The following is a 144,179-nucleotide window of genomic DNA, read 5'->3' on the forward strand; positions in this document are numbered from 1 at the left end:
TCTTAATGACTAGAGGTCTTCCTGAATGAGACCCACAGTTATTCCAAAGCTAGCTACAGCTGGAAAAACAAAGTGGATGACAAATGCATCTTTCCCTGATTTATACCTGCAGTTAGATAGGTAGTCAGTTGGGTTAAACCATATGCAGGGTTATTATTCGGAGTTATATATGAATGAGAGGTGTCACGGATGAACAGTGAACTGGGCCCAGAACTGAATAGATTAGTACTTTTGCAATTTTGTAGTGTTTTCAATGATGCCAAACAGCTCACTGTCACAAAATCCTCTTTTTAATACCAGTATTATCCCAGTAATATTATATGGATGTAAATCATGGAACACCATGATTGCAGAAGAATCTAAATTTTAGAGACATGTATGACTAGAAAAGATCTGTATGTGATAGTGAATGGTTATATATCAAGAGTACAGAAAACCTGAGTGTTATATCCATAGAACAGTGAAAGGACCATATGAAGGCCTTTAGAATATTGGGTAGATCTTCTATGGAGGATTTTGCAGAAAAATGTGAACATCTCATAAAATTGAAAATGAGCTCTGTACCATGAGACCACGGATTCATCAACAGAATGAAGTCTGAAAATGGGAATTGTATAACTGAAAGGTTATTCAGAGTTCATGGGATCATTAAATGTCACAGTATTCCTCTGAGCTAAAACTGGAGTAATTTCTTAATATGTATGCATGTACAAAAAATTTCCTGAACACTTTTTGGCAAAATTACCAGATGTCCCATATTTACCTTAAATGAACTCTAAGACTTCAAATAGGCCTTTGATTTTTCCTTGCCTCCAGTGACATTGCCATGACCCTATTTGTGTCCTCATCTGTCATTTATGCCATCTAAGAATTAACGGGCTGCTTATAAGTAAGAATGTGCCAGTCTGATATCAGATAACTCCAAATGATTCCATTGACTTCTCTATGTCCTCAGTTGTATCCTCGCTTCACCTCTTTGCAGTCTAAAAATGTACTAGCTTGTAGGAAAAAATGAGAAATATCTCAGTTTGACCCCAGATTATTAAATAAACTGACACCCTAGGATTCATATGAGCCCTCATCTGAACTTTCTAATTATTCTCTCTGCTTTGTAAATTCCACAGGAGTAGACATTCCATCTTCATTATCTTTGCATTTCCTCTAGTGCTTTGCATATGAATGAATGAACTCACAGAACCTATCTTTCCTCCTAAACTTAATTTTCACTAATCTTCTTGTCTTGAAGAGTTTTGAAGGTAAAAGCTCAATTGGACTAAGAGATATATATTTGAATTCAATAACTTATGACATTATTAACGTTTCTCTGACACTAATGAACTCCTCTACCTATACTTTTTCCATAAATTTGGTTTTCACTGAACTATTAATTTAAAATAGGGAGGGAGCTCTCAGTGAGGAGCTTCCTCTACCCTCTAATCTGGCATTTTGCCCAAGGCACTAAGGTATTAGGTGCCCATCCATAGCCTCTCTCTCCAGTCTTGTAAATTCTCTTGATCCTTTTTCCTGAATTATCCAATGAGGTTTCAAAAGCCAAATGAATAGGCCTGTTAACTTTTTTTTAAATTGTTCATTATATATCGTAGGCCGACTTCCTTACACCAGTTTATTGATTTTGATGAAACAAAGCAGTGTTATGCAATAGCCACACTCAAAGTAGCAGTGATAATTTCTTACTTGAATATTGTGTCACATATAGATGGCATTGTCCTTATCTATCATACAAATCACATGGAGATGATATGCTCCTTTAATCTCCCTGGCTTTATGGCAAATTGTTACTGGAAGTTGTTCATCCTTCGTTCTCAAAGGGGACCGATGACATGAGAAAGGTGGTGTCTTTACTTGCAAGCGAATTGGATCTAAGTGAGGCAGAGCTGTGCAAAGCCATCAGCCTCACTTTCTCCTCCAGAGTCACTGGAGTCCAGTGGTAAGACAAAGGTCAGGATGGCTGGCGTTGGTCCTAGATGCAGTGTGGGATGTCTTGGCCTCTTTAAGCTAAGATCTTTCTCAGGTCTCATGCTGGAAGTTATTAGTTTGTGCCAGTAGATCCTTTTTATATGTTTTCTGACTTCTAACAAAAATTTTCTTCTTTCTTTCAATTTTCCTTCCTTTTTAAAGTACTACACTCTTACATGACTGTCAATTTATTAACAAACTTTATTATTAACAGTGTTTTATACTACAAAACAATTTAACAGTCTTATAGACAACTCATCTTAAAATGTATTATATCCTTTAAGTTTTTCTGTCTACTCTCTCCACGCTAAAAACAAATTTTTTTACAGCAATTTGTACAAATCTTTTTTTAAAATATAGTTACATACAACTTTACATTATTAAAAAAAATCAGCAAATCTAGGTAATCACTCAAGTTTTTAATAACTTACTGCACAGCATAGGTTTAAACCATCACTTTAACTACTTCTGGGATGTTAAGATTAGGTTTTTATACAAATAGTTTGGCCTTTAACGTCCTCCTAGCCAGAGTCTCTCCAAGAACAGCTTTTTCTTATGCAATTATATTCCTTTAGACACTGATTATCAGTTGTTTTAAAAACAGCATTCCATTGTTCAAATATTTCTAAACGTGGCCGAAAGGCACAGCAGTTAATTGCACCTCAACTACAGCTCTGGCTTCAGATTTTGGGCTTATTTGACATCTGAATTCGAAGATTGAAAAGAGTCTTTTAATCTGAGCAATTCAGCTGCGCACATGTGCCCGAAAACATTCCTGTACCATTTAGAAGTCCGGCCTCTGCAAAGCAACAAGAATTAAATTAGGTTCCAGGCATTAATATGGAGAGGGGGAGTCTTTAACTCTGAAGAAAGAGTCAGAGAATAGGAAAGGAAAGGAGGAACCAAAAAGAAACAGCACTTATGTGTAAATGTAAAATGTAAAAGCAATTCCCTCTACCTCAGATACATTTAGTGACCTTGGTCCTGTGAGTTGCTAACCCTGATTCTGAGGAGCCTTCTCAAAAGAGTTCGTTAGAAAAACTGAGTTGAATACTTACTGAGGAAGCTGTGAAATCCAACTATTTGATCTACCTAAGGATGAGTGACTTCTGTTTTTGTCTCCTTGCTGAATGGGTTATTTTCCAATCTATTGTGTTTTCTCAGTTTACAAAGAATGCTAGGACCTAGAGGGCTGAGTTCCAGCTAATGGAAATGAATCAACAAATTCTCATTATGTCTTGAGGTAAGTGGAAAAGAGGAAGAAAGATTGGATAAAATCTCCTTGAACTAGCCCTACCATCAAATTCCACCTCTATTTCCTTTTTCTGCAGTCTCTCACAGGGATTCCATCCTTCCTTTGCTTATTGAATAAAATACTACCTCCTTAGCTTGGCATTCAGGGCTGTCCTTTACAGCCTTATCTCACATTAACTCCCTTCCATGGTCCAGGCAAAATGGCCTACTCTCCATGCTCAGGCTTGCCTTTTATCATAGTATTCTCTATATCTGAAATGACTTTCCTTTCCTATTCATTTCTGTCTGTTATCCTTGCTCAAATGCCACATCCTTTGTTAAATCGTTTCTGAAATCCTTGCAGATGGTACATACTCTCTTAAGACTTTACAGACATTTATAAAATTATAGTTTACTGTGGATTTTATATCCTTTTACTAGGTTGTAAGCTTCAGTAGGACAGGAAAGTACTCTACCTTAATCTTTCTATTTCCCATAGTGCCCTACATATTGTTGGTACTTAATAAGTGATTGTTAAATTGAATTAAGTTTTTAGGGACCAATTACTAAATATTTATTTCCAAATCACTGAATGTCAGAAAATGAAAGTGACTTTAAGCAATTATCAAGTCCTATTCATTTTACAGATTTTTTTAAAAAAGTCATCCCGCGAGTAAGAATGACTGACTTGCCCAAGGTAACTTACTAGTGAGTAAGTGGCAGAAGCAGAATTAAAACCTAGGCCTTTCCTGACTCCTATTCATTTAAGAAAATTTTCCTTTGGGTATAAACTAAATTACTTGAGGCCACAGACCTTTTTTTGTATCATCTTTAGGGGCAGAAGATGCTCAATAAATATTTGTTTGACGGAATTCCCTGTTGACAGTCAATCCCCAGCCAGCTTGGGTAGCCACTCAACAGAAAGTAACTCTGAAGTGTAGAATGGTTGTGATCCACAATCATCTGATCTGTGGTACAGTGGAAAGAATGCTGGCTTTGCCATAAGATAACCTCGTTTTGAATCCAGGACCTTGGTTAAGTCAGTTTGCCTCAGTGGGGCTTGTTTCTTCCTCTATAAAATGGGGGGGGGGTTGAACTTATTTGACCACTTAGGTCTCCTTAGGCTCTAATTCTGTAACCTAAATACTCCTCTGACCTTTAAACAAACAACTAGTGCTTAATATATATCAAAAATTACAACCTTAGCTTCAGAGAAATAGGCCCTAATTTCTTCCATATACCTTCCATAATAGTGGCCAGGAGAGGAAATACCAACTGGATGAGTGCTAAAAACTTATGCTTAATATTTCCTCTGGTACGCTCCAGGTCCCCTTAAATATTTTAGATTGTAATGCAAACGAACTCTTCAGAAGTTGGAGTGTTTTTTTAAAAATAGTTGTATTTAATAGACCTCTGTGGTATTTATCTTTTGAGAACTGGCATTTCCTTTAAACAAAAAAGTATTCTAGTTATGAGACTTAACTGATCCTAGAGCCCTCACCCCACGCTCATAATTGTTTGCCATCACTAAAGGTCCACACTTAGTGAAGTAGAGACCTAATTCACAGAAGTTCCTTCCTCTTTAAGACTGTAGGAGCAGTCTTCTAAAGTGAGCGATGGAGAAATTTCTCCAAAGCCGAGAGGGAAGGGAAGGGATATGCTTAAGTAAATCTCATTCACTAACACCATCCAAGTACTGTCTTAATGACAAGAGGTCCACTCATACCTGGTATCTTTCCTGCAGACATGAGTCACTCGAGATTTTTCAGGTCCCACCATTTCAATCAGATACTGGCACAGGATGACCTCTCCCAAGACCCCATGCAGTTCAGCAGCTTCACACCACACAGAGGTTGCAGCTATAACATAGCTATTACTCTGGGGGTATGACTTCCAGGTTCTAAAGAACAAAGAAACAGAGTTTGAGCTCCCAGTCTGGGGCATAGAAAAAAAGAAGCACTGTAAATATGTACAGCAAAAATGTCAGCTCTATTTGTCCAGTCAAGAATTCTGGGGCATTTAAGAATAGGTTGTGGGGACACATTATAATACCACTCCATCTCACCTATATCAAAAGTTAACTTTCTCTTTAAAATCCCTAATCTAATGCAAATGAAGTAAACTTCGTTTTACATTTTAATTAGTTATATTTTTAGCCTGTAGTATCTTTTAGGATAATAAATTCTCTAAGTTTACTGCCTGCTCAGTAAAGCGAGACTTTTGTTCCAAAACAATCTCCTTCAAGAAGGCCTCCTACTTCTAGTATTCCAAAATTCTGTGAACAATAGCTAATACTAATCCTCATCCTTTTACTTTCTGTACTTTTCATTATTTCATAGACATGGAATGTCTATGAAATTTTCCAGCCTAAGGAGTCCTAATCTTTTTAATTTGTCCTCATGTCCAGCCAACTATTGATATGCCCCAAGACCTTGGACAGAGCACTTCCCCTCTCTTCTGGATTTCAGCTTTCTATGAAAAAATTGAAGCCATTCACCTAAAACTCCTTCTTTTCTCCTCTTTATCTCATATCACCCATTTGCCTTCTGCTACTATCTCTTCCTTCATGCCTGTCTTACATGCATAAGTGATCCCATTCCATCCCATCTTTTCCAAAATTTTGATTGCCTCCTATATCATCCCCTCTCCCTCACTTATCTTCAATCTCTCTTTGCATACTGGCTGCTTCCCTACTGCCTACAGACATGCCCATGTCTCCCTATCCTGAAAAACCCTTCACTCAATCTCCAATATTGTCCCGCATCTCTCCTGACTTTTAAGGCTAAATTTCTTGAAAAGGCTGTCTAGCATACATGCCTCAGTCTTTGTTCTCTTTCTCTTCTTTACAGTCTGACTGTCAACCTCATCATTCAATCCACACTGCTTGCTCTAAAGTTACTAATGATGTCTCAGTTGCCAAATCTAATGGCCTTTTCTCATTCTTCATCTTTGCTGACCTCTCTGCTCCCTTTCACATGATTGATCACCCTCATCTCTTTGATACTCTTTTTTTTCTCTAGGTTTTCATGACTCTACTCCCTCCTGGTTCTGCTCCTATCCATCTGACCTCTCCTCCTCAGTCTTATTTATCCAGGTCATCTCCACTATCCATAGGTGTTCTCTAGGGCTCTGTCTTGGGCTCTCTTCTCCCTCAGGACTATACTGTTTCATTTGGTGATATCATCAGCTCCCATGGATTCAATCATCAACTTTGTTTATCCATCCCTAATCTCTCTGCTAACCTCCAGTCCAATATCTTCAACTGCCTATTGAACATCTCAAACTGATTGGCTGTAGACATCTTAAATGCAACATATCCAAAAATGAACTCATCTTTTCCCCAAAACCCTTTGCCCTTCCAAACTTCTCTATTACTGTTGAGGGTGACTCCACCTCACAACTGTCATCTTCATTTCCTTACTCTCACCTTCCAATCTGTTGTGAAGTCCTGTTGATTTTAATTTAGTAAGATCTCTTGTACATCTCCTCTCCTCTGTTACCTCCAATACCACCCTGGTGCAAGCCCTCATCACCTCATGCCTGGACTGTTGCAGTAGCCTGCTGGTTGATCTCTCTGCCCCAAGTCTTTCCCAACTCTAGTTCATCATCCACTCAGCTGTCAATGGAATAATCTTCCTAAAGCATAGTTACCACCTCACTCAACAAACTCCAGTGGCTCCCTATCACCTCCAGGATCAAATATAAAATCCTCTATTTGGCATTCAGAGTCTTCCAGTCCAGTGACATTGGCCTCCTTGCTATTATTCCCATAAGATACTCCATCTCCTGACCGGGCATTTTCACTAGCTGTCCCTTATGCTTGGAATGCTCTCACCTCTGCCCCTTGGCTTCCTTCAAATCCTAGATAAAATCTTACCTTTTATAGGAAGCCTTTCCTGGTCCCTCCTAATTCTAGTACCTTCCCTTTCTTGATTATTTCCAATGTTTCCTCTCTGTAGCTTGTGTGTACATAGTTATTCGCATCTCTCCCCATTAGAAAGCTCAAGAGCTGACAGTATCTTTTACCTTTCTTTGTATCCCTAGTACTTAGCATGGTGCCTCGCACATATTAGGCATAATCAATGCCTAATTCCCCCTCACCCTCCAGCCCAAGCACTTAACACATTTTTAATGACTAATCGAACTTCATCCATACCGCAACAAGCTCAGGGCAAGAAAGGGTGGACAGAGCTGGCTTCATCAATCCTCACCTCAGCACCACGTATTCCTGGGCAGGTAGCGGGGTCATGCTTTTCACTGTGTAGTGATAAATATCAGCCTCCTCGTTCAGTACCTCTAGGACAATGGCCTGCTGCAGAGTGTGGTCCCAGGACAGCTGTGCTCTAAGCACACGTTGAAAGATAGCCTGGGGGGCAGCATGAACATCGACGGAGGCTTTCCAAAGTAGTAAGTGAGAGTTTTCTTCCACCTGTGAGTAGGGCAGTGGGGAGGAAACAGAGACAAGATGATTTTGAAAGCATATAATCAAGAGTTAACCATTTCAGACTTCAAACTGATTAGTCTCCTTTTAAGGTCACCTCATCTGTTCATGTGCACAAATTAAAAACTCAAATTTATATGGTGCTCCATAGTTTACGAGGTGCTTTCTGATTCTCACAACAATCCTGTAAAGAAAGTAGTACTTCCATTTTACAGACTAAGTTAACAGTGTTTCCTGTAGTACTTTCTCCAGGGGGATTCTAGGACATAAGACCCTTGAAAACACCAGATTATAGCATGGGGAGGGATGTCTTGGAGGTGTGCTGCCACTCCACTAGTTCTTCCACCTTCCTCCTCTTCCCCACCATTACATTCAGAAAAGGGGAAAATGTAAGATCAAGGAAATGATAGAGCAAAACACTCCAATGTATCCTCAGATATTTCTTAAGATCCTCTGAGCCACTTAGGACAACCCTTAGACTGAAGCCTACCTTTTTGTTGGCCACTTCCACATTCTCTAGGCAAAAGCGGCTAGCCCAGGTTCGGAACTTGTCCTTGGCATCTCGAAGCAGGTCCTGAATGGACTTCTCCACAGATTTCAATACCACTGAATGACTGACCAGGCTTTTTTCAGGGACTGGGGGCTGCTGGCACCTGTTGGATTCCAAGTAACTCATGGGCAGCTGCATGGGGTGAAGTAAAGGAAGAACAAGGTCACTGCCTTGTTGTCACCATCATCATACCCTACCATCTGCCCCCTCACTTGTTTTATTTACATTTCAAATAGTACTTGGCAATTTAGATTTATTTAGTATAGATCCTCAACTAAAAAATGTTATAGATTTACATGTGAGGCTTTGTGATTTGTAAAATGATTTCACATAGATTGTCATCCTCACAACAACTCTATGAATTGGCAAAGTGGATCTTATTATTGCCTTTCATCAATGAGAAAACTAGCTTCTGGGGCACCAGGAGGTGAAGTAGCTCAACGGAGATCACAAAGCTAGTTGGCAGAATTAGGACAAGAATGCACATTTGCTTTCTCGTGTGATCTTCTTTCCCACCCCTAGGCTGCTTCTCTAGAGGAGAGTGGAGGGGGTGATCCTCGAGGACCCATTCCATCTCTGTGCCATCCCGCCACTCTGAGGCATCCCGTTCTTCTTGCTTATTCAAACTCCACTCATCTTTCAAGGTGCAATTCAAGTTCTACGAAGCCTGTCTTAACTGTTCTCATTCATTTAATAAGTGTTTATGAATAAAACAAAGTCTGTGTCCTAAGGGAACTTACAGACTATGGGGGCGGATGGTATGAACTGGAAGACCTATAACACCATAGGCTAAGCAGCCACAGTCACTTCTGATCCAAACAGTATACTTAATATCTATACCCCACACCAGTATTATGATTTTTTTCATTCCTATAAGTCTCTTCCCCTCTGGACCAGAAGGTCCCAGAGGGCAGGAGTTGCATCATATCTCTGTGCTCCTCACAGGGCTTGCTTTATGATACCTGTTGAATTGAATTCTTATTCCACAACTCTGCTTTAATACACTTCATAAATGCTTGGTGAATGGATGAAGCTTTACTAAAGAGACTCTGTTGAGCTAATGTGATGCCATAGACTCTGTCCCTGCCCCGCCATGGCTAAAAGAACAAGGCAGGGGCTGACTCAGACCAAGAAGGGATATCATGTCACCAGGTTAAAAAGCTTCAGCCCATTATAGAACAGCTAGACAGTAAAGCACAATCAAGGACATGATGGCCTGGGATGAGGAGATAGATTTCTATCCAACCATCCCAGGCATTGTATCTATATTCACCACACGCTGTCTCTGGGACTGAGACAGGACAAATAATGTTCCACTTAAAAGATGACAAAACTGAGGCCCAGGGAGGTTGAGCCGCAGAGAAAGGTAAGAGTGGAGCTGGGCCTAGGACTCAGTTCTCCCAATTTCCAAATCCAAGGTGTGTGCCGTGGGGCCTGCAGGCCATGTGTGGTCTGAACCAGATTCAAATGTAATTGGGAAATATTTAACCAAATCAAAGTGTAATGAAACATAGTAAATATGCAACCACAAGGATCTTTATATATGGATCAGTGACCCCTGTTCTACTTCAGTTTGACACTCTCAATTTACACTACACCTTGTAAGCACACACATACACGAGGAGGGCCGTGAAGTTGAAAATTGGACATACACACTCATCCCGAGCTTCCCTCAAATCATGGCCCTCCTGCCGTCTCTCTTCTCAACCCCTGGAATGGACCAGCTCTTCTTATGCTGTAAAAATGGTCACCCCTCCCCAAGGTCTTGGTCTCATGATCTGAGTCCAGGTCCAATACAGCCTTTAAGGCAGGCTCAGCACACTGCTGCTTGTAGCTGTGCACTTAAACAAGGCTTTCTGAATGTGGACACCCTGTCCTAGGCCTAGTGGCACCTGGAAGAGGATAGGTTTGGTGTTCTTGAAGGTGTTTTTTTTCTGCTAGCAAGTACTGCCGTACCTGAAAGAGCTGGTGGCATTCTGCTATCATGTGTGCCAGGCCCTGGGTGGCGGCCAGGTTCTCACTTAAGTCCCTCTGATCAGGTTTGCCCACGTTGTATTTCCTCTGACTGCACCTGGGAGAAAACAGGGAGGTGTGGAGGCCTTTAGAAGACCCCCCAACCGGTAGGTGACCCTGAGACATCACCCTGCCCCCTTACCTCAAGCCTTATTAATAGTCTAACTACGCTGGGCAGAGGGAAACAGTGTAGAAAAGTTGCTTTTACATGAAACTCAGGTATAGCAAGAGGGGGAGAAGTCTCTAAGTTATGGGGGGGGGTCAAGAATTTTTGAACTGGAAGGGGTCTTAGTGGTCATTTAACCCCCCTTATTTTACAGATGAGGAAATTTAAGACCCAAAACTTAATAGTGACTCTTACCAAAGGTAAAACAAACAAGTGACAGAGATAAGATTTGAACCTGGGGCTTCTGACTATAAATCCAACACCCTTCTCACATTGCACTACACTGCCTCCCAACCTCACAGACTATAATAGGACCCATACCAACACTTCACAGAATCTTATTTTAGAGTTGGAAGGAGCCTTATGTTAGAGCTCTCGCCCCATGGACATGAAGGCAACAGATCTTGGCAGGAACCAGACGAACATGAAAAAAAAAAACTGGTATTTTATAAGCCTTTCTTCCCACATAAATGAAGTCCTTCAAATCCTCTTTCCAAAGAACGAGGCTTATTCTGCCTTCTTGAGCAGGCTCAGTGGAGGCTAAGGAGAATGTGTGTGAGGGCAAAGGGCGGAAGCTGCCAGATTTGACTCATGTTCATTCTTAAGCAGTTTCCATTCTTTCCTTTCTCCGGTGACATCACCAAAACTCCCTTTCAATAACATTATCTGGGAGCATTCTTCTGCCTCCTTTACAGATAAGGACTCCACACTAGAGCCCCAGTCCAGGCTGGGGGCCCCTTTGAAGTTTGAGTCCCAAAGTCAACATTAATAACTACTTATCTGAATGTACAGTTCAAAGCCTCTTTCTTTTATAATAAGATAAAAAAAAAACACTCACTATTTGAAGCCATTTCCTGTTGCATGTGGATAAAAACAATCCAAGTCTCAGTTCCTATATACTCTTTCTTCCCCATTGGCCCAGCTACTCCTTCATTCCTGGCCCAAGTTCTACACCAGGAAGACTGCCAGATTTTCTGCCTTTCTTACTTTTTTGCTTGTGTTGACCCTCTCCCTCTGGGGAAGTCTAAAGCAGGATCTATTGGGATGGGGCAGAAGATGGGATGAAAAAATACAGACTAGTTTTCTCTTTTCCCCAGCACTATTTCTTTGCCACTACCTGGAATATCTAACTCTGGGTCCTTTCTCTCAAGTCCTTTCTGGTTCCTTCCAAACCTTACTTGGACATACCTCTCCAGTGCCTCCAGTCCTTTCAAGCCTCTCTTCAATCACCCTTACTCTCCATGTTGGACCCTCCACTAACCACACCTCAAGTCTGAGATCACAGCTAGAAAAGACCTCAGAGGCCTTCTAAGGCAACCCCTTTATCTTGCAAAGATACTGAGTACTAGGGAGCATGAGGGAATCACTCAAGGTCACAGAGGTGATCAGTATTCCAGCCATCCAAACCCAACATTCTTCAAGGCTAGTCTAAGGCCTACTTCCCTTAGAGCTTGTCTCTTCCTATCTGCCATGATGCACCTTTCCTAAACTCTTTCAGCGCTTACGGTTCATGCCACAAACTGGCTCTTGACACCATGACATCATGACATCATTTTATTGTTTTCTCCATACCATATATTGCTATAAGTTCCTTATAAGAAGATACAGTGACTGTGTCTTCTCCTTCTCTTCTCTCTGTGGCCCTCTTAACCCATCTCCAACAACAGTATCGTGCCTATTACTTCACTATAAATACTTTAAAAGACACATGCTTTTACTTTTATGGATGTTCCCCATTACCAGTCAAGATGACAATGCCTTCTGTCTTCCATGGTTAGCAGTTTTGTGAGTTGCTGTGATATTAAAAAAAATCATCATCTAGCCCCCGGTTATAAACCTTTCCAAGTTTAGCTAAGCCGATCCTCTAACAGCAGACCTATAGTCGATCACAGTCTGACAGAATCTGCCAGAACTTGCACTGCACTGGTGTAGCCCTCAAGAACCCAGGATCACCTCTAGGCCATGATGAAGCATCAGAAGAGGACTGTAGCAGAGACTTAGAACATAAGAGATGCTTTTAAAAAGCTACCCAATTTCTACAGCCACTCTCATGCTAGTTTACTACATGACTGTGGATAACTCCATCTTTTTGCTTCAGTTTCATAATTGCCCCATGTTTAATCTATGATTATTGTAAGGCTCAAATCCAGGAAGCTGGGCTCTTACATGAATCCTAAGTGCTCTGAAGTGTTTTATAAGATACCACACAATATAAGAGATTACCATGAGTATTATTATAAAGAGTAGCATAGTCTCTGCCCTAGGAGAGCTGAAAGCCTCACCCAATTAGATATAAAAAAATGATGATGGAGGAAGGCCAAAAGGAAAGATAATATGAAAAATATCATCCCCTCAGGGAAGCTGTTCTGTGGTTTGACAAATCTACTCCATCAGAATCTTTTTTTTGATCCTCTGCTGGGGTCCTCTCCAAAACTATACTGTAGGTCTGACCAACACTGGTACTCAGTATACACGGATCATCTACTTTTGGAGTCTTTTTCAGAAGCAGTCAGGCAGCAGCCTTCTGTGTAGAGGAGACGAGATAAAAAGTTCACTGGATGACCCGTCCAGATCTAGATTCCCCAAAAGCTTAGAATTCCAGGGCTGGAAGGATCATCTGGTCCATCCATTTCATTTTGAGGCCCTAGGGTGAGTGACTTATTCGAGGTTACTTGGTATGGAAGTGTTCATGGCCTGGCTACATTTAGAATTCAACTCTCTGACTCCCAGGTCAATGTTCTTTTCACTACATCATAATCCCTTTCTCCTCCTCCTGTTTCTCCTGCTTCTAGATAAATAACATGGACATTAACCATTGAGGTAATGTGCTACATTTTCCTTTTTAGAAATAGTTTCTAGATAGAACAATCTGTAAACATGAGTTTTTTTTCAAATTTTCATCACCTAGGTTTGTTTTGCAGAGGTAAAATGGCTTTATGGAAGAATTCATGAAGCCTGCCCCAGATTTACCAGTCCCAATCCTCTAGCCATAGAGAACCATCAAATCTTAACATTCTGAGAGACTGAGAAGTCTGGTTTAGCCCATACCTGAACAATTAATATCCACTACAACATTCCTGATAAATCCAGTTTCTACCCCAAATTTTCTAGGGTAGGGAAATCAACTCATCTGCCAAGGCAGCCCATTCCAACTGGGGGAAGCTCTAATTGTTAGGAAGTTATTCGTTACATTGAGCTTACACATGTTTTTCTACAACTTCTACCTATTGCTTCTAGTCCTGCTGTCCAGAGGTCAGCAGGGCCCTTTGAATACTTCAGACAGCTGTCATGCTACCCGTAAGCCTATGGGTTTATCTTCTGAAGAATGAGCATTCTTGGTTTCTTTAAACCATTATCATTTGGCATGACCTCCAGACCCTTCACTTTTCTGGTTATACCCCTCTGGATATCTTCCAACCTAAGAACATCTTTGTTAAAATGTCCTGCCTGAAATTAAAGAATAATCATGATGTCAATAGACTAGGGCAGTATACATGTATTACTCTACCTCTTCTTTAGAGAGTTCTTAGCCTAAGGACACACATAGCCTTTAGGCTGTCATATCACACTATTGACTCATTTGGAGCTTACAATCTACTAAAAATTAGCCAGATCTTTCTCACAGGAATTGTTATCTAGCTATGACTCTCCTACCTTGTGCTTTATACAATTGACTACTAATTCCATGAACCCAAGCATGGGGCCTTACATTGATACCTATTAAATCTCATTTTCTTAGACTGTTCATTTTTCTAGCCTGTTGAAATTCTTTTGGATCCTTCCTGAAAGAGCTCCATTTTTGCCCCTTTTCATGCCACTCCCAGCCCCATGCACTCCCATAAGGTGCATTAAGGCTGAGAGAATATCACTGTGCTCCTGGCAGAGATATATTCCAAGCTTTCCCCAATGAAAACCAAACTACCAGTAGAAAGAGGCAGACTTTGGTCAACTGAATTTAGATCCGTTATTTGATTTCTTTTGGGGCCCACTGTCTGATATGGAGTCCCCTGGTTCATTAACTGAAGATTCCCTAGACTACAATTCTTTCATTTGTGCCAATAGGAGGATGTGGAATATAGGAATACCTGGAAGGCGTGGGATTGTCTGGCCGAAAGGAAGTGAGGGAAGTGAGATGGAAAAGGGATGGGGCGAGGCAGACGGCAATGTTGGTGGGAGTCATCTGGTTCTCCTCCACAAAGCTTACGACATCTCGGAGAAAGAAGAGAAGGATGATCAAGGCTTCTCGGTTTTCATCTGGAAGTAGGAGAATGGCAGCTTGTACAGCATTAAACTGTTCTTCTTTAGGCAGATCTGGAAGGGAAAGAGAGAAGAGATTCTGTCGAGGGAACAAGAGGGGCCATGGAAAAATCAATGGTCAGAAGGTGCGCCTGCCTGGAGTAAAATATTATTCATGCCATTTGATTTCTTCTTTAACATCAGAGGCCATTGTCTCTGAACCTACCATACTCAGCTTGGCAAAAGACCTTATTTATACCTTTTACCATTAAGACTTTGTGGGATTGCATAGTTACCATGGCATGATGAAGACTGGAAGAACTCGAGTCCTAGCCCAGCTTCCTTTAACCCTCTGCTTCCCATTATCAGTTAGGGTAAATGAGTCATCAAGCATTTATTAAGTGCTTACTATGTGCCAGGCACTAGGCTAAGGACTAGGGATATGAAGAAAGGCAAAAACATGGTATCTGCTCTCACATCCTAATGGGGGAAACAACATGAAAATTACTATGTATGTACAAGATATACACAGAGCAGATGGAAGGGAGATACAGGGGAGAGACAGGGAAAGGCCTTTTAAAGAAGGTAGGATTTAAGTCTTGAGGGAATACAGAAAGCCCGAGTGAAGAGGGAGAATATAACAGGCATGGGGGCAGCCAGTGAAAAGGCACTTAGGACTTGGGAGATGGAGTTGTGTAAGACATAGCAAATAGGATAGTGTCACTTGATCGTAAGACTATGTAAAAAGGAGTGAAGTTTATGAAGAGTGGAAAGGTAAAAAGAGGGTCAGATTGTAAATGGCTTTAAATTTGATCATGGGAGTAATAGGGAGTCTCTGGAGTTTATTGAAAGGGGGTGGGCAGAGTATGGAGCATGATCAGGCCTGAATTTTAGGAGTATCACTTTGGCCACTGAGTGGAGTATGAAATAGAGTGGGAAGAGACTTGGGGCAGAGAGAGTGTCCAGAATGCTAATACAATAGTCCACACATAGGAGGGCCTGCTTAGGGTGGGAATTACTTAAGGAAGGAGAAGGGGCCATCTACCAGAAATGTTGCAAAGGTAAAAACAAGATTTAACAATGTATTAGATGCGTGAGGTGAATTTGAGTGACAGGTTAAGGATGACTCGTTGCAAGACTAAGAAGATGGTTGTACCCTCAAGTAATAAGAACATTTGAAGGAGAGGAGGATGTGAGGGGAAAGCAATGAGTTCTGTTTTGGACATGCTAGGTTTGAGATACCTCTGGGACATCCCATTCAAGATGTCCAACAGACACTTAGGGATATGACACTGGAGCCTAGGAGAGAGGTTAGGGCTAGATAAATAGGATCTCAGAATCATCTACATAAAGATCCTAACTGAGCCTATGAGAGCAGATATGGCTAAGGAGACAGGATAGAGGGAGAAGAGAAGGAAGTCTAGGACAGAACTTTGGGGGCCAGAATCATTATTAGTAGGAGTCACCTGGAGGAAGATCCAGCAAAGGAGACCTGAGAAGAAGTAGTTAGCCAGGTAAGAGGAGAACCGGAAGAGAACAGCATCAGTCTGGAGGACGTGGTTTTAATAGTGTCAAAGAGTGCTGTTCAAGAAGCATGAGGATTGAGAAAAGGCTATTACATTGGCAATTAGGAGATTATTGTGATTTATGAGAGAGTGGTTTCAATTGAGTCATCATGTCAGAAGCCAGACTTCAGGGATTTTAGAAGAGGAAGTGGAGGTACAAATATGGATGGTTTTTTCCAAGGAATTTAGCAATGCAGGGGAGGAGTGATACTGGATTATAGGTAGCAGGGATGGTTGGGAGATGGAGTTGTGTAAGACATAGCAAATAGGATAGGGAGACATGGGCATGTTTATATAGTATGTGGGGAGCAATGGGAAGGTTGAGGAAGAATGAAAGGTCTAAAAAAGCTGTCGTCACAAGTGGTGGGAGAGTGAGTCAATTAGGGATGTATAAATGGATTGCTTTGCCACAGTGAGGTGGTGTTGTGGTTTGTGGAGGTTTGCCCTTCCCTACAAGAGTGAAGGGGAAGAAAGGAGAAGACAACAGAGAAAACAAGGGGTGAAAGTTGACTGAGAAGGAAGAATTGATGGAGGTTTACCCCTAAACACTAATATCATGGATTCAATTATCATCTAAAAATATAAAAACAGCTATATTTACAAAGATTATTGTGTAAATTACACAGATTAGAGGCACATATAGCATTTGGTATGACCATCCCTGTGTGGTTCCTGAGGTACATTGGATTAGGTTGTGTGACTTGAAAACAACTAAAGAACTAGGAGATTAGAGTCTCTGAGGGAACAGCAGCATGAAAGTTGAAATCCCCAGGAGTTAGGGAGGAGAGGAAGACAGTACTGAACTTCTTGAGAAAGAAGGGAGAATGATGTTGGGGGCTGGTAAAGAAGAACAACTGTGATTTGGATTGGGTCATAAGTTTTGGCAGAAGGTACTTCAGAGGAGGAAAGGTTGCTGAGGGACAGGCACAAAGGGAGAGTCTGAAGTAGCAGTAGGGAGCAAGGAGTATTCTGACTTTCCTGGGTGGGCATCTCCATTCTCTCTCTGATCTTCAATTTCCTTCCTATCTACTGGTTCTTTCCATGCTACTTACAAATAGGACTCTGTCTCTCCAACTGTTAAAAATGAAAAAAAACTTTGCTTCATCCCACTATCTCCACTTATGATTATCTAATATACTTCCCCTCCCCCATTTCTCAGTAATCCTTGAGAAAGCCATCTGTTCTAATTGCCTACATTTTCTCTTCTCTCTCTAGCTTCTGATTTCATCATTCATCTACTGAAACTGCTCTGACCTACATTACTAATGATCTCTTAATTGCCAAATATAATGGCCTTTTTTCAATTATCCTTGACTCCTCTGCAGCCTTTGACATGATTAATGCTCCTCTTCCCTTGGATACTCTCCCCTCCCTAGGTTTTCATGAGACTTCTCTCTCCAGGTTTTCCTCCTACTCGTGTGACTGCTACTTCTCAGTCTCACTTATTGTTTTTTATTCCAGGTCATGCCCACTAAACCTGGATGTCCCCTAAGACTCTGCCCTGGGCCTTCTTTTCTTCTCCTTCTATAACATCTTTCTTAGGGATCTCATCAGTTCTCATTGGTTTGATTATCTTTATGCAGACGATTCTCTGATCTATATACCCAGCCCAAATCTCTCTCTGGGACTCCAGTTTTCACAACACCAACTGTCCATTGGACATCTCAAACTCAGCATGTCCAAAATAGGACTCACCATCTTTCCCTAAAACCCTCCCCCTTCCCAACTTTCCTATTACTGTCAAGGGCACCACCCTGCCCCCAGTCACTCACTTTTGTGACCTTAGTGTCACTCTCAATGTCTCACACAAACTCATCCCACACTCCACTCTGCTGTCAGATTTTGTTTTTACCTTCATAGCATTTCTTATCTATGTCCCCTTCTCTCCACTTACGTAACCACCACTGCAGCGCGGGCTGTCATCACCTCTCATCTGGACTACCATAGGTGCCTTCTGCTTGGTGTCCCTGCCTCTAAACTTTTCTCCATTCAGCTGCCAACGTGATTTTGCTAAAGCCCAAGACAGTCCATGTTACCCTTCCTTCTTCCCTTCCTCCTCCCCTTCCACAACTCCAGTGGTTCCCTATGACCTCCAATATAAAGTCTTCAGTTTTATATGTAAAGTCCTTCACAGCCAGGCCCCTTCCTACCTTTCCAGTCTTCCTATACTTCTCTCCCCTCCATATACTCCAAGGTCTCATGACACTGGTGTCCCTACCTGGAATGCTGTCCCAACTCCACTCTACTAATGCGCTTCCCTGGCTTCCTTCAAAACTCAACTCAAATCTCACCTTCAGACCTTTCCCTCCCTCTTTTTCAAACCCAATGGTAGTGTCATCTCTCTGATATCACCTGAGATACTCTAAATATATCTTCATATATACGTAGTTATTTACATCTTGTATTACCCATTACAATTTGAGTTCCTTGAGGGCAGAGGCCATGTTTTTGCCTTTGTGTCTATCTCTAGTCTTTAGCATTCTCCTTAGTACAGAGAAATTAATTAATAAATGTTGGTTGACTTTTTTGTTTCCTTTTTTTAATAATGGATGGCCCTTTGGGAGGGGGAAAGGAGGCCATATGTTGGCAAATGTAGGTGATATATTAAAAATCAGTAAAGATTGTTTTTAAAAAGTCAGAAGAATCTCTGAAAAAGAACCATAATTCTCACCATATCATTCCTCCCCACCCCCAATTCCATCAAACTCCCCCCTCCACCTCGTGCCCTGGCCCCATACAAGTGTTTGTAACTGTGAGACAGCGAGGACCTCCTTTCAGGTATTCCTCCCTTGGTTCCAGTCCTGCTCTCGTTCACATTCTTCCTCCTAAACTCCACTGAAGCAAAGTGAGTATCTCCACTGACCTGTCCATCTGCACTCTCCTAGACTTCCTCTGAAGGAAGAAACATGCTGAAGTCAAAGAGGGAAGAACTGAGATGGCACCTGAAGTGTCTGACAGGAAAAGAGCCAAGCAGAGACTTCTCTCTGACTAAAACGGGAAGTGACTAGAACGAATTATCCTTGTGGAAATTATTCTACTCTCAGTCCTACCTTCCTCTGTTATTAGGCAATGTATGCTTGGAGAGGGCAAATGTTTTTCAGCTAAGCTTTAATCAGGCATAATTGGGATTGGCAAAATTGCTGCATAAAAATATGAACCCCCCTTCCTCAAGCCAAACACAGAAGGAATCATTTCTGGATTATGCAATATTCCCCTCCATTAGAATGGATAATCAAGACCTAATTTCCCTCTATATTTTCACTAATCCAATCCCTCAGTGTTGAAAATACTGATGAGGAGGCAGGTTGGCATAGTAGAAGTAGCAGTGTCTCTCAGGTCAAAGGAACTGTGTTCAAATCCAGCTTCTAATACTACTTCTGGTACCTTGGGCAAGTCAATTATCCCCTCAGGATCTTACCTTCCACATCTACTAAAAATATTTTGGAGGGTAGTTCAGAAGCAGACACAGACAAGCAAAGAAATGTTAGTACTAGCATATTCAATTTAATGCTTATTAAAAGGAACAAGCTATATGCAGTGGATCATGGCTTCATATATAACTCCCATATTTTTTGTCTTCTTTGTGTGTGGAAATTGATTGTTTTCTAGCTCATAACAATTAAAAAAAATTAATGAGTGAATTCCAGTAGATGGCCCCTAATGGTCAACCCCCTTCCAACTCTAGATCTATGGTCCTACAATAAAAGAAAACCCTAAATGTGGAGGTGGGGAGAATCAAGGCATAGGAAGCCCTCTTTCTTCAGCCCAGGCTTCGTCACCATAGAGCTAGCCTGACACAACAAGGAATCCTTAAGACTCTTTGCCCATGAAAAGACTGAGGTGGGGGCCTACAGGCACAGAATGTTGCACAACCTATAAAACAGGATTGCTATGTCAGATGGTTTGGCTTAATTGTTTTTCTTTGTCTTTAAACAAACAATTTTTCCACTTTATTTTCTTCATACAAATCAGACCATTTTATGTTACATAACTTTGATGTGAATATTTAAGTGATGTCAGTTGATTTAATGTACTTGTATTGGGGGAGTTGGAGTACTCCTTGCTCTCCACTGCCACTTCTAAGTTCTCCCTCTATTACTATCATTTAGTAACCTGCATTGTGTGAGAAAATTTTTTTCTATAGAGATCTAATGTAAAACATTTGAACGTTTTTGGGGGTCATATACTGTTTGCATACCATCTTCCTATCCAGAATTTTTTATTTGCAGAGGGCTGAAAATTATTCACTGGAGGATTATGTAAGGTATGCTGCCTTTGTATGTGAACAGTTTGGTTGCTGAGAGATGCAAAAAGAGAAAATCTATATAAGGAAAACTGATCAAACCAGCATGAGAAGAAACAGACTCTCAGATAAAATGTTGAATGGTACAAATAAAAAACTGCCTGTCAGGCTGTGGGGAAAACCCACACATTTATGCCCAGTTGGTGGAGCTGTGGATTGGTCCAGCCATTCTGGAGAGCAATTTGGACCTATGCCCCAGAAGTTACCGCATTGTAAATGCCCTTGGATCCAGAAGTGCCACTATTAGCCCCAAAGAGATCAAAGATATAGGAAAAAGCTCTACAGATATAAAACTAAGGAGATACCCATCAACTGGATATGACTAAACAAATGGTGGCACGTGAATAAAATGAAATGCTATTGTGCTGTAATAGCAACTAGAATTTATATAGCACCTACTGTGCTCTAGGCAGCCTGACAATAAGCATGTTACAAATATTATCTCACTGGGTCCTTACAACCACCTCCAGAAGTAGGCGCTATTATGATCCCCATTTTACAGTTGAAGAAACTGGCAAAGAGAGGTTAAATGGCTTGCTCAGGATCACTCAGCTGATAAGCGTCCCACCTCACTGCCTCATGATGAAAGAGACTGCTTCAGAGAAACCTAGAGATATCTTATGGACAGATGCAGAGTGAAGTGAGCAGAACCAGGAAAACAATTTATACAATAACATGTATGAAGAAAAACACATTCCACAAGACCAATGATGAAGCATGTTATTGCCTACTTCCTGACAGAGAGGTGATAGACTCAAGGGACCTTTTCTTTTCTTTTTTTTTTTTTGGACATGAGCAATGTGAGAATTTGCTTTGCCTGACCATGCATATTTGTTACAAGGATTTTCTTTACCGTATTAAAAAAAGGAACTGTCTCTTGGTTGAATGTATTGAGAGAACATGTTTGAAGGCGAAGGAATGACTGGAATAATGATGGCTTCAGGGCATTATGGTCTCACAGATCATTTGCATATGTCTGTTTCTAGAGTTTTGAAGGTTATAACTGAAAAAAATCACAAATCAAATAATGGGGGACCATGCTAAGATTACATAAGAACTGTTGGGTTCATACCTGACAGAAAGGTGGATTTCTTGAGTTTTACCTCATAAAGTAAAGATGAGTCACTGACCACCAGGAGGCTCTGATTTGAGGCATTGGACGATATAAGAAGCCAGACAAGAAGCTATAGGAAGAGATAGAAAAAGCAGGAGATTAAGCTGAATGCAGGAAGAGTCACCAAGAAGCAAGGGACAAAAGACACAGAAGACTTCCAGATCAGACAGCTAACTTTCAAACTACTTTGATTCAAACTAGCTTGATGATTGGAAGAGAGGCTTGAAAGCCAGACAGCTAACTTTTCAAGCTACTTTGATAGGAGCTTGAGGATTGGAAGAGAAGCTTGGAGTTGGTGATGATCTGGAAAAAGGTTGGGTCAGCTAAGACACCTTGTGCTGATTGGAGGAAGGCCAATTCCTGCTGCTCCTCCCAGAACTTGTTATTACTCTCTGGCATTATCTAAAGCCTGAGAAAGGAGAAACCTCCCAGAGATATTTGATTGCCCTCTCTGATTTGAGAGGAATAAACAGGGAGAAAGACAGCCTTCACATCTACTTCGCTGTGAGAAGAGACTTGTCTTTGCTGAGAGTCAACTGGACAAAGCAGAATCCTCTGGTACTTGTAGACATAAGGAGCTTTGCAGTTCTTTGGCTTAAGGTAACTGCTTGTCACCGAAAGAGCATAACACATTTTTTAGCACCCCACAAAAAGTGGCTATGAGGAACTTGTCAGGAGAAGAAAGTTGAGTACCAGAAAGGGAGCAGCTAGCAGCGAGGTGGCTTCCTGTGGAGAAGATTATTCCCAAAGGAATCAGAGACTTCAAGGCCTCCAGTCCAGAGTTATGAGTTGCCCTGGGAGTTTCCGCACACTTATGCCTCCCTGTTAGGTTTCTATCTTTCATAGATACTGCTCCATTGCTGGGAGAATGTGGCCCAGGTTTATGAGTGGACTGTGATGTCTTGATTATTCCTACTTTTGATTTCTATTAAAAAAAAAAACTATAGTAATTGATTGTTTTTCCATTTGCCATCTGATGAATAAATATAGTATTCTCAAGGTGGCTAAGTGCTGCAGTGGCTGGAACATTCAACATGGAGGTATGAAGACCTGAGTTCAAATGTGACTCCAGACGCTCTCTGTGTGTTCCTGGTGTTGCCTCAGTTTCCTTAGCTGTAACATGGGGATGATGATAATAGCACCTACTTCCTCATAAGGTTGTTGTGAGAATATATGAAATAATATTTCTAAAGCGCTTAGCACCGTGACTGGTACATAGTAGGTGCCTTTCCCCTACTTTTATTATTAATTTATTAATAATGCTTGCTTGCTTCTCCCCTTTTCAGTTGCTGTGAGTTAATGACTTAAAGGTATCATACTGGTTGATTCTGTGTGAATGGGCAGCACACCAGTGAGGACTCAGGAATTAGAGTGGCAAGTAGGAGGAGGAGTGTATGTTCCCCAAACCAGGATGTAACACCCCAAATTCTGAGAGTTTTGAGTAGTAGCTGCCATATGGTTACATGGCTGTAGCTGGCCCCTGACTCTAGAAACTGCCTTTCTCCCAACCTGCCAGTATGAGGGCAGGCTGGGGTGAGAGAGCTAGGAGGGAGAGAGGGAGAAAAGAGAGAAAGGGTGGAAAGGAGAGAGAGACAGAGAGAAAGATGTGTTGTACTCCACCTCCACATGCTACGTAGACCATGGGGGTGGGTCTGTGGCCTTGCCTGGGCTTCCATCACAAGGAAACTTTCTTTGGGAGAAGAGGTTAGTCAAGAAGAGATTCTGGCATCAAAAGCAAAAGGCATCAATAAAAATTTAAGTTAAAAAAAGGAAGATCAGTGTCTTTGTGTCCTTGTTCCATGAGGATTACCACATATGCCTCGTGTTGAAGGCAGCAGATGTGGGAGGATGGATGCCACAGAAAGTGAATTTAGAAGCAAAGGCAGTCCCATCCACTTCTTGCAGCCTTAAAGGCCTCGTCATGGGAGACAGAATCTTTTGGGCATTACTGAGAGATCAGATGTACAATGAAAACATTTGGGAGAAGGAAAGCCGTCCTGAAATTCACACTAAAGTACTAATGACTTACTTTTCTCTAACAGCAAGTTTTGACAAAAGGAAGAGAAGACTATGAGGACATTTGCGTTGAGCTTTTACAGACAGGATGGGGACAGGGCATGGCCAGAGGTGGGGAATAGAGGAGAAAGACACACTTGAGTCAGTTTTACAATTTTGCCGGAGATCGGCTGTAGGCAGTACTAAATAAGAATGGGGTAACAATGTTTGAGAAGTCGCCCCCCCACCCCGAAAACGCCGTCTCCCTCTCCTCAGACACTTACATTGATATATATGAAGGATGGATTCACAGATCTTGCTAGTGAAGATGGGCTCAGGGAGGTCACGGAAATACTGCTTCACCATGTCGGCTACATCAAAAGCGGAGTGGCCTTCATAATCCACATGGTCTGGGTGGGCCTCATTCATCTCCCGAAGAGACATGATCCGAGACTTCACCCCTGATTTCCTGAACAAACCAACCTAGGCAGAGACCAGCATGGAGTCATGGGACACCAGTTACACAGAAAGCTAAGTCTTCCCACTTCTTTCTTCTCTCCTCTCCTAATATTACTTCCCTTTCCAACAAATAGGGTTAGAGAAATTATGTATTTGTAAATGTATGAAAAGGAGGTCAGGATGGGAAAAGTATGTATGACTGGAGGCAGGTTACGGTATTGAGAGCTGTGATTCCCTAGAAACCTTCTAGGAAAAAGTAATTTTGAGGGTCCTAGTCCAACCTGCTCATTTTATGGATCAGGAAAATGAGGCAATGTGTGTATGTTCATTAATATACGGTTTTTATGTAGATATGCTTATACGTATGAAACGTGTGTGTATATGTATGTATACATATATGTGCATTTTGGACTCTGGTTTATATGTATACAGAGTATGAATGTACAGACACATACATATACTGAATGTCTGGATGGACAAACTGGTTTGTGTGCTATGCATCTGGGATGAGTTCATATGTATCTAAATTAGGTTGTGTATGTATTTCAGGGGAATATTGTGGTATGGGCACAGTTATGGGAGTTGGGACCCTCACGAATGTGTATGAGCTAATTGTAAAGTGCACTCAGATGGTTGGGGAGCTCTTTTCTGTGGAGTTGGTCATTGAGGCGTAGAGAAAAGAGATGACTAGCTCAAGCCATATCTCTCTTGAGCCCTACCCATCCTTAATCCCTGGGCTCCCTCACTATGTATTTGCCCTGCAATATCCTGTGCTTGGAGTATATATAAACGAGGAACTTGTTTATCTAATTTGCACACTTTTTAATGTATAACGTTTATTGTATAATGTCTCTCTTTATTTCTTTGACTCAGTTTTCTAAAGGCGGGGCCTGCATCACTTCCCTTGGGAAGAGAACAGTGAAGATACTTTCCAGTCTCTGTGAAATGCACAGACAAAGAATACCTATTTAGTAACTATTTTGTAATTAATGAATAATGATATCAGTGATGTGACAGCAGGGATGATGCCAGAGAGTTCAGGGCAGAGTCAAACACACAGTGGTACCTGGTCCAGGAAATGTGCCCTCAGATACTCCATAGCTTGGAAAATGCCAGGTGGGAGCGGATGGCCTGTCCTTTGGACAACTAGTAGTAGTGGGACTCCAAACACGTTCTTGCCTTTAAAGTCAGGGTACTTGTTCTTTCTGATGAACTTGGGAACTGGCCTGAAAGAAAAGCCAAAAACCTCCAATTACAATCCAAATGGACCCATATTCTTGGCCTCTACTTGGCCCAAAGCACTACTTTGGCTCAGAACGCTAGATGAGTGTCCGCTGTGCAGGAAGCAGAATAAGTACCTCCAAGTCAGATCAGCCAACAGAATTAAGGAGAATGAGCCAAGTTGTTGATATGTCCTTGCACCATACACCTCTTCTATCTCTAGTTTTGATCCCTTCTGAGTCCCAAGCTAGGGTAAGAGAGGATTCACAGAACAAATCAGATTGCCCTATTAAAACCTATCCATGCAGCAGCCATGGAAGGATGTTGATGTCCAGGGGCCTAGATTAACAATGTTATTAATTTTATTATTATAAGCTAACATTTATACGGCAATCACTGGGAGCCAGTCACTGTGCTAAGCACTTTACAATTATTACCACATTTGATTTTCACAACAACCCTGGAAGGTAGGTACTATTATTATCCCTTTTTTACAGTTGAGGAAACAGAGACAAATGAATGTTAAGTGACTTGCCCAGGGTCACACAGCTAGTAAGTGTCTAAGGCCAGATTTGAACTTGGCTCTGACTCTATGTCAGCACTCTATCCACTGTGGATGTGACAGTGAACAGTCACCTCTCCCATTCCACCGTCCAAAGCCAGGCCCAGTAGCCCTTAGCTTCTGGAGCCTCACCAGTTCCATCCCTGTTTGCTGGATAGAGGATTTTTTTCCATGATGGCAGAGAGATTTAACATAGCCACACTCTTTAAATAGTTGAGTTGTGCAGCTGACTGTTCTTCAACCCTCAGGAACGGCTTGGCCAGGTTGGTTGTTTCTTCCATTGACCAGTTCCATTTGCTGTGCCTAGAAAGCCGAGAGAGATGTGGGATGAGATCAGGTTATATTTTGCCCTCTTCCTCCAGTACCCCAGCCCTTTTTCTACTTTAGAACTTCCAGAACTGTGAAAAGGGGAGTGAGTCCCTTATCTATTCTCCTTTCCAGGCTATGCCCGGAAACTCCTAGATGACTTATTGGCATTACAATTTTTTAATTTACTCCCTTCTTTTTCTTCCTTCCTTTAGAACCCTAGACTCTATTCTAAAAGAGAGAAAGTTGCAGCTTTTCTCTTATTCCCTGTTCTGTATCTTGGGGACCACAGTTTTTAGACCTGGGAGGGACCTCAGATCTTTTTTTTAAGTTATTTCAGTTTAAACAAGTATAGACATTTTTATTCTTTTCACTACGTGATAAATATCCCAATTAAATTATCAGCTATCACTCAACAATTGACTTAGTAGACCCTAAGCTTAGCGTCATTTACATGGATGGCCCCATCCAACCTATAATCACCACAAATGATGGTAATGCTATCTAAATAGCTAGATTTAAATGAATGGTGAGGGATGGTAGAGTTCATCTAGTTGAACCACCTCTTTTTACAGATGAAGCAACTGAGACTAAGGAACTTGCCCCAGGCCATATGGCATAGGTGTCAGAGTAAGAACTGACCCTCAGGCCCTTGGACAGTGAATTACCTAGGTTTTTCCCCCTGTACCACACCGTCCAAATGTCTGTCTCTGGCAGGAATGAGAGCCACATTTTTATGGCTAATGTACACAATTGTGCCTTGATTCACACCAAAGATAGATTAGGAATCTAGAGCTAAAAATGGACCGAGAGAGATCCCCTGTTCCAACCCTCTCATTTCACAATCTTTCTCATGAGATTAAGAGACCTGTCCAAAGTTGCATCTAGGACAGAAATGAAGTTTTTCAGAGATTTCCAAGTGTCCTTTCCATTATGAATCCTCAAAAACAACATCCAAACCATATTTTCATAAATCGGATTCTATTTTTAAACACGTCATGGAAGCTTGCTATGAAGGAACCCTAGAGAAAATGAATCCTTTCACCTTTGGTAAGGTGAATTTCCATGTTTTCATATCTTTAAGCAAATCTCTACACAAAAATTGTGATGTGTGGTAGGGTGGAAGGAGTGCCAGACTTAGAATGTAGAGGACCTGGATTCAAATCCTGTTTCTAATGCTAACCAGAGTGATTGCCTTCCCCAAGGACTGGAGCAGGGTTGTTGTAAGGATCAAGCGACAGTACTTTTCCAACCTATAGGCTTATTTTTATACACATATAGAAATGTATGTATTTTGTGGAAGAGGTAAGAGAATCTGGCTGGACCTGTGATCTCACTGGTATAGGGAACTTCCAGTGTGAAAATTGCAGATCGACAAGTTCTTTACGATTCATAAGTCTTAGAGAATTACCTGGGCCACCGAGAAATAAATTACACTAATTTTACATACATACACACACACACGCACACATACATATCACACAATTAGCAACCAACTCATACTAGAACCCAAGTATTCCAATTCTTGGCCCAATGCTGCTTCCACCAGGAACATCATCTCCTGGAAGTTTTTGTGGGGTACCTTGAGGGTCTGGGATAAGGGGAATCAGACTCCCTGATGGGAGGCTGTGCAGAATGGCAGCAAGGTCACTCACTAACTGGGAGCCCAGAAATGTAGGTTCTAATTCTGCTTCTGTCACTAGCTTTCTCAGCTAGGTGGCGCAGAGGCTACATCACTGGGCATGGAGTCAGGAGGACACAAGTGCAAATCTGACCTCTAAACACTTACTAGTTGTGTGTCCCTGCGCAGCTCACCTCACCTCTGCCTCAGTGTCCCCAGCTGTAAACTGGAGATCATAATAGCACCTACCTCCCAGGGTTGTTATGAGGATCAAATGAGATCATATTTGTAAAGTGCTTAGGACAGTACGTGGCACATACGTAGCTTAATAAATGCTTATTCTTTTCCCTTATTACCCATCTCAGTATAAGAATATGTGATTATAGCAGATGTAGTTGTTATGATCAGATTATCTGAGAAATACATATAAAAGGACACAGTGACAATAAGCCTAAATTCTGGTTAGCTTCCTAAATTGACCTTAAGGAAAACTTTGAGAGACAAAGGAGTGGGGGGATTAGGGGGCCCAAAGCCACAGAGCAGAGCTCACCTGCAGGGGCTTGAGGAGGCAGTGTCTGACCTTAAGGAGGAACACGATGATTTGGGAGAGTCCCAAGGCTGGCCTCTTTTATGGTGATGCTCTGCCCCTCCACCAGGCCTGGTCCTAGATACTGTCTCCCCAGAAGGCTCAGTGATCTCCAGGAGGATCTGGGTGGGGGAAGCAGGTAGTTTTGGGGAGCTGGTGAAATCACAGTCCCTATAGCATGAATCCTTCTTTGCCCACTGGCTCTCTAGCCTCTGCAGTTCATTCATATCCTCTATCAGATGGTCAAAATCTAAGATGAGATCATTGTCAAGGGGCCCAACGCCCTCTGTCCTGCCAGGGACTAGCACTGGCACGTTGTCATAGACACTGATCCGATTATCTGGCAGCCCATGTAGACGGTTGGAAGGGTCCATCTCCTGGGAGCTGGTTCCAAACCGATTCCGGTGGCAGCCATGGAAACTGCCCGTCCGCCAATTGACTGATGGGTTATCTAAGGTAGGAGGTGAGTTAAGGGTCAGATCCTTGGGGAAGGTGCCAGGTTTATGACCAATTGGCACCTGGAACAGCTGGTTCTGAAGGTTTTGCTCAGTCACATCACCCCATGGAGAGGTAGGGCTTAAGTTGGGGCCTCTACTTCTCTGCCTGTGGCTCCGGACCCGAATCACAGGACTTGGAGTGCTAACGGTACTGCTGGTCTCTGACTGGCTACCACTGCTGCTGCCACAGATTGGTGGTGAGGATGGACAAGCTCCTATTTCTCGGCCAATGCTCACACAGTTGAGACTCCGGAGCTTATCGTCATCAAAACCCTCAAGGAGGGTGGGCCCGCTAATTGGGGGCCGGGGCCGGGGAGCCCCACTGCGCTTAGACCCTGTGCTTCGGAGTCGCAACTTCTCCATCTTTCTCAAGAAGCTCTTGCCTCGGTTTGGTTGGAGTGGCTTTTCTGCAGGGGGTAGGTCTTCACCAGTGACATTCAGTTTCTCAATTGGGCAGGGGGAATGGCTGGTACTAGAAGCAGGTGAAGACAGCTTGCTGGTGTGGGAGAAGTTGGAGGAGCTGTGGCTGGTCTCAACATCTTCAAAGGGCCTGGGAAATGGGCCATCACTGTCACCACTACTAGAGCCACTTGTGGAAGAGGCATCTGGCTTCTCCTCTGGCTCTGGGGAGGCTGGCTCCTCAGTTTCCCTGTTCTGGATCCTCAGGGCTCTCTCTAGGACAGGACTGCTGGATGAACCACTCCCCGCTGGGAAGACTTCCAGGCTGTCCAGGCGGGACCAGCGTCTGCTGCAGCGCTCATACGCCCACCTGTTGCTGATGGCACATGGTTCATCATCCTCCGACTCATCGCTCTGTAGGGCAGAAGCACCAGAAACAAGGGCATGGGGTAACCAGTCTTGCAGAAGTCAGGCAAAGGGGCAGAGTACTCTTAAGAAGAGGCTCAAGCCACTGCTCCCTCCCTCTTCCAAAGGGCTAACAGGGCAGGCCTGGGCACATTCCCACTGCTCCTGGGGCAAGATGGCCCTTCCGACTATCTCCTGAGTATGAAGCGCTTTGCCTCTTATATCCTAAGGATACCCAGCATCCACTAGACAGGCCAGTAAGCCGAAGACCAAAGACCCTTCCTTAGAAATAGGACAGGGGTTCCCCCTCCTACTGGAAAACTGACCACATCACTTACCTTCCTCCTCTGGCAGCTGAACTCCACCTTCATCTCTGCACATTTGTTCAGGGTGTTTAGTCGCCTGGGAGAGAAAGGAGATTTCCTAAAGCTTTTCCATTCAGTTTTACTACGGCCACAATTCTTGAGACCTAAAGAGCCACAGGACATCCCCCCCCCCACCCCACTACCAATCTTCTTAGCTTTGAGACTTAAATGGGTGACTTCACACATCCAGTTTGGGGGCTGAGGGTTAGACAGGCCACCAGGTGGTCATCAGACTCTAAAGCAGGCTGCTGTAAAGCACAGGTGTGCTTTGATTTAGAGAATAGGTATAATTCTTGATAGTTGTGTATAGTGTGTTAGTCAGTGAGATTGACAGAGACAAAAAGAAAGATAGGGCCAGGGAAGAAAAGATAGAGACAGATGAGGAAGTAAATATTTAAATCCTAGGAGTATATCCTATGACAAAAATGAAAGCCCTTTTAAAAACTAGATAACGACTCCCTAATTTATCTTTTGTGTAGATCAGAAATTTTTGAGGGCCAAGGAGTCTTTGACATAGCCTCATCCACTATCCTGATTTCTTGATTTAAAGCAGGCCTGCACAACCTGCAGCCTGGCAAAAGATGTTCTTCTACATTTTTCATGGGCCACCCAAAGTCTTTTGGCAGGCCACAGGTTGTGCAGGCCTCATTTAAAGTGTGAGTGTAGTGATAGCGGACAGCTGCTGACTTATTTGGCAAGAGTCACTTAAGGGAAGAGATGGTCCAGCCGACATCATGGCCAATATGACTAATGAGCCAGGAGGGCAGTATATAGAATTGTCACTGCCATCTGTACAGTCCTGTGAAAAGGGCTGCATGTGGCTCTCAGCGAGGGGGAGAGAGGGCAGGTGAGGGAGCCAAGTAGAAGAGGCAAAGAGGTTTAACTTTCTAACAATTAAAGTCATCCAAAGGCAGAATGGAGGTAGTGGGTTCCACATCCCAGTGAGTCTTCAAGCAGAGACTAGATGACCACTTATTGGAAATACTGTGGAGGAGATCCCAGCATGCAAGGACAGGTTCAATTTAAAGGATCTCAGAGATCTCTTCCAACTCTTGATAGTCTATGACTCTGTAGTCACAGAGTGTGTGTGGGTGGTAGGGAGATGGGCAGCTCCACACCCACCTGTAAAGAGACTCAAAGGCATCCTGGTCTAGGAACTCATGGTCACGTCTCACAGTTTGGATGTCAATGGGAAACTGCATGTCTGCAAAAGGTTAAGCTGGGTCAGCTTCATTGAGGTAATTCCCTTTACTCCCATCCAATGTACTCACCAGACTCCCACAGTTGCTCATTGACTGATGCTTGTGCCAGTGACTCATGGTCACTCATAACCCTCCTCAAAAGTGTACAGGACCCACTGATCGCCCAAGAATGTTTATCATCTCTCATCATCTCTGTCTCTCAGCACCTTCTTGTTTCTCTTCCAAGCTTAGCTCAGGTGCCACCTCCTCCATGAAGCCTTACCTGCCTGTCTGCTTCCCCCAGTTATTAGTGGTGTTCCATCAATTTTCCTCATACTAGATTCAGCTGTATATATATTGTCTTGCTGTGAGTAAGCTACTTGAGGGCAGGAACTGTTTTGTCTCTGTATCCCCAGTACCTTGTACATAATATACAATTAATAAATATTTGCTGAAATAGCCATATAGAAATGTTCTAAATCACTAATAATTAGAGAAATTAAAATAAAATAAAAAAAACTCTGAGGTACCAACTCCAACCCACTAGATTGGCAAAGTTAACAAAAGGAAAATGACAAATACTGGAAGGGCTGGGGAAAAACCAGTACATTAGTGTGCTGTTGGTAGAATTGTGAATTAGTCCAGCCCTTCTGGAAAGCATTTTGGAACATGTCCCCAAAGCTATTAAACTGTATATACCCAGCAATACCACTACCAGGTCTATACCCCAAAGACAGCAAAGAAAGAAGAAAGGACTTTTATACACAGAAATATTTATGGTAGCTCTCTCTTTTTGGTTGTGGCAAAGAATTGAAAACTGAGAGGATGAAAACCCTTTGGGCTGAAAAAGTGGCAGTGTATGAGTGTGATAGAATCCTACTTTGCTATACAAAATGATGAAGGGGATGGCTTCAGAGAAACCTGGGAAGACTTGTATGAACTGAGGCAAAGTGAAGTGAGAAGAACCAGAGAACAATATACAATATTATTATAAAGACAAACAACTTTGATAGACTTAGGAACTCTGGTCAACACAATGACCAGTCATTTCAATGCCACCCATACCTCCAGATAGAGAGGGGATGGACCAGAGTGTACATTGTGTGAGTATTTGTTCTGCGTGACTATATGTGTTTGAGATGGGTTTCGCTTTTTCTTGCTTTTTCAATGGAGGAGGTTGGCAGGGTGGGGGTGGGGTAGGAGAGAAGGAGAGACTGCAGACCTGAAAATGAAATAGAACTAAATTTTTTTTTAAAAATAAATGTTTGTCAAATTGAATCAGTTCTCTGTGTCCTAGTTGAAAGAGCCCTTGGTCAGCAGATGGCAGGGGAATGAAATTCTTACTTTTGATGCCTCCCTGTTTCTCACCTGAAGTTAACATTTCTAGGCCTCAGTTTCCTCATAGAGAAAATAGTGAAGGTAAGAAGAGAGAATACTCTCTTTGTGGTAGCCAAGAATTGGAAAGCAAAGGGATGCCCATCAATTGGGGAATGGCTGAACAAGCTGTGGTATATGAAGGTGATGGAATACTATTGTGCCATAAGAAATGGGGATGATGCAGACTTCATGATAACCTGGAAAAACCTACACGACATAATGCTGAGTGAGCGGAGCAGAGCCAGGAGAACGTTGTGCACAGCCACAGATATGTGGATTCCGTGAGGACCAACCCTGACATACTGCGCTTCTTTCAGCAACCTAAAGGGGCAAGGACAATTCCAGGGGACTCACGATGGAGAATGCTATCTCCATTCAGAGAAAGAACTATGAAGTTTGAATACAGACTGAGGCACACTACATGCTCGCCTTTTCTGCTTCTCTTTTGTTTTTGTTTTTGGGGTTTTTTTTTTCTTGTTTGTTTTGTTTTTTTTTTTTTTTTTGGTTCTGTTTCTTCTTTCTCATGATTCATTCCATTGGTCAAAATTCTTCTCCACGATTTGACTAGAGCATAAATTAATTCAATGCGAAGTTATACATGACAGTTATATGAGACTTCATGCCGTCTTGGGGAGGGAGGGGGGAGGGAGGGGAGAAAAACTGGAACTCAAAACTATGTAGAACCGTGTGTGGTAAACTAAAAATAAATAAAACACCTTTAAAAAAAAATAAAAAAAAAAGAAGAGAGAATAGCTTTAAGATCACCCTCCCCCACAGACTATACAAATGCAAGGTATTAACATGCAGTAGGAGGAAACCACAGGCTGCCATACCGTCAAATAACTGAGCATATTGGGGGAAACCGGCTGCCCTCAGCCACTCACAGGCCTCCTTGGCTTCAATTTCTGGAGAGAGATAAAAGAAACAAGGCTGTAAAGCAAGTCAGGTGGGAGTACTGAAAGCCAGGGACAGAGTCTGGGAGTTCAAATTCCTCACTCCTGACCCTGGACAAGAGGATGCTCTAAGGTTCTCCTCTACTGGCTATAACCATTCCCAGCCTTGCCTTTGCTAAGTACAGAGAGGCTTCAGAGTCTGAGCCAGGCCAAGAGTGGGACAGGCCAAAGACAAAAGCTCCCAAGAGCCAGGAGCAAGGATCCTCCCAAGGCCATCTGTGCAGAAAGGAGAACTTCTACATGGAAGGTTAAAAAGCTATAGCCAACAGTAACTTAAAGCACCATTTGGAATAAAGCAAGACAGAGGAGCCAGAAAAAAACACAAAGAGAGACAGAGTGCTAGAATGTTAGTGCTTTACAGGTCAGCTAGTCTGCCATCTGATAGCCAAGGAAGCAGAGGTCCAAAGGAAGAAAATGTCACACGGTCTCAGGTAGAAACAGATGGACTGAGATAAGGATACAGATAAAATAAAAGCAGGAAGATAGGGAAGACAGAATAAAGACAGGGACAAATGCAAGGAATCACATGTAGGTGTGCGGCACACACTACACACACACACACACACACACACACACACACACACACACACACACACACGCTCTTAGGGCCAAAGGTCTAGTCTATATAATCAGTTCCTGATTGATCTCTTCCTTCCATATCCAGCAGGTGGAGTTTCTTTGCTGGGGGGGCTCCTGGTGCCTCCTGCCTCCTCAGACCTCCAGATGCTGGCAATCAGCTGTCTATTTGGCTGCCCTGATGCCAGGGCCCGACTGTGGTAGAGGCGGGCCTAGCAGTCACCAGATGTCTGAGGAATGTAAACACATTGAACACACACAGGCTAAGGACTTGGAGACTTGGGGAAGCATGGATGCTGGAGGGCGTGTATACTCTGGATAAGGGACAGGGGAGGGACGACTCCTCCTCCTCCTCCTCTAACCTAGGGAATTTGAGTCATGATCTGACCACAGTGGCTGAGGAGAAGCTGATGGAAGCCAGTTTTGGAAAGGTCTTTTTTCCCTCCCCAAAAAGCCTTTCCTAGAATGATCAGTACTTAGGGAAAGGAACAGATTGTGACCTGAAGGGGCGTAACCTAAAAAGATTTGCCACAGTGCCTGAAATTCCACCATTAGAAACATTCATTAAAAAGTTAAAGTATTATCTCCAGAGGGCCCCTTTTAAAATACAGATGTGTTACCTGGGCTCTGGGTTGGGGGATTAGATCTCTCCATTAACACATCAACACCCATTAGCACACCATTGTGGATTCCTTTATCAGCTTAGCTGTCACTTTGAAAAGAAGAAAGCTGTCTGCCTTTTCCAGCCACCAGCTCCTTTGGAACCTCTGGCTCTTTCCAGAAACAGGAAGCCAAGCTATCTATCTAAGTCTTTGAAACGTTCCCCCTCCCTGCTTAGGATCCCGCACACCCCCACCACTGGTCTTCCCCTCACTACTACCTCTCCCCTGCTGCTGAGAAGGATGTGACCTACTCAGCCTCCCACTCTCACATTGTCCACTTACAGAAACACACAAACCTATTCCCTAGTGGAGGGAATTTTCCATTTCCATTTTCCATTTCCTCCTGGTCTTTCTCCCTTCCTCACCAGTACCCCTAGTGGGTTTCCCTTTCAGGCAGGGGAGCCCCAGATCTCTGGAACTTTCCCTTCCCTCCATGAAGTCTTCCTTTCCTCGAGCTGATAACTCTACTCCTCTCCTTGGCTCAGTCCAGTTTCAGCACAGAGCAAAATCTGCCTAGAAGGACCAGGGCTTGGTCTTGTTCTGGAAACTCTCCCCAAGGCCCCGCCCACCCTCTTGTGCCCATGGCTTCAATCCGTACTCTCTGCAATGAGCATCTTTGTTCTTCCTTGTGTCTCAGCCATAGATACTCTCTGCAGAAGAGAAGAAACCTATCCATTTTTAGAAAGAACAAAAAAATAGTTGCTCCAAAACCCCTATTGGCATAGAAGTACCAGTGACAGCTGCTAGCTGCTGGGGCCTCTTTTCTTCTCCTAGTTTCCCAGACCTAAGGTAAATCAGAGGACCTGGCATGCAGCTCAGTGAATTTCCTTGGTTCCCTCATACCCCCAGGATAAAATATAAACTCCTCCATTTGGCACTGAATGCTCTTCACAGCCTGGCCCCTTCCTACCTTTCTAGAGGCAGGGCCACTGGCCTAGCTGAGTCCCTTGCATTCAACACCATCTCTCATCTCTGTCCCTTTGCTCCAGTTAGCCACAGACCTGGGGGTGCTCTGCCCTCTCACCTATATCTCTTAGGGCTCCCTGGCTTCCTTCAAGACTCAGTCCAAGTCTCACCCTGGGCATGAAGCTTTCCCAGGTCCCCCAGATTGCCGGTGCCTTCCTCCCGAAGGCTATTCTCTGTATGTGTTGTCTATGCAGCTAGTTATGTACATAGTGTCTCTCCCATTAAAATGTACACTCCTTGAAGGCAGAGGCTATTTTGACTTTTATATCCTCAGTGACTAGCAGAGTGCCTGGCACAAACTAAGCACTTGCTAAATGCTTACTGACTAGATTGGCAGCACAGTGGATAGTGTACCGGACCTGGAGTCAGGAAGATTCATCTTCATGAGTTCAAATCCAGCTTCAGACACTTAGGAACTGTGTGACCCTGGGCAAGTCACTTAACCCTGTTTGCCTCAGTTTCCGCATCTGTAAAATGAGCTGGAGAAGGAAATGGCAAACCAGTTCACTATCTTGGCCAAGAAAACCCCAAATGGAGTCACAAACAGTTGAACATGACTGAACAACAGAGGGCAGAAATGATGCCTCAGACTACAAGAGTGGTCACCTCAGAACCCCTGGCTCATCTTTGCCTTTCCCTCCCCAAGCTGAAGCTTATCTAGGCACATTATATATTATATTCCACCTAGCCTAGCCTAAATAAATACTGTCAGTTTATTAAAAAGTGGATCTATAGAATTGTAAATTTTATAAGATGCCAAGAAATTACTTCCTGATTTGTAAAGGTCCTCCTGATTTCATAGTCCAACATCTGTCCCTAAGAAATACCGTGCCCTATTATTATTTATAGACAAAGCACTGCTTCTCCCCACCCCCCTCTCAGTATGATGTCACCAACAAATTTAACAGACTGTAGTCAACTCTCATGGTTTCCACAGCACATTTTTAATCAGATAAGATAATGGCTGTGAAATCATGCTGAAAACTGTAGGCACTATACAAATGCAAGGAATTGTTATTAATCCCAGACTGGCTTCTTAAACCACTAAGCATGTGTGCCCATAATCCCATAAATGTGGGTTTGTTTTAATGTTACTCTGAGCCAAACACAAATAGGCAATCTACTGGGGAAAAGAACTGTAATGCAAACACAAGCGAAGTGGGTTAGACCACAGGCCACTTTCTTACCTGCAAAAGGCAGTTCAGTGGCATCGTTCCAACTACCAATGAAAAGCCAGTATTAGCTCAATGAGGACAGCCGCCTTCTGCAGGCCGGGATCCTCCACCTTAAGCTGGCATTCCCTTCTCTCCTTGCCCTTGCCCCCTTCCCCTCCACCAGCACGCACACAGGTTTTCACTGGGTTGGTCATCTCTTCGTGACCCACCAAGCAGGGATGCACAGTTTTGTCTGCCTCCCATCATTTCCATGTCCTTCTGCGAATGCCAGTCAGACCCCTACAACTTTGCTTGTGCTCACACAAACTCCTAAATAGCACAGAGATTAGAGAGTACAGCCACCTCCTCCACTCTGGCCACAAATAAGAAAAATAGCCCACGCCTTTGTCTGGCACACTAGGCTAGGGGGAATACTTTAAAAAGAATAACATCTCCCCTCATCACCTCCACCGTCCCCCCGCCCTGCAACATGCACACCTTTTATTCCACTCCTGAAAGGAACTAGTCTACTAAAGCAGGGCTGTGATTTAAAGTCTTATTCAGTTGTGTGGGGCATTGAGAGGTTAAGTGATTTGCCCAGGGTCACAAAGACAGTGTTTGTCAGAAGTGGAAATTAAATCCAGGTCTTCAAAGCTGGCTCTCTATGTACTTACTAGGCTATGCTCCCTGTCTTAGGAGTCATTGATTATTCATGTTAATGCTTTCTCATACATGCCATGTGATAAAGAGCTGGGGCTCCTAAGGACCCTCCTTCTGATTTGTATTGACTAATCCTGGGTCCTAGAAGCTCATCTTTCCCCTAGGTTACTTAACATAAAGTAGCCTTGCTATCCCAAAAGGAGACCAGGTCAGCTCCCCATGTGGGCTTGTCACTTTGTAGACCCTAGGGACTGACAGGCAGAGGAGAAGAGAGAGAGAGGTGGAAACTGACTGCATAGTATAGAAACAGTATGAGAGGTGGGGAGCAAGAGTATGGAACGACAGAAATCAAGACAGATACCATGATAGAAAGAGAAAAGAGAGAGAGATGGCCACAGAAGAAAGGAAGGACAGAAGAAGAGGCAGACTCACATAAAGTGACAGGGCATGCAGTGAAAGGGAGAGTCACACAGATTGAGAGAGAGGGACACCAAGAGAGGTGTTCATAGAACAGCTGGATTCCCTGAAAGCCTTCTGCATTACATATGTGTTGGCACCGAGAATTCTTGACCCGAAGGGCCCCTTAATTATGAGTCTTTTCTCATGACTCACCAGAAACCTCTTCCTTTCTGCCCAGTACACACACACACAAGCAGAGCTACCTCTTCCCTAGAAGCTCCCTCAGCAGACTCAAGGGAAGCTGCCAGTGGAGAGCCCAAATGGAAAAAATCCCACCCAAAGCTCTGCTAGAAATCCTGACTCAGCCTTGAAATCACTCTCCTTGACAAACTCCTAAGCCTAGCACCTTCTCCCTCTTGGGAGCCAAGCACAAGCAAGCCTCTGTTCTGGTGAATGGAACAAAAGCTTGGGTTCTAAATGACCGCTGAACCTCTTCTCAACCTGGACCACCAACAGGAGTAAGTCTCAGTGCCCCAGAGAGGGAAGACACAGCCCTTTAAAAGCAGCACTGCTTAACTTCAGTCTGGAATGGTAAAGGAGGAAAATTACCCTCCCCAAGGGAATAGATGAATCTTCTCAAAGAGGAGTGGATAACTTCTCAAGGATTCATTTTTCATCACTGAATCCAACAAATATGTCCTAAATGTCCAGTGTGTGGAGAACACAGTACAGAGGACTGGAGAAAAGAAAGACTTCGCCCTCAGGGAGCATGATTTCCCCAAGGACTCCAGGATTCCACCTGCAGGGTTTTCTTAGCTCTGAGCCCCCTGCAAAGAAGGGTTCTTCTACTCTAGTTTGTAGTGAAGAAAACACAGGAGTGGCCAAGGAAATTGCAGAAAGGGAAAGAGCCTGAATGGTAGATCTGAAAGGGTCCTTAGAAATCATCTAGTCTAACCCTGTTCATTTTACTGAAGAAATTTGCCTTACCCTACATGAGTTAGTGGCACATGGGGATTGGAAGCACTGCTTGCTTGACTCCAGTCCAGTGTTTTTTCCACTACACTAAGCAGCCTGCCCCAGACAACTCCTTCTACTCCACAAAAGTCACAGACCCTTTTTTAACAGAACTCTCTTTTTTGGTTTTTAATTTATGAAATAACATAAGCATTTCCATAGTAAACTAGAATAAAAAAGATGATTGCACGTGAAACTGCAAGTCTATTATGTACAATTTGCTGTTCCTTTTAAGTATATAATAAAATTATCATGTAACTTTTTCCCCATTTTCCTCCCCTCCCAAAAGATGGCTACCATTGGACATATCTGTATGTGTGTGTGTATGTGTGTATACACACATCTATGTGTATATTTATATGGAAAATCATTCTATACATACTTCTATCAGTTCTTTCTCTGAATGCAGATAGGATCTTCCTTCAAAGGTCCTTTGTAGTTAATTTGGGTATTTATAATAGTCAAAATAACTCTAAGCAAATAATGAGGGGTGGGGGCGCTAAAGCAGGGGGCTATAAAATTAATGGAAGTGAGGGGGGTCAAGAGAAGAGGAGGGTAAGGAGGGAAGGCTTAGGAAAGTACTTGGTTAGAGGAATGGAAAGGTTGGGACAGTGATGCCTTGAACCTCAAGACTTTCTCCAGTCCTGTAAGCCTCCTTCCAAAGATGTGGCACTTGTGTATTGCTGCGGAGATGTACCACCATCTTGGAGCAAGAGCAGGGATATTAGTTTGGGGACCTGTGCTGTGCTACTCTGTGGACACACCCTGCATTTAACATTTCTGGGGAAGAAGTTGGACTAAAGAAGGCATTAACTTTTTTTTTCTGTTATGGACCCCTTTGGCAGTCCGGTGAAGTCTATGGACCCTCTCAGAATAATATTTTCAAACACATAAAATACATAAGAAAATGAATTATATTGAAATACAGTGTTTGCCGTGTGTTTAAATTTACAAACCTCGGTTTAAGAATTCCTGGACTAGAAAAACTCCTGGATGATTTCTAAGACCCTCTTTTAGCTTTAAGTCATTCAGTTCTACAATAACTTGGACCTGGCTTACTCTGCTTCCTTTCTGCAACAAATCCCTCTCCGGGGACAGTTTCAGGGTGATCTCAGTGAGATCACCACTTCCCATTCCATATTAAGGAAATAGGGCTCCACCAATATCCCCTTGCCAAGCTTTTTAGCCCATCCATGACTGAGCAAAGGTCAGCCTGGTTCCCAAGAACCGATCCCTGACTGGCATCCCCCCTATCCTCGGACTGAAAGACTCCAGTTTTAAGAAGAGGTGGGTGTTAGAGTAAAAGCTAGGGGCTGAAAGTGAAGCAGGAGAGGGTGAGAAAGTTGGCAGTGCATGCCCACAGTTACCCAAGCACGTCCACTCCGAACCCCGCCTCCCCACCACCACCACACACACATATAGGGCACCTTCCTGGGTTCACAGAGACCCGGCTGCAGGTTACTCTTGGTTGGTTCTGCCCAGGTATAGACCAGCCCTCCAGGCTAGTACTATACGCACGTCCCACGTGTGTACCCATGACAGCAGTACTCTAGTGATACCGAAGGCCCTGCTCAGGCTCGCATAGCACCGCACCTCCCCCCCCCCCCCCGCCACCTCCTCCCCTCAACCACTGCCCCCTACTCACGGGTGACTATCATCTTGTCCCCTTCCCCGATGGGCCAGTCAAATCCACAACCCCAACTCCCGTAGGCTGGAGAAATGAACTGCGCCTGGGCTGGCCTGGGGAGCTCTCCAAACCTACTCTGACGACCTCTCGGCCAATCAGAAAAGAGGGAGAGGCAGAGGAGGGTGGGGCCTCCGCCTCTCCAGTTTTCACCGCCCCCCCCCCACTCTTCTAGCTTCCCCTGTCCCCCCTCCCCACCCCCGCCTCCTATCTCTTATTCCTCCGGCTTGACGCCCGGGCTAGGCGGGGTGGATGCTTACTGTGATCCCAAAGCAGCTCAGAGCCAGCAGAGCGCACCCTAGCCTATCAGGCTCCAAGGATGGGAGCTTTGGGGGGGGGGGGGTGGGAAGTAGCCCCTCATACTTCCCATCACGTTCTCCCTTAACTGAAGGGCAGCCCAGGCACTGGCCCTTTTCCCTTCTGGCCATCAAAATTACAGAACCTCGAAGTGAGAAGCGATCTTAGAACGCATCTAGTCCAACCAGCATCTGAACAACAATCTTCTATATACCATACACATGGCACAAGTAGTCCATTCAGCATCCCCCAGAAGCCCCTCAGTGACTAACACTCTCTCTTCAAGCCAATTCATTGCACTCATGGCCAGCTCTAAATCTCGTAAAGTTGTTCTGTTCATAATTGCCCCCCTCACATAGAACCAAAGGCTAGAGCCACGCTACCACGTTTATCCCTTACCCCTCTTCTTATTCTTAGGAATCAAAATAAATGAATCCCCTTTCCCCATGTCCACCCTCCAAATACTTGATTCAATAGACCGATCAGTGATCAAGAGGGAAAGAGACACAGTGACAAATTTATGGCCCTGCTCATCCAGATATAGCAGAAATCCTTAAAAACAAATTAAAAAAACCTCAACGCTCTTCCCTGCTCCAAAAGCATTTGTTTAAAAGCAGATGTATTAATTGTTGCAGTGCGGCTGGATCCAGAAATTAACCTTCCCACAAGTAGTGCTCTAATGAAATATAAACACTGTCCGGAAGGTGCGACCCCTATTCTAGGACCAGTCACACGCCCACAAGCCCAGGCCCCCCAAGTAAAATGCTCAGGGACTCAGGCCTTCCTTCTTCCCTCCCCACAACACCCCTGGGACCTGTCCCTCCCTCCTCTGTCCAGCCTCCCACTTATTCCTAACAATTATGAGCCTGAATCTCACCATTGAGATAAGTTGTTCTTCACCATCTAAGGAGAGGAGGAATCCTGGGAACCACCTCCCCTCCACCTATTTCTGAGGTAAATAAAATATTCTTTAGAACAAATTTTAAAACCCTGGACCAAAAATCAAGAAAACTGGATTCTGGTCCTGGTTCTATTATTCACTCAAAATGTAACCTTAGGTGTGCAGCTGGATGGCACAGGGGTTAGACTGCTGGGCCTGGAGTCAGGAAGGCTCATCTTCATAAGTTCAGATCTGGCCTCACACACTTACTTAGCCGTGTGATCTTCACCTGTAAAGTGAGCTGGAGAAGTAAATGATATACCAGTCCAGTATCTTTGCTAAGAAAACCCCAGATGCGGTCAGTGAACAACAACCACCACCACCACCTTAGATGAGTCAACTGATCATATCAATGCTTTTTGTCTTTATACAACAGTGATTTCCCACCCCCACCCCCAGATCGAACTCACCTTGTTGGGGAAAAAAAAAAAAGCAAAAATACCTGATACAGAAACCCCTCTTGACAAGGTATATAATATTCTGCTCTAGTAGTCCCGCACCTGAAGGGGAAGGTATTTTTGATATATCTTCTCCAGGATCAGCATTTGTTTTTCCAATCAAGTCACCCCATCTTTCTAGGCTTCTGTCATATATAATGAGCTTAATATAGTATTGAGCATACAGTAAATGTTCAATGAAGCTTATCAAATCATGTGCTACGATGCTAATTTTTTAAAATATGGAAAAATTTGGTTGCCCGTCTTGCCCCAGTCTGGCTAGATTCCCAGCTCCTGACACTCCTTTTATCAGCTGTATGAGGGAACTACTTTTTCATTTATTTATTTTTAACATTCATTTAAAAAAATTGAGTTCCAAATTCTCTCCCTCCTACCCTTCCTCCACCCATTGAAAGGGCAAGTAATTTGGTATCAATTATACATGTGAAGTCATGCAATATATATATTTCCATATTACCCATGTTGCAGAACAACAATAAAAAGCAAGAAACATGTAGAAAGCTTAAAAATTTTTTTGCTTCAACCTGAATTCCTCTGATCTCTCTCTGGAGGTAGATAGCACTTCATCATGGGTTCTTTGCCAAGTCTTTCACAGTTGATCATTGTTACGAGATTTCTGTTACTGTGTACAATATTCTTCTGGTTCTATTCATTTCACTTTGCATCAGTTCATAAAAGTCTTCCCAGGTTTTTATTTAACATTTTATTCTTTCCCCCAATTACATGTAAAAACAATTTCAACATTCTTTTTTCAAATTTTGAGTTCCAAGTCTTCTCCTTCTCTCCTCTCCCCCCTTCATGGAGAAGGAATGCAATTTGACGTAAGCTATATATGTGTAGTCATGCAAAACACATCTTCATGTAAGTTATACTGTGAAAGAAAACATAGACAAAAAACCCCAAGAAAAATAAAGAAAGTAAAGAAAGATATCCTCAATCTGCATTCAGGCTCCATCTGCTCTTTCTCTGCAGGTGGATAGTATGCTTCATCATAAGTCCTTCAGAACTGTCTTAGATCATTACATTGTTGAAAACAGCTAAGTCATTCACAGTGGATCATCATATAATATTTCTGTGAGTGTATACAATGTTCTCCTACTTCTGCTGTTTTCACTTTGCATCAGTTCATGTAAGTCTTTCCAGGTTTTTCTGAAAGCATCCTGGTCACCATTTCTTATAGCATAATAATATTCCATCACAATTACATACAACAACTTGTTCAGCCATTCCCCAATTGATGGACATCCCCTCAATTTCCAATTCTTTTCCACCACTAAAAGAGCTGCTACAAATATTTTTGTGCATATAGGTCCTTTTCCTTTTTGTTTTTAATTTTTGGGATGCAGACCTACTAGTGATAATGTTTGGCCAAAATGTATGCATGGTTTTGCAGTTTTTATGAGGAAACTTCTTGAGGATGCCCTGACAGGCTCTGGACTCTCAATCAGTCCCTCTCCTCTCCCCAGGCCAGATCCTTGATCTGCCTAATATGTCAATACAATGGGATGCATCAGCCCTTGGGAAAGGCCGGCTCCAGATTCAGGCCTGGGTAAGGGCTAACCCATGCTCTACATAGAAAAATCAAATGGACTACATTCAGAGACAATAAGTTCCCCACCACTAAAGGTGTTCAAGAGGAGAGTAAATGTATGAGATATTGCCGAAGTCCAGGCACAAGGAGATAAGGGTTTGCACCAAGATCTTAGCAGTGTCAGAGGAGAGAGAAGAGGGTCATATATGAGAAATATCATGAAGGCCAAATCAATAGGACTTGGCTATGGATTGGATATGGGCAGGCAAGAGACAGTGAAGAGTTGAAGATGACACCTAGGTTGAAAGCCTGGGTGACTAGGAGGTTGGTGACATCTCTCTCCTCCATTCTCCCAACATGTTCCTGTTTTAGAGACTAGATGGACTCTAGAGTCCCTTCCAAGTCAGAGATGCTATGATGCTGCAAATATTTTTTTTAATTGGGAAGAAGGCTAGACTCAGCTTTAGGGATACCTCAAACTTGGACAAGATAGCCCAACTCAATTTTTTTCAGCAAGGGGTGTTTTTTAACATAGCAAAGGGTATTTTAACATAGAAAACTCTCCCTCAAGCCTTACCCTGACTAGACGCACATGTCCCTGATCCTTCTCAATCATTCACCACTTGTGCCAATGGGGACATGGTGCATATGTTATTAATGGGCTTCCTGTCCTTGCCTAATATTCCTTCAGAGGTTTCTATGTCTTTTTTATTAGTTAATTTATTTTTGGTTTTCAATATTCATTTCCATGAGTTTTAAATTTTCTCCCCCTCCCCCCTCCCTCCTTTCCCAAGATGACCTGCAATCTGATAGAGGCTCTGCTTATACATTCCTATTAAACATATTTTCACATTAGTCATGTTGTATAGAAGAATTATAACCAATGGGAGAAACCATGAGAGAGAAAAAACAAAACAAAACAAAAAAAGAAAATAGTCTGCTTCGCTCTGCATTCAGAATCCATAGTTCTTTCTCTGGGTGTGGATGGCATTTTCCATCATGAGTCCTTTAGAATTGTTTTAGGTCCTTGCATTGCTGAGAAGAGCTAAGTCTGTCAAAAGCAGTCACTGAATACTGTGACTGTTACTGCGTACAATATTCTCCTGATTCTGCTCACTTCACTCAGCATCAGTTCACATAAGTCTTTCCAGGTCTTTCTGAAGTCTGTCTGCTCCTCATTTCTTATAGCACAATAGTATTCTATTACATACATATACCACAACTTGTTCAAGCCATTCCCTAATTGATGGGCATCCCCTCAATTTCTAGTTCTTAGCCACCGCAAATAGAGCTGCTATAAATATTTTTGTGCATGTGGGTCCTTTTCCCATTTTTATGATCTCTTTGGGTTACAGCCCTGGAAAAGGTATTGCTGGGTCAAAGGGTATGCACATTTTTATAGCCCTTTGGGCATAGTTCCAAATTGCTCTCCAGAATGGTTGTATCAGCTTACAATTCCACCAACAATGAATTAGTGTTCCAACTTTCCCACATCTTCTCAGAGGTTTCTATGTCTTAATTGTACCTATTTGTAACAGGGTGGGACTCCCAGAAAGCAATGGGGCATGTATCATGAGGGGATCTGCCCGATCTATACTTTTCTAGTGGCGTGTCCCTTGCCTTGTGCTAAAGCTGGGAGAGATAGAGACACACAGAAAGAGACAGAGATACCACCATCTTCCTAGTCATCCAGGCTTGCAGTCTAGCACTCACCCAGAATTCCTCTCAACTGCCCATATCCAATCTATTGCCAAGTCCTGCTGATTTTACCTTCATAATATCCCTCATATATACCGCCTTTTCTCCCCTGATACTGTCATAACCGTGGTGCGGTCTTCAATTCCTCATGCCTAGACTAGTGTAATAGCTTGCTGGTTGCTCTGCCTGCCACAAGTCTCTCCTTACCACAATCCATCCTACCATGACATCCCCCCTGCCCCCAAACTCCATCGGCTCTCTATTACCTCCAGAATCAAATGTGACATTTTCCATTTGGATTTAAGGCCCTTCAAAGTCTGACCCTCTCTTGCCTTGCCAATCTTACACCTTTCACCCGGCCACGTACACTTCAATGATGCTTGTTATTCCTCCCATAAGATATTCTATTTCCTGACTGTTCCCATTTTCCCCTGGCTGTTCCCCACATGTGGAATTCCCCCCCTCCTCATCTTTGCCTTCAGACTTCTCTGGTTTCTTTCAAGTCCCAGCTAAAATCTCACCTTCTACAAGAAGCCTTTCTCAAGTCTCCTTAATTCTAACAACTCCCCTCTGTTGATTATTTCCGAATTTATCCAGGATATAGCTTGTTGGTACATAGTTGTCTTTGTGTTGCCTTGCCTACTAGATTGTAAACTCTTTTGCCTTTCTTTGTATCCCCAGTGCTTAGCACATAGTAGGTTGCTTGATATATTTTTATTGCCTGACTGACCTGAACTGAACCTTGAAGGTAAGTAAGGAAGTGAGGGGGAGTTTATGGGAAGTGAAGGAGGGGAAGACCAAGGGATACAGCTTGTGCAAATTCTGGAGGTCAGAGATAGAGTGTCAAGTTGGAGAAGTGACTATGACTATGTAGGCAGGGTGGAATTTAGATTTTGTGACTAACAGTAACATGAAAGAAGGCTGGCATGGTAGTGGGGCCTTTAAACGTCAGGACAAAGTTCCTTTTGAGAAATTAGTAAGAAAGAAGCTTGAAGGTAAGATATTCTTGGGGCATAACTGACTCAATTAGGATAAAAGATCTAGAAGCAGAAAGTATAACAGAGGGTGTCAAGTTCAAATCTGAACTCCTCATTTTACACATGAGGAAACTGAGTCCCAGAGAGGTGAAATATCTTACCCAAGGTCACATAGGGAGAAAGCAGCACGGTGATTTTCTATATGTTACAATGCAAAGTCTGGTCCCGAATGTCAAAAGCTACCTGCCTTTTCCCCTTCCTTTCCTAGACTAGCCAAATATTTCCACTCTTTCCCTCTGTAAGCATCTTGGGGGCTAGGGCTTTTAAAATTTTACCTTTGTGTCCTTAGGGCTTACTTCTGCATCAGACTTAATCAATATTAGTTGAATTGAGGTGGGGGAAACTGTTTCAACAATTTGGCTAGCAGCTGCTATGGGGGGGGGGGTGTAAAACCAATAGCAACCAGCTCACAGAACGCTGCAAGCCCAGGTTCTTTTGATCTGCTTTACTAAGGAAAGCAACGTTAAGGGGTTGACAAGTTTGCTTTAATCTAGCATACAAATACCATTCACTTAGTTCAGGGGAAAAGCCAGTGCCCTGAACTTCAGAGCAAAAACAAACAAATTAAAACATCAACAGACAGATCTTGTCTGATTCAAATCCCAATTCATAGTCACCAGAGTTTAACAAAGTCCCAACATCGAGTTTACAAGCTGAGGACCCTTAGCTACAGCTGCCTGGTGTCTCCATATCAGCGAGGCACCAAGAGTGAGAGCCTTGAGCAAATAGCTCTGTCTTCTCCTTTTACACAGTTTCAGATGTCACCAAATGTCATCTGAGTGACCAGAACTTAGGCTCCTTTGATTGGCTCTGGTGTTAGCACCTCCCTTCATTGGCCCCACCTGGGGCCCCATCTGAGTTACCAATTCACACCCACATAGGCTTAACACCTAATAGGGGTTTGGGCCTGGGTCTTAGTACCTAGTAAGACTCAATAAAAGACACTGAATTAATCAAAGGAAACAAAGGCCAAACTCTTCAAGGATCCCCAGTACAAAAACCAACAATGAAAAAGCCAGGGTAAAGAGTTCAAATTTTATCTTTGAGCCAAAGGGAGTCACCTGAAGGTTTCTGAGAAAGAAAGGGACATGGCCAATAGTGTGATGGATGAATGGTAGAGGATGGAGAATCGAATCAGGTAGGAGTATATTACAGTGGTGGAGGAAATGTGAACCAGTCTTGAACTGGGGCAGTCTCCATGTGGATAGAGAAAAGGGGATGGATTCAAGAATACTGTGGAGATGGAGTCTACGAGATTGGACATGACATGTGACAAGGTGAGAAGAGGGAAGACTCAAGATGACAGGAAGGATGGAGGTACTCTCAATAGAAATTTTCTGAAATGGATGATTCAGAGTTCTAGGTCCTTCCCTAGAGAGGGGAGTTAGGGTCTGCCCTGGGGTGCCAACATCAAGGCCACGGTGGGAAAGGATATAGAAGAGGGGAGAAAGAGAAAGAGATTGAGACAGCACGTAGAGAAACTGAGCTCTACACGTGCTGTCTGTCTGATTGACACGCAGATTATGACGTATAATAATAATAGCTCACATTTTATAGAGAGTTTTAAGGTTTGCAAAGCACTTTACAAATAGGATCTCATTTTATCCTCACTTAGGAGTCTTAGGAGGTAGGTGCTGTCAGCATCTCTCTCTTACAGACGAAGAAACCAAGGCAGAGAGAGATTACGTGACTTGTCCAGTGTCACACAAAGCGACTGAGGCAGGAAAATAGTAATAATGATGATGATAGTACTTATACAGCACTCGAACGTTTGTAAAGTCAGATCTCTCTAACTCTTACTACCTGTGAAACCTTGAGGAAGTCACTTAACTTCCCCTGGCCTCAGTTTCCTCATCTGTAAAACGGCAAGTTTGAAGTAAATGGCCACTAAGGTCTTTTCAAACTTCTATGAGATTGGATCTCTCTATGCTACAAGGGCAAGGAATTTGCTTTCTGAGTCTTCCTAGCATCCTGAGGGAGCCAGTCTAGATTTATTCATTCCTCCTTTCCTCCTCACACATCAGCCAGATCAAGCCCCAGACACTTCAGAGTCCAAAGGAGCTAGGTTTCTTCAGTAGGTGCCCACATTCACCAGGAGCTAGGTGGCACAGTGAATAAAACCTGAAGTCAGGAAGACTTGAGTTCAAATCTAGACTCAGATACTCATTAGCTGTGGGCAAGTCACTTAACCCTGTTTGCCTCAGTTTCCTCATCTGTCAAATGTGCTGAAGGAGGAAATGGCAAACCACGCCAGTATCTCTGCCAAGAAAACCCCAAATGGGGTCACTAAGAGTCAGACATGACTCAAATTAGTGAACAACAAAAAAGTCAACATTCTATTCTTTTGCTGAGGTTGTGCTCTTAGCAAGGCAGGTACCAGGGTTATGTTCAGGAGCAAGGTAAGTGGGGCATGAATATGTCACTGAGGAACTAGTGTCATTGCCAGGTCTTCAGGCAACATACGCACACCATCTTCCCCTCAAAACCTTCTTCTCTTCAGCCAAGAAGGAAATGGGGCCCAGGCCCTCATAAGCATCATCAAGTCAACCTCTCCTTCCTTGTCAGAGATTCCTGTGCCTTCTCCGCAGTGAGAGCACTGCAACAATTCCTCCAGAATGAGATGGAAAACCCTTTCATTTTGCAACTTGGCCGATGCTTGCTAGTGGCACTACCTGTAAGAAGTCTTTTTGTGATGCTGGGGACCTCCTAGATTATCTAATTAATGGATGCAAAAATGATTCAGTGGAAAAAACACTGGCTCTTGAGTCAGAACACTTGATTTCAGATCCCACATCTGCTACTTCCTATGTGACCTTAAGCCAATCTTTTAATCCTGAGTGTGGGGTGTGGGTCCCTCTTCTATAAAACAAGGCAATGAGATTATGCGGGCTCAGAGGTTTTTTTCCCCAGCTCTAGATACATGTACATAGCAGGTGCTTATAACAATAAATGCTTGCTGGTTGATTCCCCAGAAAGCCTTGCTAGAAGGAAACTTCCACAGAATTTTTTAGGGAGGGGTTTGCCTCGAATCTCAACCAAGACTTTAACGTAGCTCTAAAACTAAGCTGTGACCCAAGAGCAGAGAGTCCAATAGAAACCAGGGTCATCTCTGATTTCCTCTTAGAGATGATTTCCCCTAGAGATCTAGGATGACGGGCTTCTCAGTGAAACAGCATCCAACCTTTTTAGGGGTTGGTTTCTTGCCTTCCTCTAGGACCTTTCCCCCAGAGAGCCGGCTGGAGCCCATGTCCCTGCCCACACTCTCTGCTGGGGCCCATTGGTGAATCGTTTTCATTCCTTTCCCATGATGATATTGCCTGGAAGAGCAGCAGGAGACGGGGAGAAGGAGGTCCCTGACCCCTGAAGGAATGCACCAGGCTGAGGAATCCTTATTACTCCTGTCCCTGTCTGAATGGGAATATCAACACTGGACTCTTAGCTCCTCAGAGTAGGAAGGGGAAATTGTCACTTTTGCTTTAGCAAAAAGCTCTAGTTTCAAATGATCCCTGTAGATAGTTCCTTAACCCTTCCCCAATCTGTCTTCCTCATCCTCAGTCTCGTCTATGCTCCCCTGAATCTAGACAAGAGATTCTTAACCTTTTGGGGTACGTGTGTCATGAATTCCTTTGCCATTCTGGCAAAGCCTAAGGACCCTGTCTGAGAATAATATTTTTAAGTGCCCAAAATACGAAATGTAGTATTATAAAGTAGATCGATTATATTAATACAGTTATCAAACTATATATTTTAGTCTTCATGAGGGGTGGGGAACCTGTGGCCTTCTAGGTCCTTGGGTGCAGCCTTTTGACTGAGTCCAAGTTTTACAGAACAAATCATTTTATTAAGAGGATTTGTTCTTTGAAGTTTGGATTCAGTCAGAGGGCCAGCCACACTTACTGACCTACAGGGTCATATGTGGCCTTGAGGTCATGGGTTCCCTACCCCTGGTCACTCTTAAGTTTATTTTCCTTTTTTTCCCTTTAATTTTCAGTTCCAAATTCTCTCCCTCTCCCACCCCAATTTTTTTTAATCCATGTTCCTTCCTCACCCTCCATGTTAAGAAACCCTGATATAGAGCCTAGACAGGGGAAAAATTATGTCCAGACACCTTCATTGGCTTCTGAAAGAGGAAATAGAAAGATTGGGCTAGAAGGGGCCTGCGCAGAGGGCTTTTCCAAACTCCCACCATATCCCACTATTACAAAGGCTGAGGACAGCTTCCACCTCCAGGACTCCTGCCGCCAAAGGGCGCTAGGGCTGTGCACAAAACAGGAGGACAGCGTGGATGGACTTTTTCAAGGTGTACCTGTGGGCTAACTGGAGGAAAGACTCTGAAACAAATGCATTGCTCCTTCTTTTGATTTTCTCATTAGAAGAGATCTAGCTCCCATCTCCATGACTTAGATAAGGAAGAGAGTAGATATTTTCTCAGTAAATAAATATTTACAAATTATTTATAAATATTTGTATTATAAATAATATAAATATATCATATAATATATTGTATAATATATACTAACATAAATATTTATAATATTTAAAATTATTTAAAAATATTTCACCCTGCCCTGCACTCTGGAGATCAGAAGTGGGGGAGTTCCAATTTAGGTGAGCTTTCTAGCCTCACTTTCAAGCCTAGAGAGATCCATGGCTTTGTAATAATTGTGAGAATTGTATATGGAAACCAAATTCCTAACCACCACTATCTGGGAAAGCCATCAGCCTCCTTCCCTGCATGCCCCCACTCCACGTTTTCTAAAACTGAGAACACTTGCTAATATATATACATATATATATGATATATACACACGTATATACACATACGTGTGTATATATTATATATTATATATGTATGTATATATGTATATTAGATAGATAGATAGATAGATAGATAGATAGATAGATAGATAGATATTTGTTTATCTCCTTTCTTGGTCAGGAGATACAACCGCCAGGGAGACCTTAGCATTGGGCTGTGCTGTACAAGGATAGGCATAACCCGTGGGAAGAGGGGATGTATTGGCATCTTAGTGAGAAGGCCTGGTGCAAAGTATGCTGGGTTTGCAGTCAGAGAATCTGGGTTCAAATCAGTGTGATCTTGGGCAAGTAATTTAACAAGCTAGTCCTGCCTCAGTTTCTCCACCTGTAAAGTAAGGAGGTCTGATTAGATGACCTCTGAAATCTCTTCCAGCTCCAGGTCTATGATCCTGTGAATTGTGGGGATATGCTTGTGGGGGACCCCGTTAAGCCAAGCCACTATCCATTGCAGCTTTCAGACTCAAAAAGTAATATAGTAATGCTAGCTGTCCCAAGCTTTCAAAGTTACTACGGTATTAACGATGAGCAACCCCTGTGAACCCCTGCTCCTATCTCCCAGTAACCTTTGACTTGTAGAGCTCATGTCATATAGGACTGGAATTCTAGAGAGAAGCCGGATCTTACTGCCTGGATTCCACCCTACTGCTAGTGTTTACACGCTGGCCCCAATCTGAGCAGTGATCTCAGTGGATGGGGCCCTAGTAGGCTTAGTGACCTCGGCTTCCCAGAGCAGTTACCTCATTCAACCCCCTTGAGAGGACAGCCTTAGTTTGGGGAGTGGTGGGAGGTGTTGGGGTAAATACTTTGTCCTTTCCACAAAAGATGGGGTAACTATCTTCCTTTCTCTTCCAGTAAGCAATGCTAAGACTCTTCTTTTTTCATTCCCTCCCCAATCTTCATTACTCTACTCACTAGGACGTTCTCTTCCTGTCCCCCAAACTTCTTTCCCAAGTTCAGGAATTGCTTGGTGCAGAGGTTGGGATTCAGGGAAGAACAATGCTGAATAGCTTCAATTATGCTCCTGGGTGAACCTGGGCAGATCACTCAAAGCCCTTAGGGTTCCCTTTCCCCAACTGTAAAATAAGAGGGTTGTCCTAGATCGGAGGTGTCAAATACGCAGACCAGAAACACTCCTGAGCGCAGCCTGAACAAGATATAAATATAATTGGGAAATATTTTTTGTACTTACTCACTTTTAACTTAAATACAAAAAGACAAAAAAACCCATTTCCATGTACACAGCACAACATAGGGAAATATTTTTAAGAATAAATAAAAATACAATAGAATATAGATAATGTTATTATGTGGTTTTCTAAGTCAGTTATATGGCCATAGGGATCCTTATTTGGGGTTTAGTGCCCTGGTTCTATTTAACTTTGACACTAGTGGTCACCTAGGCCTTTCTGAAGTCCTTTCTACCATAAGAAATTAAGTAATTCTATGATAATTGTCATAGAAAATTCTATTGTCATATAATATGCCTATTGTCATAGGTAGGGCTAAGGCTATGGGGTCCACATACTTCAGGTTGAATTTGATCTTCTGCTCTGTAGAAGTCAATCAATAAACATTCATTAAGTGCTTATTATGTGTTAGGCACTGTGCTAAGTGCTGGGGCCACAAAGAAGGCAAAAGATAGTCCCTGCTATCAAGGAACTCACAGTCTAAGGAGGGAGACAACATACAAAAAACTATATGCAAACAAGACATACCCAGGAAAATTGGAAACAATCAATAGAGGGAAGTCACTAGCATTAAGGGAGATCAGTAAAGACTTCTTGTAGAAGGTGGAATTTAGGCTGGGCCTTGAAGGAAGCCAGAAAAACCAAGGGGCAGAGAGGAGGAGGAAGAGGATTCCATGATTGGGGGATAGCCAGTGACAATTCCCAGAGGTGGGAGATAGAGTGTCTTGTGGAAGGAGTAGGAAAGAGGCCAATGTGACTGGATGGCAGAGTATGTGTCAGGCACAAGATGACTGGGAAGGTAGGAGGGGGCCAAGTTATGAAGGGCTTTGAATGCCAAACAGGGGATTTTACATTAGATCCTAGAGGAGCCAGGGAGTCTCTGAATTTTATTGAGTCGGAAAGGGGGGAGTGTTATGTCGTCAAACCTACACTTCAGGAAAATCACTTGACAAGTGGGTAGAGGATGGATTGGAGAGGGGAAAGACTTGTGGCAGGCAGACCAAGTTGAACAAAAACATAAAGACATTCTTATCAAGTTTGTGTATAACATATGACTGAGAGAGATAGCTATTACGTTCAAGGACAGAGTCAGAATATGAAATAATCCGGACAATTTAGAAAATGAGAATATAATGTGATGTAATGTAATATAATTTAATATAATGTAATGTAATATGTCATTATATGATATTACATGACATGATATGACATGATATGATATTAACAATATCATATCATGTAGATTAACATGATTTCCTATAACTTCAGTGCCTCAAGCTACTTTTTAAGAGCATAAATTGCCAAGAAGGTGACAATTTGTGTGGGCAGAGAAAATTCCTTTCCAGAAGCCCCCTTTACTAGTGAAACCACAGGTTTGGTTTAAGAGAAGATTGGAGACAGACAGTAGAAGGAAAAGAGGACCAGTTCTGGAATCAAAAGAACAGGGTTCAAATCCCACCACTACTATCTATGTGACCGTGATCAAATCAATTAGCTTCCACAAGACTCAGTTTCCTCAACTGTAAAATGAGAGGTCTGGACTCGAGAGCCCCTGAGGTCCCTGCCAGCTCCAGCTCTAGGACCATATCATCCTCTCGATATAGATGGAGAAGGGATCTGGGAGGTCCTCTTATCTGACCCCCTTCTTTTACCATTAGCACATATTCTAGTGACTGAACAATGATAAACAAGTCATGTTTAGATGGCCCTTTAAGGTTTACAGAACACTTTTGTCACAACAGCCCTGGGAGATAGGTAGCAGAAGTATTTTTATTTGCATTTTAGAGATGTGGAAACCAAAACTCACTAAGGTTCAACGATGGGTCCACGGTTTCATCACTAGTAAGTATTAGGGCTGAAATGCAAACCCAGTTCTTTCTATTATGCCACACTAATCTCTCATGGTTGAATTTGAGCCAACAAGATGACATTTAATAGAGGTAAAATAAAGTCCAGCAACTAGGTCCAAACTGTCCATTCTCCAACCTAGGGGTGGGGAACCTGCAGCCTTAAGGTCACATGTGGCCTTCTAGGTCCTGAAGTGTGGTCTTTTGACTGAATCCAAATTTTACAAAATTTTTAATTTGCACTTAAGGACCCAGAAGGCCACGTGCGGCCTTAAAGCCACAGGAAGCCCACCTCTGCTCTAGATCTTTATGGAAGAAATACGGTCGAACAGTAGCCATTTACATGAAATTGGAGATTATCTCAATATGAGCCAATAGTTTGACAGGACTGCTCAAAAAAAAAAAGCAAAAATCAAACAAAAAAACCAAAAACCTAATTTAATCTCGGGTTGCAGTCATGAAAGCAGATTTTCTAGTCCAAGGAATATAATAGTCCCATTGTACTTGGTGCTAGTCGGACAACATCTGGACTGTCATATCTGGTACTGAAAGCCACATTTCAAGGAGACTGATAAACTAGAATGTGTCCAAAAGAGGACGAGAACAAGGAAAGGTCTGGAAATGACATCACATGACAACCCACTGAAGCAACCCAAAATATTTTCCCTTGGAGAAGTATTAGAGGGGATGTGATAGCAACCTCAAATATTTGGAGGCCAGTCATGTGGGGAAAGGATTAGACTTATTCTCTGCTGTTACAGTTGGTGAAAGTTATGGGGTGAGACCAATGGGTGAAAGGTTCAGGACCGCAGTTTTCGGCTCCCCCCGCTAGCGTTGGAAAGGTTAAAGCCCAGTACAAGGTGAGGCTTGTGATTGGTAAATGCTAAAGATAACAATGGGTGGTTAGGCGGTACTAGTAGTTAGGTGATAGAGTGCTGGGCCTGAAGGCAGGAAGATTGGTTTTACTGAGTTCAAATTTGGCCTCAGACCGCTTATTACCTGTGTGACCCTGGGCAAGTCACTTAACCCTGTTTGCCTCAGTTTCCTCATCTGTAAAATGAGCCGGAGAAGGAAATGGCAAACTACTCCAGTATCTTTGCCAAGAAAACTCCACCTGGGGTCATGAAGAGTCAGACATGACGTTCGCAACAACAGTAACAGAAGAGAAATTTTTGGTTTATTGGTCTGTTTCCTTGTTTTTTGTTTTGTTTCGGTTTTTTTTTTGTTTGTTTTTTGGCAGGGCAATTGGGGTTAAGTGATTTGCCCAAGGTCACACAGCTAGTACATGTGTAAAGTGTCTGAGGCCAGATTTGAACTCAGGTCCTCCTGACTCCAGGGCCAGTGCTCTATTCACTGCTCCACCTAGCTGCCCCTGTTTCCTTGTTTTTATTACTGTAAGAACATTTAAAGTTGTTTAATGATAGAAAAGCTTCCATGTAAGGTGGTGAGTCCCAGCTTTAAGTAAGGCTTGGGTGGAAACTGGATTAACCATTTGTCAGGGAGCCTGAAGAAGGGATTCCTGCACTAGGTTGGAGGTTGCTCTAGATGGCCACTGAGGTTCTTTCCAACTCTAAAAAGATATTACACTATAAACTCTGCAACGACCTCATAAATAAAATTCACCTGGTGTGTGCATGTGAATCTGTATGAACATCTAAATTTTTCCTGTATGAGTTGTTGCTGTTGAGTCATTTTTCAGTCATGTCCAGCTCTTCTTGGCCCCATTTGGGGTTTTCTTAGCAAAGATACTGGAATGGTTTGTCATTTCCTTGTCTAGATCATTTTACAGATGAGCAAACCGAGGCAAACAGGGGGTAAGTGACTTGCCCAGGATCACGTAGTTAGTAAGTGTCTGAGGCAGGATTTGAACTCACAAAGAGGAGGCTGCCTGACTCCAGACTCAGAGTGCTAGCCACTGCACCACCTAGCATGCTCCTATTTCCTGTAGATGCCCAAAGCGTTTCTATTTCCAGTCATTTAACCTCTCAGTTTCCCAGACAGCTCTCTGAGACTACAAGTTGCCAAAAAAGTGTTAAGCTGTGTTGTTGGAGGGAGCTTTCCCACCTGAGAGTTCTCTGTGCCAGTAAACGACACTCTATGTGTGCATATGTCAGTGTCAATGTACATAGAACACTGAACTGGTAGAGAGGAAACTCCTCACTGCTCCCTACAGCAAAGAAAACACAGATTAGATGTATGTAGTGAGTGTGACTATGTGGTCACATATATGCTTATGTGGTTGTAAACACATCTGTCATCATGTGTGTTGTGGGTCAGACAGGGACTGGGAGAGGGCCCAGTTCTGCTTCCATGTCCACTCCCTTTTCCATACCCCAGACCTCACTGAAGAGGTCCCAGATTTCACTAAAGACTTCCAAGTGGCTGAGGGCCAACAGATGGAGTCATGGCTTATTAAAAACCAGCCCTCAACATACTTTCACTCCCATGTCATTGGAAGAATTCCCATGTAAACTTGTAATCACCACAGATCTCACAGATGTGCGACTGCTTCCCCCCGCCCCCCACCCTGACCCCTTTTCCTCCCTAGAACAGCTGCATATGGAAGACCTGGATCAGAGTTGTCCTCTGACTAGGTGACTGAAGCTTGTGCAGCCTGCCTGTCCTGAGCTCAGTATCAGAGCAGCTCAGGGTTCAGGGAATGAACTTATCTCTAGAGTGCAAGGAGACCCTGTCTCCATAGCCTCCCCAGGCTATCTGGGGGAGGGAATGGGGAAGGTGCAGAGCTGGGGATGACGGAACCCTAAATGGGTTCTTAGCTTTCTTGGGATTACATCTCAGCCTCTCTTCTTCTTTTTGACTGGATAGCACTTGATTCATCCAATCTCATCTTTAGAATTCAACAAAAGATTCAGCAAAGCTGGCTAGAAGGTGGATAATATCCTAGTGGCCAAGGGGCTCTTTGGATGCAGCCCCTAAATCCTTCACAGACCAAAGTAATCCCCTCTGTGTGCATGGCCCCAGGAGAGCTGCTCTAAACATCTGCCCCAGATGTCCCTTTGATAGATCCTAAGCTCTCATTCCAGCTCTGTCCATCCTCCAGAGTTCATGAGCAGCCTCCTGTCCAGAACCTGGGCGAGGTTTCTGACTTGGTTTCGTGTTTTTACAGGTCATTTGGGAAGAATCCCTTCGACTATTTCCTTAGGGAGCCCCTGAAGGCAGAACACCAGCAAAAAGTGCCCCAGCAATTGTAATCCTCACAAAGGTAAGAGCAGGAATCATGTGTGCCAAGGAGTACCTTTGCAGGCCTGTAACTCCTCATTACCAAGCACCACCTTCACAAGCCGACTCTACACACTGAGCAACTAGTGGGCCCTGGGGCAGGAGGAAAAAAATGAGTCAAGGAGACCCTGCCTCCAGAGCCTCCCCAAGCTATCTGGAGGAGGGAATGGGGAAGGTGCAGAGTTGAGGATGAAAGAACCCTGAATGGGTTCTTAGTTTTCTTGGGATTATATTTCAGCCTCCGTTCTTCTTTTTGACTGGATGGCACTTGATTCAACCAATCATTACCTTTGACAGGATGCAAAATCTGGGACCTGCTCTGACCAATATATGCAAAAAAAGAGGAGAGCCTTTCTGCTCTGGAAAGTTAATATTCTACTAGGTTTGGGTATTGTAAGGATTGACTTTTATTTCAGAGAATTGGAGGAAAAGCCCCATGCCTTTTCCCACCCCTCCTTCTCCAAATGAAGGAACTGTACTTCTGCCACTGAGATGTAACTCCAGAAAAGCTATGACTGCCAATGTCTTTTGTAGATTTCCCCCACAGTGCCTCCTACAGGGTTTTGTCCACTGTGGGTGCTCCCTGTTGCTGGTGTTGATAGTTATTTCCTTATCTATAAAATGAGGGTTAAAATTAGCACCTACCTCCCAGGAATATGGCAAAGATCAAATAGGGATAGTATTGAGAGGTAGTGTGGATAGAATGCCAAACCTGGAAGAAGTCAGGAAAATCTGGGGCCAAATTCCATCTCAGAAAGTTTACTAGCTGCGTGACCATGGGTAAAACCACTTTACCCTTCCGAGACTTAGTTTCCTCAACTATAAAAATGAGGATAATAACGTAGTACCCACCTTACAGGATTGTTCTGAGACTCAGATAATTCTCGTTAAGCACTTTGCAAACTCTAAGGCACCACGTTGATGTTATTTATTATTATGAAGCCACTCACTGCCAAACTCTGGCTGCTTCCCTCAGGAAGAGGCAAGTATGAGGGATGCCTAATGTCCAAAGATAATAGTAGTTCAGCATTTCATCCCTATAGGCAGTGTCTATGAAGTTCCTACACATACACATACACACACACACACACACACACACACGCACGCACACACACACTCTCAACCTCCTTCTCTCTCTCTCTCTCTCTCTCTCTCTCTCTCTCTCTCTCTCTCTCTCTCCCTCTCCCTCTCCCTCTCTCTCTCTCCCTTGTGAGATATTTGTCAAGAGCTTACTTAAGCACATAGTAGGTGCTTAATATTTGTTCTCTTCCTCTTCCCTGTTGCTTGGAATAATTGCCTGCATATAATCTCTCTCCTAGACATCCTCCCTCACAGGAAAGATTTTTTAAATGGGACTTTGTGACTGAAGAGCTAGATGGAGAGAATATGGCAGAGTAGAAGGAACTCCGCCCTGCAAATTAGGAAATATAGGCCCTTGTCCTCATCCTGCTATTATTTATGTGACCTTGGGTAATTCATGCCTCAACTCCAGGCCTCTGCTTGGACAAGCTCATAGAGTCTCTAGATCCCTCCCCAGGCCTAGGATTCCAGAATGCCAGATGGAGTCCTCGAAGTCAAACTCTTTGGCAGTCTCCATAGGCTTCGACTGTCCCATGACTCACCCAGAGCCTCACTAGAGTAAAGAGGATAATTAGAAGACTGGTGAGGCTGGCCTTCTGTTGGCATTGCCAGGGCCTGAATCTCCTAGAGAGAGGTGGGGTAAAGGCCCACGGGGCAGAAAGCAAGGGAAGGACCTGTATCTTCTTCAAGGAGTACCTGGCATGAAAATAAACACACGCATGCACACACTCAGCCCAGAGGAATGTGGAGACATATGAGAACACAGGAGGGGCTAGGACAAGGCCCTGAAGCAGAAACTCAAAGTTTGCACCTTCCATGGCTCTCCTGCCTACGCTCCATAGCAGGACTGTTGTTCACCATAGGATGAGGAGAGAGAGTTTTGCAGAGAGACTGCAAAACTTTGGGTCCTTCCCTCATTCCTTTCTGACATTAGGATCTAAATAGCTTAGCCTATAGTTATCTCCATTCTCTAACCCAAGCCAATCCACCAAGCATCTGTTAAGTATGAAATTCTATGCTAGATGGTGGGAATACAAGACAAAACAAAGAGGAGTCCCTGTCCTTAATGAACTTACATTCTTTTGCAGGGGGAGGGGGGAATATGATGTTTAGAAAGATAATATGTACACAATGAACTGAGGAGACAGAAGAGAACATTAATAAGTAAGGTCACTTGAGAAAAAAAGCACTCTACCAGAATTTGTTTATGAGAATAAATATAGTCTTAATATCTAAACCAGGGAAAGATAAAACACTAAAAGAAAACCATAGGTCAATATCATTAATGAACATTGACTCAAAAAATTTAAACAAAATCCTGTCAAACAGACTACAGTGATTTACGTAAGAAGTCATTCGTTGTGATCAAGTGAGATGTATACCCAGGATGCAAGGATGGTTCAATATTAGGAAAACAGTCAGCACAATCGTATCAAAAACCCAAACATCCAAACCACATAATTCCAATAGATGCAAAAGAAATCTTTGACAAAGTACGACACTCTTTTATGACTAACCCCTACAAAGCGTAAGTATTGAGGAACTTATTTTAATGTCATAAAAAGCATGTATCTAAAACTAAAAACAGCCTTCATACACAATGCAGATACATGAAGCTTTTCCAATAAATATGAAAGTGAAAGAAGGATCCTTCTTTTTCCACTATTATTTGATATAGTTCTGGAAATGCCAACAAGAGCAATAAGATAAGAGAAAGAAACTCAAGGAATAAAGATAGGTAAAGAGGAAATGAAACCATCCTTGTTTGCTGATGATAGAATGTTTGTACTTGGAAAAACCCAAGGAGTCAGCAAAGATGCTGACTGAGACAATAGCTTCAGCAAAGTTGTAGGCAATGTGATAAATCCTCAAAAATCAACATTTATATATAACAATAACAAAAGCCAAGAAGCAATAATAGAAAGGACAATCCCATTCCAAATAACTACAAAATGCACAAAATATCTGGGGATCAACCTCCCAAGGCACACAAAAAAACTTGTATATATTCATTTACAAAATGCTCCACATAGAAATAAAGAACTCAGATAACAGGGGGAACATTCAATGCTCATGACTAGACCATGCCAATATAATAAAAATGATAACACTACCAAAATTAATTTATACTTTTAATACTATACCCATCAAATTAGCAATTTATAGATCCTGATAAAATAATAATAAAATTTGGGACAAATAATAACAATATTTAGAAAACCAAAAGATTTAAAATATCAAGAGAAATAATTAAAAGAACTAAGGACAAAGGGAAATAGCACTTCTAGACTTCAAACTATATTATAAAGCAGCAGTCATTAAATCTGTTTAGTATTGGTTAAAAAGTAGAGACATCAATGGAACAGACTGGATGAGGTGGAATGAGAAACAATAGAGCAATATAAAGTGATAAAGTGGAAAACTTAAATTACCTAGGGAAAAGATGGATGATTTTGATTACTTGAAACTGAAAAGCTTCTACACAGACAACACTAGTGCACCTAGAATAAAAGTGGTTGAATGGGAAAAGATCTTTTGTGTGTTGTCTTCCCCCACTAGATTGTAAGCTCTTTGAGGGCAAAGGCTGTCTTTTTCTTTAGTATTTATATCCCCAGTGCTTAGGACAGTGACTGACACACAGTAGGTGCTTAATAAATGTTTACCGACTGATTGATTGCAGAGGACTGATGATGATAAAGGCTAGTCACCATCTGACTCTTAACAGAAAACTGATGTACTAAAGATGAAGAATGAGATACACATTTTTGGACATGACCAATGAGGGAATTGGATTTGTTTAACTGTAGATATAGCTTTTTATATACATACATCTCCATACATATATATGTGTGTGTGTGTGTATATATACATATATATATATGTACACACACACTAGAAATTGTATATATTAAAAGGATTTTGGTTTTGTTTTTCTGGGGATGGAAAGAGGTAGGTTTTCCCCAGACAAAGGGTGACGAAGACATGAATTAGATAGTGGCTATATGAATGGAGAGAAGAGGAAAAATCAGGATTCTCTACTGTAGGGTAAGTGGAGGGAGTAGGGAGGAGTTTTTCTGGTGTCTTGGGAACTAGCTCTGTTTACTGCTTTTTGGGTGCTTGTGGAACTCTAGGCTCCTCTATCCCTGCCTACCTCCTACAAGGTGATCTGTGTTTGTACTAGGGCCCACAAGCAACCTGGCTTTGTTTTTGCACCACTCTTCTCTCCTCACTACTGATCCAGCAAGAACTGAGCCTTGTTCACTTACGTGGTTCTGGCCAAGGTATCTCAGGCTGAGGGACTTCCCCTGCTCCCAAGGCCCTGTCATCATGTAAATTGTCACACTCCAATGGGTCTATTTCAAGAAAAGCATTTGGGGGAAGAAAAGACAATCTAGATGTGTTTCTTGAAATGAAATACAATGTGGTACCCTTAAACCTCATCCATATCCTGTCTTCCCCTTTCCTTTTCTCTTTTTCCCTCTCTCTTTCTCTGCTATATGGCAAGCAAGCTCCATTTCCCTTCATTGATTGATCTGATTCACTGCCTTTTATCTAAAACCTTTAACTGAAGAAAAGGCCAAGAATCAGAGACATTGACAAATGTCTAAATATATACAGTGCAAGACACAGTCCTTCAACTCATCCATCACCATGTAGAGAATGAATTAATACCACAGTTATCTGGATAGGGATGTGACATCTACAGACTGCTGAATTCGCAAGTACTCAGTTCTCAGTTATTAACACTAAATGGAGTTCAATATAATTGACAAGCATTTATTAAACACCTGTTATGTTCCAGGCACTATGCTAGGCTGGTAGGTATCAGGAACACAAAGAAAACAAGAAATATCATAAGAAAACCAATATGACATTTTGAGGGAAAGAATGAAGGCCATTTTTGCTATAATAAACTATTCTGTTCTTCAAAAAAATACAAAGAAAAAAACAGAGCCTGCCTTCAAGCAGCTTATATTCAAATGGGAATGTATGACATGTAAACATATAAATAAATGCAAAATTATATCCAGAGTAATTTCAAGAGGGAGAAAGTAGTAAGAACTGGGGAGGGTGGTACAGAGTAGAGGGAAAGGAGATGTGCAAAGGCTTCAATGTAGAAGTAGCCCCTGAGATAGAAAGGAAGAGGGAAGGAATGACTAATAGAGAAGAGTGAATATTAAAGAAAAAATTAAAACAATAACAAAAAACAAATATCTTTACAAATTGGATGATCAGAAGAGCCATAAATCTAAAAAATAAACAATACAAAAAATCATTAATTTGACTTGGGAATGAATTACAAAAATCGTGGTGTTGGAAGGTACTTTAGAGGCCATTTAGTCTAACCTATTACAGAAGTGCCTCCAGTGATTGGGAGCTGAGGGGAGAATTGTTGGAAAGTTATGTTTGTGGTCTTTGTCTCTCTCTCTCTCTCTCTCTCTCTCTCCCTCTCTCTCCATATATATATACACATACACATATACATATATATATACACACACACAATATACACATATATAGTATATATATAATATATACACACATATATATGTACATATGTATAATTTCTGTCTTTGTGTGTCTCTCCTGTCTGTCTCTCTCACTGAAATCTCCACTTTTTGCTCTTAATTCTAACCTATGAAACAGTATAAAACCAGCCTACTCCCTCTCCTTACATAGCAGACTACTCCAACCATGGTCCGACTAGGGCAAAGCATGTGGAGACTGGGTCTTTTCATGAGTTGGATCTATGATCAAGCCTTGCTTGCTTTGAGCTTCTTGGTCATGCTGTGGAAGCTTTTGAGTTTGTGACCAACAATACTCTCTCTTTTTTTTTTTTTACATTTTCTCATTCCTCTCGAGGCTGCACCCCACTTTCCTCTTCTACCATGCCCTAAATGTTCATCCTGCAGCCTTCTCACTCCAGATGTAGGATTCACACATGGAAGCGTGCTCTAGCCTGATTGGTTCCCCCTCCCCCTGATTGGACACTCCTCCCTCTGATTGGATGGCTCTTCCTAGAACCTCTATTTAAGGAGGGTGCCCAAGCCAGCCATATCTCATTTCCTTCCAAGCCATACTCCAGACTTTTCCTACCAGCCCCCCTTCACTGCATTCCTTTGGCATATCCTCCCTCTCTCTCTCCACTTTCAGCTTTTTTGTGTGTGCTTTTCTTCCCCCATTTCAATATAAACTCCTTGAGGGCAGGGCTTGTCTTTCTTTCTATTGGTATTTGTATTCCCCAACACTAAGTACCAAGCTGGGCACCTAGTAAACTTAATAAATTCTACTTAACTGACTGACACAGCTAAGCAGTCTTATCTAATCCTTCCTCTTCCCCACCCCCATCCATTCTAACCTAGTATAAAGTTGTTAAATCTAATTGAGTTTATACTTATCCCTGAAAACTTTATCTTATTATTTTGGTCCCATCTTTATTAACTATAGGGATCAATGTGAGTCTTGATCATATGTGTAGTACTGTTTTTGCTTTGTTGTTGTTGTTCAGTTGTTTCAGTCATATCCAACTCTCTGTGACCCCATTTGGGGTTTTCTTGGCAAAGATACTGAATTGGTTTGCCGTTTCCTTCTCCAACTCATTTTACAGATGAGGCAAACAAGGTTAAGTGACTTGCCCGGGGTCACATAGCTAGTAAGTGTCTGAGGTCAGATTTGAACCCAGGTCTTCCTGACTCCAGGCTCTCTATTCCCTGTGCCACCTAGCTACACCCTGTTTGTGCTTAGGCTGATAGAAAAGTGAGTTTGTAATCTGGTAACCAGTAGGAGCCTATGGCCAAGATTAAAGATGTAGATAATTATTAATGATTGTCATGACATAATGAATCAGAACCAATTTTGGAGTTTGGAAGACCTGGGTCCAAGCCCTGCCTCTGACATATGTATGTATGTATGTACGTATATGTATGTATATATGTGTGTGTGTGTGTGTGTGTGTGTGTGTGTGTGTATACACACACACTATATGGCCTTCAGGGGCACCTAACCTCTAACTGCCTTGGCAACGAATTTCCAAGGCTATAAATTACAACATATTGCTGTTCTGCTTTGATAGAGGGAGGTTTCACACTGGGAGTTCTCAGCATGCATGGAATCACAGGTCCAAACCAAAGGAAATAAATAGGAGTAGTAATAATTTCCATTTTATAGATGAAGAAACTGAACTTTTGTCAAGTGAAATACCTTGGTCAAGGGCACACCGCTAGAAAATGTCAGAGAGATGATTGAAATCCAGTTCTTTTCTCTCTAATATAGCATATTATATAAAGGGATAGAATCTAACGTTAACCCTACTATGTAATACTGTCCCAATGAGTCCAATGTCCTCCCTACTCCATTACAAGTTGGTTAGTTACCTGGGGACTAACTCAGTCCCCCAGAGGATTTCTTGATCTTTCCACGTACCACACTGCACGTCTACCTAGGGATCTCAGGATAAGTAGTTGGCAGGGAGTCAGCCAATTCTAGCTCCCCGTCACACGCACACAGGGACACAGACAACTCAGCCCAGCTCACCCTGGTCCGTGCTTGAAGCCACTCTGGAAGTAGGAGGTATGTGAGAGAGTGAGGAAAAGGATGGGAAGGGCAACATCCTTAAGAATTCCTCTGGGTGGGAACAGGTTCCTCAGACAATGGAACAACACAGAACATACAAACAAATGGTAAATACAGTGGCAGAACCGGGGTGGGGATTGGAGGGTGTGGCCAGGGCATTCAAACAGGCTCAGGTCAAGGCATGGGACAGGGAGGCCCGGTAGGAACCTACAGAGGGGCTGAGTAGAGTCCCTGAAGATGATGGTACTTAGAGATGGCTGAAGAATAACATAAAACCAATGTGGATGGAGTCTTTGAGATCAATGGTGCCCTGACTGTTAATGCAAAGGGGAAAGTAACATTGAAGGCTAAGAAGACCCATTGGCAAAATAGCTGACTCAAACACAGTGGTCCAGTTGAGGCTACAAGGAAGGATTCTTGAATCTCACTTAGCCCATTGCATTCAAGTGGAGGAATTCATGTCCCATGCCCTATAATGCTTTCCATTCCTCTGCTCAAAATGAATGACTAGCTAAGTGCCTAGAAATGTTTACAGAACCTTGACTCGTCAATTTGACCTCCACAGAATCCCTCATATCCCTCTTTCTTGTCTCACCTCACATAACCACCAACCCTAGGTCATCTTATCTCACCTGGACTATTGTAATAACTATTTGGTCTTGGGGTCTTGGGTCATAGACTTAGAACAGGAAGGCAACTCAGAGGCCATCTAGTCCAATCCCCTCCCTTATAAGGGACTAACCCAAGGTCACACAGGTTACTGAGGTGACAGAGCAGGGATTTGAACCCAGGTTCTGTGACTCCAGATCCAGCATTATTTCCTCTGAACTACGCTGCCTTTTCCGATTCATCCTCCACTCAGCTATCAGTCCATAACCATCTATTAAGCACCTACCATGTGCCAGGCACCGCGCTAAGTGCTAGAGGTACAAACAGAGGCAAAAGAGAATTCTTGCCCTCAAGGAGCTTACAATCTAATGAGGGAGACAACAAGCTCTATACAGAATGAATAGGAAATAATTAAAAGTAGGAAGCAGGGTTCTATAGCAGTTGAGATGGTACTTGAAGAAAACTAGGGAAGCCAGGAGGTGGGAATGAGGAAGGAGAGCATTTCAGGCTTGGGGGCAGCCAGAGCAAGAGATGGAGTGTCTAGTTTGAGGAACAGAAAGGAGGCCGGTGTCACTGGATTGAAGAGTTTATGATTGGCTACAAGGTATAAGGAGACTGGAAAGGTATGGCCCGGGCGGGGGCGGGGGGGGGGCGGTGCAGGGAGGACTAGGCTATGAAGGGCTGCCAAGCAGAGGATTTTGCATTTGATCCTGGAGGTAATTGGGAGTCACTGGAGTTGATTGTGTATTTATACTGGGGGGTGGGAGAGGGTGGGGGAGGGGTGATGGTGACATAGTCAGACCTGATGTTTAAGAAAATCACTTTAGTGACTGAATGAAGGATGGATTGGAGCAGGGAGAGACATGAGGCAGGCAGACCCACAGAAAGCTGCTGCAGTAGTCAGGGCATGAGGTGACATTTGACAAAGCAATCTTCCCAAGGCTCTCTCTATTCAAAAATTTGCTCAAAAATTTGCCCTGTTGCTTTTAGGACAAAATACAAATTCCTCAGGTTGGCAATAAAAGTGTCCCAACCTACCTTTCTAGTTTTATTTCCTATTATTCTCCTTTACACACTCTAATTTCCAGTCAAACGAGTCTAAGAGGCTTTCCCCCCAAATTTGACATTCCACCTTCAGTCTCTGTGTTTGCTCAGGCTGTCCTAGCCTCTGCCTCTTAGGATCAATATTCTTCCAGCCAAGGCTCAGCACCAGTAAAACCTTCTCTGTGGAGCTTCCTGGATCCTGCTGATGCTTGCCTTCTCTCCAAATGACCTTTTGTTTATCTGCATATAAGTTCTGTTCTCCCATATTCCTGCTCTCCCGTTTTGATCCACAGGAAACATGAAATTGTAGCACACAAACGATGGTTGGGTTGGATTTCTTCCCATGTGGCCCCACTGAAAGTTGGTATCTCAGTAGCAGCTACTTGACATGACTGACTGGCTTCTACATTGAGAGGTCTTTGTTGCCAAAAGTCATAAAATCATAGAACGTTAGAAATGGAAGCCGCCTTAAGAACCATTCTGCTGCATCTTCTCACTTTGCAGATGAACTCATACATAACACCCCCTCTTCGACCTCTTGTCTTGGCACACTAGGTATCTTGTGCCATGAAAGCTTTCCTCTTCACCTCTGTCACCTGGAATCTCAATCACCTGGAGTCACAGCTCAAACACCATCTTATAGAGGAGGCCTTTCCTGGTGTTCTCACCAGTGTCACCCCCAGCTGCTATTTCCTTCCTGTACAAAATTCCCTCGTATCTGTTTTACATGTGATATATACATACATACATATATATATATACATATACATATGTATATGTATATGTATACATCCACATTATATATGTGTGTGTATATGTACATATTGTATATATCTATGTTGGATCCTCCATTAAAATGTAAGCTTCTTGGTGTCAGGGACTATTTTGCTATCATCTTTGTATTCTCCAGAATCTGGCACATTGTAGGTGTTTAATGGATGCCTGATTTATTTCTTGCCTTCGCAAAGGGTGGTGGAGGGGGTGGAGGGAGGGAGGGAGAGAATATGCAACTGAAAATAAAAATTAAAAGAAAAAATGCTTGGATTGATGAAGAAACTGATGCCCACAGAGATGAAGAAGAACATAAAACTGTCTCTGGTGTTTTTATGAAGGCCCCCAGAAGCCCTGAATGCTGCCCAAACCAGATTCTGATGTAAGTTGGGATGGATAATAAGGAAGTGAGCCTCAGGACTGCCTGTGGACCAGCAGGCACAGAAGGAAGTCCAAAGAGAGATAATTTCATTTATTCTTGGTCAGGACCATGCTGCCCACAGACTCTGCACCTAGGGGAGAGCAACTTTCTCTTCATCACTCAACAAGCATTGATTAAGCTTCTACGATATGAAGGTGCAGCAGTTAGCATTGGGGATACAAAGAAAAACATAAAAGAATCCATGCCCTCAGGGAGCTTCCCAGTCCCCAATGTCCCACCAGATTTCCTCCAAGAAGCTTCTTAGACCCCTCAGCACCAAAATCAAACCCTGCTCAATTTAGCATCCCAAAGTCTGTGGCCATGCTGATCCCTCATAGGGAAGCAAATGACCACAGAAGCAGTGTAGAAAACTGGCATTGGAGTCAGAGAACCCGGGGTTCAAATGTCACCTCTAATTCGTACTACCTGTGTGATCGTGGATTATATCATTTAACCTCCTTGGGCATCGCTCTTCTCATCTATAAAGTGGGGTTGAACCACGAGGTCTCTGGGGTCCCACATATGATCCTATATTAGCTAGGTGTACAGCAGAGAGCACTGGGTGTGGAGTCAGGTAGACAGACCTGAGTTCAAACCTGCCCTCAGACTGGGTGTGTGACTATGGGCAAGTCACTTAACTCATGCTTCAAGTTTCCTCCTTTATAAAATGGGGATAATAAAAGCACCTACCTCTCAAATCAAATGAGATAATAATTGTAAATTGCTTTGTACAATGCCTGGCACATAGTAAGCGCTATATAAAGGTTTAGCTAAGATCCAGAAATCTGCCTCTCTTCCATCTTTCCGTTGTGATTACTACACTGCTGCATATCAGCCGTTATTTTTATTGTCCCTTTGACTCTGTTCCAGTTTTGATTTTTTGCCCTCCTTCCTTGGGTTGATGACTTCCAGCTTTGGTCACCACAAATTCCACCACAAATCCACTCAGTTTTAGAAACAGCTCAGCTGTCCTGATTGTTAAGTGGAGAAGTGCATTCAGTCAATGCTCTCACTGTATCTAGCTGGCCCTAGCCAATGTTTCACAGCCCTCCACCCAGGTCATCTTGTCATTTGCTCTGCCCTGCCCCTCCAGTTCTATTTCCTATCCTGGGATCAGAGGCCATAGAGCCAGGGCGAGAAGTGACTTCAGAGGCCAGCCCCCCTCATTTTATAGATGAAAAAATTGAGGTCTGGGGAGGTAACTTGTCCAAGGTCAAATAAGGACTCGGTGTCAGAAGTGGGACTTGAACCCTCTGTCTCTGGAGTTAGTGGTCTTTACAGAATCAGTACTACCATTGCTCCTGAAAAGGGCCTGGCGGAGCCATCTCTAGTCCTCCTGATCTATATCTTGCCACTGGACCCAGATGGCTCCGGAGGAGAAAGTGAGGGCGGTGACCTTCCACAGCCCTCCATTGCTCAAATCCAATTCACTTGCAAGTCATGGCATCGTCTTCCTGATGTCATAGTCTTCTTCGAGAGCAAAGGACAAACCACAAAGGGCCTGACAGTTGACTGCCCTGTGACTCCATTCACTAGTTCTGTGACTCTTCAGATGAAAACTTCCTTCCCTGGCCATCATTCCTCTCTAGGCGTTGTCTCCCTCTATAGAATGCTCCTTGAGAGCAAGGACTATCTTACTTTTTGTATTTTTATCTCTGCTATGGTATCTACCACATACTAAGCTCTAAATAATACTTTCTCATCCATCCATGCATGTCCTATCAAACTGGACAGGCCCTAGGAATGAACCATATGCTCTTGTACAAGAACCAGACAAACTAACCATTTAGGAGAGCAATTTGGAACTATGCCAAAGGTCTATAAAACCATGCATACCATTTGACCAAGCAATACCACTACTAGGCATGTATCCCAAAGAGATTAAAAAACAAAAAGGAAAAGGACCTTTATATACAAAAATATTTATAGCAGCTTTTTTAGTGGTGGAAAAGAATTGGAAATTGAGAGGATGTCCATCAATTGGGGAATGGCTGAACAAGTTGTCGTGGATGGAATACTATTGTGCTATAAGAAATGATGAGTAGGATGCTCTCAGAAAAACCTGGAAAGACTTACATGAGCTGATGCAAAGTGAAATGAGCAGAACCAGGAGAACATTGTACATAATAATAGCAATATTGTATGAAGATCAACTGTGAATGACTTAGCTATTCTCAGCAATACAATGATCTAAGACAATTCTGAAGGACCTATGATGAAAAATGCTATCCACCTCCAGAGAAAGAACTGATGGAGTCTGAATGAAGATTGAAGAGACTTTTTCTTTACTTTCATTATTTTTCCTGGGTTTTTTTTTGCCTATGTTTTCCTTTCACAGCATGACTTACGTGGAAATGTGTTTTGCATGACTACACATGTATAACCTTTGTCAAATTGCCTGTCTTCTCAAAGCGGGAGGGAGCGGGGGAAAGTATTTAGAAGTCAAAATTGAAAAAAAATAATTTTAATGTTGTTACATTTAATTGGAAAAAAATATTAAATTGACAAAATAAAGAAAGTGATCTACAAAGTTATAAAGAAGTTATCATCAGCATTCCTGGAAATTTCTACAATTCAAAAGTCCAAGTCAAAAAACACATTTAGTAAGCCCATCTTGTGCAAGGCTTTGTGGCTTCAAAGCACCTTCCAAGAGCTTCCATTCTACTTGGTGTGTTTGGGGGTGGTGGGGTGGTGTAATGGATATACATATAAGTCTATATGAAATAATTATAGACTATTGAGAGAGGCTTGGCCTGCATCTCAGTTTGCATGTCAGCTGATCTTGGAAACATTCAAAGCCTTTCTATTAAATTTGTCATTCTGGGGAATTGGGTTCCCCCTGGATGCTGCTTTCTAAGACTTGGATCAAGCCCACCTCTACTTGGATAAATTGATTTGAAAATACTTGTTTGAGATAACCAGAGAAAACAGCTGGGTGCTAGGAGACTCCAAAGTATCTTCACAATTCACAGTGGTTGGATGTAGAGGAAATGATTCTGCTAAAGAGAAGCCTCTATATCCTCTGGAAACAGAATGATAGAATCTCCATTGATGACTCAGACTGCCCCAGTGGAAAGAAAACATTAGATTTGGAGTCAGAGGACCTGGGTTCAAATTCTGACTTTCTCCTAATTGTATAATTACTTGGACAAATTTTGCTTCACTGATGGGCTTTGATTTCTGCATCTGTAAAAGAAAGGGGATGGGCTAGATGACCCTCTCAGGTCCCTTTTGGCTCCAAATTTTTAAATTCTATGAAAGGCAACATGGAGCAGTGGATGGAGAACTGGACTCAGAGTCAGGAAGACCAGGATTCAAGTCCTGCCTCTGACAAATCCTAGTTATGTGACCATATTAAATTCTAGAGAAGGTCAATCTTGTACATAGATGGGAGGAAGTTCCTCACCAATGACTCTTTTCACCAATGAAATTACGGCTTCACTTAAAAAAAAAGATCTCTCCTTTGCATCCTTCCAGGTGGTCATCTAGGTTTGCCTGGGTATGGCAGACAGTGACTCTTCCAAACTTGAAGGACATCTCTTTCAGCCACTCCTGATGGTTCAGCAAGTGACCTGGGTTTGCCTCCCATCTCTAAGACTTTCTATCTGTGTTCCTATGAGCAAGTAACTACCGCTTTCAGCTTCAGTTTCCTCATCTGAATTAATTAATACTTAATTAATTTTTATAGTCCCCGTCTCACAGAGTCATTGCAAGGCTCAGATGAGAAAATGTATGAATAGCACTCTGTAAATCCTAAAACACTACTTCATATAAACTGCAATTCTTGTTGCTTTGACCATGTTCCAGTTATGACTTCTTACCCCAGCTCTCCCCTTGTTGGATTGATAAATTCTACCCTAGGTAGTAGCCTCGGTGGCCACAAATTCCAACACAAAGCCTGGCGCCAGATTCTTCTTTTATTAGACATCTTCCTTCATTGGGATTTCCCCCCTGCTCTTCCCTGAACTTACCCAATCCTGCCTGGCTCCTCCCTTTTTACTTTGAAAGATGAGTGACTTTTTGAAAAGCAAAGCTAAAAAATAAAAAAAGAAAATAAAAAACAATAAAAAATTAAAAGGAAAAAATCAGAAATAAAAGAGAAAGAATAAAAATAAAAATAGAAATAGCTAAAAAAGAAAAAAGAAAGATGAGTGACTGAAAACATAATCAAAGTCACTTTACTGCTTGCAGAAGGTGGAGAAACAGTGGGGGGGGGGGGGGGTTCTTTGGGATACTTTGGTGAGAATGGCATTAGAATGTCCTGGACAGCAGAGGAAGGAACTGGAAGTTGTTTATACCGAGTATGTCCAATCTGTCTCCTCCTTCCTTAGAGGACTTCAATCCCCTCCCTTCCTCCCACCCCCAACAAACACACACACACACACAAAATTGTTTAAACATCCTGCCTTCAGAGGAGATGACTTATCAGCAAGCAAGGGTGGGGTAGAAACAGCAAGCACCCTGTTAAGAAGGCTGCCCTCCCCCCACTGCCATCCTGGTGGCAGGGTCCCCTGTTCTCTACTCCTCCCTGTTTAGTCTCTGACCTTCATGTTCTCTTTGAACCCTGGAGCCTGGTTGGGCCTCAGAGACTCCCCATCCTCATGGCTCAGCCTCTCTGCTCCAGTGAGATACCTGGATATCTGCTGTGCTAAAAGGGGAAAGGGACAGTCACCCCCACTTTAATTAATGCAGAACAGAGGTAAAGAATTCTAAAGGCACCTATTCCCTTCATAAAGGACTACAACCCGCTTTTTAACAAAGCGCCCTCTTCTGATTCTCCAGGCTTCTTTTTCCAATATGCCCTCTTTTAAACACCTTCTTGCTGCCCACCTACTCCCCTCCCCAACCCTAGGGTTGGGACAGGGATGGGGAACCTGTGGCTTCAAGGCCACATTGGCCCTCTAGATCCTCAAGTGCACTTGAGGTTTGGATTCGGTCAAAGGGCTACACTTCAGGACCGAGAGGGCCACACGTGGCCTCAAGGCTGAGAGTTCCTCCCACTCTGTTTAGGCTTTGTTTTTGCTTATATTTGTATTCCCAACACATAGCACAGTGTTGACACACGACAAGCGCTTAATCATTGCTTGTTGGCATGTACATTGTAGTGTGAGATTGGGTCTGGGATTCAGCCTTCTCAACTCCTCTCCCAAAGCCTTTTCCTCTCAGGATTGGATGAATAGGTGCCTGGGGTTTGCAGATGACCTTGGGGAAAAGGAGAGGGAAGGGCTCTTCAAACTGAGGCTGGGAACAGTGAATTTGGGTGAAGTTTGAAACCCTTCCCTCCCTTCAAACCCAGCTCATTCGGCACCCTCTCCAAAGAGCCTCTGATGTCACCCTCCCACGGAGCACATTTGACGTTCCTCTCCTTTGTACTTAGCCCACATTACCTTGTTTCCTTGAGACAGACATTCATTTCTCTTACCCCTGTTAGCCTGTGATTGAAAACGAGTAGGTGTATCTTTGTATCCTCAGAGCTTAGGACAACAGTGCCTCGCACATAGCAGTTTGCTGATTAAGGACTGAAAGAAAAAGAAGGGAGGGAAGGGAGGGAAGGAAGGGAAGGGAAGGGAAGAAGGGAAGGAAGGAAGGAAGAAGGAAGGAAGGAAGGAAGGAAGGAAGGAAGGAAGGAAGGAAGGGAGGAAGGAAGAGAAGGAAGAAAGGAAGGATGGAAGGAAGGGAGGAAGGGAAGAAGGAAAGAAGGAAGAGAAGGAAGGGAGGGAAGGAAGAAAGGAAGGAAGAGAAGGAAGGAAGGGAAGGAAGGAAGGGAGGCAGGGAGGGAGGAGAAGATATAGGGTGCAATATCTTTGTGGTTTGTTGAGAATGGTTAATGATTAATGAATGTAGAGGAAGGGAGGAAGAAAGAAAGGAGGGAGGGAAGGAAGGAAAGAAGGGAAGGAGAGAATAGAAGATACAGGGTGCCAATATCTTTGTGGTTTGTTGAGAACAGTCAATGATCAATGAACACAGAGGAAGGGAGGAAGAAGGAAAGGAAGGAGGGAGGGAGGGAAGGGACCCCTTAAGGGTCCACTGTGAGGATAAGAGCCAGGTAACCCTTCTTTCTTCTCTCACCTCTTTGCCCCCTGGAGCTATAGATGGTTAGAGAGATAAAGCAACAGCCAGAACTGAGTGGTAACTTCCAACTGGGGACATAGTTTATAGAACTCCAAAATTAAGAGCTAGAAGCTCCTCCAACACAATCTGGTCCAACCCTATTATTTCACAGATGAAGACACCCAGGTACAGAATGTGAAGGACTTGCCCAAGGTCACAGAGACAAACAGTAGCAGAGCCAAGATTCAAACCCAGGTCGTACATCTCCAGCTCCAGCACTCTTTTCCTTATACTATGTTGGGTGCAGGAAGATTTCATGGGAATGGATGGAGGAAGGGATGATAGAGAGAGGAGGCATTAATGTTAGCCCAGATTATCCCTGTACATCCTCAATGCTGAGTGGGCCTCAGAGATTGAGACCTGGGTTCAAATCCTGACTTTGCCATTTACTACCTGTGCAAACACAGGCAACTCATTTCAGCCTTCCAAGACCTTTAAGTTTCCTTATCCATAAAATGAGAGAGGTGGATGAGATGATCCCTTAGGTTTCTTCCACTTCTAGATCCCAGGAGATTAAATCCAGGAGGAAAGAGGATAAGGCAGCCCACCCAAGGTAGATCTGGAGGGCACAGAGGGCTGGGCACCCAGGCTCTCTTCACAGCTCTTTCTGGCCATTCACCAAGAGAGAGCCATGAAGTATAGTTTCGTTTTACCATCTCTAAGGAAAGGTAGGGCAGCTAGGTGGTGCAGTGCTGAGAGTGCCGGGCCTGGAGTCAGGAATAACCCTGTTTGCCTCAGTTTCCTCATCTGTCACAAATCACTCCAGCATCTTTGCCAAGAAAACCCCAAATGGGGCCACAAAGAGTAGGAATGAAATGAGTAAACAACAACAGGGAGAAGGTAGCTTAGGGAGTAGTCTGCTTCCTCTAAGGAATGGATAGGTACCTTTAGGCCCCATATTGTCCGGGTGGTTCCTACTGATCAGAGCAAGGCCCTGTCACATCTTCAAGGATATGACCTGAGGTCCTGATCTGAGGCTGTCTAAGTACAAAGGTGACTACCCTTGAGCCTGGTAATGAAATGTTCTGAGCCCTCAAAAGCTCAAGTGCAGGCATTACAAAGTAACCCCATACCCTCCTCAGTCAGGGATGAATGAAGAGCCAAGTGCCATGAGTAGAAAAAGGACCAATTCTCAGGGACGGGGGAAAGGGAGTTAAACACTGGGGTTGAAGAAGGATCTCACTATCAGGGATTGCTCTGCTAGGGACAGGGGAGAGACTTTAAGTAGCAGGAACAAGGGGTCTTAAGCATCTAGGCTGAGAAAGACTGGGTAAGGTGCCAAGGTTTATAGGCTTCTGGAGCACTGCACAATAGTCTATAAAAAGAATAAGGCTCTTAATCTATCATAGGCAAGGTACATAGTAGGGAAATGGGTAGGATTACTGGCCTCTGGCCTTCTTCCTCAATCAAACATTATTAAGCATCTACTTAATGCCAGGTATTGGGCTAAGCTCTAGGGATACAAAAAGAAGCAAAAGACAGTTCCTACCTTCCAGGAGATTTCAATTTAATGGGGAAGACAATATTTAAACAAATATATACAAAGCAAGCTATATACAGTATAGATAGGAAATAATTAACAGAGGGAAGGCACTAGAATTAAGCTGGGTTGGGGAAGGCTTCCTGTCAAAGGCGGGATTTTTTAGTTAGGACTTAAAGGAAGCCGGGGAGGTCAGTAGTCAGTGGGGAGGAGGAAGCAGTTTCCTGGCTTAATAAATTCCCTCTAAGAGTTGGAAACTGAATCTGCCCCCTGCCTGCCTGCCCCCCTCCCTTCCTTCCAGCACAGGATTGGTAAGCTCAGTCATATCGCCATTTGGCCACTCCATAGAAGAGGAAACCCGCCCTGTTCCGAACTACATTCTCACCTACCCTGTGCCAAAATTCCCAGGCCGTGAGCTCAGCCAGTCAAGTAGAGCTGCTTGGGTTTGTCCTAGCAGATTCAGCCCTGTTCAGGCACCACTACGAGGCTTTATCTTCCCACCTCCAGAGCAGGGCTGATAGAGAGAGGGTCTGGGAATCCTCTGTAATTCAGGGATTTACTAAATAGGTTCAAATAACTCCCTAAGAAGGAATAAAAAAGAGAGCCCCCCAGGATGTTTCTCTGTCTCTGGTGACTACAGGACTTTGCATTTACATATTGCAACCCCTCTGCACTGTCATAGCAATGAGTAATAGGAACATGGGATGCTGAAGATGGAAGGGCCCTCCCTATGCTGCTTCTTTGACTGGGACACTGGTGCAGTGGAAAGGATGCAGGTGTTGGAGTCAGAGAATCTGGATTTGAATCCAGGCTCTGTCACCTGCGTCACCTTGGACAACTCACTTAATTTCACTGGTTCTCAGTTTTCTCTTCTATTGAATGAAAAGGTCAGACTAGATGGCCTCAAAGGTCCCTCTCAGATCGCAATTTGATCCTATGACCTAACAATTAGACTTGTCTAAAAGTGAAATGGGCTGCCCAAAGAGGTGGTGAGCCCCCTGTTGTTAGAGGTCTTCAAAGAAATCTAGATAATGATGTGGGGAGTGTTGCAAAGGCGATTCTTACTCATATGTGAGTTGGAATAGATTGATTTTCTTCTCTTCCAACTCCAATCTGGTGTGATTCTGACCAAGGACTAGAAAGCCTGGATTGAGCTTCATTCTGGCTGCATCCAAGTGAATGCTTCCCACCACCACCAACCCCTCCCAGCACACACACCTTACATGAACCCTACTGTGACTGTCTCCTTACAAAAGTATGAGGAAAGAGCATCTGGGCCAGATGAACACCAGTCCCTCACTCTAAGTCGGGGAGAACCTCAAAGAAGTCATCTCCACCTACCTCCGACTCTTACCATTTTGCAAACACTGGCTTTTATTTTCTAACATATAGAAAGCAAGGACTCAATGGATTCAGATGGAGAGCCTAGAAGAGAAACTATGGCTTTGTTGTTGTTGTTCAGTCATTTCAGTCACATATGACTCTTTGTGGCCCTATTTGGGTTTTCTTGGCAAAGATACTGGAGTGGTTTGCATTTACTTCTCTAACTCATTTTACAGATGTGGAAACTGAGGACAACAGGGTTAAGTTACTTGCCCAGGGTCACACAGCTAGTAAGTGTCTGAGGCCGGATTTGAACTCACATCTTCTTGACTCCAGGCCCAGCACTCTATCCACTGTGCCACTTAGTTGCCCTGGGAACTAAGGACTCAGGTCTTTTTATCTGTTTTTCTTCTTTCCACTCTTAGTTTATAGCTTCTGTACTTAAGCTGCAGCCTCCAGCAAGCCAGGGGGCCTACAGGAGATCCCGGTTCCCCATAGCTGGACAGAATGATAATGCCAGTGCCTGTGTTGGGTGCTGCGGGGTTCACACTGATGTGTAAAACCAATCTTTGTCCCCTGGAATAGATAATCCATGTGGGTAGGACAAACTATAAACGTATAAATACCTAACTACAATGCCAGGTAACAGATTCCGAACCAGAAGAACAACTTATACAATAACAATGTTGTAAAAGTGAACCACTTTGACGGACATAAGAATTCTGATCAATGCATTGACCACCGTGATTCCAGAGGACCAGTGATAAAGAATATTATTTGCCTCTTGGACTCAAGATGTACAAAGAGACATCTGTTTTTGGATGTGGCCAATGTGGGAATTTCCTTTGCTTGCCTATATATATTACAAAAGTTTTGATTTTCTTTTTGCTTTTTTTCCAGTAGGCATGGGGAGATGAGAGGGAGAGAAAATATATGCTTATTAATAGATTAAAAATGTAACTAAAAATAACTGGAAAGGCTCATAAAGATCATTTAGTCTAATCCCCTTGTTTTATAGATCAGGATACTTGGGACCAGATATAAGGCTTGCATGGAGGATGGGAAATAAAATGACAAGGGGTAGAAAGGAATATTGGGGTGCCATTTAACTAGACAAAAGTGTCCTTATGGGGAAGTATTGGGAGGCACAGACTGAGACCATCCTGTAGGGAGAAATGAATGCCACTCTGGACTTGAGTCACTAGGCAATAAGGAGGTGTGAAAGGCTCTGGAGCAGAAGAGTGCCACAGGGAAAGTAGTGTCTTCAAAAGACTAATCTGAGAGCATAACATAGGACCCGTTGGAAAGAAGTGAGATTGGCTCTTCCCTGGTCACCAGCTGCACCCCAGAAGAGGAGGTGCCCAGTTCCTCTCCTGGGCTGAAAGCAGAGAAAGGAACACATGGAGTTTGGCTTATGTGGGTGGGTGCTCTGTAATCTAGAATTCTGGTGATCACCTCTTAGAGAGGCAACAGGATGTAATGGCTAGAATGCTGGATTTGATGTTAGGAAGATATAGACTCATATCTGGCCTTACGAGCTATGTTACCGAAGGCAGGTCACTTAATGACTCTGAGCCTCAGTTTCTTCCTCTGTAATATACAGATAATAGTATCCACAATACCTAACTTACAAGACTATTGTGAGGCACAAATGAGATGTTTGTAACTCAAGCCCCCAAAACCCATTGGAATGGAACTCTCTCCTCATTTGTGGAGATTAACGCCCTGGGGCTGCATGAAGGGCAGGGGCAGAGAAATTAGAACAGGAAAGAAGAGAGCCCAAGTCCCTTAGGTCTCTTCAGTCTCTCTGGGTGCTTCTGGCTTCAAGACATAAGATGGGCAATGCCAACCTCTCTTCAGGTCAATGAAGGGAGAGAAAGACTCTGAGAAGAAACCTACATGAGGGGAGTTAGTCTCACTCTCATCCCTATCCTCAGCTTGCTACACTAGAGACATCAGGAAATTTCCCCCATAGATGAGATGTAGGACGCTCACTCTTGGTTGAGCTGCAATATCTCACTCCCAGTGGAAGAGCTCCTTCAATCTGTATTGTTTGGCATATATTTTCATATTATACTTTCTTTGATTTCTTGGATATTGACTTGGATAAATGGGTTTCTTTGCTATTGACTATGTTCTTTGTGGCATTGGTATTTAGTGGGACGGAAGTCAAGCCTTGGATAGAAAGCTTAGGGCCCTCCTTTCTCTTTAAGAAACAGAGATCAGGAGTTTAACATAAGCCTAAAAATTATATCCTCTAGTCTAGGGCCTAGACTAATGATATTTAGGGGAGCAGTCAGATATAATTCTGGTCCAGTACTGCCTTTCTCTGAGGAGAGAAGAGTGGCCTGCCTCTGGCCCTAACCTCTGGCTTCCCGTCCCAACAGAAATCAAAGTGTCCCTTAGAGAAGGGTAGAGGGCAGAGACACTAGAGACGTCTATGACTGCCTGTCCAGGAGACATTCATATGACGCTCCTTGTTACACACTGTTTGTAAAGCCTGTTTTGCAAATTTAAAGCACTGTATAGATATCAGTTGGTAGTTGGGTAGTGCAGTGGTTAGAGCATCAAGCTTAGAGTAAGGGAGACCTGAGTTCAAATCTGGCCTCAGACACTTACTAGCTGTGTGACTCTGGGCAAGTCATTTAGCCAATGTCTGCCTCAGTTTCCCCATCTATAAAATGGGGGGGGGTGGATAATAGTATCTACTGCTACTACTACTACTACTGCTACTACTACTACCACCCCTGCAATCTTAGCAGACTCATCAGGGATTGGGCATTTCTAATGGAAGGAGTCACTAGGCTCACATCAGGATGTGATGAGTGCTGTCTCCAAAGTTTCTCTCTAGGTCTCCTGACCTTTCTGTCCCCCAACACTGTTGGATCCCTGTCTCTTGAACTCTTTTCACTAACCCTAGGTGAAGTGAGGTACAAGAAAAAAGACATCAACACTCCACCCTCCAAAAACAAACTAAACAGCCAGCGTAGATGGGTTAATAAACTCCATTTACTTACCTTTTAATTGACAAATGTGAGAGAAGACAATACAATCCCAGGTGGAAACAGAAATTGCTGCCAGCAAGGGTGGAAGGAGATGGGCTCCATAAGCAGCATGAGGTGCCGGCCTGAGGCCTTGGTCAGAAAGCAGGGTGGAAGGAGTCCTTCTATGCCCCTCCTTCTTCTCCCCTTGCCCCACAATTCCCACTGTTCTACTCAGCCCAAGCCCCAGGATTGGGAGCTGCTGCCACGACCCAGGGAGTTCTGGTCCCTACATTGCCAGAGCCTACAACCCCAAAAGAAACAGCAAAGTCCAATCCTGTCTATTCAGGGAGCAGGAAGGAGAAAAGGGCCAGCGTGCCCACGTAGTGGGACCTTTCCCATTTTCTCCCTCTCCTGCTTAGGAAACTCCTCTGTACAATTGGTTATCTTCTGTCTGTGCTGTTGTTTGTGGGCCTGTATGAAAGAGAAAGGCCAGCACACACAACTGCTGGTGACCATGCACCGTGGCTCTGGGCATCTCCATGCTCAGGATCCAACTCTGACTCTTCCCAACTCTGATCACACCCATTGAATTCAATGCTGCAAGCATTTATTAGCCACTTACTTTACACAAGGTACTGTGCTAAGGAAATTTCAGTTGTTTTTTAGTCATGTCCAACTCTTAGTGACCGCATCTGGGGTTTTCTTGGCAGAGATACTGGAGTGGTTTGCCATTTCTTTCTCCAGCCCATTTTACAGACAAGGAAACTAAGGCAAACAGGGTTAAGTGACTTGCCACACAGCCAGTAAGTGTCTGAGGCCAGATTTGAACTCAGGAAGATGAGTCCTCCTGATCCAGGCCTGGCTGTCTAGCCACTGTGCCAGCTAGCTGCCCATGTGCTAACAAAAATATAAAGATCGATAAAGGACAAATAATTGCTGCCCTAAAGGAACTTATATTCTATTGGGCAATCCAACATGTAAAGTTTAACGAATACAAGATAATCTGAAGATGAGACCACTGAGAACTAGAGGTGTCAGGAAAGGCTTCATGCAGGTGGGAAAAACTCAGCTCAGCCTTGCAGGAAGCCAATAGTCCCAAAAGGCAAAGATGAGGATGAGCGATATTCCAGGAGTGGGGAGCCTCCTGAGCAAAAACAAAGAGGTGGAAATGGAATGCTAAGTTTAAGAAATAGTAATTAGGCCAGTTTGGCAGAAAACAGAGCACAGGAATGTGAAAGAAATTTGGAAAGGTGGTCCAGATTCAGATTGTGAAGGGCCTTAAGAATCAAGCTGGGGAGTTTGTATTTTATCCTAGAAGCGATAGGCAGTCACTAAAGATTGAGTAGCTGAACAACACAGTATTATTGTTGTAGTTTTTAAAACAACAAACATTTACTAAGCTAGTATGTGCCAAGCACGGCTTTGCCAATATTGTCTCATTTTATCCTCATAATAAGTCTGTGAGGAAGGGGCTATTATCGTCCCCATTCTATAAATAAGAATACTGAGGCAGAGTGCCTGGGATCACGCAGCTAGTGTCTGAGATCAGACCTAATTCAGGTCTTCCTGACTCCAAGGTCAGGGCCCCAGCCACTGCACCAACTAGCTGCGCAGTCGGACCTAAGCTTCCTAATGGGGAGAAGAAAGAAGGAATCCCTGATAGAACAGACCCTGGCTCTTAATACTGACCCCCCCAGGGAGCCTGGCAGGGCTGGCAGCAGCACCCCAGCTGTGACCTAGTAAGAGTAGGATTAACCATGCATATGGAAACCTTAGCTGTTTAAACCAGTCTGGGAAGAAAGAAACAGCTTTCCATGGGCTGGGCTTGTCAGCAAATGCCGCAGGCCACATTCTCTCTCTTCTCTGTTTCTACTGAAATATTCTATATATTTCTATTTTTTTCTATTTTCTTTTTTCTCTGTTTCTATTTCTATTCTGAAGTGGCTCTTTTGGCACCTACTGCAGAACTACCTGGCCTAAAAGAGATGAAACTTCCCCCTCTGCCTCACGGAGCAGACAACTACCCTAGCCATGAATGTCTCACAGCCACTGAAACCAGGCCCTCACTGTCTCCCTAGGCCAGGGTTGGGGAACCTGATGCCTTGAGGCCACATGTGGCCTTCTGGGGCCTTGGGTGCAGCCTTTTGACTGAGTTCAAGTTTTACAGAACAGATGCTTTTATTAAGGGGATTTGTTCGGTGAAGTTTGGATGCAAAGAGCTTCACTTGAAGACCTAGAGGGCCACATGTGGCTTTGAGGCCACAGGTTCCCCACCCCTGCCCTAGGCCCTGTGGCGGACCAAAAATACCTTGAAGGAAAGCGGTGTCTCCCTCCCAAGGCTCCCTGAGGATTCTTGTACCCCTCCTTACCCCACCCCTCAACACACACATACATAGTACAGACTTTATGGGCTCTACAATTGGAAGGGACCTTAGAGATTACTCCCCGCACCCTTCTGACTCAGATATGCTCGTATGGTACACACATACATACACACACACACACACACACACACACACACACACACACACACACACTATCCGGCCAGTTTACTTTGTTTTTCTGTCCAGAATTGCAAACACTTCTATCCCTGGCCAAACATCAGGCATGTACCAGACGCAGTGGGACACGCCTGCATACCAGCTTGAAGCCAGCCATGGGGCCCCTGCTCTTAACAGAGAGAATTTCACAAGCCACCACTGCCCTGCCCCAGAGATGACAGGAGCAGGCTGAGGCTGGAGCTCCCAGGCCACTTGGAAAGAAAGCTGGGTCTGCTGTCCCAGTCCTACCCTGAAGAGGTGAAAAGGAGGTTGAGGAAGGATGAGGGACAGCCTGCATCTTGCCCTCCACCACAAACTACATTTAGCCCGGATGTATATTTAGTGTAACTGCCTACATGGCTAAATATATAAAAAGCATCTTCTTTTGGTTGTATCATTTCACTTGGATCTGACTCTTTGCGACCCCATTTGGGGGTCATTTGCTTGGAATGGTTTGCCATTTCCTTCTCCAGCTCATTTTACAGATTAGAAAACTGAGGCAAACAGGGTTAAATAACTTGCCTAGGGTCTGGAGCAGGATTTGAGCTCAGGTCCTCCTGACACCAGGGCTACCAGCTGTGCCACCTAGCTGCCTTACATTTGTATAATTCTTTTAACTTAAAAATCCAAACAAACAAAAAAAACCTTCCACAAATATTAGATTATTTGTGTCTAGAAGGTGGGATAAATTATATCGTCCCCATTGGATGGGCAAGAAGACTGAGGCCAGAGAGGCTAAATGATAGGATCTTACAAGCAGTGAGGATACTCCATTTTATCCTTTTGCAAGAAGCTGCTCCATGTTAACTTAGAGACTATGTCAGATTGCACACTGTCCAGGGGAGGGAAGGGGAGAAAATTTGGAACTCAATCTTATGGAAGACAATGCTGAAAACTAAAAATAAATTAATTTAAAAACTTAATTTAATTTTAAAAAGAAGCAATTCTAGGCAGTGCTTTATCTTTAAGATTTATCCAATTTATCCTATGTCTTACCTGTACATACCTGTTTTATACGTCCTCTCCCCATTGGACTGTAAGCCCCTTGAGGGCAGGGACTGTTTTTGCTTTTGTTTTTACTCCTAGCACTTAGCACAGGGCCTGGCACATAACTACTTAATAAATGCTTGTTGTGTGGACTTCATTTGGCAGCTAAGTGAGACTAATAGAGCACCAAACTTGAAATCAAGGACCTGAGTTCAAATCTTGCCTCAGACACTAGTTATACAGGTCACATAAGTGCTATCTGCCTCAGTTTCCTCATTTGTAAAATGAGAAGAATGATAGTGCCCACCTTACAGGGTTGCTTTGAGGATTGATAATGAGATAATCTGTATAAAGGGCTTCACAGCCCTCTATTCTCCATAAACATAAGCTGTTTTTAATGTCATTACTAATGTCATAGGATCAGATAGTGACAGAGTCAGCCTCGAACCCAGGTTTTCTTGAACTGCCTCTCAGCCATACAACAAAGCCTTGAGATAACTCTCCCAAGGGGAGCGATGTTGGGAGCCTAATCAATCAATCGTGTGCTTGTGCATTTATGAAGTACCTAGACATACCCCATGGTGTGCTAGGTGGTTCTTGTTGTTGTCCATTCATTTCCAGGCGTGTCCGACTTTTCCTGATCCTATTTGGGGTTTTCTCAGCAGAGACAATGGAATGGTTTTGCCTTCCTTCTCCAGTTCATTTTACACATGAGGAAACTGAGGCAAACAGGGTGAAGTGACTTGCCCAGGATCACACAGCTAGTAAGTGTCTGAAGCCAGATTTGAACTTAGGAAGATGAGTGCTCCTGACTTCAGGCTCAGCACTGTCCACTGTACCACCTAGCTGCCCTTGTGCTAGGTGCTAGGGATATAGTAATGAAAGCGAGACCTGAGACTATCCCAGTCTATAAGAGTATTAGATTCTTGGTGTGGGAAAGGGAGGAGTTTAACATCTTCACAAATAAGTAAATACAGGATAAATACAAAATAAACTCCCAGTGATTTGAGCAGTATGTATTAACAACTGAAGAAAAGGCCTTTCACAAGAGATGACACTTGAATTGAGCCCTGAAGGCACTAGGGTTTCCAAGAGGCAAAATGAGAATGGAGCCTATGGGCATAGGGTATAGCCTATGCAAAGGTCTGTAGGTGGGAGATGAGGTGGTATGTTCGGAGAATAGAACAAGTAGCCCAGTTTGGCTGGATCGCAGGATATGAGAGGGAAAGGCATAGCCGGCCTCATAAAAAAAGATGAGACAAATTATAAGGATGCCAAACAGAAGAATTTTTATTTTCTCCTAAGGGTAATGGGGAGCCATTGAAACTTCTCGAGCATGAAATGTTCAGATTTGTGCTTTTAGAATTACTATTTGAGTAGCTGCACAGGGTATAAGTCAGAGAGGGGAGATAGTGGATGCAGGTAAACCAATTAGGAGGTTATTGCAGTAGTTCAGGAGAGACATGAAGGACTGAACCAAGGTGATGACCATTTGAGTATAATGGGACTTATGTAAGAGACATTAAGGAGGTAGAAGAGATAAGATTTGGCAACCCACTGGATATAGGAGGGCGAGGTGAGGGAGAGCAAATAAATGAGGATGACTCTTAGGGTGGTGGTGGTGGTTCATCCCTCACTTTGGAAGAGGACTTTAGTGACTCAAGAATGGTGGTGCCTTTGGCAGAAATAGGGAAGTGAGGAGGAGGGGTGGGTTTAGAGGGCTAGATGATGAGCTCTGTGTTGGACATAAAGAGTTTGAGATCCCTACGGGATGCTGGCCTGGAGTTCGGGAAAGATATAAACCCTGCGCATACAGATTTGGAGTCATCTGAATAGAGAATAATAGTTGAATTCATAGGAGTTGATGAAATCGCCAAGACGAGAGAACCTAGGACAGAGCCCTGAGGTCAGCCTACGGTTTTAGAGGTGAGAAATGGACAAAGACACTGAGAAGGATCAGTCTAAGAAGCAGAAGGAGAACCACACGTTCTGGAAAAGACCCTGGACAGGGCATTGTCAGGACAGCCTGAGGAGGCGAGAACAATCAAACGGAGGGTGTGGTCAGTAGTGAAGCCTGCTGAGAAGTCAAGAAGGATGAGATGGAGCCACCCGCTTTATTCATTAAGAGAGCAGCTTCTTTGGAGCCAAATGGCAAAAGGTTAGCGAGTGAGTGGGAGGTAAGAAGTGGAGACAAGGAACGTAGAAAACTGTTGTTATAGATTTAGAGATGGAAGCCACTTTTCAGGTCACCTAGTCCAAGCTCCTCACCTTACACTTGAGGAAACTAAGGCCCAGGGAGGCCAAGTAATGAGTTTGTTTGTGAGAGGGATGTCATGCCTGACTCTATGTGACCACGTTTGGGTTTTTCTTGACAAAGACATTAGAGTGGTTTGCTATTTCCTTCTCTAGATTATTTTATAGATGAGGAAACTGAGGCAAACAGGGTTAAGTGACTTACCTGGGGTCGCACAGCTAGTAAGTGTCTGAGGCCACATTTGAACTCAGGAAGATGAGTCTTTCTGACTCCAGGCCCATCTCAATTAAAGGGAAGGTAGGGTAAGTGAAGGTCTTTTGCGGATGGTGGAAATCTGAGAACGTTTGAAGGCAATAGAGAAGGAGTTGCTAAGGAGAGACCGTAAATTAAGGAAAGAGAAGAAGTGATTGAAAGGCCAATCTGTTAGCCTAGACACAAAGGGTACAAATAGAGGGGTTGCCACTGGAAAGGAAAAGGGCCTCCTCAACCTCTGAGATTGGAACAAAGGAGAAGAGGAAGGATGATATTGAGATGATTTTAAATGTACAACTAGGGAAGAAAGAGATCTTGGGATGAATTGCTTCAATTTTTTCAGTGAACTAGGTTGTCTGAGGAGGGGTAGGGAAGCAGTGAAGTAAGCAGCTTGAGAAGAGAAGGTCTGGAACAGGCACTGAGGGGAGCAGGATAAGGAGTCACCTCAGAGGGAAAAGTTAAAAAAGAATGCCATATGGATTTCAGAAAAACCTGGAAAGACTTACATGAACTGATGCTGAGTGAAGCGAGCAGAACCAGAAGACCATGGCACACAGCAACAGCCACAGTGTTTGAGGACTGACGTTGATAGACTTATCTTGTCTTAGCAATGCAAGGACCTAAGACAACTCCAAAATCTCATGATGGAAAATGCTGTCCACATCCAGAGAAACAACCATGGAGTCTGAATGCAGATCGAAGCATATTATTTGCTCTTTTTTTTGTTGTTGTTGGGGTTGTTGGTCTTGGGGTCGGGGGAGGGGATAGATGGGGAGAAAATTCAGAATTCAAAATCTTATGGAAGTGAATGATGGAAACGAAAAATAAGTAAATATTTTAAAAAAATAACGCCATATAGGGGTGTAGGCCCAGTTGAGATTGGATAACACGTATGCGTAGTGGACCTAGCCAACAATTACATGATTTGTAGCAGCACTTGGGAGCAGAAGCTTAGGAGGTAGACGGTGGGAGTAATCCAGGCTTGAGGTTTGGGAAGGCAGGAGCGATGGTAGCCCAGTGGGCCAAAGGGCAAGGACAGCAAAGAGTTGAACCAGTTAACTATAATGTCAGGATTTTGAAGAGATGAAACTAACGGCAGTGGGTGTTGATGGTCTGGGAAAGCAGAGAGAGGTAGAATGACTGCAGACTGGGGTGAGAACAAAGATTAGGTTTAGGAGGACTGAGGCACAGGGCAAGATGGAAGGATTTCAGAGCTGTGGCCCATATTGAAACACTGTTATACTGAAGCCCATGTGAAAATTCTAGTTCGCCAAGGTTTCCTTGGATGGTGTCCAGAGTATCTGTGCCTAATACTAGTCTGTGCATAACACTAAACTCCAGTACATGTTGTCCTTCACTCACTAGCCCATGTTGCTGTGCCTGTGTTAAAGCCCTCGGGTTAAGAGTGCTGGCTACTGATGCTGGGAGAGTGTCAACGAGTTGCTTGCTCCTCCGAAGTCATCCTCACATACCATTTGCGTGAATGCTGGCTGTCAATCACCTGCTGATTCCTTCCCCTACATGTTAGGTCTCTTGGGTTCTTAGAGTCATCTTGAGGAATGTATGTTGGCTAACCCCTTCAGGCCAGAGCCCATTTCTCTGTCTCTGCCCCTTTGTCTGTCTGTTTTTCTCTGTTACTATCTTTTGGCATCTCTTTCTGTGTTTTTGTTTGTTTTTCTCTATGTCACTATCTGTGTCTCCTCCCTCCCTTCCTCTGTCTCTATCTTTGCCTTTCTTTTTCTCTCTGTCTCATCTCCTCTCTCTCTCTTCTTGTTCTCTTTATGTCTCCTCCCTCCCTCCCTCTCTCTCTCTCCTTTTTCTCTCTATGTCTCATCTTCTCTATCTCCCCCTCTCCCTCTCCTCCTCCCTCTCTCTCAACCAGCTTCAGGACAAGATCAGAGAGGATGGCTACCCCAGAACTTTCAGATTTCCTACCTCCCTGTGAAGAGGACCCATATACGTATAGTTAATTACTGAGATTAGAGATTGCTGTGTTGAAGATGAGCACTAGCAAAGCTTTCGGTGATTTTCATGGTCACATTAACATGGGAATGGAGGACTACAGAATTGTTCCCAGGGTCTTACGATCGCCATTCTGCCATGCTCCATAACACTGAAACAAGGTCTGCTTTATTATAATAATGTTATTATTATTATTAATAACGTAAATAATAGTATATGTTAACAAATATTAATATAACCAATATTAGTAATACGTAAGTCATAAATGCTAGCTATGGATAGTACTTAATGATGACAATGCTTTAATGTTTACAAAGTGCTTCGCAAATATCATGTTATTTTATCCTTATAACAATCTCAGGAGGTAGGTTGCTGTTTTTATCCCCATTTTACGGGTGAAGAAACTGAGGCCTACAGAAGATAAATGACTTGCCCACGGTGGAACAGCTAGTAAGTGTGTGAGATTTGAATTCAGGTCTCCCCAATTCCAGGTTCAGAGCTCAATCTGATTTACCACCTAGCTGTCTTGGTCTTTTATTACAGCTTGTGTCATGGTCAGCCTCAGAAAATCCCAGCACTGACATTTACTAAATGCCCTGGAGGCTAATGCTTATAATAAATGCATTGCCTGGAGCGCTTACCTGCAGGACATGCAACTGCCCTCTACAATCTATCCCACTCAAATCCACTCCCCCTGAAGCAGCACCAAATGCCTTGCTCCAGTGTCTTGACCCAGCTCATGTAAGTTTTAAAACATGATAAGTATAAAAGATTTTTATTATCACCAGATTGGGAAATTGAGGGTGGCAAGAACAGTGTCTGCCACTATGAACCATAAGGGGTTTAATAAATACAGATTGTAAAGGAAGCTCCTCAGACAGCCTTGTAGTTTTATCAAGGATAGACAAGATTTCAAACAAACACACACGAACTGGCCCAATGTATGTTTCCCCTTTCTCTCCCCCTTCTTATATTACACAAAAAGAATGTATCTATAGGAACCTGGAGATAGGAGCAAGGAGAGTGAATGGGATAGGGAGGAGAATATAGTTCTTCCTGTTTCAATCTCTTGCTCAAGCTTCAATGCCGTATTTTCAACTATGTATTAGACATTTTCTTTTTTAAAATTTTCTTTATTTTATGAAATAAAACAAGTACTTCCATAGCATAGAATTTTTAAATAAATTGCACATGAAAATGCAAATCTATCATGTACGAATTGCTATTCTTTTTAAATATATAATAAAATTGTGTAAATTTCTTTTTTCTTCCCTCCCTCCCCCCCAAGATGGCTACTATTAGACACAGATATGTATATATATATGCATATATATGTGTATATATATATATGCATATATATGTGTATGTAAAATCATTCTATCTATACTTCTCTATATCAGTTTTTTTCTCTGGATGCAGATAGAGTCTTCCCTTACGGGCCTTTTGTAGTTGATTTGAGTATTTATAATAATCAAAATTATTTAGTTGCTCAATGCTGTTCTTCAAACAGTATTGTTGTGACTGTATACAACATTCTCTTGGTTCTGCTCATTTTGCTCTGTTATTTCATGCAAATCTAACCGTGTTTTTCTAAGACCGTTGAGCTCATCATTTCTTATAGTGCAGTAGTATTCCATCCCGATCACATACCACAGCTTGTTCAGCATTCCTCGATGGATGGGCATCCCTGCACTTTCCAGTTCTTTGCCCCCACAGACAGAGCTGCCATAAATATTTTGTATTAGACATTTTCACTTGGAAACTCAATAGATGGTAAGCCCCTTGAGGGCCAGCCCAGGACTATTTTTCATTTGATCTTTGCAGGTCCCTAAAGCCTAGTACAATACTTCACATAGAAGCCCTTACTAAACACTGTAGAATTGAATGAATCAAATATCCCATGGTCTCCTCAAGCTAAACACATCTGAAATGGCACTCATCATCGTCCTTTACCAACAACCTTCCCTTCCAGACTCTCCTATTTCCATTCATTGTACCTAAGTTCTCTAGGTACCTAGGCTTAAAAACTCCCGCCTTAGCCCCTATGTCCAGTAATTCACCAAGTGTTTTTGTATTTCTTTGTAAAATGTCACCAGATTATGAACCCTTTTGGGGGAAGAAATTATTCTCCACAGTGGCTAGCACTGTGCTCAGCATGATGTCAACACAGATTTTGCTAAATTCGAATCTCGTCTTGTCTGAAGACCTTCACTAGTTTGGTACAGTTTTGTCTAAGTCCCCAAATTTCTTCGGTTGGCTAGAGAAAATGTGGATAGACCCAAGACACTGCCCATGAAGTAAAGAAATGAGTGCAGGTAGGGGCTGGAGATGAAGATGGACCCCTTTCCCCCTCCCCTGACACAAGGCTTAGTATAAAGCCTTGGCCAGGGATCAGAATTAACAGAGCAACCTTCTTCTTTCTTTCCCACTGAGACAGATGTTTTCTCTTGGGTATCAGATATTTAGCCAGGTTTCCATGGAAGCTGTGCACATCTGTCCTTTGGCTGATAGACCTAGTTTGGGTGGGTTTGGAGGAAGAAAGGGAATAGTGCTTCCTACCTATGAGAAGTTCTGGCCCTGGTTTGCCTACCCTCCACTTCTTTTCAAAATCTTTCAGGAGTCATAGATTCCAGTAAACATTATGCAAGGGATAGCCTTACTGCAAGGGTTTTATTTGATTGGAGAGGGGGATATTCGTATCACTGAGCTCCTCTCCAAACCTGGCAAGCTACCCAGACACACAAGAGAAAACCAAGGGGTCACTGCTTTCGGCATAAAGCCCCAAGTGGAATATCCCCCGCTGCCAGCCTACACAGCAGCTTTCCTGGCCCAGTAGAACCCAGGCCTGCCTCTGCTCACTCTTCTGTCCCAATGCTGCCAGGCAATGAGGTCATTCCCAGTTCTCCAAAAACTTCTCTGGCCTTGGCAGAGGCTGGAAAGGGCAAGGAACAGGGAGGATGTAATAGAGCCCCACACAGTAGCCGGATGCCCGGTCACCCACTCTCCTTATCTCAGAGGAAATATCCCAGTTTCACTTTGATCCTCTGGTAGATAAACATGGTAGGGTGGGGTGGAAGGTAGGATAGCCGGGCATAATACCCGGGCCTCTAGAAGTGTTCTGGAGAGGAATGTGAAACACTACAATGATTTCTGCATGCCACTTAGAAGCCCATTCTTCAAATTCCTGCTCATGGGGCCTGTCCAGCTGTGATACCACCACCAAGGAAAGGGCAGGGACAGTGAGAACTGGCAACGCCATAATCAGAACAGTGTCATTATCATATATGATGCCTGCTAGACTGAAATGAGAGATCACATCAACTTCATGTATGTTATAGCATGGGAATTCCTTTTGTAAGTGGTTTGGACTAGATGGTCATTTTCCTATGTTTGATAGACTAATTTGAGTGGGTTTGGAAGAAGAGTAGGGATGGTACTTCTTATCTGGTCCAGGCCCTGGGATACCTATCATCCATTTCCACCCAAAATCTTTCAGGGGGAGGTAGACTATAGTGAATACTATTCAGGGGTAGCCTTACTTCCCTGGTTTTGTTTGTTTGGGAATGGGTTGTGTTTGTTTGGGGAAAGGTTTTGTTTGTTTGGGAAGGGGTTATGTTTTCTGTGGAGGGGGTTTTGTTTGCTTGGGAAGGGGTTTTGTTTCAACTCTCAAAATCTGTGATTGTGATTCACTTTCTCTGGGGGCACAGATGAGGGGCCCATAGAACTGTCTCTGACAAGGGAGTGACTTTTGGCACGTTGCTCAACCTCAGGAGGCCTCAAGTTCTAACCTTCTCTTATAAAATGAAAGAGATGGACAGAGGTAAGCTTTACCATGCTTTTAGTTCTCACATTCTAGGTGTAAATGTAAATTCAGTGCCAGGGGCACTGAGGAGGGTGTGGTTTGTGTAGGAAAAGGAAGCTGTCTCTATCTAGAGGCAGGGAATGTGGGAGCAGCACCAGCCCCTCCTGACGCCCAGGTGTGTGAGCAACCAAGAGGCAGGCCCAGACCCTGCCCACCCCAGTCACTGGCCTGGGCCAAGACAAACAGCTCTCTCCCTCCTACTCTGACAACTGGCATCCCAGCTCTGCCCTGTCTGCTCTCTTTCCCCCACCCCTAGTGTGTGTGCCATCAAACCAGTTTGTATCAGCTATGTATGGCTGGGCAACCGCCTCTCTGCTCCCTAACAGTGCCCTGAGTGAAGAGAAGTGTGAGAGACAGGAGGAATTCTCTCAATTCTAGCTCTAACATTCTGTAATCTTGTTATGTGAAGGACTGAATGAGGGAAGAAAGACATAAGGGCTGGTATTGACCTATAGATGCTTCTTAAAGCATAGAATAGCTTTTGAGGGATATGATTAAATTTTTTTAAAAAGTCCCCATTTCCAAAGCCTTTCCTTCAGAGTCCTGCCATGTTTCCCAAGTCCCACATTGTACATACACTCCATTAATAGCCTTAATTAGCAAGTATGTTGGGAAGGCTAAGCCATCAAACCATTTACATCATAGGTCATCTTGGCTTATCAGGCTAGTTCTTATCGCCAGGCAAGAATCTGAAGGAATGGGACACAGAGGAAAGTAATTTGTTATAGGGTTGTGAGAATTATGAAGATAAGCATAAAGCACAGGACAAATGTGTATGGGAAGAACAGATAGAAGAGTGTGGAAACAGAAAGGAAAGAGGGAGGGAGAGAAAGAGACAGAGACAAAAAATGTGTTAGAGATGGGGAAACCTAAACCACTATGTAACTTCAGTAAGTAACCCTTAATATGGGGCATGGCAGAGATAGGGGTGGGAAGGAGAACAGGAAAACTGAGAACCAGGGCTCAGGAGTTGATAAGAGATGGAGAGGAAACGGAGCTCTTGTCCTTTGGAGGAGGCTTAAGGGTCACCTGTGGGTCTTGGTAATACTCCATTCACCTATGTATATCACAATGGAAAGAAAAGAATGGCTTGTGGATAATTTTTTTCTAAAGAAGAAAATAATTAAAACAAAATTTCCATTTGTCTTTGGAATTCATTGAATAACTCCACCCCCTACCACCTTCCCAAACAAAAAGGCCTTTCTACCATGCAATGTGGAATAACAGAAAGAACACTAGATTTGGAATCAGAAATTCTGGGTTCAAATCCTGACCCTGCTACTTGTCACCTGTGTAATCTCCCTGATAGAAGGTAAACTCCTAGGAAATGAGGCCAGTTTCATTTTTGTGTTTGAAACCTGAGAGCCTAAAATAGTACCTGGGACACAGTAGGTACTTAATAAATGCTTATCGACTAATTGGTCTCTCTGGGCCTTGTCTTTTTCCTCTGGAAAATCCAGGGGGTAGACTAGGTGATCCCTAGGGTCTCTATTTCCAACCTTCTAGCCCCCTAACTCTAATACAATCCTTCTGACTCTGAATCTAAAATCCTAGGAGTCTCATGATGTTTGGCAAAAACAAAAATCTCTCCCTCTAGTTCAGGAAGATGGTTTGGGGTTAAACCTGTATCCTGGCTGATCCTTACAGATAACCAGTCAATGCCTGTGCTCTCAGTAGAGCCTGGCATGTGTCGGTGGGCAGGGTAAAGAGGAGGGGCAGCAGTACTGGCCACCCCTGACGGTGTGAGATCTTAAAATGCCTACAAGAATTTCTTCTTGAAGGAGAATTGAAAGCATGTTCAAAACAAGCCCAGAGCTAGGAAGGAGGGGGGGGGAGGTGCGGAGAAGGGGCTAGTTGATTTTAATATGTAGGGATGAGTGGGGGCAGATACCATAATGTAGTAGAAATAACACTGGACTTCAAGTCAGAGGACCTGGGTTTGAATCCTGATTCTGCCAGGATTCTGTGTGGCTTTGGGTAAGTCACCTGATTTCCTTAGGATTCTGTTTGTAAAATGAAGCAGTTGGATTAGATGAACATTAAGGTGTCTTCCAGTTCTAAATCTTTGACTATGATTCTTGGGGTGGGCTCCAGAAATTGGGGTGTGACTCAGGACCTCTGACCAATCATAGGCTTATTAAGCCCGAGGCTTGCTTTGATACCACAGGCACCCTCATCCTATCCCATCATCCATGTGCTGCATCAGCAGTCAGAGATCCCACTAGACTTAGCTGGTCCTCTCTGTGGCTTCTCTGGCTGTTCGTTGTCTCTAGAAGTCTTCACCTGGGGCCTGGCTGGGGGAGGGTTGGGGACAGAGCTAGAGGGAACATGTTTCTTTGATCATTGGCCTTCTCCTCTGTGGAGAACACCAGAATCGAGCACTGGCCACCCAGGATCCTATTGCTGAGACCATAAGGGAAGGTGGAGCCGCACCCTCTGCTTGATCCTGCATAGACTCCGGTATTCTCATGACTTCACAGGACAGCAATCTGAGGGCTTGGTCCACTCAGGATTCCACCCTGCTCCCTGCAGAGGAAGGAGTCTTGTTTCTGTTCCTGCCACCTTCCTGTGAGAAGCACTGTCGGCGAGAGGCCAGGCAGCAAGAGAGGGTTTAAAACAGGCCATCCCTGGGCCACTCATAGAGCATCAAAGTGGAAGGAAGAAGTCTATTCTTAGAAGGCCATGCCTCTATCTGTACCTACAGTTTAGCCCAGCAACAACCCATGGATGTCCCCATTTGACCCAGAGACACAAGAGTAATTCAGTTAAAGAGTTAAGCCACCTGTCTCCTTGCCCTGGGCACCTTCATGATGATAAGTAGGAGCTGGTTTTTCTTGGGCCTTAAGGACCACCCCCCCTTTTAACTGTACCTTCCTTACTTCTGCCCCCTCCCCGGTACCCTGTCCTTCACCATGACAAAGCCTCTTCACTGAAAGTTTCAGTCCCTAGGAACCTGGCTGGCCCCTTACCACCTCCCTACAGGCAGGAGAATAAGCGCAACCAGGTGATGTGGGCTTCCTTACATGTTACTTTTCAGTTTCTTCTCTCTATTCTATTCACCAAGCATCCCCCTGGATGCAGGTTGGGTGGGATACTCTTCCTGATATAATGTGTACCCAGGGGGCACAGCCAACGGAAGTCCCTTGGCTTAATCCCTAATGCCAGGATGCATAAAGTCTTTCTTGATCTCCCTAGTTACTAATGCCTTCCTGCCCCCAAACAACATTATTTTTATTTTGGAAACCTTTTTCTATATCTAAGTAGGTATATGATGTCTCCCCATTAGAATTTAAATTCCTTGAGGAAAAGGACAGTTCACATAGGTCTATGTATTCCCAGCACCTAACCCAGTTCCTGGCATTCAGTAGGTGCTTAATAAAAGCTTGTTGATGACTGATTGCCTGGAAAGAGATGAGTGGGGCAGGTTTCTCCTTTTCCTATCCATCTTGAGATTATCACTGGGGGATTTAGCCCCTGGTTGGAGGTGGGAAATTTGTGAGCATTCAGAATTACTTCTTGAGAAGCAGGGTTTATTCATTTATTCTCCTTAATAAACAGTGTGGTACAGTGGAGAGCATGCTGGAGGAGTCAACAGACCTTAGTTCAAATCCCACCTTGGTCACTCACTACCTGTGTGTCCTGGGGCAAGATGCTTCAGTTTGCTGAGCCTTTTTCCTCTTCTGAAAGATAAGGAAGTGGGATTAGATGACCTTGCTAGCTCTTAACCTATGATCCTACGTCCTGCGGACCCTGATGTGAAATGCACTGGAGTCCAGCTGGCCGAATGCCTGGAAGAGATCGCTTAGCTGGGAACGGGCCCCATACCCTTCACATTCCATCCCATTCAGATCTCACCACTCTTGGGAGTGGGAGGCCTTGGCTCCACGGCCTAAGCAATGCTGCCGGGGCCTGATATAGCAACCACTTTGTTTTTAGCAACAGCGTGTTTGTCCTTTCATCCATAAGGACAGGATGGGGAGGGGAGGTCATCAAGGAGAGGAAGGGCTGGCTTGGGAGGGTCTAGCCACCCATCAGCCTCTTCACACTGCAGTTTCCCTGCTTCGCCCCAAGCTGATAGGGAAGCGGTGACCTCTGAGGCTCCCAGATAAGACTTTGGAAGTTGCAGGGTTCTAGTAGTTTCCTTTGTCGTCATATTCCAAAAGAAAGAACCCTCACACCTACCAAGAGCACAGAGCAGGTCCCAGCCCATTTTACCAGGAACCAGCAGGCAGGTATAGACATCACTGGGGCTTTGTTTCCTGGAATCAGGAGATGATGGGGGTGCCAGGCAAGAGCCACGAGGGCCAAACATCCCATGGCCTTGGTATGTTTCTACTGGCAGCCGAGGGCTGAAATGCTTGTCCGAGTAGTTGGCCTGGTCACCTCCACCCAGAGGTATGCTGGCGCCAGCTTGTTCTGGCTAGGGGAGATTGTTAACATTTCAGAGTGAGCGTCTACACCTCAGAACTGTTGTTTTGTTGACTGACTTAAAGTAATAGAGAAAATGTCAACAAGGCAAATTAAACCTACAAATGTGTCTTGTGTACATATTTTTCCTTCAGAAAGCCTGTTGTTAAGCATTTATCAGCATGCCTGAGCCACTGACTGACACTTCACCATCCCCACTTTATTTAAATCCAATTCACGCGCAGATCGAGACATTACCCTGATATCCTTGTTCCTCTAAGGCTGAACACAAATGCCCTTCACTTCCTCTTGGGTATATTTGTGGGGTAAGGGACTGGATTTGTGGCATTCTTCTGGAAGAAGGGGCAAGGGGGAGGGGGGAAAGGTTAACAGGGGTCTGAGGGCCTCTGGGCACTCCGTCCAGTGACTTGCATCATAGAAGCCTCATCTAGTTTTAGGAGAGGGTGTGACCACATCCATACTGGAGGAAGCTAAAGTTGAGAGGAAGGAAAGTAATCATTCACCTCTCTGAGATCTTGAGTCTAAAGGTACTATAAGAATCCCAGACATGCCATGATAATTATGATCATTGGGAAATTTAGATTTTAAGCTGTAAAGGACCTGAGAGACCATCCGGTCCAAATCCCTCATTTTATAGATAAAGAAATGAAGGGCCACTTATGCAAAGGCACCCCAAAAGTTTCAGAGGCTAGATTTGGACCCAGGTCCTCTAACTCAAGGGCCACTGCTGTCTTCCATTAATAAGTTTATATTTATTATCAAAACATGCGTTTGGCTAGAGAATGCACCTCCTCCTCCTCCTCCTCCTCCTCCCTAACCTGCTCCTCTGCCTTCCCTAGCAGTATCCCCTGACCCTTTTGAACCCTGGCTAGAAGTTTCCTTTACACGCTGTGCCTAGACAGTGATAGGAAGGACTGTTTCCGCTCCCACAATTAGAAGGAGTTATTTTGGTCCTTCTTTCCACAAGCTCTTTACAAACATCTGAGAGGCAGAAAAAGCTGGACATTAGGTCCCTGAACATTTAGTGCTGGGCTTTCTTGGCAGTTGGAGGGACTCAGCGGTGCCAATTCCCAAGAAGGAACTCAATCCAATTTGGAGGTAGATGAGATATTGGGCTCAGAAGCAGTCCAGTTTAGTGGGTAAACTAGAAGACTGTAAATAGATCAATGCCAGCTTTGGCATCAGCCTACCTATGACATGTAATCTCATGCCTCAGTTTCCTCATGTATAAATGCAACATACACTAAAACAGAGGGGAAAATGAATTGTAAAATTGGAGATACGGAGGAGACCTCAAAGGTGATGTCATCCAACCTAAACCCAACAGGAATACCTATTAGAACACACTTGACAAATGGTCTTTCCCTGAAGCCCTCCAAGAAGAAGAACCCACTACACCTCACAAAACCTCTTATTCTGTTTGTGACAGCTCAGCTGCACAATAGATAGAACTCTGGGCCTGGAGTCGGGGAGACCTGAGTTCGAATATAGCCGCAGAAACTTACCCTTGACAAGTCACTCAACCCCAGTTTCGTCAGCTGTAAAATGAGGATCATGATAGCACCCACCATGCAGGATCGTGGGGATAAAATGAGACAATATCTGTAAAGTGCCTGGCCCAGAGGAGTTGCTATGTGAATGTTAACCATTGCCACTGCTACGGTGGATGGATCTACTTTCTCAGAAGTTTTTTCCTGACCTTAAGCCTGAATTCGTTTCTCTGAAACTTCCACTTATCGCTCCTGGTTTTGATCTCTGGGGCCAAACCGATGAAATCCAGTCCCTCACACGCACACGACGGCAGTTCGGATACTTGAACGGGGCTATTGTGGCTCCCACATCTTTTCTCCAGGCTAAACATCCCCTCGTTCCTTCAAATTATCCTCATGTGACACATGTGCTCTGACCTCCCTGTGTTTCAGCCTTGAGGTTGGTCACCTCTGAGTCGTTTAGAAAAAAGATACCCTGTATAGCTAAGCAGCATAGAGAGACGGAGAGAGCGCTGGAGTTAGCGTCAAGAAGAGCTGGGTTCAAATCCAGCCTGATGTTCGCTGGCTGGGTGACCATGGGCAAGATGCAACCTCTCTGCGCCTCAGTGTCTTCGTCTGCAAAATGGAGAGAGCGACTTGACAGTATTACCGTGGGGATCAAATGAGATCCCGTACAAAAAGTATTTTGTAAACCCTAAAGTGCTAAAGAAACGTCAGCTGTTTCTAGTGTCGTTATTCATTTTGTTAGAGGTCATAATTTCCTCCAAATAGCTAGGACTGAAACCTCGTATTAATCTCCTACAGCAGAGGTGTCAAGCACAGCCCACACGCAGCCTACCACACTCCCAAGGGCAGTCTGAATCGGATGCAAATGAAATTGGGAAATATTTAGATAAATCAATGTAACATAGATAATATTAATGTTTTTTCCTAAGTCGATATGCACCCCACAGGGATCCTTATGCATGGTTTAATGGCCCCTCTTTCTATTCAAATTTAACACCATAGGTCTACAGAGTCTTTTCTCATAGTCACCCTCAGATGAAGAGAAAACTGTAGTACAGAGAATAATGCTAAGGAATCAAAATAAGATGAAGTCCTATTCTCTACCTTTTATCTACTCAGTGCTATAACTAGAACTATTCACCTGAGGCAAAGACCACACATTCTACCCAGGACAAAAAGTATCGTTTGGAGTTAGGGAAGGGCATGGGCTGAGACCCCACGGGAGTAGTTCAAGGCCACAGAGTAGGTAAGAAACTCATCCCAGTTGGTCATCTGTTAGCTTAACATCACAAACTGGGTCTATACCGTGCCTTATTATATTTGATCTCTGGGCTTGGGGTGATAGTGAATAAGGAAAGAAAAAAAAGAGAGTAATAAAATGGTATGATAAATTCGATGTATGGCTCCTCCCCCCCCCCCACTGGGAGTGTTGGAGAATTGAGCAAGAATCCATGAGATAGAATAGGGAGGGGTGCAAGATTCCCTTACTGGAGTATAGGATTGGTTTCTCTCTTTTCTCCCATTGCCCTTGACATTTGGATGCTAGATTGAAGCTAGACTTGCCAATATCCATGTGGGTACTGGGGTCAAGCAACAGGCGCCATTGGATTGAGACTGTCACATTACCATGAGGTAAACCAGAACAGTCAGGATGATGGCTGTGGTAGCCACTGCTGCTGTAGCCTGAGGTTGTAGAGACCCGCTGGCAGGAATAATCTAAATACTGGACTGGAGATAAGATTGGGGTTCAGAGAGGCAAAATCTAGAGTCCTGTAACTGGCAGCTTTTGAAAATCCTTTTAATTAACAAGGAGGAAAAGACTAATTTCTTCTACCAGTTTTGCCCCAATTTCCCTTATTGTAACCAATTACATGGAACTAGGGTCCTAGACATACACACACACTCACACACACACAATATACATTTCTTTGTGAGCTGTGGGTGTGAAATGGTTGGTTGGTTTGGGAATTTCCTCCCTCCACCCTTGAAGATCTGAAAGGATAAGCAGGAAAAGGCCTAGGAGATGTCTAAAGGTCTAGGGTTCCATGTAGCATCACTTAAATTTTTTCTTACTGTTTTAATTATATTCAAGAAATTTTGTCATCATATGTTGAGATTCCGAGTCCTGCAAACATGGCAGGCTACAGCCAAAGAAATGAGCACCTAGACACAGGGTGGCACTATAGCTGTAGATTCAATATTTTTGCTATTTTGATTAATATTCTATTTTTTCCTCTAGAGAACTCCAAAGTTGAACAGCAAGAGTTTGAACTGCTTAGCACCAGCCCTAAAATGAGTGCTTGGTGGGTGACCAGCCTAGGCATTTGCAGGTTGAATGTTCCCTGCTGATCAGTAAGGATGCTGCAGTCTTTAGGAAGGACGTCCTACACTTGCTCTTGAAAGAAACTGAGGCAGCTGCTGGACTGGTTGCCCAAGGAGAGAACCACCTGTTGGCAACCAGATGTTGTACTCCCTTGTTGGATAATCGATAGAGTGACACACTGCCATCCTATAAACTTAAAGCAGGCAGGTCATGACCATATCTGGACTGTTTCCACAGCAGAATGCCACAAGTTTCACAGATGCCATATGCAACAGAGTGTAAAGAGAGTCACCCTCTTTTAACTAACTAGGCCCCAAGTTCTACTGCTTCTATACTTCAGGACTTGAAATATTGGGTAGCACTTTCTTGAATTTGACATCTTAGCAAAGCCCAAGTTACCCTACTCCAGTTATAACTATATCTAAACATGGTGACAAGGTATCTAAAGGAAAGAGCCCTTTCCCATCTACCCACTACCTTATAACCAGACTGAGAACCTGAGGCTAGAGAACAGTGACTATTCCATTTCTTCTTGCTACTACATTCAGTACTGCAGCCCCCACTGCAGGTTAGGATCTACAAATCTGCAAATACCTTTGATTCACTTCCAGGACCAGTCTTAGGCAGAAATAAAACAAAGGCAAAGAAGTCTGCGTGCAGCACCTCAATGGAGACTCATAGACTTGAAGACTTAGAGCTTGAGAAAAGTCTTTTGCAGTAAGTGGGATTTGAGTTGAGTGTCGAAGGAAGTTAAGAAACAGAGGCAGGAGGGAAAGCATTCCAGGCATGGGAGATAGCCAAGGAAAAGGTATAGTGCTGGGAAGACTGAGCACCCTAAGGGCGGAACAGAACCAAGGCCAATGTTGCTGGAGCACAGAGGAGAACCAAAAGTGAGAAGACTGAAAAGGCAGGAAGGAGCCAGTTGTGAAAGATGTTAAAAGCCAGAGAGAGGATTTTTTTATTTGGTCTTGGAGGCTGATTCCTCCTATTGCACCATGATGCCTCCCACAGCCTCATTTTATAGTTGAGGACCCTGAAACTATAATGAAGTAACACATTCATAATCACAAGGCTAGTAAGCATCTCGAGTGGGTGGCAGCCTCCTCTGTCTAGGTGTAGGTTTACTCCTGGCCCCCTTGTCCCTGGAAAAAAGCCTTACTTCTCTGAGAGTAGAGGTTGTTCACCTCTAGTCAATGGACTTGGTTTTTTTTGTTGTTGTTGTTGTTGCTTTTTTAAAAATATCTCAATGTAATTGGTTTCCTTTGTCATCTCATGTATTTCATACATTTAAAAACGTGATTCTGAGAAGGGGCCCGTAGGCTTCACCACACTGCCTCAGGGGTTCAGGACCAAAAAAAGATTAAGGACTCCTGTTCTAGAGAGAGAGAGAAACCAGATCAGGGATTGATGGTGGCTTCAGCATCTTCCGGAGCCCTCCCTCGAGTATTTAGTCAGAGACTGGTCTAACACAGAGTTTCCTGATATTTCAAAGACAGGATATTTAGAAATCTGGCCAATTCCATCTGCGCCTGCTACTTCCAAGACAGATCCAGCCAGTTTTAAATGGACATCTATAGACACTTGGCTCTTTCCTGGATGGAGACAAGGGTAGTATCTCTCACTTTGGGATGCTTCTTTTTGTGTTCCCTTGTACAGTGTAAGACATACAGTGAGGACTACACCATTGTAGAATGATCTAGTAACACCAGTGAGCCATCATTATACCTATGACAATATTTAACCAGACCCCTCTACGCCTGGTCAGAAAATTAGATTTTTGCGCCCCCTGGTGGTGGAGGCAATCCCACATAACATCATTACAGTCTGATAGAGTGTCCCTCATACACTAGCAGTCTTTCCTTCTTCCTCCCATCTCTCTGCTGAGATATGCTCAAGCTTTGGCATCAGATCACCTGGCTTCCTAAATTCCCACACAAGGGAGTGGCCATATGTTTGGTACTCACAGGGAAATCTGAACAAACTCCAGTATAATCAGAAGCCCCCATCCAAAGGATAAAGAGAATCAAGTCTTCCCAACCATCATCTACTACCCCCTTTGTCTGGAGGGATCCCCAAGGACTCTTACATGCTCTCTTGATGATCTCATGGGCTCCCATGGGTTCACCTATCACCCCCTATGGGGAAGCTTTCCAAATCCTTCATTTCTCTCCTGAACTTCAACCCTACATGGTGGTTGTTGTTTAGTCATTTCAGTCGTGTCTGACTCTTCAAGACCTCATTTGGGGTTTTCTTGGCAAAGACGCTGGAATGGTTTGCCATTTCCTTCTCCAGCTCATTTTATAGAAAAGGCAACTGAGGCAAATAGAGTTAAGTGACTTGTCCAGGGTCACACAGCTAGTAAGTGTCTGAGGCCAGATTTGAACTCAGGAAGATGTCCAGGCCCACTGCTCTATCCACTGTGCCACCTGGTTACCCCTATTAAACATTTCCTTATTCCTGGAAGCTATTTTCCTCTCAATGGATCTCAAGATGTCATTAACTTTTCTGGTTGCCACCTTACCTTACTGACTCAAACTGAGCTTGCTGTCCACTAAAATGGCCAGATCTTTTTGAGACAAACTTTCTAACCCTCCGCTCCCCCACATTATACTTGTGACATTGTGTTTTTTAATTCAAGCGTAAGACTCTACATTTGTTACTAAAAAATTCTTCTTCGAGTCAGTCCAATTCCATAGCCTGATAAGTTCTTTTTGGATCCCAACTCTGTTATCCCATTCAGCTTTGGACAACTTGATGGCCAAGGTATCTTTAACTGTGTCCAGATCATTGCTAAAAACGTTAACTAGCTCAAGGCCAGGTCCAGATCCCTGGAGCACCCCAATGGATGCCTCCCACCAAGGTGACAGTGAATGATTAATGACTCTGTTTGGGGTCTGGGCACTACCATTCAGCTACCCAGGTTCACAATTCTGAAATAATTTTCCTCTCCCTCATCCCTCACATCTAAATAATTGATCATTCTCATTGATTCTTCATTATCCGTCCCCTTCTCTCCATTCCCCCAGCCACCATACTAGTTCAAGCTTTCTTCACCTTTTGCCCAGTCTATACTGACAACCACCTAATTGGTTCTCCTGCCTCCAGCCTCCCCTTTCTCTAACTCATCCTCCACCCAGCTGACAAATGATATTTTGAAAGCACAGTAGTGACCACATCACCCCCTCTGCTCAAGACAATCTAATGATTACTAATAGCTGCTAAGATAAAATGCAAACCCTCTCTTTGGCTTCTAAAGCCCTTCACAGCCTGACTTTCCAAGCTTATTGTACATTGCTGTCTTCCAACGCATTCCACATTCTAGCCGCACTGGCCCATTTCCCCACGCATCACATTTTGCCTCCCATCTCCCACCTCCATGCCTTTGCCCAGGTTAGCCCCCATGCCTAGAACACGCTCCTTCCTAACATCCACTTTGTAGAATCTCTAGCTTCTTTCAAAGCTCATTTCAAGAGCTACCTCCTACAAGAGACTTTTCTGATTCCTCTGTGTGTCCTCTCTCCGCCCAAAATTACTTTTCTGTACTTAATATATATTTTGTATCTGCTTGGGATCATAGATCTAGTGTGGGAAAAGATCCTCAGAAGCCATCTCATCCCACATCCTTTATTTGACAGATAAGGAAACTGAAGCTGGAAGAGGTGAAGTGACTTGCCCAAGGTCACACAGGTAGAGGGGCAGGATCTGAACTGAGGTCTTCTGATTCAAAAGCCAGCATTCTTTGCACTTCGGCACACTTACCTATATATATACTGGTTCCCCCACCCCCAATAGAGCATAAGCTCCTTGAGGGCAGGTACTGTTTTTGTTTGTGTGCTTTTATTCCCTGCACCTAGCCTCATGTCTGGCACAGAGGCACTTAATAAATTATATTTAAACAAATTACGCTATTACTGCACAGCCAATGGGAACTTGGGTTATTGTCCAGAATGAGCTGTATTTTAGTCCTGATGTCTTCCACCCTCCTCTAACAACTTCTCTAGCACTGTTTCCAGTTCTGGCCATGACATTTTAGAGTAGACATTATAAGCTAGAGCAGACCTAAGGGAGAGGGACCAGAATGGCAAGCCATGACTCAAAATGTAGCTGGAGGAATTGGGGATGTTTAGCTTTGAGAAGAGAAGACACGGGGGGAGACATGACAAAGATCTTCAAATACATGAAGGGTTACAAGGTATAAGAGGCAGCTAGGGGGCGCAGTGAATAGAGCGCTGGGCCGGGCCCAGAGTCAGGGAGACCTGAGCTCAAATGTCAGGCTCTTACTAGCTGTGTGATCCTGGGCAAGTCACTTAACCCTGTTTGCCTCAGTTTCCTCATCTGTAAAATGAGCCGGAGAAGGAAATGGCAAAGCACTCCAGTATCTTTGCTGAGAAAACCCCAAAGGGAGTCGCAAAGGGTTGAACATGACTGAAATGACTGAATGATAATAACAACAAATATAAACAAACCCCTCAACAATTAGAGACGCTTTAAAGTAGGCAGCCTGGAGTGTGTATTTGTGCATTTTGGTAGTGACTTCCATGTCACTGGTGGTCTTCAAGCAGAGGCTGGAAGCACACTTGGGATATTGCAGAGAGGGTTCAAACTTTGGGTAAGAGTTGGACAAAGCGACTTCGAAGTCCCCTCACAACTTCAACCTAGCCCATGATTCTATAATCTGAATCTCAGAGCTTTTGTCAAAGTATTTTTTTTCATATTTCTTATTACATTTTGTCCTCACAAGAATCATAGGATCACAGACTATTGATCTACGTCAATCAAACCAGGTAGAAACCAACATCTCAAGATGAGTTCCACATGGGCCTATGGTTTGGAAATAAAGGGTAACATTATAAACAAATGAGAAGAGCAAGAAAAAAAATTACCTGTGAGATCTACGGATAGCGGAAGAGTTCAGAGCTGTAAGAAGCCTTCAATCCATTCATTTTATAGGTGAGGAAACTGAGGCCCAGAAACATTAAGAAGCTTTCTCAAAGTCACACAGGTAAGTAGCAGACCTAGAATTCAAATCCGTCTTCTCACTCCAAATCCAATGTTTTTTCCAAGGCACTTTGCTTATTCCCACTATGCCCATTCTACAGATGTAGATCTATAGACAAAAGGTCAAGTAGGTTAATAACTTGTCTAAAATCATACAACTAACTAGTGACAGACGCAGAACTAGAATCCAGGTATTCTGACTCCTACACGGTGGGCTCTGCTTTCCTCATTAGCTTGGTCAACTTTCTAGGTCTCTAAGCTGACATACAATTCCTCTCCCCTAGACGTCTTCTCTCCCCTTTTCCTTATTTCTAAAAATATCACCTTGGTGCAGGGGTGGGGAACCTGTGGCCTCAGGGCCACATGTGGTCCTTTAGGTCCTCAAGTGCAGCCTTTTGAATGTTCTGTGAAGTTCGGATTCAGTCAAAGGGCCTCGCTGGAGGACCTAGAGGGCCGCTTGTGGCCTCGAGGCTACAGGTTTCCCATCCCTGATCTTGGGAGTCAGGGGAGGCTTTTGGTCTGACCCAAGAAGACCGAGAAACAGCACACTCTGTTCCTGGTTGATTAGGTAGCCTTAACCCAGGAGCACCAAGAGAAGGGAGAGGCAAACCAGTTTAGCACTGAGGGGCAATGAGGCTGGAAAGTAAGGGAGTGACTGACTACTCATGTGACCTGCAGTTCATGAAATGGACAATGTTAGAAAACCCTGGAGAGTCAACTAAAAAAACTACTTAAAACGATTGACTTCAGGAGAATTGCAGAATATGAAATCAACTCACATAAATCATAATTTCTGTATGTTACCAACAAAAGCCAAGAGGAAGGGATAGAAAAATTCCACTTTAACGAACTACAGATAGTACAAAATACTTGGGAGTCTACGTGTCAAGGCACATTCACAAACTATATGAGCACAATTACAAAACATTCTTTACACAAATAAAGACAGATCTAAATAACTGAGAAGTATTAATTGCTTATGAGTGGGCTGAGGCAACAGAATAAAAATGAACATATTACCCCAAATAATTTACTTATCTAGTGCCATACCAAACAAGCTACCAAAAGATTACTTTGCAGAGCTAGAAAAAATCACCTGGAGGAACAAAAGGTTAAGAACTTTAAGGGAATCTATGAAAAAAAACTGGGAAGGGGAACCTAGTTGTATCAAATATCAAACTATACTACAAAGCAATGATTATCAAAACAGTTTGGTATTGGTCAAGAAACAGAGTCGTTGATCAGTGGGACAGATTAGGTACACAAAATACAGAGATATGTTATAGTCCTGATGTCTTCTGCACTCATCCCAGGGCAACAAGCAAACAAACACAATAGATAAGTGTTTGATAAACCCAAAGATCCCAGCTATTGGAGTAAGAACTCACTAGTTGACAAAAATTGTTGGGAGAACTGGAAGGTAGTCTGGCAAAAAGTAGGTAGAAGCCAACATCTCAAGATAAGTTCCAAATGAGTATATGATCTAGACATGAAGGGTCACATTATAAACAAGTCAGAGGTGCAAGAAAGAAATTACCTGTCAGATCTATGGATTGGGAAAGAGGTCATGACCAAATGAGAGATAGGGAGGGTCAGAGAAGGTAAAATGGTCTCATGAATCTCATAAAATTAAAAAATTTTTGCACAAACAAAACCAATGCAGCTAAATTTAGGAGGGAAGTACATTAAATGGGGGGAAAATCTTTGCGGAAAATTTCTTACATAGGAAATTGATTCAAATTTATAAGAATAATAACCATCTCCCAACTGATAGTCAAAAGATATGAACAGGCAGTTTTCAGAGGTAGAAATTCAAGATACCAATAGCCATATATAAAAAAGCTTTAAATCACTAAAACTTAGAGAAATGCACATTAAAATAACTGGTGGAGCTGTGAACTCATCCAGCTACTGTAGAAAACAATTTGCAGCTATGCCCCAAAAGCTATTACCCTTTGATCCAGCAATACCACTATCATGTCTATACCCCAAAGACATCAAAGAAAAAGGAAAAGACCCATATGTACAAGAATATTTATAGCAGTTCTTTTTATGGTGGCAAAGTATAGGAAACTTAGGGCAATGCTATCAATTGGGGAATGACTGAAGAAGTTGTGGTCTGTGATTATAATGGAATATTATTGTGCTGTAAGAAATGATGAAGGGAAGGGATACTTTCAGAAAAACCTGGGAAGACTTATATGAACCACGGCAAAGTTAAGTGAGCAGAATCAGAAAAATTTATACAATGATAAAATATTGTCAAGACAAACAACTTTAATATTCTTAGGAACTCCGATCAACACAACAGCCAATCACTCCAATGCTACCCATTTCCAGAGAGAGAGGTGACAGACTTAGAGTTCAGATCAAGGCTTTTGGGGGGGGGGGAGTTAGGGGAGCGATTTGGAGGGACATGACCAATGAGGGAATTTGTTTTGCTTGATTTTATGTGTTTGTAGCATAGACTTTTATCTTTTTTTGCTTTCTCAATTTCAGCGGAGGGGAGCAGGAGGGGAGGGAGATTATGGCATATCTTTGTTTGAAAAAAAAACCTATTAAATTTAAAATAGATAAAATAGGAAATGCTGAGGAAACATTCCCTCTCTACCAAGAGGCCAGACAACATATCCACCCAATCAGATGTCAGGTGGACACTAGCATTAGAGAAATGGATCACTCTAATTTCAGATTATAGGATCATCTATTTAGAGTTGGAGGGGACCTCAGAAACCATCTAGTCCAGAGGTTCCCAAACTTATTTGGCATACCACCCCCTTTTCAAAAAAAAATTTACTCAGCACCTCCATGGAAATGTTCTTTCTTTAACCCTTCAACAAATTTTTTTTTAATTTGCAGCATTTCAAAAAATATGATTTTTAAATGACCCATCTTAAATTTAATAATTTATTGTAAATTTATGCATTGAAATTTTGATGATGCAATATTGCATCATGTGACCATATAGTATTATATTTTAAACAAGTCATTACACGCATGTATTCCTGCCAATGTATGCTGGACTTCCCAATAATGTGTGATACACTCACCTGCCAGAACTTGCTTGTTAAGACCTGTCAGTGGATTTGACCACTGATTGGTCATAACTTGTACTTTGTGTGTTTATGTGGAAAATCATGCGATCGCTATGACTTTAACTCCATTACATGACAGATGAAACATGTATGAATGGTTTTTCAAAATTTTCTTCTCTTTTCTCCTTATGCTTCCACTGCCCCCTTATTTTTATTCAGTGTCCCCCCCAATTGCATTCGAGGCTACTGCCGTCCCTGTGGATAGTGCCAGTGCCCCCTGGGGGTGGTATTGCCCACTTTGGGAACCTACTTAGTAGTCCAAAATTACATTGGTAATAGGTATCAGAGCCAAGATTTGCACTCAGCTCTTTCCATTGCACCGTTGTAGAGGAGAGAAGGATAAATACGGCATAAAGAAATTAAGTGACTTTCCTAGGACTGCACAGGTAGTAAGTAGAAGAGCTCAGAATCGAACCTAGGCCCTTGGACTCCAAATTCACTCCACTTTTCCTTACATGGCACATTCTCTTGCTAATTTCCTATTTATTGTTTGAAGAAGGTATTTAGGAAGGCTGCCTTGACAATGCACTCATAGGGACCTTGTCAATCAATCAACAAGCTGTATTAAGCACCTGCTATGCACTAGGCATTGTCCCAACGCTCAGAGGCATCGCTAAGAATCAGCATGACATAGTGTATAAGGACATTGTCTCTAGAGCCAGTTGAGCTGGGCTCAAATCTAAGAGGGGCAAGTCATTCAACTTTGGACCATTGGATCATAGATCCAGAGCCGGAATGGACACACTGTTAACCATCTGGTCCAACAACTTTCTTTTGACAGATGAAGAAACTGAGGCCCAGAGAGGCAATATAACTTTCCCAAGGGCACAAGTGGGAAGTGTTGAATTCGGACCCCAGATTTCTGAATCCAGAACCAGTGGATTTCCTTCTGAGGGCCTCGGTTTCCTCATCATTAAAATTAAGCAAGTGGATGAGACAATCCTCACAATCCCTTCTCACTTTAATTCCTATGATCCTATAACACCCTGGAAAGTAGGGGAGTAAAGAACAGGAGGACATGGGAGGGTTAGTCACCATTCTGGTATTACGCAGAGATGTTGGCTTTTGTTCTGGTACCTTCCCAGACAGGCAGCTGTGCGCCATTCCCTTCACCCTCTGGCTTCCTCCTTCCCCCGCACCTCCCCACCCCCGTTCTCTCCCCAGAGGAGGAAGGGATTCTGGCTTCTGCCTTGACTACTTTCATTCTTCTCAAATATTCTGAAGGAACACAGAGATTTTTTCTTCTTTTTTTCTCCGATGTTCTGCCTCGGTGGTCACCCCACTCCCAAATAGGATAATGGGTTCTTAGAGCCAGAAAGGACCTTAGAGATAATCTAGTTTAACTTCCCGATTTTAAAGAGAAAACAAATCTGGAAGAAGCGAAATGACCTATGGAGGGTCACTCACTCAAGTGAAGGGACTCACTCAGAATTCAAACCCAGGTCAATTCCAAGTCTAATGCCAAGAAGTCTGAAAAGGATCCGGATCTGCATCACTGGAGGGACTGATTGTATCATGGATTCATGGAAGAGTTGAAGGTCAATAGTAAGGGCTTGATCATGGTTTTCAGTACAACTACATCTACTTAACATTCAGCAAGATGGCCTATAAGTGAGTCTTCCTGTAGGGAGAACACTAGGCTCTGCCACCTGTTTATCACTGTGTGGCCTTGGACAAGTCATTTACCTCTCTGGACCTCAATTTCCTCATTTCCTCTAAACTGGGGGTAGGGTGAAGAATTAGACTGAGGTCACTTCTAACTCTAAATTTATGATCAAATGAGGTATATTTTGATAAATATGAATTGTTTTTCAGTCATTTTCAGTCACGTTTGACTCTCCATGACCCCATTTGGGGTTTTCTTGGCAAAGATGCTGGAGTGGTTTATCACTTCCTTCTCCAGCTCATTTTACGGATGAGGAAATGGAGGCAAACAGGGTTAAATGACTTGCCCAGGGTCACACAGCTAGTAAGTATCTGAGGCCAGATTTGAACTCAGGAAGATAACTGTTCCTGACTCCAGGCCCAGCGCTCTATCCACTGAGCCACTTAGCTGCCCAATAAATTTGTATATCATTTGCCAAATGATACACATATTGGCAACTAGAAATATAAGGAATGGCTGAAGAGTTAGCTTTGTTCAGCTGAGAAGATAAGTCTTAGAGATAGAGCCAGAAGGAAGAATTCTTTCAGTGGGGTGGGGATAGGGGATGGGGACTGAGCAAGGCAAAGGATAATAGGGGTGGAGAGATTTTAGCAGCGCACAGAGCCATTCCACAGCAGATGCAGTTGCGCCAGGAGAGGGGTTGACCTGCCTTTCCACAGGGCTTAGTTATCTACAGAGAGGCCACCATGATAACAGGAAGAGGAGGGATGGGTGGGTGGAAGTCATATCTTCAGTGGTTTCATCATTGTGATAGACAGCTTAGTTGAGTTGGGGAAATGGTAGTTATCTTGGGAAAAAAAAAATCTCTATCAGTGTTATGGAACCTGAGGCCTTATGTGACCCTCTAGGTCCTCAAGTGCGTCCCTTTGACTGAATCTAAATTTCACAGAACCCCCAGAGGATTTGTTCCGTGAAGTCTGGATTTAGTCAAAGGGCTGCACTCGAGGAGCCAGAAGACCACATGCGGCCTCGAGGCTGTAGGTACCCCACCTCTGGTAGCTCCTTCCACTATCATGCTGGTACTCTGAGGCAAAGCCCCAAGCTGCTTAGAGAGTCCTCGGTCCAGAACGTCTCTGCTCACTCCCTTGAATCCAGCCTCTCTGGTCCAGGTCTGTCTATGCTTGGCAGTACAAGAAGCTCATGACTTATTCTCAGCTCTGCCCTGCTTCCCACTTCCAGTCCAGCTAAACTTTCTCTAAGTTTCTTCCGTTCTTTACGCAGAAAGTTTTGTCGTCATTTCCCTCTGTATTATTGCTGATTTAGACCAAAATGCATGCCTGATGGGTCCTGGATTCTAGGGTGCCGGTCTATTCTGGTTTCCCAACTTCTATAGGAATCTCTGAGAATGGCTGTTACAACTCCCAGCTCCTCTAACGGTGCATAAATGTGTCTGTTTTCTTGCAGCCAGCCCGTCCAATATTTGCCATTTTCTTTTTTTGGTCTTCTTTGTCAATCTGATAGGTGTGAGTGGAACTTAGGAATGAACGTAAAACCCTCTGCCTTCCACTGGGGTACCAAGTTTCCTTTCATCTGCTAGGTCACAGGGAAGCCCTCTAGTCTAATCAGTCCATTGCTGGGGGTACTACCATTTGCATATCTAAATGGCCAGGATGACATCCTGACCCCAAAGGAAACAAATGGGCAGAGTGGAAAAAAGCCTTCTATTCAGGGGACTTGAGCTCAAACCCTGCCCCAATTACTTAAAACCTATGTGACTTTGGACAAGTCACAACCTCTTGGGGTTGCTTTTTCCTTATTGGTAGAATGAGTAGGTTGGACTAGATGCCCCCAAAGTCCCTTTCAGCACTAGAGCTCTGACTCCAAGTGTGGTACAGTGTGTCCCAGCAGCAGGCTGGGAATCAGGAGACTGAACTGGGTTTGAATCACAGCCAAACAGCACAGAGAGGGTGGTGGGAGAGGGGAAGGGATGCAGCTGGAGGTAGGGAGACAGAGAAGAGGAAAATGTGAGAGGAGAAAGGGGTTGAGGAGGGGAGAGCAAGAGGCTGGAGATCAGAAGGGTAAAAAACTAGTTGCATGGGGAACACATTTTTCTAAAGCTATGGGTCCACCCCCCCTGCCGTCCCACCCTTAAACTCAGGATGACTCAGGCTTCCCTCTCCCAATAACTCCGGGCCTAGTGACTCTATTTCCCTACGGATGAAGAATCGGAAGTCTCTTTCCATCAGGGCAATATTTGGATTTCCTCCCACAGTGTTTATATTTTCCCAGGAGCTGATGAGCAGCTCCAGACACGGCATCGCCGGTGTTAGTGACGTTCCCAATTCTCCACCCAGTGAAAGCTGCGTCTAATCTCACTCTTCCAAGTGGCTGTGGAGTGGAGAACCCAACCCACTGAAAGGTGAGAGCAAGCTTAGGGAGGGAGAGTGTAGTGCAAAGAAAAAGAGGGGGAAAAAAGGAGATAAGAGGGAGGAGGGGGAGGAGAATGGTGAGGGGGTTTAGGGACCAAGTGGGTCAGTCTTTGAGTGGCAACCACCATCGAGCCCCAAAGGGCACACCTCCAGTTCCCTCCCCCAAGAAAGTGGCCCCCTCCCCACTCCCATAACCTCATCCCACATGAATCGAGTTTTCTTTAGCCCCAGAGACATTTCAATCAGCTGGGGCTGTTTGCTGCCAGACCCAAGAACATAGTGAGAGAAAACAGCTGTGAGAAAATAGAAAAGGAAAACACACATAGTCATACACACACACACACACAGGCCCTGGGACACTCCCAAGGCATCAGAAATAGCCCTGAACAGCACATATTTCTCCCTGTTCTCAGTGACTCTGCATAGAAACACCCTAGCCCCCTTAACTGAGGGTCCACAAGAGTAACTCTCCATTGAAGGCTTGAAAGTCAGGGTCCGAGGATCCAGGTGTGGTAGGGGGGGCCTGTACCGTCCTCTCTGGGGGTGCCTACCTTCATCCAGTGCTATTCAAGTTCCTTCTTCAGAGGCTCCTGGGACAAGCCCCTAGGTTATGGGGGATAAAGCAAACTGGGAACATCCCTACTCCGCCAAGTTTATCTAAATTAATCTTTGGGGTCTCCTGCCTTGCTAAACTAAACAGATGGAATCTCTGGTAAGGACCTCAAGATATGGGGATGGCCAAGGCTGGGATGGAGGTGGTGAGGGTGAGGCCCCTCATTGCTATGTTTTGAACTTTATCTGACACTTCACTGCCTGCCACCCTCCCCAGGGACCCTTTTATTCACTCCCTCATAATGACCCCGTGCTTGTGTTCCCTGCCTAGCCTAGCCCTCATGCTGTCTGCCCAATCCTATGTCCCATTCTGGCATCTGCTTCCTTCTTACCCCTGCCACTAAATACTGTAGACCACAAGTGTACGTTTTCTAGTGTTCATAGACAAGGAAAGAATATTTACAAATACGGAAACATGACAGCCCTTCCCTAGCCCTTTGTATTGTCCCCACGGAGCAATTCTACCTGCCCAAGCCATTCTTTCTACTCTCTTACATTTCCCAGAGTCCATCTCCACACCCTTTACCACCCTCCCCATGCAGTTATACTTCACCCCTACCATGCCCCCATATGCCAATGCTCCCTCAGATTCAGACTGAACTGCAGATGCTTCCTACCTTCCATTGGGGGGCCAGGCTTGGGGGACTGGTCAGACACTGCCCCACTCAGAGCCCTTCAACGCTGCTGGTCTGGCTGTACTGAAAGCCCAGATGTTGTGCTGCATGCGGACCAGTGAACACAGCTGTCTGCCCTCCACTTCCCCTCCTCCCAGGCTGGGTGGGGAGAGTTGCCTCTGGGAGCCCCTGCCCGAGAAACAACTGCCTGAAATGCTTCCAAGAGGCTCAGCCGCCAAGTGGCTCCCTCCAGCCCCTCCACAGCCTCCCAGCAGCACAGCTGCCTTTCCCCTCGGCTGGAGAGGGTGGAGGGGAAGGAAGCCTCCTGATCCTGACCCTTCCCAAACGACCCCCAGAGTATCTCTATGGCCACCTCCAGCTCTGATCTGTCGCTCAGGGCCAGGCTGAGCTCTCCTAGTGAAGCGGGGAAAGAGCTCTGACACTCATCGGATATCATATAATGCTGAAAGGGGTATGCCCCAAATCCAGCAAGGCCTTCACTGAACATCTGGAATCCCCTGTGTCTGGACCCAGAGTAGTCCCAGGAGGCAGGAGGGAAATTTGACTGATCTCTTGTTGCACAGACTCCTTGGTTAGGTTCAGCCTCCCTACTCCTGCTTCCCAACCTTATTTAAAGGCATAGAACTAGAAGGGGCCTTGAAGATCATCTCGTTCAACTCTCTAATTTTATAGTTGGGGAAACTGAGGCCCAGAATAAGAAAGCAATTTGGCTGATGCCTCACAGCAAGTTAATGGGAGGGGTTGAGACTAGATCCCAGATCTTCTTACTCTGACTCCCGCATTAAGAGTCTGTTAAGGGTAGAAGACTGTTGGCTTGAATGTGCCCATTATGACCTCTAATGCTCTTACCAGTCAACCCATCAATCAACAGGAATGTATTAAACAGCTACTATGCCCTAGGCAGAGAGGGCATAAGAATAAGAGTGAGACAGTTTGCCTTCAAGAAACTTCTACTTCAAGGAGCAGAGGGGAGGGGCACATGCTCACAGATTAAAAAAATGCAAGACATCCACAAAATAAATACCCAGTGATGAGGTTTGGGGGAGCACTAACTACTCACTTGGAGAATCAAGAAAAGGTCTCTTAGAGGAGATGGCATTTGAGCTGAGCCTTGAAGGAAGCTAGGGCTTCAGAGAGGTAGGAGTCAGGAGTGCATTCCTGGCACAAGTGATAGCCTGGACAAAGGCGTGGAGGGAGGAGGTGGAATGTAGTGTACAGGGAGTGGAACGTAGCCCCCACAGGCTGCTGCCGGGTGTCTGTGTATGTATATGTGTGTCTATGTGCATGCATGTGTGCGTGCATGCTCAAGCATGTGTGTGAATTAGACCATGCTTTATTTCATCCCTTTTCCACAGCCTCATCAGCTCCCTAGATGGCTCAGTAATTGGATAGAGGCTGAGCTTGGACTCAGGAAGACCTGAGTTCAAATCTATTCTCAGACATTTACTAGCTGCGTGACCTGTGACAAGTCACTTGACTTGTCTGCCTCACTTTACTCAACTGTAAAATGGGGATTAAAAATAGAACCAACCTATAAGGTTGCTGTGAGGAGCGAATGAGGTAATATTTGTAAAGCACTTAGTACAGTGCCTCGCCTATACTAGGGGCTTAATAAATGCTCTTTTCCTTACTTTCTCCAGTTTGGGCACCATGAACAAGACCAGTTCTGCCATTGTTCCCAGATGTGATATGACCACTACTTCCCAATGGCCTGACCCCCACAACTTTCAGACTAAGGTGCCCTCCTATCCACTACACCCCTTTGTGTGTTGTCTTTTTTTAGAAAATAGCCTCCTTAAAGTCAAGGTTGGCTTTCCTTTTCATATTTTTATTCCCAGCAATTAGCATAGTGCTAGGCGCGCAATAAGTGGTAAAACTTAACTAATGCTTTTTGATTTATTTCATTCAAATAGTTAAGAAATAACCAGCATTTTGAGTGTGCCGAGGATGCACAGTATTGTATTATTAGACACTTCAGGGTTAGCACCTCCCTGTCATTCATTCAACGAATATTTGGTTGTTTTTTGTTTTGAGGATTTGTTTGCTTGTTTTTTGAGGCAACTGAATTTAAGTGACCAGCCCAGGGTCACACAACTAGTAAGCGATTTGAACTCAGGTCTTCCTGACCCCAGGGCATCTACTGTATTTGTGCAAAGGGGTGGAAACATAAGATCACCCAGTTATACCTGGAAGGGACCTGAAGGGTCCTCAATTTACAGATGAGGAACCTGAGGCCCAGAGAGGTCCAGTGACATGCCCAGCATCACACAGGAAGTATCAGAGCCAGAATCTGAACCAAGGTCCTTTGTCTCCAAACCTACTGTACCACTGGGAGGGAACAGAAAGATGAATAAGGCAGGTCCTAATCTCAAGGAGACCAGAATCTACCACAGGAGATAAGACAAATGGACAAAATATCACCCAGGACAATCCATCCACCCACAAAGACACTATGAAAAGATACAGCCCACAGGACAAGAGCCTCACTTTCCCAGGGCATAAGCAAATGCCGCATCTATTCTCACACAGATGCAGGAAAACGTCCAGCTGACATAAAGTCTACCTGCTTTGCTGCCAGAAAACATCCAGGCCATACACGCAAAGTCACGGTTTTTGAGCTGGACAAGATCTTAGAGGTCATCGAATCCAATCCCCTCCAGCTAAGGAAACAGAGATCCAGACAGGCCATGTCATATCAGTATTCAATGACAGAGGGAAGATGTAAATCCAAGTCTTCTGACTTCAAAAGCCATAGAATGCTCTGAACACTGGACCACCTAGGGGCCCTCCTCTCACAGTCTCCCAGGCTTTACTGCTCCACTAGAACTAAAGGTTAAGAATTTTTTTAAAGAGGCAGTTGAGGTTAAGTGACTTGCCCAGGGTCACAGAGCTAATAAGACTGGATTTGAACTGATGTCTTCCTGACTCCAGGGTTGGTGCTCTATACACTGTGGCAGGTTAAGAATCTCAAAGGGGGAAAATGAAAAGAAGTAAGGAGGGGGACCTAGTAATACCAGATCTCAAACTAAACTATAAAACAGTAATCATCAAAACTATTTGGTATTAGTTAAAAAGGAGAGGTCAATCAGAGGGAACATACTATACACAAATGTAAAAACAGTAGGTTTATGGTGTTTAATAAACCCAAAGACCCCAAACACTGAGGTAAGGACTTCCTATTCAACGAAAACTTCTGGAAAGACTGGAAAGTAGAAATTAGATTTAGACCAACATCTCACAACGTATACCAAGACATGTTTTAAATGGATACATGACTTAGATAAAAGTCATATCATTAAAAAAAAAATCAAAGGAGCAAACCATGAAATAGCTTTTGTAGCTATGGATAGGGAAAGGGTAGATAAAAATTACATCATAAAAAAATAGAGGTGCAAACAAGGAGCTGCCTTTTACAGTTATGGATAAAGGAAGAATTAATGATCAATAAAAGATACGGCAGATAAAATGGATAGTTTTATTACCAAAAATTTAAGATTTTTTGTATAAACAAAAGCAATATAGTTGAAATTAGAAGGGAAGCCATTAACTGGGGGTAGAGTCTTTGCAGCAAAGGTTTCATATCTAACATATGTAAGGAACTGATTCAAATCCATCACAACAAAAGCCTTTCCCCAGCAGGTAAATAGTTAAAGGATATCAACATACAGTTCTCAAAGGAAGAAATCTAAACTAATAACAACTCTATGACAAAGTGCTTCAAATCACTAATAATTAGAGAAATGCAAATTTAAGCACCTCTAAGGTTCTACCCTACACCCATTGCTTTGGCAAAGATGACCAAAGGAAAAAAAAAAAGGAAAATGACAATTGTTGGAAGGGCTGAAGGAAAACAATCTATGCATTATTTGTGGAACTGTGACTTGGTCTAGGCATTCTGGAAATTTAAAATAACGCACCCAAAGTCACTAAACCCATTTGACCCACTACTAGGTCTATGCCACAAAGAGATTAAGAAAAAAGAACATATATATAAGAGCTTTTTTGGCTAAGGCAAAAAAACCCCCAAACAAACCCCAAAACCAAACCAAACCAATCCCGCCCTATATCTATCAGTTGGGGAACAGATGAACAAATTATGGTATATGAATGGAATGAAATGTTACTGTGCTGTAAGAAATCATAAAAGGGATGATTTCAGAGAAACCAAGAAAGATTTCTGTCAACTGATGCATAGTGAAGTGAGCAGAACCAGGAGAAAAATTGGTAACACAAACATTGTAAAGAAAAATGATTTTGATAAGTGTAAGAATTCTTTGTCAATGCAATTACTAACCATGAATCCAACAGAAAAATCCATCCTATACCTTTCTATTTTAACTAAATATTCTTGCAAACGAGGTGCTAAGTCGGGTTGTTTCTGCACTGCTATAGGGTGAAAGTGTTATTAACACCTTCTAATTTAGGGTGCTCTGGGGCAAAATTTCAATTACTCTCTCAATTAGCCCTCTGGGAAAGTCCTAAAATTAGCTTCTTGATGCTCTAGGACTTTCTCACAGCCAACTCAAGAGGGAGTTAGACAATCTGTCCCGTCCAGGTCCCAAGATAGCCCATGATAGACCCGGGAGAGCACAGCTAGATGGAATAGCTTAGAAGCTAAGTACTGAGCTGGGTAGCTTTCTCTTATGTATCTTTCTTTTTATTTAAACTTCTGATTAGTAAAAGCAGTAACAAAAACTAACATTTGTATATCACCTATTATGTGCCAAGACCGTGCTAAATTCTTTACCATTACCTCATTGGATCCTCATAATTCTGGGTGTAATTATTATCCTCATTTTACAGATGAGGAAATGGAGGCAAATGGGTTAAGTGACTCACCCAGGGTCACACAGCTAACAAGTATCTGACGCTGAATTCAAACTCAGGTCTTCCCAACTCCAGGCCCAGCATATCTACTACACCACCTGTCCCCAATGATCGCACTTTGATTTCTGAATTTTATGTACATATACTCGTTTACATTATTGATGAATCCTAGAAAAAGTATGATTGTGGTCTATAGTGTTTAACAGTGGGAATAAGAAGGGAAGGAAAGAAGTAGGTAATTAGGTGCAGGAGATTTCTGAAACTAAGAAGCTAAAAGCAGGTCAGAAGGCTTGAGACCTTGACCTGGGACTCAATGATCAGTAAAGGTTTAGAAAACAGTGAAAAGGCAAAGGCAAAAGTCCACTGGACTAAGGAGGAAAAGCAGGATGGTACAACAGAAAGCGCACTGGACTTGGAGCCAGATGACCTGGGTTTGAATCCTCTCTGTCTTCTTCTCCGTGAGTGACCTCGGGCAAGACTCCTAATCGCTTTGGGCTTCTGTTCACTAGTCTGTAAAAGGAGGACATTGGACTAGATACATAGGTTCCCAAAGTGGGTGATACCACCCCTTGGGGGGCACTGGAACGATGAGGGGGAGGTAGTAGTAGCCTCAGGTGCAATTGGGGGGTGTTGAATAAAAATAAGGGGGCTGTGGGAGCGTAAGGAAAGAGAGGAAAATTTTGAAAAACCATTTGGAGATGTTTCATCTGTTGTGTAACAGAGTTAAAGTCCTAGTGATTACATTATTTTCCAAATAAACACACAAAATGCAAGTTATAACCAATCAGTGGTCAAGTCCCCCAACAGGTCTTAATAAGCTAGTGTTGTCAGGAGAGTGTGTCGCACATTGTTGGGAAGTCCAGCATGCACTGGCAACAATGTGTGTGTGTAATGACTTGTTTATAGTATGAAACTATACGGTTACATGATGCAATACTGCATCATCAAAATTTCAGTGCAGGAAAAACCCCACAAATTTACAATAAACTATTGAACTTAAGATGTGTCATTTTAAAAAAATACGTTTTTTGAAATGACGCAAATTTAAAAAAAAAACTGGCAAAGGGTTAAAGAAAGAAGATTTTCAGGGCAGTGCTGAGTATTTTTTTTTTTGAAAAGGAGTTGGTAGGCCAAATAAACTTGGGAACCTCTGAACTAGAAGATGGATTCTAGGGTTCCCCTCCAACACCTTTGAAGAGCTGGTGGCCTGAGCAGCTCAAAAAGGTCTAAGGTTAGAATCTCTTCTTTGACTTTTTTTTTCCCACCTCTTTATACCTAGTCTGCACACAGGGGACACCCCATAAAGGCAATGTACTGAATATGATGCAACAAGGTAGATTGAGTCTCCTCTGATTAGAGTGAATGTAGGAATGGGCAACAGAGCCTGATCAAGAACCAATTCTTTCCATATTTTAGGCAACGTTTGAGAAAGGCAACAGAGAAACGTGGCCAAGTAAAGAGAGTACTAGGCCTGGAGTCAGAATCTGGGTTCAAGTCAGTAAATACTCAGACAAGTACTGGCCACAATCAAGTCACTTAACTTCTCAGCACCCCCAAGCAACTTTCTGAGACTTTAAGTTAGAGACACTTGCTGAGAGACATCCCTGGAGGGAGTTTCCACACTGGAAATTGCTCATCAAAAACAAATAAATGAATGAATGATCTGTTCTCTATTAGGAGAGGGACTCAGAAGAGGGACAATTAGAAGAAACATCCTTTACTTGCATCTCTCCTCTAGGTCTCTGTAAAGATTAGTGTAAGAATATGTATTAGCAGCAGCCGCAGCCAGTGGTGTTTTAAAGCAAAATATCCTTTTAGCCAGTTTCAGTAATTCAGGTATTCATCACTGTCATGGTCAATCTCCCTCTATGGATTGTACTAACAGGGATTCTCTGTGTGTGTGTGTGTGTGTGTATGATGGACCCCTCTGGCAATTCAATGGAGCCTACTGACCTCAGGATAATTCTCAGAATAATTTTTAAATAGATGAAAATATACAGGATTATTCTCTCTATATATGTATGTGTATATACATATATACACACACACACATATATATATACACATACACACAGATACACACAAATATATATACATATAGATGTGTACATATATACACACACACACACGTGTGTGTGTGTGTGTGTGACCCCAGCCCCAAATCCCTGCCCTAGTGAGCAGTGGGGGAACTAGGGCAGGGGAGAGATGGTTTGCTCAATCAACAGCACAGGCAGCTGCAGTCTAGTCCTCATGAGTCTCCATGTCATAATGGAAAACGTATCATTTCGAAGGTCAAAAAGCCTGGGTTCAAGGCTGACCTTGGTCACTAAACTAGGGAGCAAGTCTCTTAACCATTTTGTTTCCCCATTTCTAAAAGAAGGATAGCAATGTCCGCCTTAGCTCCTTCATAGGGCTGTTGTGAGGGTCTGCAAAAATATATGTAAGTGAGCTTTTAAAAGTATGAGGTATTAAATAAAACAAGATATTATTCTGAAAAATATTAAGTGCCATTTCTTCAGTTAACTCCAATGCTCTCAGTATGACCCCCTTGGTGCGCCACTAGCATCTCTTAGATATCAAGCACCATTAGTGGGACCCCTTATGGCAAACTTGTGGGAGGAGGGATCTAAGAGTCTCAAAGAATGGACTGGCCTGGAAGGGTCACAATCTGCAACATTGGAGATGAGTGACAGAATGTGAACTACAGGAGAATAGGGGTTGTTTTAGATTTTGTCTTTGCACCTCCAAGCCCCTAGCACTGGGCCTGGCACATAGTACACCTGACAAAATCCTGTTGATTAATTGATGAGATCATAGATCCTATCTGAGCATTTGAATATCCTTATTTGACTATACAAGACTGGAGAACATAATGGATACTATGGTCCCCAAGCTGGGACCAAAGGAAAACCACCTAAAAACCTTGTCCTTCCCACCCCAACTCCCAATTCTTTTTGTAGCTAGAATAGTATCTCCTGTCACAGAGTAACTATCTACTACAGCCTTGGTCACAGAAATCTGTTGGACTTCAAGGGACCCAGTTTTGCCTATGCAAGCTAGTTGTACTGACAGTCTTCTTCCCTGTTGATATTATTTCCTTTTTGAAAGCCACAACTTCTATGTCTGGGGAGGGGAGAGGGGACCCTAATCCAATCTCTCTGCCAACTGTCACGCCAATAATCTCTAAGTAACCAGGAAGACCTCAGAGATAAAAGCAGGATACTCTCCAATTGAAAGCTGCTATTCTTATGGAAAAGATGGAGATATTAGCTAGCTAAGATGACAGCTAGTTGGATACAGAGCTGACTCAGTAGCTGGACTTAAAGAATATCCATTAGTCAACTTGAAGGAGATGTCTGGTGGAGTACCCAAGATATCCAATATCTATGCTCTTTAACAATTTTTTCAACCACTTGGATAAAACCACAGATGCTATGCTTATCAAATTTGCAGGTGCCACATTTGTACAAATTTGCACCAAGCTGGGAGGAAGTGCTATCATACTAGAAGATAGGATTAAAAAAAAAAACCCTAGAATGTTGAGTTTACTCTCAGAAGAGGAAATGTAATACAGACAAATGCAAATTTGTACAGCTGGGCTCAAAAAGTCAATTCATGATCATAAGATAAGGAGGCATGGCTACATAGAGGTTCATTTGAAAAAAAAAAACCTGGGAGTTTTAGTTGACTATGTGTAACATAAGTCGACAGTGAGATATGGCATCCAAAAAAAAGCTAATGCTATCTTAGTGAGAGACATAGTTTCCAGGACTAGAGAGGTGACAGTCCTGCTGTATTCTACCCTGGCCAGAACATTTCTGGAATATGATATTTGGTTTAGAACACCACATTTTAGGAAGGATTTTGTGAAAATGAAGAGTCCAAAAGAGGGCAACAAGGTGGGGGAAGGTCTTGAGAACATGTCATGAGTATGGCTGAAGGAGCTGGGGGTGTTTATCCTGGAGAAGAGGGGGCTTAGCAGGGAACTGATAGCAACCTTCAAGCATAAGAGCTATTTCGCTAGCATGTGGAAAAGGGATTAGACTTTTTTTCCACTTGGTCCCAGAGGAGAGAACTAGGAGCAATGGCTGTAAGCTACAGAGAGGCAGATTTAGGCTTGGTGGGAAAACTTCCCAAGACAGGATAAGTTAGGGGTGGTCTCAGAGGGAAGGCATTAAGATTAGAAGGATTGAGAAAGGATAACAGGTGGGACTTTAACTGAGATTTGAAGGAAGCCAGGAAAGCCGAGATGAAGGAGATAAAGAAACAGAGGTTTACAGGTGGGGGGGACAGGCAGTGAAAACTCTCAGATTGGGGAGATGGAAGCTGTGTTCAAGAAATGGTGAGAAGGCCAGTGTTGCTGGGTCACAGAGTATGTGGGGAAAAGCCAAGTATAAGACTGGAAAGGTAGGAAAGGGGCAGCCACACTAACAAACTGCAATCACACACAGAGTTAAGTTAGATTTATGGAGAATTTCTCGATACCAAGAGCTGGCTTTAGGAAATTAGGCCAGAGGCCAAATGAGAAAGTCTCTTATTCCTGAACATGCTGTGCGCCTGACAGCACTGTTCTAAACAGTGAGACAGGAGAAGGATTCATCGATTCCATCGGTTGCCTTGCAAATGTTAATGTTACAAGTTACGCCATCTGGGCAGAGTCTTTCAGGGCCTGTACATCGTCCTGGCTGACGCAGCCACCTTATGCTCTTGAGGGGGGCCTCAACCCCTTCTCCCTGCACAGACTTTCCATCTCTGACAGCGGCAAAGCCACAGGCCGGCTGGCCTGCAGAGAGTGGAATGCAGTCTCTGGGCTCTCAATCTTGCGCTGCTTACGTTTTGTTTCTAGGTTTTGTTGTAGCAACCACCCGGGAGAAGCCAGGTATCCTTCCCGGACAGAGAGGCCCAGGGACCATACTCTGACGTCTGGCCCAGAGTGTCAACGCACTGCACATTATGTAACCTCTACAGCCTCCTCTAAGTTTCAGAAGGAGGGTGGCATGAGGAACCTGAGCCCCTACTCTCTCATCTCTCTGCCTCCTGCCTGCTCAGAATTTGGCCCATGTTGTTGGCCCGACACTCTCCGAGTGCCTGCCAAGGAACTGACCCTTGCTTTTTGGGAGGGAAGAAGGAACAGCAGGTACTCAAGTCACAGGCCAGAGCCAGAGGGTAGAGAATTCACAGGCCTTCTAGTCCAACCTCTTCTGGAGGTTGAAGCCCAGGTAGTTTAAGTGATTGGCCCAAGGTCACCCAGGGTATCAAGCAGCAAAGCTAGACCTTAAAGCTAAGTCTTCTGACTCTATACCCAGTAGATCTTTGGCTACACCACACTACCATTCCTAGGCTAAAACCCTCTCCCAGTCCAGGGCCTGGGCTCCTAAGGATCACCCCGGCTGGTTTCAGAAATCTTTCTCTTCCCTATTTCCAAATGCTAAACATATTCTCTACTACTTTGCCCATCCCACTCATATCGAGGCAAATTCCCTTTGCCCATCTGCTCACCCAAGTCTAAAGTTATCCCCTTCCTGAGATTCCTCTAGAATTTTAGTTCTGAAAGATAGGAGCTTTGCAATCAGGTGTTAGGATTAGAGAATATGTCTGTCGGGTACTGCTTTTCCCCCTTACGTGAAGGGACCCAGGTTGGGCCTCTAGAGACTATAAGCCACTCAAACCTCTGAAGACCCTATAGGGAAGGCCTCCCCCCCAAGGCCCCGGAGACTGACCTGTTAGCCTCTGCACCCTTGCCCTCTTCCAGAACACTTCCCAGGCTCTGCTGGTGGAATCCTTGATATGCTCACTGAAGGCTCTCCGGAGCTGAGAGGGTCCCCGCACACCCACCCCAGCCCCTCTAGCCCAGCCGAACTCCATCCGGGGAAGGGGTGGGGGGTAAGGATAGAAGGAAGCCCTGACTGTCTCAGAGAAACTCCCCCTGTCCCAGTCCTGCACTCCTGGCTCCCTCCTTTCCAGCTGGATGGTGAGAGAGGCTCTGGAGGAGATGTCTGCATACGATTAGTTAACACCCCTTTTGGGGAGAGAGAATGAGGGAGTGAGAGAGAAACTCCTTCCAAACTGCTGAGGTCAGGCTGAGCTGAGAAGGAAGTGGCTGCCCACTTGGGTCTCAGAGCCCCAGAGTACACAGCGTGCACTGTGTCAACAAGCCAGCCCCTTGTGGCCCTGGGCAGAGCGGACCAGTAGGTATCCCCAGGACAGAATTTCTTAGGGGAAAGGGGTGACTGCTCTGTGAAACCACTCCTCAGTCTCACTCACACACACACACACACACACACACCCCATCCTCTCCAAGGCCCTCCTTTACTTAATCAGCTCCTCAGCTCTTTACCTACTCTGGTCTTCACTTTTCCATTGCTCAAGGCTACCTCAGTAATTTCATTTGGTTGCTGGACTTATGGGAGTCAGGAACAAAAAGCGCTAATCACTTCTATTTCTTCTGACTTTAAGGGGTCCCCTCCTTCTGTATTATTTCTCTAAGACCCCAGCTATATTCGTGAATCACTTCTTTCATGCTTGTTGAACTGAGTTCTCCATTCCTACAGCCACTGGCTGGTGACTGGGCCCACTGAAACAACGGCCTAACCGCCCACCTGTCTGTCTCCCTCCTCCTGGCTGCTACACATGGCTATACTCACAGTTTAAAGTTACATAGTGCTTTACCAATACAGAACATTCTCACATTCAGGCCCTTCTTGAATACTTCAGTGACACGGGGCTCACTATCACCCAAGATGGCTTATTTCATTGTTGGAAAGCTCAAAAGTTAAGAAGGTCCTATACTGGACTGTGACATCTATACTCTGGCCCTAGTTCTTCTCACTGGAGTGATACAGAACACATCCAGGCTCTCTTTCACATGAAAGACTTTCAAACATTTGGGTTTGCTCACCTGTATCCCCTAATTTTTTTTTTCCTTTTCTAGGGCAGAACATCTACCCTTCCTTCAACAGTTCCAAATATGACATGGTTTCCAATACCATCCACTGTGCTGATCTCCAGTTTTGAATGTAATGGAAGACAGTGTGATACAATGGAAAGAACACTGGCTCCAGAGTGAGAAGACCTGAGTTCAAATTCTACCTTTGATATTTGTTACCTGAATGACTTTAAACAAGTCACCTAACCTCCCTGGGGCTCGTTTCCTCATCTGTAAAATGAGGGTATTGAATTTAGAAGGCCTCCAAGATAAATCCCTTATAGCTCTCAACCTATGATCCTGTTGCAAATGATCAATGTCCTTTTCTAAAATAAAGCACCTAGACGTTATCTGATGGACGCAGACTACAATGCAGCAGCACTGTTACTTTTCTTATCCTGAATGATATAATAATTCAGCCTGGATCACATTAGGTTGTTTGTTTGTTTTCTAGTCATGGCATGATGCTGTTAGCTCATATTGAACATGTCGGGGGAGCTTACTTCCCCCTAGGGGAGGATCAAAGAAGGCTTTGTGGAAGAGGCAGCATGTGAACTGGGCCTGATCAGATGGGTAACTTATCAACAGGAATTCCTGTTGACAGCAAACCCTTCCCTAGCTTTCCTTGTCAGGGTTGGAACCTCCCTGAAGTGGCAGTTGACCCTGCAGGGAATTTGCAGATGGCAGCTAATGCTTCACAGGCAGAATCAGGATTTTAAATGATCTTGATGGCCAGAAAGCAATGAGGTAAAATTGATTGGTGATAAAAGTGAAGTCTGGTGCTTAGGTTCAAATTATCACATATAGAATGGGGAGATATGACTTAACAGTGGTTAAAGTGAAAAGATCTATAAATATATATATATATATATAATAATATATATATAATATATATATATGCACACACATATGTATGTGTCTGTATATATACAATCATATGTGTGTGCATATATACATATATGCACACACATATGTATATGTGTCTGTATATACACAATCTTGAGAAACAGCTCTTCCATGATAGATGCTGGCAATTGCGAGCTATTTGCCCCTGAATTCAATTCTAAACCCTTCTGTTTAGCTTTTAAAATCTTTCATTACTTGGCCTCAACCATCTCTCCCAACTTGTTGGGCATTACTCTCTATCCAGAACTCTGTAATCCAACCAAACTGGCCTTCTCTTGTTTTTTTCATACACTGTACTCTATCTCCCATCTCAATGCCTTTGCACAATCCCTCAAGCCCGGGAAGTACTACCTCTTCACTTCTACCTCCTAGAATCCCCCTCTCCCTTTATAATGCAGATTTCAGGGTCTGAGAGACCCTGAAATGCTTCCTGTAGGTGGTAAGGTTCCTTAGGGGAGCACTTAGAGTTTGGTCAGACACGGAAGACAGCAAATTCATCCACTGCATCCTGGGCCACGGCCAGTCATCTTGACTTTTCTCCTGCTTCTGGACGTTGATGATTCAGGAAGAGAGAGTGAGGCTGAGGACTTTGTGCCATCCAATTCACTCGAAAATCAAGACCTCACCCCATGACGTTATGGGTACTCTTCAACAATGAAGGATGAACAGCGGCAAAATTGCTGTTGCCTTGAAGGCAGGACTCTTCCTTTTGATCTGTGTATTCCCAGCTTCTAAGATAGTGTTTTATATGTAGTATTGAAAAACATAGGGACCCTTCTCCACTTTCTCCCCCTCAAACGTGGCTCTTACTTGCCTAAGAATGAAACAGCTGGGACCCAGAAATTTTAGGTAACTCACTGAGCTACCTCTGATAAGACAAACCACTGGCTTGGCACTCAGTCTTTTCTGGAGGAGTTAAGGGCACCCTCGAAAACAATAGTAACATTTTAAAGAAAAACTTAGTCTCCCAATCACGTGGGCCTCAGAGTCTGTCTAGTCCTACCTATGCCTGAAGTAACACGCAGTCTTGAATTTGTACCATATTAAAACTTTTCTGAGCGCTCTCCCCTCTGTTGTACCATTTTATCTTCCCCCACAGCCCTCTGAGCTAGGCATGGAAAGCGATACGACTATTCTGCAGCTGAGAAAAAAGGCTCAGACAAATGAGGTGATTTGCCTAGCGCTTTACTGGGGGAGCCGAGACTAGAACCCAGATTTCTGGATTCCTAGTCCCCAAGGTCCTCTTTCTTTAGATACTTGGTCCTCTTTCCCTTATGATGATTATGATAGTAACAATAATAATGTATATGTATATATGTATGTTTGTATAAAGAGAGAGAGGAAGGGGAAGAGACAGACACAGAGACACACAGATAAAGAGACAGAGAGAGACAGAGAGATAAAGACGAAAGACAGAGTATTTATTGTGTGCCAAGCTCTGTGCTAAGTGTTTTACCATATTATCTCATTTAATTCTCACAACGACCCTGCTATGATTATCCTCATTTTGCAGATGAGAAAATTGAGGCAAAGAGATTTTAAGTGACTTGTGCAGGGTCACACTCTTCCCTAGGAAGAGTCTGGGTGAATTTGAACTCCGGTCTTCCTGACTCCAGGCCCAGTGCTCTACCCACTGGACCACCTTGCTGCCCCTAGCTATACCATAATGCCTTTGCACCTGCCATAGTCGCATCTCTTCCCTTGAGGCCACTCATCAATGGGATGATATGTTAGGGTTGGAGGCTCAAAGCAATGAATCACTGGCCACATGTCTTCCTGCCTCTCTGTGTGCCCTTAAGCTGACTCACAAAACCTCCTTGGCCCTTTGGTTTCTCCAGCTGCTGAAAGGGAAAGAACTGTTTACTCCGGGCCAAGTTGGGGGTGGGGGGGAGTGGGGCCCAAGTAGGGAAGGAATGCTGAGGTTCCATTAGGAATTCTTCCCAGAAAGGGCAGTGAGAAGACCAGGGGTGAAGCTTTGGGATAAGTGGGAGCAAGTGTTTGCCTTGTCTTTACAGAGTAAACCCCGTAAGGGAAATCCTGTGTGGGGGCAAGGGTGGGGGAGCAGGGGCAAGAAGGGGGCAGGGCGACAGCTGGGAGAGGAAAAGGCAAAGATGCAAAAATGAAACTAATTCTCCACCACTCAGCAGTGTTATTCAGCCCAGATTCCAATATCTCCATAGCACAGGTCCCCAGACCACGAGTTATTTGTCCTGGAAAGGATTCATGGATTCCCACAAAGCCATTGTCCTGCTTCCATTGTAAACAAGCCGTGAGGCTAACACGGGTCCATGTCATGAAATATTGGTGAGAAATAAATAAATCAAGGAAAGGAACTAGATTATTAACTAATCTGTCCCATATGCTGAGGTGTGGGGAGAGGAACATGGTGCTGGGGGAGGACAGCAACTAAGGAGACCTAGCCCTCCTCCAATTTTCTAATGTAAAATCTGGAGTACTTGTGCTCTGACCCACACATGATAAGATGAGTCCAAGTGTGTGGAAAGCAGCCTCTCTGAGGCCTGGTGTTTCCCCTGACGCAAGCCAGCTGGAGTGGGGGGAAAATGGGTGGGCATGATCAGGAGACACAAGCAAGTGACATCAGCTGTGTGGGGCCTGAGGAACTGCCTCCAGCCTTTTATCAGCAAGAGGTTTAGATTTTCCATGAGAGCGCTGGCATTCTGCCCTCATCTCATATGCTAGAGATGGGGTAGGGGGACACAGTCACCTCCCAGGACATGCACCCAAGAATGCTCTGGGCCCCTCCTCATAAATAAGCTCTTTTGTCATTTGAGAATTCACTCCATTTCATCAAATATCATCATCTCCTGGTTATTTGGGGGAGGGTAAAACACTGGGGGGAGGGGCGGGGTCAGTCTCTGCTTGGTGGATTACCTTCAGCCAGCTTTTTAAATTGAAGACAGCTTCTTCCCTGCCCAGCCAGGGGAATACAAACCAGTACCAACTGCAGATGGGGTCAAACAAAACATGGAAGGTTAATTTACTCACCACCAAAAACTCATGATGCGTTTATCTGCTAGCCCCACAACCAAGTCACCAATGAAAGGTGCAGAGTCATGGCCAGAGGCAAAGTAGTGATCCTGGGCTGTGATTTGAGATGCCTCCCTCACTCCTCCCATCCTAGGCTGAAACTCAAAACAAGCCAATTTGTACAGCGCTCCTATCTCAGGTATAAATGCCAGGATTCCTACTGCGCTTCTCCAGCTCAGGTAACTGGTTAGCCAGGGGTCAGATGAATAAAAGTCAAGTCCAGAGCAAACATTCCTGGCTGGGTTGGAGCCTGGCTGGTGTTCTGCAGTACAGATGGTGTCGATTTTGCCAAAGGCAGCAAACCATTATTCTGGTTCTCCCAAAGAGCTCTGAGCACTGTGACCCTCCTCAGTCCAACACTCACCTTCTCTGGGAAGCCTGCCCAGACAATTTCAGGCAACACCAATCTTTGGCCTTCTAGAGTGCCCATAAAGTTTACTATATTTGGGGTACTTTATTATTTTTTGTTTTCCATTTTAAAAAAATTGTTCCCTATATTCAGGACCGAGTTTGGAATCCTGGAGTTCTGATTTGCAATCCCAGAGGTCCTGAATTGGAATCCTGGCAGCACCAGTTACTAGTGGGAGATGTCAATAAGTCACTTACCCCTTCTAGGCACTGGTTTCTTTATCTGTAAAAGGAGAGATGTGTGTTTGGAGAGGCGGTGGGGGAGAAAGAGAATAACTAGAAAAAAAAGTCAAAGATCCCCTTCCAGCTATTAGTCTATCTAAGTGTATAAGAAGATGAAAACTGAAGAGCTCCTCCCAGATCCATTATTTAAGGGGTGGGGAAAGTAGAAAAGGCAGGGGGAAGTAGAGAAGCCGGAGGGGGAGACCCAGGCCGACACCCAATCACTTCCCACCTGGCTGCTCCCCTGCCCTCACCACAGTAGGCAGAAACTCATACCTCCTCAGTAGTCTTTTTGACCCCTCCCTCTCTCTGACAGGAGTGGGTGGAGGGTGGACTCCCGAGAGTTCCTCTGAGATGCTCTATTTAAAGATCAGGCCTAGGGCAGATGCCTCATCTTTTCCCACCTGTTCTTTCCCTTCCCCACCTCCCCCACCTTCCTCTCCCCCTCCCCCTCCCCCTCTGTCACCTCTTCAGCTTTGGAAGCTCGTTGAGGGCTGGGACTAACCTTTGTCTTTCTTTGACTTTCTTTATATCCCTAAGGCTTAGCACCACACCTGGTACTGTAGGTGCTCCTCTTGTCTCTGGGCCATCTGCCATTGTCCTGATCTTTATTATGACTCCGGAGGAGAGTGAGGCTGGTGTCTTTGTGCAGCCCCTCCATCACTTAAATCCAATTCACTCGAGAGTCATGGTATCATCTTCCTGGTGTCTCATGGCCCTCTTTGAGAATGTAGGACAAAACAACCACAACCACAATTGACTGATTAACTGATGGTCGAGGTAGGCTGGTAAATGTTTAACAGTTGGCTCTCCAGAAAGAAAAAAAAAAGGAACTCATGACGCACTTTAAAGTTCAATCTGCATTAGTAACATTTTCCCCATCACTTTCTAAGGTCTAGACAATCAACAAAACAATAAATCAAGCTCTCATTTGTAGCATTTGCTGATTTCTGAGGTATATATGCTCACATTGAAAATTTAACAATCCCAGAGCAAGGGAAACTTGGCCCCAGCAAACCCCTGTTTTACCCTCAGTGGAACTGTGAGCTTCCTGCTGTTCTGGGCCATATTTTTATCATCACCACACCTGGCATACAGTAGGTGCTCAATAGTAAATGCTGATGAGTTTAGGAGAACTGTTGGCTTTCATTCTCATGTCACCCTCAGAAGACCTGGGGTCAGCAATCTCCATCCTGTGGAGTTGTCTTTGTGTTGGTCCTCCTGTGAAATCCTGATTATTATGACTTGCTGAAAGACCTAACTAAGGCTGAAGGAAGCCTTGCTCTCTCGCATGCATGGCATTCAAGAAGCATGCATGGACAGTGTTAGAAGTTGACAGGTGCATAAGCAAAAATCACCTCCACCTTATATGAATCGTCTCTCTCAGTGGTCTTGGCTGAGCTAAGGGAAACTTAAGTTGGACTTGAACAGAGGTCTAGGGCTTGCTGATCTGGGCAGGAAGTACTAGGGCTATCCCAAAAGGGGGAATGGGATTCAGAGCCAACCCTAAGAGGTATAAATGCTTATTGAATGAGTGAATGATCATAAGGCAGGAGCAAACTCTCCTGCCAGGATTTTAATGTAGTGAGGGGTAGCTAGATGGTACAATCGATAGAGTACTGGGCTTAGAGTCAGGAAAACTAATCTTCCTGAGTTCAAATCTGGCCTCAGACACTTAATGGCTGTGTGACCCTGTGCTTATCACTTGACTCTGTTGGCCTCAGTTTCCTCATCTGTAAAATGAGCTGGAGAAGGAAATGACAAACCACCCCAAATGGACTCACAAAGAGTTGGATACAATTGAAAATGACTGAACAACAATAGTATTTCCCAAACTTTTTGAGTCTGAGGATCCGCTCCCATTGAAAAGAAGTTTTACTGATGCTTCTTCCTTTTATTTATATAACACTGAGTTCTGAATATGCACCCCCCCTTCAGAAATCTTTCTCTTGTAACAAAAAATGAAATAAAAATCATACAGTTTGTCACCAAGGCCACGTCTCTTACCATAGGTAACTGCCCACATACATAGTTCCCACCAACCTTCTTAACAAAAGGAGGAAAGTGTATTGTGTCATCTTTTAAGTCCAATCTTGGTAGTTACAGCTACACAGCCCTGTTATGTTTTAGTCTTATTTCTATTTACATTGTGGAAGTCATAATGTCTATTGTTTTCTTGACTTTGCTGACTTGGATGTATCTACACATAAAATACATATAACATGATCCATTTTTCTCTGAATCCTTCATATTGGTCATTTCTTGCAGCACAATAATATTCCATTCAACTACCACCATTTGTTTAGCCATTTCCCAACAGACAGACACTCATTTTGTTGCTAGTTCTTGGAACCCTTTTTTAGCATAAAAAAATCTGTGGACCTTCACACAGCACTTACTCTATTAGCCTCTGTTGGTAGAGAAAATACATCATGACAAAATGCTACTATGAATTCAGTAACACTTCATTTCTTTTTACTATTTTCTACCAGACTTGTGATTTCTTGGTATAGGGAACTCCCAGTATGGAAATTCCTTCTACCAATACAAATCAACAATTACTCTGTAATTTATAGCCCCAGAGGCACCGAGAGATTAAGTGACTTGCAGATACATAGATCTGTAAATAAGTACATAACTAAGGCAGAACATGAACCTAGGCATTCCTGACTTCTAGACTGACCATCTAACCACCAAGCCAATATGCCTCTCTCACTAAAGCTTTTTAAAAGAGTTTGTATTTTACTAATTACAATAGTATCTATGTACATTTGAAAAACAGTTTGAAATTATCTTTAAGTGACTTACCTAAGGTCATAAAGCCTTAAAGGCAAGCCTTGGACTAAAGCTTTCCCGATTCCTAGGTCCCCTTTTACGTATTTAAATCCATTTCATCCATTTAAGTAGATGTGTCAGTCAACAAGCATTTCTTTAGCACCTACTATGTGCCAGGCATTGTACTCAATGAAAATAGAAAGAAAGGCAAAAATGGTGTCTCCCATTACCTCTAGGAGCTCACAACCTAATAGCAAAGGATCTTGCCTGAGGTCACACAGGGAATAGCAAACAACTATGTATGAAGAACAAATAAACAGGATAAATGATAGAGAATCAACAGAGAGAAGGCATTCACATTAAGGGGGATTGGGAAAGACTTCTTTTACAAGGTGGGATTTTAGTTGAGACTTGAGGGATGCAAGGGAAACCAGGAGCTGGAGATGAGGAAGAAGAGAATCCTAGGCATGGGAGACAGCCAAGATCTCCTCATCCTTAAAAAAAAACCAAAAAACTCCCAACATTGCATGACCCTCATCCTATATCTCTCATTTCTCCTCCTTTTACAACTCCTCGCCTCCATTTCCTATCTTATTTATTTCCCAGCTCCTCAAAATCTGACTTTGACTTCTCTGTGTCACATGATCCTGCTGAGCAGCCTCTTCTCTCTGGGTTTTAATAACACTTCTCTCTATTGGTTTTCCTCTTACCTATCTGACCACGCTTCTCATTTTCTCATTCCTAGATCATCAATGCACATCCTGCCTCCTAAATGGGCATACCTCATGATTTTCTTCTGGACCCTCTCCTCTTCTTTCAAGGGTCTCCCTCTCAGTGTTCTCAAGTCATCATGGGTTCAATGATCACCTCTATGATAGAAGCAGCTGGGTGACACAGTGAATAGACCTCTGAGCCTGGAGTCAGGAAGACCTACCTGAGTCCACATCTAGCATCAGACATTTACTCTCTATGTGATCCTGGGCAAGCCACTTAAGCTCTGTCTGCCTCAGCTTCCTCATCTGTAAAATGGGGATATATATAATAGCACCTACCTCTCAGGGTTGTTGTGAAGATTAATCAAGATAATAATTGTAAAATGCTTTGGAAACCTTAAAGTGATATATATATATATGTGTATATGTACAAACATATATCCACATGTACATGCAGATATATACATACAAATGTATATGTGTGTATATATATAAAAATATAAATATATATGTATCTATCTTTAAGAATAGAAGGACTTCAAGGTAAAAACAAAGAAGAAAAGAGAACTAAAGAGGCAGAGGGGAATCCTGATCAGTTTTGTAGATGAATAGGGATAAGGCCTGGAACTTTGATTTCATTGGTATAGTGTACTTCCAGGTGAAGAAAGTTCCCTCTCTTGATGCAGGTACAACATTGTCTTTGAGAATTACTTGGGGACAATTAGAGGTTTGTTAATTTGCCCAGGGTCACACAGATAGTATACATTCAAGGTGGGATTTGAACCCATGTCTTCTTGGTGCCAAGGACATCTCTCTATCCACTACCCCATGTTGCACCTCAAAGATGATGTTGTGATGTCATAGAACAAGCAACCTTAAAGACCAGTTAGTCCAACCCTGTTATATAATTGGCAGAGTTTAGAATCTGGACTCAAGCGCTCAGCTCTAAATCTGTTGCATGATGGAGGTGGAAAGAAAGTGTCACAGATGGAAAAAAAAAGATCATTGAACAGTTGGAGCTAAGCATCTACTCCTAGAGAGGGAAAAGCTGGATCCTCTGAGAGAGGAAGCAGTCTCTCGTGCTTTAGGGAACAGTTAAGCGAATCCATCAAGTAAAATTCAGAAGAAGAGATTGGTAGCAAAGGTTGGGGAGCTCTTGCTCAAGGGGCCGAAGGCAGCTCTTTATCGACCTGACACTAAAAAAAGAAAGAAGTCGGCTTTTTTCTTGGGGTATTAAACTCAGTCATGACAGGGTACCTCCCCAAATTTGTCAGGTATGATGACTGCTATCCACTTCAGATAATTTCATGCAAGGACAATGATATTGCCAGATGAAATCCAGAAAGTGTTGTGAAGGATTATGAAGTCTCAGGTATGAAATTGAAGACCTTAGAGACACAGGTACTGTTTTATCTTCTGCCCACTAAAAGGGTGGGCTTTGGAAGAACAAGGCAGATTTGTGAAGTTTAACAATTGAAAGAAGACGGCGTCTGAGAATGGAACCTGGAATTTTATAATCAAAACCATCAATGGTGTATACCTAATGAAGACTAGAAAAAAATAGATTGTAATCTTGCAAATCAAATCAAAAAGGAAGCTAGAAGGAGGGATATGCTTACACATATTGACTGAGCTAGATGTCACAGTGTAGCTATGGTGTAGGGAAAGAATGGTAGTAGAGATACCCAGAAATTTGCAAAAGATGCCAGCAAAGGAAAAAAAAATAGAATCGATGGTTGCAGATATCTATATAAATGCACAATGTATGGATGACAAGTAAGATGGGCTAGAGAACTTGCTAGAAGGAGGCAAATTTGATTTCATCAGTATCACTGAGACATGGTGGGATGGGGCCCACGACTGGCAAATGGCTATGAAACGTTACACCTTACTCAAATAGGTTAAAAGTGTAGGAGCAAGTACCATTGTGTGTAGATAGATAGGAGAGGTAGATGGCACAGTGCACAGAGCATCAGGCATGGAGTCAAGGTGACCATGGTTCAAACCCACTCTCGGATACTTCCTAACTGTGTGATCCTGGGCAAATCACTTAACCTCTATTTTCTTTAGTTTCTTCTTCTGTAAAACGGGGATAATAATAGCACTTACCTTTCTAAGGTTGGTGTGAGGAACAAATGAGGTATTAATTGTAAAGGGTTTAACACAGTGTCTGGATCATAGTAAGTGCTATACAAATATTAGCTACTATACATACATATGTATAAGCATACGTACATAGGTATATACACTATTTTACTTTTATTCTGAACTTAAATACCAGATAAAAAGGGCATTTCCATATACACAAAAAGAGTTGTATACAAAATTGCTGCTCCCTATTATATATAGCTTTTATATATATAGCTATTATATATAGCTTTTTTTTCTTTTTAAGCATATAGAAGTTCAACTTGTAGCTTTTAAAACTGTTCTGCTCATCTGTGCTTTCTGGCCTTCCTTCTATTCCCTGCTCAGCATTAAAAAACAAAACGGTTCAATAGCCCTCCTTCCTTTCTTTTTTTTTTGTTTCTTTTCTGGAGATAATCTCAGGAGGAAGGAACCAGCGTTAAGGCAGACTGAGAAAGACTTCTTGTGGAAGGTGGGATTTTAGCAGAGATCTCAAGAAAGAGTGCAAAGACAAAGAGAGATCATTCCAGGCAGGAGGGCAGCCTGTGTAGCTGTCTAGGACTGAGAGATGGAGTGACCTGTAGAAGAAACAGCCTGGAGGACAGTGTCATGGGATTGCAGAGTATGTAGAAGTGAGTAAAGTATAAGAAGATTAGAAAAGTGGGAGGGAGTCAGGTTATGAAAGACTTCACCCTACCCCCAGGAGGTGATAGGGAGCCTGCTGGAGTTTATGGATTAGGGAAATGACATGGTCCCACCTGTATTTTAGGAAGATCATTTTGATAGCAAATTGAAGGATGGAATGGAGTACAGAGAAACTTGAAACAGGAAAACCAAAACATAGGCTGTTGTGTTACAAATTCAGGCATAAGGCGATGGGGGCTTGTACCTGTGGTAGCTGTGTTAAGGTGAGAAGGGAGCATATGGAGAGATATTATAAGGGAGAATAGATAGGACTTGGCAACAGATTGGATATGGGGGGCAGGAGGTGGAGGCTTCTATTGTCCTTGCCTCCTCTGTTGGGGTTCATGGCATGAAGGGCAAAACAGCCGGAATGAACTGGTTTTCCCTGCCTGGATTGCCAAGGGCCACTGGAGTCTCATGACCAGGCCTTGCTACCTAATACTACCTCTTCCTTCCTCCTCTCCTAAAAGTATAAAGAACCTTTCATGGGTCTCTTGGTTGGGAAATCTATTGTGCTCTGAATTATGGGACAACCCTCAGAGTGGCAGGTTTGCTACCGTTATCTCAATTAAAAGATGCTTTATTCCTCAACTCATGGCTTTGATTTAGTTCAGGACTTGACAGTAACTAGGTTGTGCTCCTGGGAGACTACGAAGATTGTGGTAATAGGAAAGTGAGGAAGAGAGGGAAGTTTGGGTGGACAGACAGTGAGTTCAGTTTTATACATATTAAGTTGAATATATCTATGGGACATTCAGTTTGAGATGTCCAATAGGCAGTTGGAGATTCGAGTCTGGAGGAGAGGGGAGAGTTTGGGGTTGGATAAATAGATTCAAGAATCCTCTGCTTAGAAATGATAATTGAATCCATGGGAGCTGATGAGATCACCAAGAGAAATAGTATAGGGGGAGAAGGATGGGAATGACCTGGATTAGAACCAGCAAAGTAACTTAAGGAGAGGTAGGAGGAGAACCAGGAAGAATGGTGTTACAAAAACCTAGAGAGAAGAGAGTTTCAAGGAGAATAACATGATTGATTGTGTCAAAGGCTACAGAGAAGTCAAGAAGAATGAAGATTGATAAAGAGTCATTAAATTTGGCAATTAAGAGACCACTGGTAACTTTTGACAGAGTAGTTTTCATTGAATGATCAAGTCAGAAGCCAGGGCATATAGAATTAAGATGGGAATGAAAGGAAATGGAGGCTTCAATTATAAATGATGCCTTCTCAAAGAGATTAGTAAATATAGTAGTAAATATAGAGCCAAAACTGAACTGATATGGGTGTAACAGTACACCTTGGGAAGAATGGGAAATAGATGAGTTTTGGAAACAAAACATAAGACTTTGATGAAGGCATTATAAAATAGTGATAGGGGAGACTTCAATTATCCAGCCATCTGATGATGTTCTCTTTCTGCCAAGAGTATTACAGCTAATAATTTTTTCGGCTTGCCTTAATGAAAATTTCACCCTTTGAAAGGTAGAAGAAGTGACAATGTAAGTTGGAGAATGTTCAGAAGAGGGAGTCCAGAATGGCTTGAGGACCATGATACCGGAGGATCAATGGAAGGAATGGAGAATTTTTAAGTTGGATAAGGTTTACAAAGAGTATGACAACGGTATCAATTATTTAAAACTGTATTATATCTAAGGGAGATTAGACTTGATCTGCATGGCACCAGACAGCCATGGTACCTATGAAGGATGAGGGAGAGCTGTAGGGTAGTCTCTTTAGGTTTGACATTAAGGTTAAATTTCCTGATTTACCGCTATCCTAAAGTGATATTGGTTAATTTGACACGTGGTAGGTTCATGCTTACTGGAATTCTCTAAACAAAGCCTGGATGACCACCTTTGAGATACATCGTAGAGGTTGTTTCTGTTCAAGTAGGAGTTGGACTAGGTGACCCCTGCAGCCGCTTCTGCCTCTCAGATCCTGCGATGATGCTGTGCTTTTCCCAAATTACTGTCTCACAAAGCAGGAGAGAACGGTAGTAACCCTTCTTCCACAGAGTAAAGCAAGGCCACTCTAGATGGAATGACTTGCCCAAGGTCAAACAGCTGTCATTATAACAACCATAATAATAGCTAACATTTGTACGGTGATCACTATGAGCCAGTCCCCATGCTAAACACTCTACAATGATTATTTCATGTGATCCTCATGGCGCCCCTGGGAGGTAGGTGCTATTATCATCCCCGTTTTATAGTTGAAGAAACCGAGGCAGGCAGAGAGGGTTACTTGCCCAACATCAAATGGTAGTTTTTGTTTTTGTTGTTCAGTCATGTCTGACTTTTTGTGACCCCGTTTAGGGCTTTCTTGGCAAAGATATTAGAGTAGTTTCCTTTTCTAGCTCATTTTACAGATGAGAAAACGGAGGTAAACTGAGTTAAATGACTTACTTAAGGTCACACAGCTAGTAAATAACTGAGGCCAGATTTGAACTCACAAGATGAATCTTCCTGATTCCAGATCTGATACTCTACCCACTGTACCACCTAGCTGCCCACTACATAGTACTATTAGATAACATACAGCACTTACTACGTGCCAAGTACTGTGCTAAATGCTTTATAGTATCTCATTGGATCCTCACAACCACCCTGGGAAGTAGGTACTGTTCTTATCCTCATTTTACAGATGAAGAAACTGAAGCAAACAGAGATTAAGTGACTTGCCCAAGGTCACACAGTAAGGTTAGATTTGAACTTAGGTCTTTCACACCATCTTAGCTGTAGGCTAGTAAGTAACTCTTGATCATCATGTTAGGCTTGTTTCTGATTTCATAATGGTCTAAGTTTAAAATGGTCTAGTAATTCTGCCTTTGAATGTGTAGTTATGAAAGGGGTCTTGATCTTGTAATACTGGAAAAATTAGGAACCCCTGAGAAACCCCTAGCTACTGACAAGCACCCCCAGAAAGAATGAACTCAGATCTCTTCGGCATTTAGCAGAAATCCCTGGGGCCCTGTGACTCCTCCACGGAATGTCAATAGATAGGACCATCCCACTGAAGGATAACCTGGCAGACCCTTTCTGTCTAGCAGATATCCCTGGGGCTCCGTGACTCCACCAAGGAATGTCAATAAGATTATCCCACCTAAGGATAACCTGACTGAATCTTTTGATCAGCCAGGACCTTTGTTCCTGTTCCCCCCACCCTGTGACCTGGCCTGCAGGTTCCAGGAGATAATTAACCACTGTACCCCCACATGTCCTATATAAGTCACACCATCACCCCAACACAGGGCCATTGATATGGGTTGCAGCCCTGATGGCCACCGGCTAATAAATTCTCCATTTAAAACTTATACTCTGTGGCGTGTCTTGCTTCCTTCTGGTACAACAATCTCTCTTCCCCTTCTCTTTCCTTCCCTGCATTGAGAGAACCAGAACTCTCTAACAATGAGTTGGGGTGACAGGGGTGAGGGGCAGGGAGCTCTCAGCCTCATGCTGGTAAAGGTGACTCTCTCCTGTGTGACTGCCAGAGCTGTCCTATACTCTCATGCCACAAAGATACGTAAGGAAAGCGTCAAATTTTGATAAATGAGATTAGATTGATCAAATGCAGTGTTTAACTGAATTTTTTTTTTAAAGGACATGATTAGAAATGAGTGTCAGTCACACCCAGTTCAAGTCAAGCAGGTTGGGAAAAGACTGCTAATTCCTGATGTCTTTTTAAATTTTTTTCTGTCCACCTACCACAATGAGCAGTTGTAATTAAAACACACACACACACACACACACACACACACATACACACACACACAGAATTATAGATCTCTCTGCTCATTTTGAAGTCACTTCTTACAGTGAGATTACTGAGTCCAAAGCCTATGCTCTTGCCAGTATACCAAAAAGGCTAGATCATCTACATAGAAATAATCTTGAATCCCTGGGAACTGATAAGATCCCTGAGAAAAAATGCAGAGAAGAGGACCCAAGATAACACCCACACCTAGGGGGCAGGATATGGTTGGTTAACCTGAAAAGGAGATTGGGGAGTAGTCAGGTGGAGGAGAATTGGGAGAAAGCTTTATCATGAAAACCGGAGAAAAGGACTGTATCCAAGGGGAGGTGGAGATCAGCAGTTTGTCTTTTCAGAGGTCAAGAAGGAAGAACATTAAGAAAAGGCCACTGGCATATACTATGGAGAGGAAATTCAATGGAATGGTGGGATCAGAAGCCAGATTGCTAGGGGCTGAAAAGGGAGTGCCAAGTCACACTGTAGAAACTGGTAGAGAAAGCTGTTTCTAGGAGTTTAGCTGTGAAAAAGAAAGGTATAGGACAGTAGCTTGAGGAGGAGGACTTTAGGGTCAAGTTAAAGTTTTTAAAGGTGGGGCAGATGTGGGCACATTGGTAGAGCAGGAATGATCAAATAATCCAGGGCTGGAGAATCATAGAACTGAAAGGGACATTCAATGTTCTCCAGTTGGCCATGGAATCACATCTTTATGAAATTCAAAACTTCTATTTTGGTCTAAAATACCCTGAAGGTTAAAGGGGGTGTGAGGCAGGGAAATTTTAAATTTAATTTAAATTTAATTTAATTTAAATTTAATTTAATTTAAATTTAATTTAAATTTAAATTTAATTTAATTAAGCCTGTTTTCATATCATCACAAACACAAGAGAGTATTACATATATGTCTGTGTGTGTGTGTATGTGTATATGTATACACATACACCCACACACACATACATATGCAATTTCATATTTCAGAAGGAAAAATATCACTTGAAATAGAATTTTCTCATGAAACTCCAATTCACATCATATTGCAAAGCTCCCATAGAGCTTTTTGAGAAGTATTCTTCTTTCTACATTTTAGATACTTTTATTGTGGTCCTGTCTAGGGAAAGGGAGATGGATTAGATTCCTCTGTCACAGTCACTCAAAAGATTATGATTTTATATGCCTTTGACATGAAGAGATATTATTGTAGAATCATAGAATGAAAAGAGATTATCTAATTTAACACCCTGTTTTGCAGAAGAGGAAGCTTAGTTAAGTAAATTGCCCAACTGCACACAGGTAGAAAGACACAGCTGGATTCAAACTCAGGTCCTCTGAACAGGTACAATCCAAACCAAGGGCCTCTTGACTACAAATCTAGTGCTCTTTTCACTCCTTGTCAAGTCTTTCAAGATGCTGCGATGAGGCTTTTCCTTTACTTGGGCTTTTCTGGGACTCCTTCCCTCCCTCCCCACTTTTTCCTTAGATTAAGGCAAATGCTAATTCACTAAGTCTTACTTTCCACATTTTGTTTCTGGCTTTGCATAACAAGGTGTGGAATAAGTATGTACCTTATAATACCATTACAATTGCTTACCTTGTCCTTGGCACTCTGCTAGTTATGGAAAATAGGAAATTTGGATGACTTGGTCACTGCCTTCAAGAAGCTTATGGTCTTAGTAGGGGTCCAAGATAACAACATGGATGGGTTATGAGGACTTGGCATTTGAGTTGGACTTTATAAGATGGGCAGGAATTCAACTGAGCAGTTAGGTAGTGCAACAGATAGAGTGCTGGCTCTGGAGTCAGGAAGACTCATCTTCCCGAGTTCAAATCTGGCCTCAGACAGTTACTAGATGTGTGACCCTGGGCAAGTCACTTTACCCTGTTGGCCTCAGTTTCCTCATCTGTAAAATGAGCTGAAGAAGGAAATGGGAAACCACTCCAGTATCTTTGCCAAGAAAACCCTACATGCGGTTGTGAAGAGTTGGACATGACTGGAAACTACCAAATACAATAAGGAATTCAAGAGGCAAAGATAGGAAGCAAGGGTATCGCAGGCACTGGGCACAGCTTGAGCAAAAGTCACCAGGGGTATGAAGGCAGAGAGTAATCTCATCTGGAGAACAGAATTCCTGGAAGGGAATAAAATGACATAAGGCTGGAACTATATAGTAGACTGCATCAGATAATAGATCTAGAGATAGAAGGAGCCTCAGAGGCCCTAGCATCCTTGGAGGCCCAGGGAGGATATATGACTTTTACAGGGTAGTAATCATGAGAGGCCGCATTTGAACCCAGGTCCTCTGCTTCTAGATAGGCATCATGCCCAAACTGGGTGGTTGTCCCCTGAAAGAAAGACAACTCTGTTGGTTTAAGTACAGGGAAACTTGTGAGGGAAAGAAGGGCCCGAGATCTTTTTCTCCCTTTCAAAGTCGGGGCCTGCCTTCTTCTGTCTTTTTCTCCCTTAAGACTTCTAGTCAGTCAAGAGTCACAACTGCTTAAAGCTTTGTGATGTACCAAGGTATACTTTCTCCTGAACCACACTACTTCTCATACAACTCACTACTGCTTAAGAATGAAAATGGGGTGTTTTTAAAAAAAAATTGTAATTTACTATATGATAAACATAGGAGTACTGAAGCATGGTGTCTTATCTAATGATAATAGCATTTCTACAACACTTTAAGGTTTACAAAACACTTTTCTAAAAGTTCTCTCCTTTTATGCTCAAAACAACTTTGCAAGGCACATACTATAATTATCTCCATTCTACAGGTGAGGAAGCTGAGGCAGACAGAAGTTAAGTAACACATCTATTAAGTGTCTGAGGATGGATGTGAACTCAAGTCTTCCTGACCCCAGGCCCAGTGCTTTATGCACTAGCTACCTAGCAGCCTCTAGTTAATTATCTAGTTAATAAAATTGTCTGAAAAGTTATCATATCTGCTTATAGGAAGGATTCTCTTTCAAAGAAAAGAAAAATCCACTTAATACAAACTGTGTCAATCAATAGGCTTTCTTCGATGACTGATTCCTAGACAATTTTTTGTACATGCAAATGAGGTTTTAGTTTTGAAAATAACATTCAAAGCAAAACAGTTCTAGATATTTTGAATATTCATTTTGGGGGGAGGTAAGGAGCAATATAAGCTCTCTAATAAAAAGGGGTCAACCCTACCAGAATCTATGCTGAGCACTAATATTGCCACGTTCTCCACTGTGATAAAGGTTTGAAGCATCTCTCTCCCCAGCTTCCGCAGTGGTATGTATAGCACTAACGAGCAGTATTGCCTGTTTATGGAACAAATCTATACCACTTGCTTTTTAGGTAACAGGACTATTAGGGTAGAACTTATCAGGGATAGGGTCTGGACCGGTAATTTGATTGGTATGAGGAACTCCCAGGTGAAGAAACTGCTACCAATGTAGGTCAGATTCTTCTTGGCAATTATAGTCTAGAAAGTTGTCTAGGGCACTAAGAGGCTTGTGTCAGAGGTAACACCTGAATTTGGATTTCCCTGGCTCCTAGACTAACTTTCTAACCACCCTCAGGTTACCTCTTTAAAAATTCTATCATGAAGACTTAAAATTGATCGGTGAGAGCTGGCTGCAACTTTTCACTCCCCTGTCTTACCTTCTGATTATATTTTAGGCAAGATAAAACTTCCTCACCCTTGTTGTTGTTCAGTTATATCTGACTTCCTGCGACTCCATTTGGGGTTTTCTTGGCAAAGATACTGAAGTGGTTTGCCATCTCCTTCTCTAGCTCATTTTACGGTTGAGGAAACTGAGACAAACAGGGTTAAGTGACTTGCCCAGGGTAACATAGCTAGTAAGTGTCATAGATCAAATTTGAACTCAGGAAGATAAGTATTCCTGACTCCAGGCCCAGCACTCTATCCACCATGCCACCTAGCAGCCTGTCCCCCTACCCTTCTATGTGGCAGCTAAGTGGGCTCAATGGATAGACTACTGAACCTAAAGTCAGGAAGACCTGAGTTCAAATCCAACCTCAGATTCTTGCCACCTGTGACCTTGGAAAAGTCACTTAACCGCCATCTGCCTCAGTTTCCTCACCTGTAAAATGGGGATGATAACGATAGCGTCCATCTCCTAAGGTTGTTGTGATAAAATGAGATAGTGTTCATAGAGCTATTATTAATTGCTATTTGAGTTTTCTAAAGAGCCCTGGTTTTCCTGATCCAATAAGAGACGTTGTCTATCTCCATTATGGC

The 144,179-nt window shown here is 43.3% G+C and overlaps 1 protein-coding gene across 2 annotated transcripts; it reads right to left on the bottom strand.

Moving 5' to 3' along the window:
* Positions 1 to 2,160: 2,160 nt before the first annotated feature.
* On the bottom strand, positions 2,161 to 113,628 carry LOC118843287 (rho GTPase-activating protein 7-like). Of its 2 annotated transcripts, none has more exons than XM_036750852.1 (14): positions 113,551 to 113,628; positions 33,406 to 33,477; positions 31,137 to 31,218; positions 29,988 to 30,051; positions 28,313 to 29,658; positions 25,968 to 26,138; positions 25,119 to 25,278; positions 23,878 to 24,076; positions 14,466 to 14,691; positions 10,158 to 10,272; positions 8,142 to 8,333; positions 7,422 to 7,639; positions 4,937 to 5,110; positions 2,161 to 2,776 (listed from the first exon to the last, which is right to left on the bottom strand). In XM_036750852.1, exons 1-14 carry the CDS (start codon positions 113,555 to 113,557, stop codon positions 2,671 to 2,673), a joined length of 3,132 nt encoding a protein of 1,043 aa, XP_036606747.1. In that variant the 5' UTR covers positions 113,558 to 113,628; the 3' UTR covers positions 2,161 to 2,670. The 2 variants fall into 2 exon arrangements, with proteins under 2 accessions (XP_036606747.1, XP_036606746.1); XM_036750851.1 differs by lacking the exon at positions 113,551 to 113,628 and adding an exon at positions 40,602 to 40,678.
* Positions 113,629 to 144,179: the final 30,551 nt, after the last annotated feature.

Source organism: Trichosurus vulpecula, chromosome 3 (assembly GCF_011100635.1).
Source record: "Trichosurus vulpecula isolate mTriVul1 chromosome 3, mTriVul1.pri, whole genome shotgun sequence".
NCBI lineage: Eukaryota > Metazoa > Chordata > Mammalia > Diprotodontia > Phalangeridae > Trichosurus > Trichosurus vulpecula.

Coding starts and splice junctions, on each gene's coding strand:
- LOC118843287 (XM_036750851.1), bottom strand. Junction 31,219..33,405: donor ATATGCTCAGTTATTTGACG/GTATGGCAGCCT, acceptor AACCTTTTGCAG/ACATGCAGTTTCCCATTGAC. Junction 29,659..29,987: donor TCAGCTGCCAGAGGAGGAAG/GTAAGTGATGTG, acceptor TCTGCCCTACAG/AGCGATGAGTCGGAGGATGA.